General features: G+C 44.3%; 2 protein-coding genes across 2 annotated transcripts; one reads left to right on the top strand and one right to left on the bottom strand.

The window, feature by feature from the left end:
• Positions 1 to 66090: 66090 nt before the first annotated feature.
• EIF3H (eukaryotic translation initiation factor 3 subunit H) lies at positions 66091 to 133221 on the bottom strand. The gene is made up of 8 exons (XM_056854192.1): positions 133105 to 133221; positions 118659 to 118815; positions 81758 to 81925; positions 79252 to 79351; positions 76411 to 76560; positions 72238 to 72358; positions 69083 to 69215; positions 66091 to 66251 (listed from the first exon to the last, which is right to left on the bottom strand). The coding sequence occupies exons 1-8, from the start codon at positions 133219 to 133221 to the stop codon at positions 66154 to 66156; spliced, it is 1044 nt and encodes a 347-aa protein (XP_056710170.1). The 3' UTR covers positions 66091 to 66153.
• A 3920-nt stretch (positions 133222 to 137141) lies between these two features.
• Positions 137142 to 141276, top strand: UTP23 (UTP23 small subunit processome component). Its single transcript, XM_056854689.1, has 3 exons — positions 137142 to 137329; positions 139878 to 140052; positions 140905 to 141276. The coding sequence occupies exons 1-3, from the start codon at positions 137142 to 137144 to the stop codon at positions 141274 to 141276; spliced, it is 735 nt and encodes a 244-aa protein (XP_056710667.1).
• The last annotated feature ends 2903 nt before the right edge of the window (positions 141277 to 144179 follow it).

Below are 144179 nucleotides of genomic sequence, written 5' to 3'. Positions count from 1 at the left end.
TATTTCATTTTGATTATTTTGACCGGCTGCCCATATTTTTAAAAGAAAGCACGTGTTCACATTTGGTCGAGTGAACCTATGAAGAAGTTGCCATAAGCCAAATAATACATTAGCCTATCCAATTCAATACCATCTACCCTGAATGGCAGCTGTGGAGAAATGTACTCCATATTGGGCCACTTCAAGCTACTGAGAGTTTTTGGGGCTATCAAACACCCACGTTCACATGAACACACAAAGCTGCCTTATCCTGAATCAGACCCTTAGTCCATCAAAGTCAATACTGTCTGCTCACACTGGCAGCAGCTCTCCTGGATCTCAGGCAGAGGTATTTCACATCACCTATGACCTGATCCTTAACTGGGGATGCCAGGAATTGAACCTGAGACCTTCTGCATGCCAAGCAGATGCTCTACCACTGAGCCATACCCCCTACATTCATTCTAAGGAGTTTCTCTGTCAGTACAAGGTCAGGAAACAGAAGACTGGTAAATTGCTCTCTAGCATGTCCCTTCCCAGCGATGACTCTCAAAGCATCCAGTACGTGAGTCTTGGTTGTGCAAATATTTCTAGCCAGCAGAAAACAGCCAAAGAGCCATCTCATTCCCTGGCAGCTATGTGACACCAAGGAGATGAAAGAGACATGGGCAGGCCAAATACTAGATTGTATCTTTTCCTGGGAAGGACAAGAAGAGAAGGAATGACCCACAGATGACTTAAATTCCCTGGAAATGAGGGGAACAAGACCCTTAAGTTGAGGGGAACAAGTTAAAAGATTTCAAGTAGCAATAGCTAGAAAGGCTTTTCTCTACTGGAGAGCCACTGCCATTGAAGGAGGCGATAGAGAGCTAAATGGCCTAATAAGTATTTTTATATATTCAAATATAGATGCTTGACAATTGAATTTTTTTTTTAATTGCAATAGTGGACAGATATACGACACTTCTCTTTAATAGTGGTTAAGAGCAGTGGTTTGGAGCAGTGGACTCTTATCTGGAGAACCACGTTTGATTCCCCACTCCTCCACATGAGCGGCGGAGGTTAATCTGGCTAACTGGATTGGTTTCCCCACTCCTACACACAAAGCCAGCTGGGTGACCTTGGGCAAGTTACAGTTCTGTTAGAGCTCTCTCAGCCCCACCTACCTCACAAGGAGTCTGTTGTGGGGAGGGGAAGGGAAGGCGATTGTAAGCCGGTTTGAGTCTCCCTTAAGTGGTAGAGAAAGTCAGCATATAAAAACCAACTCTTCTTCTTCTCCTTCTCCTTCTCCTTCTTCCAGGACTTCACGCTGCCTTTGGCTCCATGTGTCTCCAAGCTGTCCAGGTTTGCAATGAGCAAATGTGTAGAATGAACACCACGTCAAGTCCTCCTTAAATTCATGGGGCTTGCACAGCCTCAGAGCTGGGGCATTATCTGGTTTGTTTATTATATTGCTCCAGCAAAAGGCACCGCATTGCAAAGCTACTTCCAGACAGTGGTCATTTTCTATCCAAAACAAGCCCCATCTATCGTGCCAGCTCAGAATAAAACACGATTCCGCAGCATTCATAAATCATACTTAGGTTTGATAAAATTTGGTTCGGCTACAATGCTTTCGCAGCATGGGGGGATATGGAACTTATTAAGACAGAGTTTGACATTATCCAGCAAATGAATGGGAACACTTGTTCATTAAGGCTGAAAATTCCCATTTTGGTATGCGAAGCCCAAGTAAAAGGGATCAGTGTGGGAGCCTGGAAGGGATGGAAATTCTTCTAGCAGCCCTCAACGTGGAGACAAGACACAAGGCATCTCTTTAAAATGTTCTGCACCCACTACTGAAGTTAGTAATTTTGCAGGGGGAACAAAAGGCCTCATTGCAATGAGAATGGCTCTCTTAGCAACAAAATGTACCACTCCTCTCCCTTAGAGTTTATATAATCCGTATGTGTGTTTTTACCTTTTAGAATTCAAGCTGAAAAAACCTAAGACACTCTAGATACCTCCTTGGTATATAGACTTTTTCACTGACAAGACTGGTTTTTCCTCACTTCTTTCCAGTTGTCTACTGAGGTTCTTTTCATATAATGGAAGGAATAGGAAAGAAGCCCATTTCTACCTGCCCTTTAAGTGCCTTTCAGGGTAAAATAATTAGCTGTGTTAATCTTTAAGACCTTTGCAGCACTAGGCATGCTGCCAAATTTAACTTTCATTTTCACCACAGGCTTTTCTGTGCCTCAAAAACGGCTTCTCTAAACAGCACAGCTATCTTGAGCTGCCTTTCCTGCTTCTCTTTCCCTCCTGCTACCTCCTCAGTCAGAGAGACAGAGTGGGCAGAGGGAAACAGCTGTCCTTTGAACACACTGGCCCCTAGGGTTGTGAGGTCCTTCTTCGCCACCAACAGGAGGTTTTTGGGCGGAGTCTGAGGAGGGCGGGCTTTGGGGAGGGGAGGGACTTCAATGCCATAGAGTCCAATTGCCAAAGCAGCCATTTTCTCCAGGTGAACTGATCTCTATTGGCTGGAGATCAGTTGTAATAGCAGGAGATCTCCAGCTAGTACCTAGAGGTTCAGCACATGGCCTGAAAGGCTTTATATTTTGTTAAGCTGACTGGCTGCATTGAACTTGCCCGTATTGGCGTTGTCTTAAGCCCTGCGAGGCTATATTTCAGTTTGGTGGTTTTTCTTGTGTGTGATGTAACATGTTTTATTTCAGTTTTGAATTTTGTTGTGAATATATTGATTTTTGAAATATTCTTGTGTGTGATGTAACATGCTCTTACTTCAGTTGTGAATACATTGAGCCACGTGCTGTTTCTCTATATAGTTGCCACTATTTCAGCATAGGTTCTTTCCCTTCTTAGTTAGTACCTAGAGGTTGGCAACCCTACTGCCCCCCTTGACCACAATGGTCCTGACCCTGGGTGGGAGGAGCCTGGGCTGGACTGCACCCTGGAGAGGACCACCCCTTGCCATATTTGTGCCTTCTAAGGAGTGATCACCCTTATATAGCATCCAGCCAATGTCACAATGAGCCAGATTTTGCTGCCTGTCTGGGAATACAGCAATAGGAAGAATGTCAAGTACCTGGCAGGCTACAACACTTGGCTTATAGAAAGAATTCAACTTGGTAGACCACAAATTATGCAGGCATCATTTAGTTCTTTGCATGTTGTGTGGTCCCTCTCTCCAGTACTTTCCTGTACATCAAGCACATTCTTTTTTTAAAAAAAATTACTGGACCATAAGGGTTCTCTTTACTCCTTTTTCCCCATTACCTAGCAGAGGGCAGGCTAGTTGCCTTACAAAGAGGCTTTCCTCCTCCCCCAAAACTTCCTGCCTCTCTTTCCAGTATGAGTCCTGGATTCCAGCTTACTCTGCCATTGTTCATTTTTCGCTTCATTTCTTTCTACCTTCACCATTTCTCTGGGGCTCTCTTTAAAGTACCATTCACTGCTGCTTTGGTATCTCTAGGTTGCCTCCTGCTGTTTCCCTCAAAGTCTTAGTTTCCTGTCTGTGTTTGCCCTTTTCCATTTGCTCCTCATCTTAGGGAAGGATCTGGGAGCATGGGGCCCCCAAACTTGTTGAACCTGTGCGATTTTGAGGACAGGTAATTGATGCCACCATAAAATGGCTGCCACATAGAGCTATCACAGAAGGGTTGCCATGGGGTGCTGGGGCCAATCTAGGGTTGCCAGGTCCCTCTTGGCCACTGGCGGGGAATGGGGGGATAGAGTTGCCAGATCCCGGTTGGGAAACTCCTGGAGATTTTGGGATGGAGCCTGGGGAGGACAGGGACCTCGGTGAGGTACAATGCCATACAGTCCACCTTACAAAGCAGCCATTTTCTCCAGGGGAACTGATATCAATAGTCTGGAGATGACCTGTAATTCTGGGGGATCCCCAGGTCCCACATGGAGGCTGGCATCCCTAGTACAATCACAAAATGACAGGAGGTTGCAAGCCTGGTGTTCTCCGATGATGGAGGCAGCTGTTTCTGAACAGATGTTCCTTGCAGACACAGAGGGGACGTTTCATGGGTTCTTCTGAGCACCTTCTGCTCGAACAGAAAAACAAAGATTGGCTCTTTGCTTTGAGACTGAAATGCTCTGGCAATGGATACCAGGAAACCTATTGGTGGGTGGCATGACAAACATCACCACCACGTCACGAATCACTGCTTAAGTTGGAGGAATGCTTCTGAGATATGAAGGAAAGCATCAAACTTGAGCAGAAAAGAAAGGCGAGATAAAAGTATTTAAATAAATACATACATAAATACATACATAAATAGGGTTGCCAACCTCCAGGTACTAGCTGGAGAACTGCTATTACAGCTGATCTCCAGCCAATAGAGATTAGTTCCCCTGGAGAAAATGGCCACTTTGGCCCTTGGGTTCTGTAGCATTGAAGTCCCTCCCCTTGCCAAACCCCACCCTCCTCAGGCTCTGCCCCCAAAATCTCCAGGTATTTCCCAGCCCAGAGCTGGCAACCCTATACATACATAAATAAACTTTGCTCAGTAGAGTGGTTGATTAGGGGTAGGATCCATCCCACTATTAACCCTCGAATGTCTGGCCTTTTACTGCTCTAGAAAAATTAAAGTTCTAGTCAACTGTTCATTTGGTGCCAGAATTATAACATTATTTATTATAAAGGAAAATCCATTTCACAGGACAAATTAGTGCTTTCCAAAATCGTTTGTGATATCACTGGGAATAGAATCCAAGGCTCACTAACCATCTTCACCACATAAAAGTAAAATCTAACTAACCAGGGACAGTAATTAAGTGTGTTTGTTTTGTGTGGGGGGGGGAGAGAATGCCTTACTTCAAAGTATTTTTCAATAACTCAGATTTGCTGCATCAGCGAGCAATTTCTTGAGACTCTCCAGCTGGCGGTGTCAGATCTATGTCACAAAATGAGGACTCATACCAGGGTGGGTGCAACATTTTATTTTCTTATATATGGTTGCCAGGTGCCCGGTGGTGGCGGACAAACCCCCGGCAATTTGCCCCTTTGCCTGCCGACCAGCTGACGGTCGGCGGGCAAATGTGCATGCGCGTACACCCCGCTGCAGGTCAGTTCCAGTTTACAACCGGAAGTCCCACCTCACGAGGGGCCTTATGCCACTCAAACTAAGAGTTTGAGTGGCATAAGGCCTCTTGCAAAGCGGGACTTCCGGTTGTAAACCGGAAGTGACACGCATGCGCATTAGGGCATTCACGTGTTGCCACATGATCCCAAGATGTGCCTTAAAAGTCTCCTGCCAGAGGAGAGGTAGGACCGGGCAACAGTAGTACAGACAGTACCTTTATACTGCTTTTGTTTGTCATGGCTAATTCAAAGGCGTTTACATTTTTTAAAAAAATCACATCAAAATTAAAACCAGAAGCAGAATGCAGCCTGTGGCTCACAACCATTTAAACCAGCAAGTATAGGGTTGCCAGGTCCCTCTTCGCCATCAGCAGGAGATTTTAAATTGTCTTTTAATTGTTATTGTAAGCTGCTTTCAACCACAAGGAAAGGTGGGGTATAAATCTTTTAATGCATGCATGAATGAATGAATCCCCACACACACCATAGAAGCTTGCTGGGTGTGACCCTGGTGCAGTCACACACTCTCAGCCTTGACCCTGGCTTGAATTTGGATAGGAGACCTCCAAGGAATACCAGGGTCATGACCTGGAGGTAGGCAGCGGCAAACCACCTCCAAACATCTTTTTCCTTGAAAACCCTATGGGATCACCATAACTCAGCTGTTAAAAAAAAACAGCTTGGTCTTCTAATGGACTGGAGGCAGTGTTTGAATTACAGAGGAACTAGAAGGCAGCCCATCACCTTTTGTGGTGACCTCTGCAGTTACTAGTTTGAGAAGAGCATTGGGAGAACAAGAGATGGTCAACCTAGCTCTGTTCAAGAATGGGGGTCAGGAAGAGGTGGGTGCTTGTAGTTTTCACTAAGGGCCCCCATATCTTTCTCCCCATAGTTTGAACACTGACTGGTGGGTCTTCATTCCAGAACTCTTTCATCATATCCACATGAATAAGTTCCTTTTACAGAAATGTATGCTTTTTTTTGCATGCCTAGCCAAAGAACAGAGAGACAGACAGATGGACAGACAGACAGACAGACAGACAGACAGACAAACAGACAGAGGAAGGCGAATGCAAGAGACATTTGTGCCAACATCATGTTTATATTAGATGTCCCAATCCAGGTCTATTGTAAACTTTTCCAGCCCTTCCAGAGGCCGAGCACATCTGGGATCTCTTCCCAGAATTTGGAAAGTTGAAGAGAAGAGGGAGATAGCTTTTGCCCTCTCTTCCTTCCACATGTTGAGACCAAACTCGTTGCAAAGCTCTTGTCTGAAAGCCAGATCCTCAACAGCTTTTACAAATCCGTCCTGGGCTTGTGGAATGCTTATCGCTCCTTCTGGCATCAACAGGAGTCAAAACAAGCAGACTCTCTTAGCCATCTTAGCAGGAAGTGCAAGGCTGCTGAAACCCCTGGAGAAATGATGCCTGGAATATGTCTGTGTGTGTGTGCTTATTGCCATGGAAATGCCATTCAGATATTGCTTAATATTCTTCAGTGGTTGGCTCTGGCCTGTTTGGGTACCCCACCAAGACCATGCTGGCAGGTGACAAAGTCTTCAACAAGTTCTCTCTGTATTACGTGATGCCCCATAGAGACGGTTCTCATTTCTTTCAGCGCATCTTGGATTACCTTCTCCCCCGCCAACATCATCTCACCACTTCCACTGTGGGCAATCTCATACCACCTCAAGAGAGTGTGGATGAACTCCTGCTATGTAACCTCATTTACTGGGGGATCCTGGCAGGGTCTGGCTGAAACAACAGTCTTTTAAGTCCAGAAGTGGGCACACAGACCAAAGAAGATGGAGCAAGGCAGGAAGCTAATGGGGTCATGGTTCAGTGGTAGAGCATCTGCTTGGCATGCAGAAGGTCCCAGGTTCAATCCCCGGCATCTCCAGTTAAAAGGACTAGGCAAGTAGGTGATGTGAAAGACCCCTACCCAAGACCCTGGAGAGCTGTTGCCGATCTGAGTAGACAATATTGACTTTGATGGACCAAGGGTCTGATTCAGTAGAAGGCAGCTTCATGTGTTCATGTGATATCAGCCACAAGAGACTCCTACCCAACAGGAGACAGGAAAGGGAGGGAAATGAACAGTTTAAGCACATGGAGATATAGGATTGCCAACATCCAGGTGGGACCTGGTCATCTCCAGAATTACAACTGATCTTCGACTACAGAAGATCATGTTCCCTAGAGAACATGGCTGCTTTGGTGGGTGGACTCAATGGCATTATACCCCGCTAAGGTCCCCCCCGTCCCTAAAACCCACCCTCCCCAGGCTCCGCCCCCAAATTTCCAGGAACTTCCCAACCTTAGCTAACAGTTCAGTCCTAAATGGGTTACACCATTCTAAGCCCACTGACTTCAATGGAGATTAGAAGGGTAAAACTCTGCTTAGAATTGTACTGCCAAATTCAAAACTGGGACCATGGAAGTAGGTTGCTGGTGCAAATCTCATCTCATTGCAGGAATAAACTGGCACAACCCGCATTCTTTCCCGGATGCAATCTACAGAGGATACTAATACTGGCCTACACTACAGGGATATTCTAAGGGTAACCAGGATAATATTTGTCAGGCAATTTGACGACTGGGAGTGCTGTAAAAAAATGACAGTTTGTTAATTAATATAAGATTTGCTTCAGGAGATAAAATCAGGGTTTTTCTAATTCAGCATTTTGTCTTCAGCAGTGGGCAGAGAAGTTCACAATGCTTGCCTGATTTATTCACCGCTAGCTTCTCGTTGGCAGAGCACAGTCAGATCATTTCCCCTTCTTTGTTTGTATCTATTAATTTTATTTAAAGCTGCTAAATAGATATAGTTGCCCACATCGCTGTATTGCCCACATCAGAAGAAGAAGAGGAAGAAGAAGAAGAAGAAGAAGAAGAAGAAGAAGAGTTGATTTTTATATGCCGACTTTTTCTCTTAAGGAAGAATCAAACCGGCTTACAATCACCTTCCCTTCCCCTCCCCACAACAGACACCCTGTGAGGTAGGTGGGGCTGAGAGAGCTGTGACCAGCCCAAGGTCACCCAGCTGGCTTCATGTGTAGCAGTGAGGAAACCAACCCACTTCACCAAATTAGCATCTGCCGCTCATGTGGAGGAGTGGGGAAACAAACCCGGTTCTCCAGATTAGAATCCACTGCTCCAAACCACTGCTCTTAACCACTACACCACACTGTATTGCCAGCTGCCTAGAGGAAAAAAATGCCTGGAGTAAAAAATGCCATGTCTCTTTAACAGAGGTGTAATGGGATGTTATTTACCAGCTGATGTTGTTTACTTCCATGCCATGAAAAGTTTCAGCTGCCCATTTCCACACATTAAGCCTCTATTAAAAGAACAGGACATTTTTCTCTCTGGGCCTTTTGACAACCCTATTTACGATATTAGCCATTTCATTGCCAATCTCTTTCCTAATAATCTCTGTCATGGAGTTTGTCTTATTTCCTTCTTTCACACAGTGAGCCAACGTTTTCCTCTAGCTATCCACTACAGCCCCAAGATCTCCTTTCTCAGGAAGTGCCTGACCAGACACCAGGATGGTGGTGCTGCGGTCATCTTGTTTGGGGGCTTCCTAGAGGCACCCGGTTGGCCACTGTGTGAGCAGACTGCTGGACTTGATGGGCCTTGGTCTGATCCAGCAGGGCCTTTCTTATGTTCTTATGAAGGACAGGCTCCAACTCACAATTTAAGAGTTTACAGCAGTTTTTCAGCCAGGGTTCCACGAGCATCTCCCAGGGCTTCTTCAAAACATTGCCGACTCCCACTTCAGGCACTACTAGGTTTTGCCAGGTCCCTCTTCGCCTTCAGCAGTAGGTTTTTGGGGCGGAGCCTGAGGAGGGCGGGGTTTGGGGAGGAGAGGGACTTCAATGCCATAGAGTCCAATTGCCGAAGCGGCCGTTTTTTTCCCAGAGGAACTGATCTCTATCGGCTGGAGATCAGTTGTAATAGCAGGAGATCTCCAGCTAGTACCTGGAGGTTGGCAACCCTAGGCACTTCTTACTATCAATTTTCATTTTTTTTTTAAAAATGGGCAGGGGAGGAGAGGAGGTCGGGGTTCCTTGGGATATCAAGTCATGTTTCAGGGGTTCCTCTACCGAAAGGGGGGGGGGTTGGAAACCACTGCGCTACATAAATCAAAGTCCTGCCTTCACAATCTCATCTTAAGTCTTGGAGTGACACTGCCAGCCATTCCAACAGGCCCAGGAGAAGGAGTTATAGTTTGCAGACAGAGCATCAATCAAAAGAGGCCCAGGAAAGTTCATAATTGGCATAAATGAAAGAGTTAATGAGCGTATTAGATTTAAACGGTTGACCAAGGTGAGCTACGGATGACGGCTCAGCTGATGATAATGGCTCTGCCGATGTTAATATACAAGCCTCCAACAAAAGGCCTATTGCCTTCTTGATTTACCCAATTTTATTGACTCAGGTTAAGAAAGCATTACCTCAAATGAGAATTAAATAAAAGCACAGTCGCAGGCAACCTTGACCCCAGATTATTTAAAATAATTGCCTTGTCCATAGAAAAATCAGGGGCTGATTAATGTTACCTGTCTTTCTGGGCTGGCGCAATATAATCATCACTTTGCCAGAAGATCAACTCATTTGAACAGGGTGGCTGTTCGGAACAAAAGGAAAAGAAACAAAAAATTCCCCAACGTGCCTTCTCTAGTTTTTCTATTGTCAGAGAAGAGATTTTTCTACAGCCCTCGTCTCAATTATTGTAATCAGGTTTAGCAACACAAAGAGAGAGAGAGTGCAAACATGGTATAGTAGTTAGAGGGTTGGACGGACTAGGATTTGAGAGACCCAGGTTCAAATCCCCACTCTGCCATGGAAGATTGCTGGTTGGCCTTGGGTCTGGCACTCATCTTGACATTTTCCATAATATTATGCTGAATTCATTGATTAGTTGATTACTATTAACTGCACTGATTTATATCTTCAAATATAAAGGTAAGTCGACTGAGAGCAGACTGGGGTAGTGGTTGCCAACTGCAGGTTGGGAAATTCCTTGAGATTTGAGGGTGGAGCTTGGAGAGGATGGGGCTTGGAGAGACAAGGGGCTTTAGTGGGGTATAATGTTATAGCGCCCACCCTCAAAGGCAGCGATTTTCTCCAGAGGAACGTATCTCTGTAGTCTGGAGATCAGATGGAATTGGGAAATCTCCTGACCCCACCTAGAGGCTGGCAACCCTAGCTGGGGGTGTGTTTCTCTCTGGAGTAAGAGGTTGGAAAGGGGATACTATGCCAGCATGATGTAGTGGTTAGGAGCAATGGACTCTAATTTGGAGTACCGGGTTTGATTCCCCACTCCTCCACATGAGCGGAGGACTCTAATCTGGTGAACTGGGTTGGTTTCCCCACTCCTACGCATGAAGCCAGCTGGGTGACCTTGGGCTAGTCACAGTTCTCTCCGAACTCTCTCAGCCACACCTACCTCACAAGGTGTCTGTTGTAGGGAGGGGAAGGAGATTGTAAACTGGTTTCTCCTTAAAAGGTAGAGAAAGTCGGCATATAAAAACCAACTCTTCATCTTCTACTACTATTCTTGCGGTAGGAGACAGAGACTAAAAACTATAAAAGGTCATCCTTAAAATCGACTCCTTTCCTTAAAAATGTGTGAAGTTCCCAGCAGCCTTTACTTTCTACTTTCTAATTTTAACCAAATAAGCGTACGCCATAGATGCTAATTATGGTGCACCCGCGAACCAAGTTCCCTTTCGTACAATATTTCCCATTAAGAATAAGAAGTGAGGGGAGAATGAATATTGGTGGAGACAGAATTATGCCATGTCGCATGGAAGACCCTTCTTAAAGCCACAAATGCCTTTGAGAGCCTTCTTTTAAGAACATGGGGATTACTCTCCCGAGACATCTTTGCCAGCAGGCAGCGACTAGTGGGAGCCATCTTATTCCTTCAGAGCATAACCAAGGAACCAGGTTTGTTTTAAAACCCATTAAGAGCTAAGCATGAATAAAAACTAATGACCTGAACCTGGGAAAGCAGATATTTTTCCTCTGTCATCAGGAAGACAGGACGGGACACGGAGAAAGGGAGCTCGACGTATTTTTATTCAGATCAGTTCTTGTGTCGTAGACAGCACTAAAAGTTCTCTAGGGCTCATGAGAAACCAACTTTTATAGTGGAAGAGTCCATTCGTGGTCTTTTTTCTTTTTTTGTATTATATTGCACAGCTCAGATTATATGTTTCAAGTCACAGTTTAAGGGCCGTTCCTTGGCCTTTTAGGAATCCTCTGCAAGAGTTTATTCTTCTTCTGAAGCTCCCCCAGTTGCAGATAAAAAAGGCCCCACATCATTCTATGTGATAACATGCAAAGCAGTGCTTATGTATATATATTTTTCTTTGTGGCTGCTCAACTTCCCTTGGGGAAAAAACTCTGAAAGAATCCCATTCCGTTTAATAGGACTCTGAACACTAAGAACCAATTTCCATTAATATTGCAAGGTTTGGTATGAAGGGGGAAAGTTGCCTTTTTCTCCAAGGGTTACTTTAAAATTACACACCCCCAAAAGAAAATCCACTCCAGCTATATAAAAAAGGCTTTGCTTACCTGCCTTCAAATGAAACAGAATCAGGGAACAAAAAAGCATATGGGTAATATGGGATTGAAGGTGCCTTAAACGGAATCATACTAGAAGAAGAGTTGGTTTTTAAACGCCGACTTTCTCTACCGCTCAAGGAAGAATCAAACTGCCTTGCAATCACCTTCCATCTCCCTCCCCACAACAGACACCCTGTGAGGTAGGTGCAGCTGAGAGAGCTCTAAGTAGGGTTGCCAACCTCCAGGTACTAATACAAAAACGAGTAGCACTGTATATATGACTAGTCAGTTTCAAAAGAACAGCAAAGGTCAATAATTAGCAAAAGACAAATGCTATATTCAAAGGCACACTATATTCAAAGGCACACAAATGCTATATTCAAAGTGTAACACAACACACTACCATAAAGACATAATTAAAACTACACCGAAGGCATACAGGCAAAAACAATGCGTAAGGACAGCTAGATAAAAGGAATTCAACAAGGTAAGTAAGCTGTAATGTTTGTTCCCAAAGTTGGTAAGCGCGATGGTTGATCCTGCTGGAAAAAATCAAAAATGGAAGCTGATAGACATGCGCAGAACAGTGGTTGCCAAGGTGAAGTTGGTCATGCGCAGTAGCATGATTGAAGGCAAAGGAAAGCTGGAACAAATAGACATGCGTAATGGACAAGCTAGTCAAAAATTGGAGTAGGGCAGCTTTTAAATTGATGATAATTTAGTATTCTAGACTATTGTCTTTATTACTTTGGTTGGATTTAGACCTGGGTGCAGTTAACCCAGTCTATTATTATGCTGTGAAATGAACTTGGTGATGTAACCATTTATTGTTTGATTGATTATTTCATGTTTACATATATTAGGGAGTCTCATACCTGGCATTATAACCTGGATAGTGGTGTGAATTTGTGTTTCTTGACTTATCAAAATTTAGAACTGGTGCTGCTTATTAGTTTGAACTGAGGTTATTCAGCACACATATCAATTATTTAGTAACCTCCAGGTACTAGCTGGAGATCTGCTATTACAACTGATCTCTGGCCGATAGAGATCAGGTCCCCTGGAGAAAATGGCCACTTTGGCAATTGGACTCTATGGCATTGAAGTCCCTCCCCTCCCCAAAGCCTGCCCTCCTCACGCTCTGCCCCAAAAACCTCCCACCAGTGGTGAAGAGGGACCTGGCAACCCTAGCTCTAAGAGAGCTGTGACTAGCCCAAGGTTACTCAGCAGGCTTCATGTGTAGGAGTGGGGAAACCCGGTTCACCAGATTAGCATCCGCCACTCAAGTGGAGGAGTGGGAATCAAACCCGATTCTCTACTGCTCCAAACCACTGCTCTTAACTGTACCACACTGGCTCTCTATGGATCCATCTAGCAAAGAAACGTCAGGGACTGAACCAAATAGTTTTTTACATGCAGATCCGGGTTCTTCTACTGAACAACGGCCTCATCCTGTAGTGATTCATTAAGGTTTTTTAGTGATCCATTAGACTTAATCATCAGTTCCCCAAATTGTTGCAAACAGAAATCGGGCACTGAGTCTATGGGTAAAATCCAGGGCAAGCAGTTCCACATGCTACAAAGGACTTAAAATGGCAAACACCCTTTGAAACGGAATGGGTTTGCAAAAGCATTTCTGATATGGCAAGGAGGAAGTCTAGCTGTTCAAAGGCAACCCAGCCCCAGTTAAAAGAAAGTCGCTCTTGGGCTCTAGCCATAGTTGATTTGGGGACACAGAAGAAAATAGACGTTACGAGAGAACACACGAACGTTTCAGCAAGACTGAATGCGGCCGTGGTGTTTCTTGTGAAGGCATGGTTCAGCTGCAAAGCATATGGCTTGCATACACAAGGCCGCAAGTGTGTTGCTAGTTAAAGGTTGCCACTTAGCAGAGAGAGAGAGAGAGAGAGAGAGAGAGAGAGAGAGAGAGAGAGAGAGAGAGAGAGAGAGAGAGAGAGAGAGAGAGAGAGAGAGAGAGAGAGAGAGAGAGAGAGAGAGAGAGAGAGAGAGAGATCTGCCGGAGATGGTCTTGGGGGCGGGGTGGTCCTGTACAGGCTTTCAAAACTATGTGTACTATATGAACACATGAACACATGAAGCTGCCTTCTACTGACTCAGACCCTTGGTCCATCAAAGTCAGTATTGTCTACTCAGACTGGCAGTGGCTCTCCAGGGTCTCAGGCTCAGGTCTTTCACATCATCTACCACCTGGTCCTTTTAACTGGAGATGCTGGGGATCAAAAGTGGGACCTTCTGCTTGCAAAGCAGAGGCTCTTCCACTGAGCCAAAGCCCCTCCCCTTCTTACTGTAGCCCCAGTGCCACACGTCCAAAGAGGTCCATGAAGCCCTCCTCAGGCTCTGCCCCAAAAACCTCCGGCCAGTGGTGAAGAGGGGCCTGGCAACCATATGGGCAGAGCTCCCATACAGACTGAAGCAGTTGTGTGGGTCTGATCATGTGGCTGTTGTCTCCATGTCACGTGATCCATAGGTATGGAGAAGACCCACAGGGGAGATGGAAGCTTTTTCCTCCAGCATTATGTTGTGGCAGGTTAGACTGTGTGGAGGCAACTGTCATAGGAATCCACTAAAAACAGTCTTTGTACAGTGTCCATTTTATAGGCAACATTCTGACTTCTTTGTTACTGCCATTTAATTAATTACTTTAAAACATTTCTGTCCTGCCTTATCTCCATGGACCCAGGCAGTGACTCCCAGATGGAGTCACCTCATAGAAGACCAGCTGTAAATGGATCGCCCAGGGATGTTGAACATATGAAAACACATGAAGCTGCCTTCTACTGAATCAGACCCTTGGTCCATCAAAGTCAGTATTGTCTACTCAGACCGGCAGTGGCTCTCCAGGGTCTCAGACAGAGGTCTTTCACATCACCTACTTTCACATCACCTACTGGGCATCGAACCTGGGACCTTCTGCATACAAAGCAGAGGCTCTTCCACTGAGCCACAGCCCCTCCCAAAATTCGGCCGCACGCCTAGTATATATGCGATGAATATACGTGGCCTGTTGTGAGATAGTTTCACTACCCCCCAATTCATTTCTGGGTCACACATGAAGCTGCCTTATACTGAATCAGACCCTGGGTCCATCAAAGTCAGTATTGTCTACTCAGACCAACAGTGGCTCTCCAGGGTCTCAGGCTCAGGTCTTTCACATCACCTCCTTGCCTAGTCCCTTTAACTGGAGATGCTGGGGATTGAACCTGGGACCTTCTGCATGCCAAGCAGAGCCACTGAGCCACAGCCCCTTCCTCCCTCCCTATATGCCCATAGACAAAAGTGGGATCACACCCACAAGCATTACCCCAAACTTCAACCTTGACTCCAAACATACACATGATCCACAGAACCTCTTTAAGTTTATTTCTGCCTCCCACATGCTAACAGTCTGGGTTCCTGATTGCTAGGAAGAGTTTGGGAGTGGAACGTGCCATCAAGTTGCAGCAAGTCAAGAGGCAACAGAGGTGGTTTGCCATTGCTTTGCTCTGAGAAACAACGTTGGACATCCTAGGTCAGTGATGGCGAACCTTTTAGAGACCGAGTGCCCAAACTGCAACCCAAAACCCACTTATTCATTGTAAAGTGCCAACACGGCAATTTAACCTGAATACTGAGGTTTTAGTTTAGAAAAAACAACTCATACGTTAACATCTTATGCTCACAAGCATAAGGTGATCCAAACAAAGTAAGGAAAGCAATCCCAAGTGCTTTCATTGACTTAAAATTATTTGGCAGAGAATTCCACACATTAAGGATTTCATTTTCAGAATTAACTGTGCTATCCTTTGTCATTCATAAAATTAAATCATGGCAATGACTGACAAACACAATTTTCCCCATCTGCATTCTCAAAACACTGCAGGGGGGCTTATTGTTGAGATGTGCATTTGAGTGGCAAGTCCAAGGCTAAACCTCCCATTCACAAATAGACAACAACCCCCCTCCCATGCAGTTTTGAGAATCTGGATGGGGGAAATGTGCATCTGAGTGGCAAGTCCAAGGCTAAACCTCCCATTCACAAATAGACAACAACCCCCCCCCCCAATGCAGTTTTGAGAATCTGGATGGGGGAAATGTGCATCTCAGTGGCAAGTCCAAGGCTAAACCTCCCATTCACAAATAGACAACAACCCCCCCCCCCAATGCAGTTTTGAGAATCTGGATGGGGGAAATGTGCATCTCAGTGGCAAGTCCAAGCGAAAGAGCCGCCCGCCGCCAGCCTCCCGCAAGCCTCCTGCCGCCCCGCTCAGCCTCAGCAGCAGCGCCGTCGCCCCACCCAGGCTCCGCTCTGGACCCGGCGCCGCCACCGGCCACTCAGGAAGACTCAGCCACAAAGCTGCATAACAATATTTAAAATGATATTCATGTTTCAGAACAGAAAACATGCGAGCCTACGTGTTTACTAAGTCTCCTACCACATTTTATATAAATGATTGGAAAGAATTTGAAGAAGGAACTGCTTCAGACTGATTTCTCAGGCACTCCAAGTTCAAAGCGTTCGTTATCTCTTGTATTAAAAAATGTTCTGCTGTTCCCTTAGGATGATCCCCCCCCCCGCACCCCACTGCTGATAGGCTTCTTGTCAAATAGGGATTGCCTGCAAAGAGAAGACTTCACACACAAAAATTAGATATGTTTTATTCATTCCTTATTTTTTTTCCATGTAGCATTTCCAAAGCAAATCAAAAGAAGAAAGAGCAAAGGTATTGGGGAAGCAGAACTTGGGGCGCTGTACATTTGAAGGTTCAAAATGAAAAAGAGCAATACATTAACATTTTTGTTGGTCCTAACCAACCAATTTTTATCTCCAAGGAAAGGCTTAAAATAGAATACTGTAATAGCTCTGTCCGGGTCTCCCTCTGATGAATGGAAGCAATATTGAGCAACGTCGTGAGGCTCTGGACCTTGGGTGCTATTGCAGAGAGAAGCGAGGAGACTCCCCCTACCTAGGGTTGCCAACCTCCAGGTACTAGCTGGAGATGTCCTGCTATTACAACTGATCTCCAGCCGATAGAGATCAGTTCACCTGGAGAAAATGGCCACTTTGGCAATTGGACTCTATGGCATTGAAGTCCCTCCCCTCTCCAAACCCCGCCTTCCTCAGGCTCCACCCCAAAAACCTCCCGCCAGTGGTGAAGAGGGACCTGGCAATCCTACCCCTACCTCAGTATTTTGGGACACAAACCATTATTCCTCTGTCACACCTAACTCTCCGGCCATCTCACATGTTCTACATAATGTGGGTTACCACACATTGTATTCCCAGCGATGTATTAAGAGTTTGAAAATGTTATAAAAAACATCACTTTAAAAGGGTTTTTGGATACCACAACTGATAAATGGTTGGAAGATGTCTTCACAACTAAAGGGGCCAAAGTGCGAACAGTATTTTTTATAATGTTTTCAAACTCTTAATACATCGCTGGGAATACATAGAAAGTGCGAACAGTATTTTTTATAACATTTTCAAACTCTTAATACATCGCTGGGAATACAAGTGCGGTAACCCCCAATGAGTGACTGTTTGAAACCATTACATCAATCTAGGAATGGGTCATTTTACATACTAAACACCAAGTCAGCCAGATCTGAGTATACTGAAGGGCTGAGACCAATCTTTCGATCAATCTGAAAAGTCTGTGATCTTGAAAAACAAACATGGGGGGGTTATAAAAGGTAGGGCAACATACTGAAGATGGGGAGAGGATAAAGGTAGGTTGGCTAGCGGATGAAAAAGAGAGGAGGTAGGACATGGGTGAGAGGTAGTGGAGGCTTCCAAGGAAGGGAAAGAAGGAAATAGTAGGGGAGAGAGAATTTCACCCCACAAGTCCTTGTGGGTTCCCAATTATGTGTACCAAACGCATAAGCCTCTTTTGCTTATGAGAGGGTGAAGAAAGGAAAATGTGACCTGTATCAATAACAGCTATAGTAAGCACATAAGAAGAACCCTGCCGGAGCAGACTAAGAATTCATCTAATCCAGCATCCTGTTTTCTGAAGCAGCCAGTCGCATGCCTCTCACAAGAAGAGAGATGGAACCTGTAAATTCATTATGCTAATGCTGGTGCTTTCTGCCAAATGCAAGGAGCTTTTCTATGTCTCCAGAGGTGACCTTTTCACTGATCCATCATAGCTTAATGGTAGTTGGTAAGTCTCATGAATTGGTCTTTTTTTTCCCTGTCAAGTCATAGCTGAAGTATGGCAACCCTGTGGGATTTTCATAACAAGTGACCTTCAGAGGTGGTTTGCCATTGCCTGCCTCCGCGTCATGACCCTGGTGTTCCTTGGTGGTCTCCCTTCCAAATACTGACCAGAGCCAACTAGGATTGCCACCTCTGGGTCGGGAAATACCTGGAGATTTGGGGGTGGAACCTGAGGAGGGTGGGGTTTGGGGAGGGGAGGGACTTCAATGTCATAGTGTCTAATGGCCAAAGTGGCCATTTTCTCCAGGGAAACTGATCTCTGTCTCCTGGAGATCAGCTGTAATAGCAGGAGATCTCCAGCCACCACCTAGAACCCTAGGGCCAACCCTCCTTAGATTCCAAGATCTGACAAGATCAGGCTAGCCTGGGCTATCCAGGAATTGACCTAGACCCTTTTTAAAGCCATATAATCAAATCCATCATCACTCTTGTAGCTAGAGTTGCTAAGTGCTTGCTGACGGTGGGAGAACTCCGGTTCCCCAACCTCCATTGCCTGCCCTCCCTTGAGAGAGCAGCGGGAGGAAAATAAGGGGACGGACAATGCTGCTGACATTTTGATGTCACGTCCAGGTGATCCAGGTGATCTGAAAGTGACATTACCCCTGCAGCTCTAGAAACAGACCAAATCTCTGGAGCAAGATTCCTTACATCAGAAGAAGCCATTAAGCAGAACAGATTCATAGGATCCCACCCCAGGCTTCCAAACTTTGTTCTGAAGTCTGCCCTGAAAACGTTTGAGCCCACTCCACCCTGAAATGTGAAATGGCTCTCTTGTTTTGGCCACTCCAGTGATTAAATTTGTGTGCATCATCTTTTATTTCAGAATGATTTCCACATGCAGGTATACGCCACACAGTGTGGCCAGACACATGCCTAGAAAATCTGGGAGGCTTGGGGGGGGGGGGGCATGTGAAAAAAGGACGTTGTTTATGCAATGACATCACTTCCAGCTAAAACCTGGAAGTGAAAGCACTGATACTCTACAATTTTGCCACTTTCTATGGTAAAACAGGTTGATGTTCTCCAGGGCACTATCATACCTTGAGATGGGGCAGCTGCCAGGGCCCAGGGGTCCTGGTGGGACCAACAGCCACCACATCCACCACTAGAGTTGCCAGATCCGGGTTGGGAAATACCTGGAGATTTTGGGGGCGGAGCCTGAGGAGAGTGGGGTTTGGGGAGGGGAGGGACTTCAATGCCACAGAGTCCAATGGCCAAAGCGGCCATTTTCTCCAGGTGAACTGATCTCTATCGGCTGGAGATCAGTTGTAATAGCGGGAGATCTGCAGCTAGTACCTGGAGGTTGGCAACCCTATGCACCACCCAGCATCATTGGGGGAGGTCATGCAGGTGGTACAGAGCCATGGCATTGTTGGAAGCAACAGCACTGGCACTCCTCAGCCATATACTGCGCAGTGCTATATTGGAGAAAGGCCAAACGTGGGAGGGTTCACAGGCAGAGGAAGGACACTTAGGTTGGCAGGTGGGCCGGAAGGCCAGTGAAGGTGTAGTGATGGGCAGAGAGGGGGATGGAGCACCCCTGGGCACTCTCTGCCCAGCACCCTTAAACACTTGGAACTGGCCCTGATGTCCTCCCCTAGGGTTGCCAGCTCCAGGTTGGGAAATACTTGGAGGTTTTGGGGGCGGAGCCTGAGGAGGGCAGGGTTTGGGGAAGGGAGGGACTTCAATGCCATAGAGCCCAATGGCCAAAGCTACCATTTTCTTCGGGTGAACCGATCTCTATCGGCTGGAAATCAGTTGTAATAGCGGGAGATCTCCAGCTACTACCTGGATGTTGGCGACCCTATCCTCCCCTCACAATTTTCTCCTCCCTCTCATTTGAGCACCAGCAGGGAATGGAGGGGGGTGTTTCAGATGGGGTTTGCTGTAGTGGTTAAGAGCGGCGGAATCTAATCTGGTGACCTGGGTTGGTTTCCCCACTCCTACACATGAAGCCAGCTGGGTGACCTTGGGCTAGTCACAGTTCTCACAGGACTCTCTCAGCCCCAACTAGCTCACAAAGTGTATGTTGTGGGGAGAGGAAGGGAAGAAGATTGTAAGCCGGTTTGATTCTCCTTAAAAGGTAGCGAACGTCAACATATAAAAACCAACTCTTCTTCTTCCTCCATATGCAGCCTGCTGGGTGAATCTGGGCTATTCACACACAGTTTGAGCTCTCTCAGCCTCACCTACCTCACAAGGTGCCTGTTGTGGGGAGAGAAAGGGAAGATGATTGATTGAAAGCCTCTTTGAGACTCCTTAAAGGTAGAGAAAAGCAGGGTATAAAAACCAACTGTTCTTCATCTTCTAGTTCAGGGGTGGGGAACCTTTTTCCTGGCGAGGGCCATTTGCACATTTATAACATCACTCAGGGGCCATACCAGGTGTAGATCTCCCGGCGGGGGGGGGGGGAAGAGGCTAGGGCTACCAGGTCTCCAGCCACCACCTGGAGGTTGGCAAACCTAGGAGAGGCTATGCAGAGGAGGGAGGGAGGGAAAGAGAGGGAGGGAGGCTTCCCCCCCCATACACACACACCTTCTCGGCTTTTCCCCCTCCTCCACACACCCGCACACGCACTCACAGGGTTCTGCGCAAGCAGCCAGGCGATCGGAGGAAGCCTTCCCGGCTTTCCCCCCTCCTACACACACACACACACACACACACACACACACACACACTCACTGGGTTCCACACAAGCAGTCCGGCTATTGGGGGAAGCCTTCCCAGCTTCCCCTCCCCTCCACACACACAGAGTCACTGGGCCGCTCAAGCGTCCCAGCGCGATCAGGGGAAGCCGTCCCAACTTTCCACACACATGCTCGAGCGTGCGGCCCTGTGGTGGCAATGGCGGCTTCTGCAGGAGTCCACGGGCCGCACCAAATGATGTCATCGGCCTTACATGGCCCGCTGGCCTGACATTCCCCACCCCTGTTCTAGCTTGACCCTGGGATTGCAATTTATGTGACAAGCCTGACACAGAGGGCATGTTTACATGGACTTGTTTCCCACTAAGCCCCTTGAGCTGTTTCCCCCAAAGAATGCCCTCCCCGAGCTGCTTTTGACGCCACTTGGGGAAAACGGCTACATATACGTTTTCGCAAAAATGATAAAAGGAGCTTGGGGGTGGCACTTTTCAAAAAGAAAAAGTGAGGCAGAGGAGGAAGGGTTCCATCGCCCATCTTCTCCTGAACCAATCTCTCTTTGAAAATCATCGTCTGCGTGGCACAGCATTTTTAACAAGTCCTTTAAGAGGATCACAGAACTACGCAGAACATGTTCCACCCGGAGGCTACCTCGCAAAACCATGAGATGGGATTTCAGCTGGGTTCTTTCCGGCTCGCGCTCTCCGCCACTGTGTTGTACCAGTTCACATTTTCCTAATCCATTCTCCTCTGTCCTAAGCTTATCTGTGTAGCAACGTGTCACGTACCTTTCTGGGCAGGAAAACGTGTCCCCCTAAATCCCCCCTCCACGCCAAATGAAACATTATGTGTCATTTTACATATGTTTTCACTTGATTGAGAATTTTTAAAGTCCCCGCATTTCATTTCACTTCATTTCATTTCATTCCAGCAACAAACAATAAACAGAGTCACATATATCTCCCGGGTTTGGCTGGGAAATGCTTCTGCCACAGATCTCTGGGCCTCCAGAAAGCGATATGTTTTCAATGCTGAAGGGTTAAAAGAGGACACTCAGGAATCATCTGGAAATCATTAAATGTTACAAAGCCCCAAAGAAGATAAAAGTTTCCATTTTCTAAAATGTAAATCAAAAACATATTCATTAGTATTGCAAAACAAACATGCAAATCTTTGCCACTTCAAGAGCCTGGCTAAATATGTACAAGGGCAAAACCCAAAAATACATCTGGTCCTCGGTTAGGAAACTTGCCTTTTCGGTTTTATCTAAAGAGCTCGTCTGTCTTCCATGGTTGGCTTCTTGGAATATAGCAGTGTGTAATAAGCATTTGAACGAAAGGAGGGGATAAACAAAAGATAAAGCCTGTGTCCCAGGATTTTTTATTTTATTTTTTACAAACAATCCAGATGAGATTGTGCCTCCACCGGCCTTTGTACACACCAAATGCTTATGAATCCTTTTGCAGGGGGGTTTCAGCAAATACCAGAGCTCTAAGAGGGTGCCCAAGGGATAAGATTTATGGTTTGTATATAGTCACTGCACACCTTTTTAATCTTCCACTTCTTCTGAGTGTTTTCCTTGTGGCTCGTTCAGTGATGTGAGTGTGCTTGCAAAGCAGAGGAGCTCCATCCGAGTAATCGAAGCAAGGATTTGTGCCCAAATTTGGATACAATATCGGGCAACAAGGAATGCCTTACATCATTCGAAGGACAATGAAGAAGGGTAGGGCTGGCAGCCCTCAGAGGCTCACTCCCCTTTGCGATGATTTACTCGCTGTTTGGCAATCTGTTGCTCGCATGATGTTTGTTTCCCATAAGCAGTTTCAACATGGGAGAGAGCATGGTGTCAAGATAACAGCGGTATCATCTGTCATGGCAGGATGCTAACCAGGGAGGCCAAGAAAATGGGATTTGTTCTATCTTTGGCTTCTTAGAGAGAATCGGGAAGGCTGGCTGATTCTTAATATCATGCATTTAATTCACTTAATGGCCAACTGGCCTTTGGGCTGTCACCATAACGTAAAGAAACTTGCTGAAATCATATGAACGTTGGATTTTTACACGAAAATGCAATCAGGAAATTTCTGAGAGTACAACAAGCATGATAGCATTCACCGAAGATTGCCCACGTTGATACAACCATTTGGACGAGTGAAAAACATTCACTTTTACTGCATGGTTTGTATAAATACCATCAAGCTGGTTGGCTTCTTTATCAAGGTCAAGGCTTTGACATCAGAATGTTTGTTTGCAAATGGTTGTGGGCTTTGACCTTTGATCCCATGGACTTGGCCCCAGAGTCCCACTTTGATACAGAATGTGGTCTTTCAAGATTTGGACTGTTTTGAGCCATTTGTGTCATCAGCAACAACCAAATTCCGATCAGAAGTGTGTGTCTTATTTATTGTTTCAATTTACTACCCCGCTCTCCCCGGCCAAAACCGGGCTCAGAGCGGCTTACAAAGAATCTAATATCTCATTAAATCAATACAACCATTTAAACAGCATTTAAAAAGCCCTATAAAAGTCATATAAAACAATATCCCAATTTCCTAAGGCGTCACTAGAGTGTAAAACATTACAAGTAGGCAAGCAGATGAAACAGAGCCCGTTTGATATCGGGACAGAATAAACAGCAATGGGGGGGGGAGTTAAGGAGGCCAGCATTTACATATAGGGAACTGTAGCTGGCTTCAACTAAAGGCCTAGGGTTGCCAACCTCCAGGTACTACCTGGAGATCTCCTGGTATTGAAATGCCTGTATTATTGTATCAATACCAAATGACAATAAAACAACAGGAGGTTGAAGAGGTTCAAAGCAGGTTGTTTATTGGCCCAGTACACAAACACCTGGTGAAAATTGCCCAAAGCGCCCGACAATTCACACACACATCAAAGGATTGCAAGGATGAATATAGTCTTTGGTAATGGGTGGTACAAAGATGCAATACATAACGTAGAGACCCAAATACCCAATACTAGGGACCCCCGGATTAGCATACCCTATTAGAGAATTGGAGGCGTTGCATAGAAAGTGGTGATCTAATGCTCACTAATGAGCAAAGAAGACCCACCATTGTCAGGTGCTTCTTCGTTTGATCCTAAGTTACTGCCATCCTTATCTTGGACCTTGGTTCCTGCCAAGGCTAACTAAGGAGGTTCCTAGCTGGTCCTTTATCTCTGGAAAACCAGCTTATGAAAGCCTACTAAGACCATCTATGGATTCTTTAATTAGCTTCTAACTAAGGAGCAAAACGTGGCCTCTTATACTTGAGGTATGTAACATACACAAGTGCTTGGTGTGACTATAGTAATGGATGCCAACTCTTATATACTGAGTGAGGCATGTTTATAAGTGCAGATATACTTTATTAAGTACAAAGAATATAATTCAAATCAAAGAATACATTTCCCATAGCATATAATGATTTCAGGCATTACACTATTATCACTGATCTCCAGCTGTTCGAAATCAGTTTCCCTGGAGAAAATGGCCGCTTTGGCAATTGGACTCTATGGCATTGAAGTCCCTCCCCTCCCCAAACCCCGCCTTCCTCTGGCTTTACACCAAAAACCTCCCGCCGATGGCGAAGAGGGACCTGGCAATCCTACATGGGCCTGGCGGAACAGCCCCGTTTTACAGGCCCTGCAAAACTCTTTAAGGTCCTGCAGGGCCCTGGTCTCACTTGAGAGGCTACTCCACCAGGCAGGGACCAGGGCAGAAAAAGTTTTCCTCCTAAACTTGGCGACTGGGGCTCTGAAAAGTAGTAAGCTGTTGAGCAGACATCCTAGGTTCCCATGCTTGAAAGAGGAAGAGAAAACAGTAGCAAGGAGGATTCATTGGAGACCTGGAACTGCTGGGAACCTAGGAAGGACTGATGAAGAATTCAAATCGCTAAGAATTTGAAACGGCCGTATCCTCCATGAAGTTATTCCTCCTGAATTAATATTTATTACATCTGCTTACTTACCTGCATGAGATGAATACAGAAGATTGATGTGCATATTTTGAGAGAGACTGCACCTTTGAATTGAACTGTTTCTATTTTCTACCATCCTAAAGATGGGTCTGTATATTTGATATAACTGTATGAATGGTTCATTTTGTGTATTTATGAGTGCGTATTGTATTAGACACGGTAGCATATAAATAGTTTTTGCACTTATAAGTATTCTTCGCTCCTGTACTGATTTCCCAATTACCTGGAGGTTGGCAACCCTATCAATGGACCTGTTGTTCGCTGATGCACACACACCCCTTTTGGGGCCTCTCAGATCCAAGGGCAAGCATCCCTGGTTTGAAAACAGGGAACTCTTCCCTTTTGAAAGAGATGCTTTCTCTTTCCCCGCGTGGGCTTTCTAGATACGCTTGCGTGCTTTGCTAGATGATTTAACCTGTTATATATCTAGTAGTGTATTGGCTATCTTGTCCTTTGTTTTATATGATCCGTCTCCTTGTAAGGCAACATACCTGCCTTCTGATCTTAAGTATAAAAATGCTTCCCTTTCTTTGTTTTGTGTGGCAGCTCTCCGCTTTCTGTATTTTACGGTCTGTCCACTCAGCTCTTCTTTGGCCAAATAAAGAACTGTTTTAGTTTAACCTAACCCCCTCCCCATTGTCTTTATTGGATTCTACAGACAATTGGGTCACTTCACTATCTCCACGAATCTATCTAACCCTCTTTTAAAGCCATCTATGCTTAGTGATCACTAGCCTGAATAGCCCTGACTAGCCAAATCTCATCAGAGCTTGGAAGCTAAGCAGGGTTGGCTAAGATTAGTACTTGCATGGGAGACCACTATGGAAGACAGGGGCTGCTATGCTGAGGAAGGTACTGGCAAACCACCTGTGCTCATGTCTTGCCTGGAAAACCCCCATGGTCACGGGGTTGCCATGAGTCAGTTGCAATGTTGACAGCGTGCAATTAATATTATGCTAGTGGCCGTCACTATGTCCGTCAGCAGCAAATTCCACAATTTAATTACTCATCGAGAAGTATTTTGTCTATCCTTAACCTATTGCCCATCAACTTCATTGGGTGCTCCATGTCCTAGTACTATGGGAAAGGGAGAAAAGCTCTCCACGTTCTCAACACCATGCATCTCTATCATGTCCGCTAAAGTCATTTTTTCCTCTAAACTGAGTAATAGGGTTGTAATAGGGTTGCCAACCTCCAGGTACTAGCGGGAGATCTCCTGCTATTACAACTGATCTACGGCCGATAGCAATCACTTCCCTGGAGGAAATGCCTCCCTTTGGCAGTCGGACTCTATGGCATTGGAGTCCCTCCTCTCCCCAAACCCCACCCTCCTCAGGCTCCACCCCAAAAACCTCCCGCCGGTAGTAAAGAGGGACCTGGCAGCCCTACCAAGTAACTACACACAATCCTTGGTTGCTCTGTAGAATGAGGCCAGGCCTCCTCGAGAGATGATTTGAGGAGATCACAACAGGACTTATGGAAGGGGCAAGAATCAAAACACTCAGACACTCAAACACTACCACTTTTAAGTCAACCCACAAGAACCCATGGCTGCATTTATCCGCGTGAGTCTTGGGTGGTCACCCTGCTCAGCTCTGAAAAGAACCGTAGAGGTTCCCCGCTGGTTGAAGCTTGGGAAGAACAGAAGATGTGGGATGGATTCGTTCATGTATATCTCTCGTGAATAGAATCGGCCACCACTCGCAACAAAGAGCCCGCAGAAGGCCATATGTGCACACAGTTTTAATTTAATTTAATTTAATCAAACAAATCTTTAAAAGTTTTTAAAAGAACAGAATGCCCAATCGTTTGGGGACTTTTTGACATTTCTCCTTCAGATTCCTTGGCAACAGCATGGCATCGCAATTATTCGTTAAGTCCTCATAATCTTTCCCAGAGACTGAATATCCAGGCTTCCTACAGTGCATGGGATGGCTGAAAGCAAAGCAGCACAGGCAAGATTTTGCTTTTTTTTTTACAAATCTACTGACGATGAGTCAAAAAGAGTTGGAGTACTATAGTTCAGACATTATTTATTTTCATAGAATCATAGGGGGAAAATGCACGGTCGCTTTAGCCTCCTTTCTTCCCTGTTCCAGCCAGGATTCAGCCAGGATCGAACACACGTTCGTGCGTTCGATCCTGGCTGAATCCTGGCTGGAACAGGGAAGAAAGGAGGCTAAAGCGACTGTGTGTTTTCGCCCATAGAGTTGGAAAGGGCCATACAGGCCCTCTAATACAAGCCCCTGCTCAATGCAGGATCGGCCCAGAGCATCCCTGACAAGTGATTGTCCAGCCTCTGCTTAAAGACTGCCAGTGAGGGGTAGCTCACCACCTCCCTAGGTAGCTGATTCTCCCTGGGTAGCTGATTTTCTTCATTTATCACCAGCCTTTATCCACATTGGGGACCCAAAGTGGTTTACATTGTTCTCCTCTCCTCCCTTTTGTCCTCACAACAATCCTGTGAGGTAGGTCGGGCTGAGAGTGTGCAACTGGCCGAAGGTCACCCAGAAAGCTTCTATGGCAGCGTGGGAGTTTGAACCTGGGTTTCCCAGATCCTAGTCAGACATTCAGACACTCTAAGCACTACATCAGAAGATGAAGAAGTCATGATAGTCTAGGAATATCAAAAATCTCTATGATTTTACCATGGTGGTGGTAGCAGAAAGTGTCATCAAGTCGCAGCCAACTTATGGTGACCCCATATGGTTTGTTTGTTTTTGAAAATTTTATTGGTTTTTATAATATAAATTTTCCATGTTAACAAACAACAATATACGTAGTATTAAAAACTAGAACATAGGTAATGTTGTTATAATTGTTTAAGTGCTAAATAAAAATAAAAAATAAAGGAAAATTTATTGACTTCCCCATCACCTCCGTCCGCCTCTTAATAAAGTATTCTATCCCATCGTGATATGGTCTGATCTTAATTATTCTTATATCTCAATTAGGTTTCAATCACATTATACTATCAATATAATTGATTACGTTTCTTTATATTAACAATGTCATCTAGATCAGATTAAAAGGTACTCTTCCATTTTCCCCAGTCCTAATTCATATTCACAATATTTCATCCAAGCCTTGCATTCCTCCATAAATTGAACATTGTCTTTTTGATTTAAAATAGCTGTAAGTTTTGCCATTTCCACCAGTTCAAACATTTTCATAGTCCAGTCTTTTTTCCCAGGAGTGTCTGCCCCTTTCCATTTTGCTGCATAAAGCAGTCTTGCAGCTGTAGTCGCGTAAATCAAAAAAGTCCTTTGTTTTAACAAATCATCAGGTATCATACTTAATAGCATCATTTCTGGTGTTTTGGGTATTTTTTTTGTACTATTAGTCTTAATTCGTTATAAATCATATCCCAAAAGTCCTTAGCTTTGTCACAAGTCCACCACATATGATAAAAAGAACCAACTTCTTTATTACATTTCCAACATTTAGGGGATGTCACTTTGTAGATCTTTGCAATCTTCTTAGGCGTTAAATGCCATCTATACATCATTTTATAGATATTTTCTCGAATTGACTGCGCATTTATTCCTTTCAAATCTTTCGCCCAAAGTCTTTCCCATTTGTTTAGGGCAATATCATGTCCCACAGTTTGAGCCCAATTAATCATTGTTGGTTTGATTATTTCCTGCTCACAATAAATTGTTAAAAGAAGATTATACATTTTAGAAATCAGTTGAGTATTATTATCTAATAGCATCCTGTGAAAAGGCGATTTTTCTTTAGAAAATCCATTCTTCATATCTTGTGTAAATACTGATTTAATTTGATGATATTGAAGCCATTGTAAATCGTCTTTAAGTAACTGAAAGTCTTTTAGTGAGCTTTTCTTTCCTTCCCAGTTAATTAACTCTTGATAGGTGATAAATTTGTCCAATCTAAGTGGGCGTAATGTCAACATTTCTTGAGGTGATATCCACATCGGTGTTACTGGTTCAAGAATATGTTTATATCTCATCTGTATATGAAATAAGGAGGACCTGATTATATGGTTACGAAATGATGCTTGTATCTTAATTTTACCATACCATACCATAAATAGCCATGCCATCCACTTATATTGTTAAAACCTTCAAGATCTAACAAACGCAAATTGGATAAGTTCATCCAGTCCTTTAGCCATACTAAAGCGGCCACTTCAGCATAAAGTTGAAAGTTAGGTAGTGCTAAACCTCCTCTAACTTTAGAGTCCACCAGATGTTTATAAGCAATCCTCGGTTTTTCCCTTGCCAGATGAAATTTAATACGTCTTTCCTCCAGGTATCAAAGTATTTAACATGTGATATTATGGGCAAATTTTGGAGTAAGAAAAGCATCCTTGGTAAAATGTTCATATGGACTGTTGATATACGTCCCAAAAATGACTTCCGGTGGTGCCGTTGGGGTGAGTGCTACGTTTCCCCAGGCTATCCTGGGGGAAATCCAAATTTGCGTTAATCTTGGGATGCTATATGCACCCCAACCCGATCCTTGCAAGTGGGTTGGATAGCAGGAACTCCCTGCAGCCCGCAAAAGCAGTTTGACCTCCCAAATACTCTGAGGGAGCTTCTTTAAGTCCCTCGGAGTTTTGGACGCCGGTCCTGCGAGGGCACCAAGGGAAGAAATCGCCAAAACGCAATTTCGGCATAAGGCTCTACCCTCCACCACCTTATAACCACCATAAGGACTACTTTAAGATAAGAACCTCACCTCTAGACGCTCAAGTGAGTATGCAAGAACCCTTCGTCTTTTACTGAAGTTACTGAATAACCGGGGGGTAAATGAAGACATTCCCAGCATCCTTGTCCCTCCCTTAATCGAACTGGATAAGTTTGACCTATAAAATCCATCAGGATTAGAGGCAGGAGCCTTATCAAGTTGATCAGCTTAAACTAAAATAAAGAGCTAGAAAGACGCCTATAAGATGGACTAAAATCTCCACCAATGAGAAGTACTTTTGAGGGAAGGGGAGGGTGAACTTCTTTCTTCCGGTGGAAGAAGAAAAGGAAAAAAGGGGTCCTCCAGCCACGTTTGCAGCAAGGAACTTCTTAATCCGGAAGACCCTCTATACCACCCTCTCTATCATCTGGCTTACAACAACAGGAAGCAACTTGTAGGACCGGATACACGTCGCACTCGAGCAACATAGAAATAGTTCCTGAAGGGAACAACCATCGAGAAGAGGCGGTAGAAGGTCCATGGTGAAATCAACTTCCAGAATACTTCCTGATTGATCCGACCTAGAGCGGCCGGCAAAACTCGCTGGTATTTCAAAACTTTAAAAAGCTGTTTTAAAGTGAAATAGGGGTCTTTTCAAAGCGAAAAAATTATTAAGCTGATCATTGAAACATTCTCTATCAACAACTAATCAGAGGGTCCTGATTGAGGACATGTATTTTACCAGCCTTACTTCAATGTAAATGTCTGCATCCCGACCCCGTTCTGGCTCATTACATAGCCCTGCCTATACAAAACTGAAAGAAGCGACACAAACCTTAACCATGGAAAAGAAATTGCAAGACATGTTAGCCAAGCAAACAGAAGCAACAACTAAACAGTTTGAACAGATGTCTACACAAATGACACAGCTGACTGCTATGATGACAAATCTTGGCCAAGCATCTCAAGCTATTAACCAAAAGCTAGATGTGGTTACAGAAGACCTTAAAGTTGTAAAGACCCAAATGAATACTATGAAGACGGACATGCAAGCAATGGATTCATCAGTTAAGAAAGTGATGGAAGAACACAAGGATACAAAGAAAAAATTAGCAAGCCAAGAGAAGCAGATTGAAACAATACAAACTAATCAGACAGCTGTTAAAGATCAGATAGCAATGATGGAGATGAGAGTTAGAGAAACCAACCTTTGTCTGCGCAATTTTCCAGATATGATGGGAGACAACAAAGAAACTGTAGTCCCAAATCTGGCTTATTTATTTCAAATAGAACAAGAATTGAACCAAGCCATCAACAGAGTTTACAGAATACCATTACCTGCTAGAATGAAAAGATCTAAACCAAGAGATCTCATGATTGTTTTTTATGACACTAGGATCAAGGATAGGATCATGAAGATCCACTATGACAGTCCGGTTTCAGCAGGAGATATTCCTCTAATACTATTAAAGGACATACCAAGACATTTACTCTCACAGAGGAATAATTACAAAGAATTTGTGTCTGTTTTGAAAGCTAATGGTATCAAATATTGTTGGATTATGCCACAAGGCTTGGCTTTCACCTACAAAGAAATGAAAATGACAATCTTATCTCCATCGGATGTGGGAAAATTTCTGAGGAAATACAAGACAGAGCTTAAAGGACTAACCCTGGAACAAAAGGAAGAGGAAGAAGAAGAAGAAGAAGAACCACAGGGAGCAGAAGGAGGCACTGTGTTATAGACTGAATATTTTGCTTCAATAATTACTACATCATGGCAAAAGTAATTTCTTGGAATGTGAATGGTTTGAATGAAAAAACCAAACGGGCTAGAATTTTTAAATATTTACAGAAATACAAATACTCCCTAATTTGTCTGCAAGAGACTCATATAGCAACAAAACACAAAAAATACCTGGATAGGCAAATGCTTGGACAAGCATTTGTTGCATCGGCTAAAACAAAAACAAAGGGAGTTGTGATATATGCTCATTCTAGCCTTAGTCCTGAACTACTGTACAAAGACAATGAAGGGAGAATTGTGATTATTAAGACCAAAATATTGGGGCAAAAGACGATTGTAGTAGGAATATATGCACCTAACGAAGGAAAAGCTAAATTTTATGGACAACTACATGAATTGATTTCTCAGTATGCAAATGATCAGATTCTTTTGATGGGCGATTTCAATGGTGTTACTCTCCCAATCTTGGATAAAAAATCAAAAGCAAAAGACGTCAATGACGGATGCTTACCTAAAACCTTCTTCACCATGGCTTCAGAATTGGAAATACAAGACATCTGGAGAACAATGAATACAACGGCTAAAGAATATACTTTTTATTCAGCGAGACATGACTCACACTCCAGAATAGACATGATATGGGCTAGTAAATCTATTTTCATGCAACTACGTAAAATCCAAATTGTACCAAGAACTTTTTCTGATCATAATCCAGTTACATTTGAATGGAACAATAAACAAGCATTTAGATGGCGATTAAATGATAAACTCTTAAAGGATAACAAGATTCAAAAAGAACTACAGGATTTAATTAAAGATTTTTTTGAAATTAACCTTAATGGGGAAACTTCGCTGAATACAGTTTGGGATGCATTTAAAGCTGTTCTAAGAGGATTTATGATACAGAAACACACGGCCTGGAAGAAAACTCAACTACAATTTACCAATAATATACTTTGGGATCTACAAAATTTGGAGCAAAAACTGGTTATGGCTTTACATGAAGAAGAGAAAAATGACATTCAAATGAAGATTTCTGTATCTAAACACCAACTAAATTTGATTATAATGGAGGAAATGAACAAAAATTTAAAATCTGCTAAACAAAAATACTTTGAACATGCTAATAAACCTGGAAAATTTTTGGCGACCCAACTGAAAGATTCATTTCAAAAGAAGATTATAACAAAAATTCAATCCGCTAAAGGGCCAGTCTATACAACTACGGATATACAAAAAGAATTTGTTTCATTCTATACTAAGTTATATCAGAAAGAAAATATCTCAAAAAAGAAAATAGACAAGTTTTTAAATTCAATACAGATGAATATCCTTTCAAAGCCCCAACAAGAATGGATAGATGCACCAATTACAAAGGAGGAAATACAAGAAGCAATAATGAAACAAAAAACGGACAAGACACCAGGACCAGATGGAATTACTGCATTATTTTATAAAATATTTAGTGACAATTTAGTGAGCTTTTTTGTATTACTTTGTAATACAATTTTGGATAAGGGAGCATCCCCAGAGACTTGGTCACATGCATTTATATCGTTGATACCTAAGGAAGGAAGAGATCCAGAAAAAACTTCAAATTACAGACCTATTTCGCTGTTAAATGTGGATTATAAGATTTATGCTTCGGTCTTATCGAATAGGATAAAGCATTTTATTAAGGACCTTATACATGAAGACCAAGCGGGTTTTGTTCCAGGAAGGCAAATTAAAGATAATATAAGAGTTTTATTAGATTCATTGGAATATTATGACCAGAATATTCAACAAACGGCGGCCTTTGTATTTTTGGATGCAGAGAAAGCCTTTGATATGGTCTCCTGGGAGTTTATGAAAAATATATTGGAAAAATTAAATTTTGGAGACCGTTTCTTGAGAGGTATATCGGCCATATATACATCCCAACAGGCAAAAATTCTGGTGAATGAATCGATGTCTGACAACTGCGCAATTAAGAAAGGAACCAGACAAGGATGTCATCTGTCTCCATTATTATTTTTGTTGGTGTTGGAATCACTATGCTGTAAGCTAAGGAGTATGGAGGACATTCGCGGATTAAAAATTAAAAAACATGAATTCAAATTGAGAGCATTCGCGGATGATCTTCTGTTAATCTTGGAGAGCCCAACACAATCAATGAAGATATTGTTGTAAACTTTGGACGATTTTGGAAATGTATCGGGATTTAAAGTTAACCAAGAAAAAACAAAGACAATATTTAAGAATTTATCAGAAATAGAACAACAGGAATTTATATCATACACAGGTTGGGAGAAGGCTAATAAGATCAAATATTTTGGAATCTGGATCTCTGCAAAGAATAAAGACTTGATTACCAATAACTATCTTAAACTATGGGACAAAATAAAAACTGATATGATCATTTGGTCAAATAAAAAAGGTAATAAAGAGACATCAAGGAGCAACTGCGTACTGAAGAATTTCCATACTACAGGATGAACACAAAGAAGGCAGAACAAAAATCCTTTATTTCATGAAGTATTTTGGTTATTTTATCTTCTTGCAAATACTCTTCAAACTACAAGGTTTTCAGAGTTATGTAAAAGAATGTTGACTCACCTGCTGGGCAATAAACCCTCATTCTGTAGGATTCTGGGGTATTTACAGCCAATTCTATGCAGAATTACTTCAGTCTAAACCAACTGAAATACACGACCTTAGACTGAATTAAGTTCGTATAGGATTACATTGCTAGTCTCCCACTGAGGTCCTTGGGCAACCTGTGTTTAATCCTTCACAAAAAGGAGTGAAGCATGTTGGTGATAGTATTTGATTTTCTTTGGGTATTGTCATTTTTGGGACCCCATATGGTTTTCAAGGCAAGAGACGAATAGAAGTGGTTTGCCATTGCCTGCCTCTGCCATAGATACTTTGAAATTTCTAGAACATCATGACATCACTTACTGTTCCAAAATAAGAAGTTATGTCTCAGAACTCTAGTGCTCCTGGGAATTGTGGGGCATATCTGACCTATGTGTGGCATATCCAACACAGGATATATCTGCCCTACAACGTTATATTAAATTTAAACCACTTTAACCAGTGAACATAAGAACATAGGAAAAGCACTGCTGGATCAGACCAGTGCTCCATCTAGTCCAGACCAGCATAGTATTTCACAGTGGCCAACCAGTTGTTCTGGAGGACCAACGTATATAGGGTTGCCAGGTCCCTCTTCGCCACCGGCGGGAGGTTTCTGGGGTTGAGCCTGAGGAGAGTAGGGTTTGGGGAGGGGAGGGATTTCAAAGCCATAGAGTCCAATTGCCAAAGTGGCCATTTTCTCCAGGGGAACTGATCTCTATCGGCTGGAGATCAGTTGTAATAGCAGGAGATCTTCTGCTATTACCTGGAGGTTGGCAACCCTAGTGTATAAAGTGTGTATACACATAAAGTGTTTGTGTATATAGTTGACTCATGGCCCCTCCCAGCAGGGGGCTTTCAAGGCAAATGATTAAGCGGAGGTGGCTTGCCTTAAGCCTTCCTTGCACGTCTCCCTTCCAAGTACCGACCCTGATTAGCTTCCGAGATCGAATGAGATCGGGCTATTCCACCTTCCCTCCCCTCTTGTGTGTAGCTGGGTGTAAAACCTTGTGAGTCACTTCCTTCCATGTAAGCATGCACAGGATTGCTGCCTAGTTCTGTAGCATGGTGATTCTCACAGGGAGTCTGCATCTGGGAAGGCCTCAGTGATAGTAGGCCCATGGCATTCAAAAGCGGTGGCCGTTTGTGTGTGTCTTATCAGATGACTTGCTTTTCTATCTAAGAAAAGGTTGGCCTCTCCAGCTAATTGCTGATCTTGGGATGCCCAGTGGAGTTCTGCTGTTTGTCAGCAACTACGGCGAGGGTCCAGAGAAAACTGGCAAGAACTCCCAATAGCATTTTAACGCGAAGATTATTGTGTTGTCAGGAGGAGATGAATGAAGATCCATATTTTATTTTATTTTTAAAGAAAGATAAAGGCACTCTTGCCTACAGGAAGTCCTTTCTCTAAACATTACTGGGTTAGTGCTAGATTTAAAATGAACAGGATACGGGTTAGAAAGAATGCTTGGCTGGAGCAATGGAACCAGGGACTTATATTGTCTAGCGAGGAACATGGGTGTCTCAAATGGAATCCCAGGGGATAGTACTAGCAACTTTTCTTTTAAAATGTCAGTTTTTAAAAAGTTTCAGTTTTCACAGTTGCAGAGAAAAGTATGAAAAAGCGCTGTCCAATTCTGCTAAACATTTGCCCAAAGGAAGTGTTAATTCCTCATCTCGTTCCTGGCTTCTGTTATTTTCTCTTCCAGGGGTCTCCAGCCAGTTGCTTGTCAAATACTGGCAGCTTGCTGGCTGCTCCAGAGTAGCTTGTGCATCCTCTAGAACAGGGCTTCTTAAACCTTTTCCACTTGCGAGCCCTTTTCGCCCGAGAAATTTTTACGTGACCCCGAGTATATAGGAATATAAAATAGGTATACAAATCAAACATTTACTGATAATAAATCAAATTTTTCCATTAGCTGACTTCCACAGAATTGCATCTATGTAGCGAAAGTCGGCAAATGGAAAATGCAGGAAACAAAGGGGATATTTTGCTAAGTTCCTGAGGGGGCATTTTTGGGGGTAGAGGTCCCACATTTTCAGGGTAGCTTTCAGGGGCGCTCCTTGCACGAACCCCAAAGTTTGGTGAAGATTGGGGCAGGGGGTCTGGTGTCATGGGCTCTGGAGAGGTCACCCCCTCCCTCCTCTATAGACAAGCATTAGCCGACTAGCGAACAAACAGAGAATCTCTTATCTTCCAATGCTTGTCTATGGAGGCAGGAGGGAGCAACCTCTTCCAGACCCCATAACTTCGGACCCCCAATCTTCACCAAACTTGGGGTTCTTGCAAGGAGAGTCCCTGCAAGCTACCCTGCAAGCTTGGGGGCTCTACCTCAAAAAATGCCCCCCAGGGGCGAATTTTTTTGGGGGAACCCGAAAATAAACCCAATTTCCATATTTACTGCTTTGGGAATTTGGCTTATTTCGGGTTTCCCCCCAAAAATCAAGCTCAATAAACACAACCCCGAATTTTACTGTTGTTGTTTTTTTGTACACCCCTACCCGGCAACCCAATTCATCAGTGGACAGCCACCACAGGATCCGACTCATGAAAGGGATTTTGACAGTACCAGGGAGGTAATAAAGAGACATCAAGGAGCAACTGCGTACTGAAGAATTTCCATACTACAGGATGAACACAAAGAAGGCAGAACAAAAATCCTTTATTTCATGAAGTATTTTGGTTATTTTATCTTCTTGCAAATACTCTTCAAACTACAAGTTATGTAAAAGAATGTTGACTCACCTGCTGGGCAATGAACTCTCCTTCTGTAGGATTCTGGGGTATTTACAGCCAATTCTATGCAGAATTACTTCAGTCTAAACCAACTGAAATACACGACCTTAGACTGAATTAAGTTCGTATAGGATTACATTGCTAGTCTCCCACTGAGGTCCTTGGGCAACCTGTGTTTAATCCTTCACAAAAAGGAGTGAAGCATGTTGGTGATAGTATTTGATTTTCTTTGGGTATTGCAAGTGTGTTATTTTTATTTTTTTTAAAGAATAGATGGATTACCTCATATAAACAACTATTAATGCGATCATCGATTGAGACCTTCAAGGTTTGTGTGCAAGCTGTGAAATCGCCTTTGGCAAGCCGGCAGCTATTTGAAATTTCCTGACTGCATGTATATATTTTATGGAATATATGACCCGCAAGCATTAAAATATATACAGGTAAAAATGTAAAACGTGAGTCTAGACTCATTAAGGGCATTACGGAACTTCACACTTATTATAGGTTTCAGCACAGGACTTGAATTCCTGGCCAAAACCCACACCATGATTCCATGCAATGCACCCGAATTCCTTCCCCTCCTTTTTTTTTTTTTGCAAATGTTTATTGTTATAATATGCCTTTTGCACACAAACATGAACCTTATTGAGTTCTTACAAGAAATGCTTGCCAAATTCTGTGCCGTTGCGACACACCATAGTCTCTCTTTATAAATTGGCCCATTTGATTAGGAGAAAGGTTTCCTTACATTTCAGAATCCACTCGTCAACTGTGGGTTGTGAGTCTGATTCCCAATAACGCTCAAATACTAATCTAGCAGCTGTTAACATGCGTGCTATTAGCTTCCGCTTGTCTTTCGGAAACACGGCTGGGTAGCTGAATAACATCACCTCCACTGAAAAAGGGAGATCTACAGCAAAGCCTTTTTAAAAATAGTCTACAACAGAGGGCCGATATGTGATCTGCAACATGTCCCCTCCCTCCTTGGGCTCTCTTAGAGCTCTCTCAGCCCCACCTACCTCACAGGGTGTCTGTTGTGGGGAGGGGAAGGGAAGGTGATTGTAAGCCGGTTTGATTCTTCCTTAGGTGGTAGAGAAAGTCAGCATATAAAAACCAACTCTTCTTCTTCTTCTTCTTCCATCCTTTTCCAGTTTTGGGGGTTTTGGAGCACATTTTGTTTCTGGATTGAATACTTCACTCTGTGAAGCATACTTCACTCTGTGCTCAAATATGCGTTTGTGTGTTTTATCAGTCAGCTTCCACAGTAGGGTTGCCAACCTCCAGGTGGTGGCTGGAGATCCACAATTACAACTAATCTCCAGACAACAGAGATCAATTTCCCTGGAGGAAATGGCCACTTTGGCAATTGGACTCTATGGCATTCTTCCTCTTCCTCCTCCTTCTCAGGTGGTAGAAAAGTTGCACGGTTTGTCTGTATGGTATGGTACACCGGAACTGTCTGTTTTGCTCCCGATTCCCAAAGTTTGAGAGTTCTAAATTCCTTGTGTTGCTGTCTGGAAACTGTAGTTTGAGCCAGTGAAGACTAATCCAGCTGCACAGGCATGCTTGCAACGAAGCTGAGTTTCGACCAGCAATCCATGACCCTACACTGGCTACCTAGCTTTTTGCCCTGCCACCGACTAAGCAGTCGCAGAACCGCTCAAATATTGCTTGTTTTACTTTGTGAACATTTTGAGCATCAATATGAACATTTGAGGCTATCAGTTCAAGAGAAGACAGGCACTGAAGCAAGGTGAGTTCTGTCTTCAAGTCGTGTGCAATGATCACTAGGGGAGGGGGGGAATTCCAAAAGTTCTCCTTCCTGGAAACTACAGCACATCTCTTAAAGAGCTGTATGATTCCTTTTAGGTTTTGGTTGCCCAGAGGTGAGTCTTACTTTCCAGAAGCATCTGTTCAGTGGCTATTTACAAGCCTGTATAATTATATCATTTAAAGCAATTATAACCTACTAAACTTTGGCCACCCTGACTTGGATGGCCCAGACGAGCCCGATCTCGTCAGATCTTAGAAACTAAGCAGGGTTGGACCTGTTAGTACTTGGATGGGAGACCTGTAAGGAAGTCCAGGGCTGTTATGCAGAGTAGGGTTGCCAACCTCTAGGTGGTAGCTGGAGATCTCTGGCTACTACATCTAATCTCCAGGCGATATAAATCAGTTCCCTGGGAGGAAATGGCCGCTTTGACCATTGCACTCCATGCTATTGAAGTCCCTCCCCTCTCCAAACCCCGTCTTCCTCAGGCTCCAACCTCAAAGTCTCCAGGTATTTCCCAACCCAAAGCTGGCAACCCTAGCAGGCAATGGGAAACTATCTCTGGATGTCTCTTGCCTTAAAGACCCTACAGGGTCTCTGTAAATTTCCTCTGACTTAATGGCACTCTCCATCACTACCAAACTTTGTTCAAGGATTATGTTAACACAGGCTTAAACAAAATGGGTTGGATCCAGCCAGCATTTTCACTCATCCTCACCTAATTATCCCTTTACTACAGCCTCCAATAGCTTTTGTCCATGCATGTCCCACTGTCCCCAACGTAGCATTTTGGTGGTCAAAGGGGATGACCTCCTCACTCTTTCACTAATGGAAAAACTGGTTGGAAACAACGTAATGACCCAGTGGGGAACAGGAAGAGAGGAACATGGCTCTGAACTGAGCAGAGTTCATATTGCAGAAATAAAGACAAGGCATAGTTAAATTGTGGAACTCCCTGCCTCAGGATGTGGTGATGGCCGCCAACTTGGAAGCCTTGAAGAGGGGAGTGGACATGTTCATGGAGGAGAGGGCTATCTATGGCTACTAGTCAAAATGGATGCTCGTCATGATGCATAGTTTGATAACCTATTCTCTCCAGAATCAGAGGAGCATGGCCATTATATTAGGAGCTGTGGAACACAGGACAATGCTGCTGCAGCCATTTGTGGGCTTCCTAGAGGCACCTGGTTGGCCACTGTGTGAACAGACTGCTGGACTTGATGGGCCTTGGTCTGATCCACCATGGCTTTTCCTAGGTTCTTATGGAGAAGTCATTTTCCAGAAGTTTCATATAAACAAGATTTAAAGGGCAACAAGAACAAACAAACATAGGTGTACACTGGAGAAAACCTTGTTTGCATCCATGCATAACAACATGAAAACAAAGAGAAACTGGAATTGAAACCACTTTGGTCCCACAGTTATTATGAGAAAATGGGGAGCCATATGAAAGAGCCGTAAGAAGAAACATGTTGATGTGTGGATTCAATCCAGCTGCATAAAGGAATAACGAAACCCACGCTCAGGTGCTCACCCTAGTGTTTCTACATATCATTGGATTGGGGCCATCACCTGCAGTTCTCCTTTGGCGTGCACTGGTGTAAATCCTATAGAAGTGAATGGGGGCCAACCGTGAACAGTGCTGCAGTCTGAAAGGATTTTAAATTTCCTAGTGAACGTTGAGGGGGGGGTATGGCAGAGAATGACAGACAACCATGATGTAGAACATATGATCAGCCTGTGGAAAAGGGTTTCCTTCAAGGAGGTACAATAATGCAAAACATGTTCCTCCCTAGCCTGACGTTTCATGAACTAACCACAAAAAATACAGAGGTTTTTTTCCCCCTCTCCCTCATTAATATTCTATTAGTTAAATATGCACCAGAGATGGCTGTTCTGAAATATTCTTTTGTTCCCTCCCTAAAACATTCAGCCAAATAGATACCATAGCTCTGTGGCAGAGCAAATGCCTAAGTGGATGGTTCTGTCCCCAATAGTTCCAGAGGGGCGGTGGCTCAGTGGGAAGATGTCTGTTTTGCATGCATAAGGTCTCGGGTTCAGTCCCCAGCATCTCCAGTCAAAAGGATCTGGCAGTAGGTGCAGTGAAGGACCTCTACCTGAGGCCCGGGAGAGCCATTACCAGCCAAAGTAGACAATACTGAACTTGATGGGCCAAGTTTAAAGCAGCTTCATGTGTGTTCATCTCTACTTAGCAATACGACTGGGAAAGATCTCTAGGTAAGACCTTAGAGAACTGCTGCCGGTCACAGAAGAAAATGCAGGCTTAGATGGGTCAGCCGTCTGAGTCATATAAAGCAGCTTCATGTGTTCAAATGATAGCAATATGGTTTTTATTTAATTCCACACCTGGTTTACACCAGGGGACTTTTATAAACCTATATTTTATGTCATGAGCATTTAGGAGTCATACAGTAAATATCTGACAACAAGATAGGATAAAAACTAGCTTTACGGTAATTCCCCCCCCCCCCCCGTCCAGGAACCAGGGGGGCTTCTGGTAATTCCCCCATCCTCTAGTCATGATGTCACTTTTGGTGTTTGGCAGAAATGATGTCGTGCACCAATGTGCAATTTTCACCATTTCCCCCGTTCCAGCCTTTGTGAAAGTTAAAAGAATTAAAAGAAACACACACACACACACGAACTTGCAACAAATATTAAGTCCTCAACCAATAGCACTATTAATTGTTCTTTTTCCTTTTTTTGTGTTTTGTTTCTCTTTTTGTTGTAATTATTATTTTAATGATGAAGTTTTTTCTCTCTGTCTTTTTTGTGTGTTCTTGTGTCAGTGATTGTGATTGTATTTATATCTTTTAATAAAATAATTAAAAAAAACCACTGAAAGTTCAATTGGCATAAAACCAATGTTTTTAGAGTATTTGTGCCCGTGAAAATCAAGTGCTAGAACAAGTGATTTGCACTATAAGAGACTGAAACAATAATTAATGGGTTAAATAAAAGCCCAAACTGAACTATCTTGGGGACCAGCATACTTAAAAGGACTGCCTGATCTTGCATGAACCTCCTTGAGAACATCTACAGGGGTCATGCTTTGTCTGCCTCCACAATCATAAGACAGGTAGGTGACTACCAGACAGAGACCATTTACTATGGCTTCAATCCAAGACTTTTCTATCTACCTATTTGGATAATTTTCTTTGGACCTAGCTTTTATTGTTGCAGATATATATTTAGAATGGCTTTACTTGTGTTTTAGTATTTTACAAACTGGGGGTCCTTACGGAATTGCAGGACAGAGGGGACTGGAAAATCGCCTCCAGAATTTTGCCCTCCATTCATTTGCAGGCTTGATCAGTAGGGTCGCCAACCTCCAGTATTAGCTGGAGATCTCTTGCTATTATAACTGATCTCCAGCTGATAGAGATCAGTTCACCTGGAGAAAATTGCCACTTTGGCAATTGGCAACCCTATTCATCTCTATTCATCAGCCACCACAGGATCCGATTAATGAAAGGGATATTGATAGTACCAGGGAGGTACCAGTGGGAGGTTTTTGGGGTGGAGCCTGAGGAGGGCAGGGTTTGGGAGGGGAGGGACTTTGATGCCATAGAGTCCAGTTGCCAAAGTGGCCAGGTGAACTGATCTCTATCGGCTAGAGATCAGTTGTAATAGCAGGAGATCTCCAGCTAGTACCTGGAGGTTGTAGAAGACCAGCAGTTATAGCCCAATGACACTTTATAATTCATACACTATTATGGATTTATGTTATTTTATAACAGTAATTTGTGTATCCTTCCTTTAAAAAGACCATGAGAAGGATTAATGAATAGAATGCTTATCCTTTAATGTATGCCAATTTGCCTGTAAGACTTGGAATGACTATGTTACCACACATAGCAATATTGTAAGATTTTAATATTGCAATAAATATTGTAGCTGAGGAAAACCCAAAGGGTCGAAACAGGGCGATAACCGGACCCTTGTAAGCTACACCCCCAATCTACAAGGGGCATCATCGGAACCACAAAGCTACAGACGCCGAAGAGCATCGCGATCACGTGATACGTTCCAAAAAAACAGGAATTTTACTCAAGCGTCTATGTTACAGTTGTAACTGAATTTGTAGCCTTTGTTGGAAAATGTTATTTCATTATTATATGATATGACTTTGAATATCATGACAACCTTCAACTTGATTTGAATTATAAGCATTTATTTTGCATAGAATAATTGTTGTAATTTGCTTGTGCTATAACCGCTGGTCTTGTTCTACAATATCATACAGTAGGCTAACTTTGGTTTACCAAGTACCTGGAGGTTGGCAACCCTAACTGTGTCTATTGGTAGCCTGTTTTTGCTGCTTTTATAATTAGCATGGGGCCCAGGCACTTTATACTTTGGTACGGTGACAGTTTTATTGAATTATCATTTTATGCTAGGATTGTCAACCTCCAGGTGAGGCCTGGAGATTTCCTGGAATTATAACTAATCTCCAGATGACAGAGATCAGTTCCCCTGAAGAAAATGTCAGAGTTGTAGGGTAGACTCTGTGGCATTATATGTTACTGGGGTCTCTACCCTTCCCAAACCCTGCCATCCCTGAGCTCTACCCCCAAATCTCCAGGAATTTCCCAACTCAGACCTGGCAACCGTATTTTATGCATTTCATCTGGAAGCTGCCTCAGAAGCTCATGGCTAAGAATTGTGTTATAAATCTTCTAAATAAATCTTTTCTACCTCAAGTCCCCCTTTCGCCAAGGACTTAATATTAAAGAACCTTTGGTGTGTACGCTTTTTTTTGACCCACTATCTCTGGTCAAAATCAGATGGTTGAGCTATTTTGTTTTTTGACTTAGTTCAAAACAGATCTGTGTGAATGCAAGAGTTATTGAGCATCTCAGTTGAGTTTTTCTCTCTTTTCTGAAAAAACAACAACAGTTAATCCTAGCTTTCTGGAGGAAGAGAATAAAACACGCTTCAAGCAATTGTACCTAGCACGCGGGTAGAAAGACACTCTCTCTAATCTCCTCGGAGAAACAGAATGGTAGAGATTTCCATTTAAAATGGATCCATTTTTATGAAATTTAAAAAGAATACACTCGAACGCGCTCTTCTGCGATCCCATACTGGCACCAAAGCACAAAGCACTGGTCACGTTTTAGCAAAGCTTTTTGAATATTTTTGTATGTTAACTTGCACACTGTCCCTGCCTCTGAGGAAGCTCAGTCTACCAGACTAATATATCAAGGGGAGAGGGAAATGAAATGTGGGAATATGAGCTTGGATAAGACATTGGTGGGGAATGTCAGCTTCCCTACAGGAAAGGAATATTTTGGAATGTAATTCCCGACCTGATGCTAAACTCTAGCCCTCCAAGTATATTTGCTCAGGATCAAATAGCGCACATTAATGACAGCTTAGCACCATTTTAACCAGCACCAAACCACTCTGGCCCCCAAAAGACATCGCCTTGCTGGGCAAGAGTATCTCCCCTAACATAAATGGTAGAATGAGAGGGAGGGGTAGCGGCGTCAGGTTGTCTGTGCAAATCCCTTCTTGGCCCAGGAAGGGAGGAAGCATACAGAGTAAGCTTTATTTGTCTGTCTGGTGTAGGGTTATCCCACCCTTCCTCTAAGGACCAGCGTACGTGGTTCTCCCTTCCTCATTTTATCATCCCAGAAACCCTGTGTGGTAGGTTAGACGTAGGGGTGCCAACCTCCAGGTACTAGCTGGAGATCTCCCACTATTACAGCTGATCTCTAGCTGTTAGAGATCAGTTCACCTGGAGAAAATGGCCGCTTTGGCAATTGGACTCTATGACATTGAAGTCCCTCCCCTCCCCAAACCCCACCTTCCTCAGGCTCCGCCCCAAAAACCTCCCGCCACTGGTGGAGAGGGACCTGGCAACCCTAGTTAGACTGAGAAAGAAATTGGCCCAAGGTCATCCAGCAAGCTTCCATAGCAGAATGGGGATTCGAACCCAGGTTTCCCAGATCCTACTCGAACACCCTAACCACTATACCACATTGGACCTGAAAAACACAAAGTGCTGAACATTGTTCACGTATGCACGTATAGTGCAGGAGTGTCCTGTGCACATCCTCTGAGTGCTAGATGTGTGGAAGGGGATTCCCTCTGCATAGCAGAATTTTACACACAGAAGAATCCAATCTGAGTTGAGATGACTGGCTGAAGAAAAAGGTAATGGATTTTTTTCTCCCAACCTGGGGTGGGGGAGCTGGCTTCAAGGGCCAGAATAATTAGGGTTGCCAGGTCTGGGTTGGGAAATTCCTGCAGATTTTAGGAATGGAGCCTGGGGAAAGCGGAGTTTGGGGAAGGGGGGGACCTCAGCAGGGTATAATGCCCTTGAGTCCACCTTCCAAAGCAGCCATTTTTTCCCAGGGGAATTGATAGGATTGCTAGGTCCCTCTTCACAACCGGCGGGAGGTTTTTTGATGGGGAGACTGAGGAGGGCGGGGTTTGGGGAGGGGAGGGACTTCAATGCCATAGAGTCCAATTGCCAAAGGGAGCCATTTTCTCCAGGTGAACTGATCTCTATCGGCTGGAGATTAGTTGTAATAGCAGGAGATCTCCTGCTACTACCTGGAAGATGGCAACCCTCGGAATTGATCTCCAGTCTGGAGATCAATTGAAATTCCTGGAGATCTTCAGCCACCACCTGGAGGCTGGCAATCCTGTAGGAATCAGCCAAGGCCCATGACATTGCAGAGGGCTCACCATTGACTAGAGGTGCTTGGCCCATCTTTTCCCTCTAGGAATGAGAAATCAACACAGAATCCTTACACTGCCAGTGCTGAGACAGCCCAGGCTTAAAGGAGCATGAAATAGTTGTACACTTCTCCTTGCACCATAAGGTTGCCAACCTTCAGGTGGAGCCTGGAGACTCATCCCACTTAAGAAAGAAGACAGGGAGTAATGCTGGAACTAGATCCCCTGATGACATTCTTCACGGTCTGCCAGCGGTTCCCACAATTTGTTGCCACGAAACTAAACCAAAAGAGCCAAGAGTCATGAACTTGCCTAAAATGTATGCTCTGGTGGACAACAGCCAGAGCAAAATTACAGGATAAGATAAGAAGATGGAAATAGTGGTAGATACTATGCCTTTCTTGGCAGAAGACTTAGAAGGCCCACCAAGGTCCACCACGCCCGCTTTCCTGGTCTTGCAGTTTCCTGGTCTTGCAGTTGAATTTCTGTGTCTTGCTAGATGTAGTTGGTAGAGTTGCCAGCTCCAGGTTCGAAACTACATGGAGATTTAAGGGGTAGAGCCTGAGGAGGGTGGGGTTTGGGAGGGGAGGGACTTCAATAGGGTATCAGAGCCCACCTTTCAAGGCAGCCATTTCAAGGCAGATCTCTGTCGCCTGGAGATCAGTTGTAATAGCAGGAGATCTCCAGCCACCACCTGGAGGTTGGCAACCCTAGTAGTAGGAGAAGTCCAACCTAGAAGGATAGCTATTTCTGGAAAACAAATTTATGATAAATGCGGTCAGGTATTATAGAGGACCTTCAGGCAATTTACACTCCAAAGCAAGAGTTTTTTGCTCAAGAGGGGCCATTAGATGACTTTTATGCCACGCTAACTGGAGTGCAACAGATGGTAATTATTCTGGCTTGTACTACAACGGCTTTAGTTAGCCTTTTCTCTCCCACATTCCCCTTCCCTCCCGCCCTGTGGCCTCTTCCTAGAAGAAAAGTTATAAGCAGCAATTTTCCATCCCCTGGCTAACACATCTCTTTATGGCAAGAATGCTATGAATATCAAGCCTGGTGTAGGCTTTGACAGATGGAAATAAAAGATCATTCTGTACACGCTGCAGCTGAAACATTAGCTTCTGAGAGCAAAGGTTATTTTATCAGGAAATAAATCAGAGCTCTCTTTCATTACTAAGAGTTTTTTTTTTCCAGCTCATCTCAGTGATGAGTAGGGTGTGTGTTTAAACCACAGGAATGTGAGAAACCACCACCCAACCTCTTCCCCAGGCTTACTGGACTCAAGGACTCACGGTTACAACAGTACCATTCTGAAAGGCCGTTCTTTATCCTTCCTTCTTATTTGGTCTCGTGGTGGTGTGCTTGTTTAGATGTTCTCTCATTTTTATAACTTGGTGGTTACAGCTAACTTCGGAAGCTCTGCATCAAGATTTTTCTTCCCAGCAAGAGCTTTGTCAAGTGTTTTCTGTCTACACTGTTGGGGCCCAATAAGACAAGGAAGGCCTTGACTTGGATGGCCCAGGCTAGCCTGATCTCATCAGGTCCCAGAAGGTCGGCAAGAGTCGGCCCTGGTAAGTTCTTGGATGGGAGACCACCAAGGAAATCCAGGGTTGATACACAGAGACAGGCAATATCAACTCACCTCTGTATGCCTTTTGCATTGAAAACGCTGTGGGGTCACCATAACTCAGCTGTGACTTGATGGCACTTTCCACCAGGAAAAGGAAGAAGTATTTTGTTTGCAGATGTTTGAGTTCTTGAACAGACATGGTGCTGGCTTAGATGGCCCAAGGAATACTTGTAATATTTTCTTCATTTTAATTGTTCCCTGGATTGTAGCGTTCCAAATTACCTGGTCCTGTTTCCAAAGACAAATTGTGTATGTTAAGTGCCGTCAAGTCACTTCCAACTCATGGCAACCCTATAAATCAATGTCCTCCAAAGTGTCCTATCCTTAACAGCCTTGTTAAGATCTTGCAAACTGAGGGCCGTGACTTCCTTTATTGAGTCAATCCATCTCTTGTTGGGGCTTCCTCTTTTCCTGCTGCCTTCAACTTTTCCAAACATGATTGTCTTTTCCAGTGACTCTTGTCTTCTCGTAATGTGTCCAAAGTACGACAGCCTTAATTTAGTCATTTTAGCTTCTAGGGTTAGTTCAGGCTTGATCTATAACCCACTGATTTGTTTTTTTTGGCGATCCAGGGAATCCATAACACTCTCCACCAACACCACATTTCAAAGGAATCTACTTTCTTCTTATCAGCTTTCTTCACTGTCCAGCTCTCACACCCATACATAGTAATAGGGAATACGATGGCATGAATTAACTTAATCTTGGTGGCCAGTGACACATCCTTACACTTAAGAATCTTTTCTAGCTCCTTCATGGCTGCCCATCCTAGACTCAATCTTCTTCTGATTTCTTGGCTGCAGTCTCCCTTTTGGTTGATGATGGAACCAAGAAAAGACAAATTAATGGTTTACAAATATTTTTCCAAATATTGTACAGATTACTTGTGTTTGTGTAGTTTGCTGAGTATTCGGGGAGGGGGTGTTGTTACTTTTTCCTTCGTATTCATTAACAATATGCACCGATGAAACATTGCAAAAAAGCAATCTTTATCTGACAAGTGCATCCTCAGGATGTCTTTGGTGTGGTAATTTAGTGATACACATATTCCTTGGTGCCCTGACCTGGATCTTGTCAGAAATAGAAAAGAGATTCACTCGTGGATGCGACCAGCGTGGTGTAGTGGTTAAGAGCAGGGGGCTCTAATCTGGAGAACCGGGTTTGATTCCCCACTCCACCACATGAGTGGCAGGCTCTAATTTAGTGAATCGGGTTGGTGTTCTCACTCCTACACATGAAGCCTGCTGGGTGACCTTGAGCTAGTCACAATTCTCTCCTAACTCTCTCAGCCCCACCTAACCTCACAAAGTGTCTGTTGTGGGGAGAGGAAGGGAAGGGGATTGTAAGCTGGTTAGAGACTCCTTTTGGTAGAGAAAAGCGAAGTATAAAAACCAACTCTTCTTCTTCCTATCTAAAATGACAATGGTCACAGTTGGTAACAGAACTCCTCAGTTGGCGTGACCTGGATGGCCCAGGCTAGCACAGTAGGGTTGCCAGGTCCCTCTTTGGCAGGAGGTTTTTGGGGCAGAGCCCGAGGAGGGCAGGGTTTGGGGCGGGGAGGGACTTCAATGCCATAGAGTCCAATTGCCAAAGCGGCCATTTTCTCCAGATGAACTCATCTCTATTGGCTGGAGATCAGTTGTAATAGCAGGAGATCTCCAGCTACTACCTGGAAGTTGGCAACCCTATAGCACAGTGATGTGGTGACGCCACCTCCAGGTGCACGGGGGTGACATCACTGTGTCAGGATACTGCTGATGCTCTCCCCATTTCACGGCCATGTTTCCCCTGAGTGGCAGTAGGGAGTGCTCGCTGTGGGCAGGAGATCACCCACCCCCAGAGGGCCTTGCAACCCTATTTCTTGGAGATCAATTTTAATTCCAGGAGATCTCCAGGTCCTGCCTGGATGTTGGCAACCCAACTCCAGAACCATCCCAGTTAAACTTTAAACCCTGGAACCTCTTATAGAAGTGGGGCGTCTATAGTACTATTTTTTGTCAGATATAAAAAAAGTAAAATTGGAGAAATGTACTCAACCTACCTAGCACTATAAAGATGTATTGTGAGAAGTATGGATCCACTGCTCAACTACAAGTATCTGTCTTCACGCAGGCCTGCTTGAGAGAGTTGTTGGGATAATCAGGCCCAACTGCTCCCTGCTGAGCTGGATCCCAGCAGCCTATCTATAGCGAGGGTTGCCAAGTGCCAGGTGGTGCCACCTGGCTGCCCGCTGACCATCTGAGGGTCGGCAGACAATGTGTGCATGTGCGCCTGCCCACCGCGCCACTTCCGGTTTACACCAGGAAGTGCCACATCGCAACGGTCCTTTTACCACTCAGACTCCCAGTTTCAGTGATAAAAGGCGATGTGGCACTTCTGGGTGTAAATGCATCGCGAGGGGCCTGAAACTGGGAGTTTGAGTGGTCAAAGGACCGTTGCAATGCGTTTACCAGTTTGAGTGGTAAAGGCTCCTTGCGATGCAGCACTTCTGAGTGATGTGATCCTGTCGGTGCAGCCACGCGCACACACAATCTCTCCCTCACCTCTGCCCCAAAAAACCTCCCACCGGAGGAGAGGGGGGACCTGGCAACCCTATCAATAGCCCTATAGAAGCAAGCAGGAAGAGACTGCAGGCAGGCAGGTTGATAGCTTTAGCTCCAGGTTGGGAATATACCTGCAGAAAATTGGGGGATGGATAGGGTTGCTAGCTCTGGGTTGGGAAATACTTGAGAGATTTGGGGGATTGAGCCTGAGGTGGGGAGGGACTTCAATGGGGTATAATGCCATAGAATCCAGCTTCCAAAGCAGCCATTTTCTCCAGATGAACTGATTACTGCCGCCTGGAGATCAGTTGTAAAAGCAGTTCTTCAGCTACTACCTGGAGGTTGGCAAACCTAGGGGTGGAGCCTGAGGAAGGTGGGGTTTGGGTAGAGGGGGAACCTTTGGGGGGCATAATGCCATAGAGACCACCTTCCAAAGTGACCAGTTTCTCCAGGGGAACTGAAGTCTGGAGACCTGTTGTAATTCCAGGAGGTTTCCAGCCACAACCTGGAGGTTGGCAACCCTAATCCCATACCAATCCCAGGGGTACCCTGACCTTCGAGAGCAGTTTTTCATAGTGGTGGGTATAGTGGTCTGTAGAAAAAAAAGGAATAGATAGCAAATATCCCTTTCACTGACTTATCGTACGTTGTATCCAACACCTATATCTAACATTTTTCAATAGTGCTTTTTTGAAAAGTGATGGAATAGTAAAAGAGACATCAGAATTGGGGGATGCATTTGAGACTGCAAAGGAAAGTCAGCAAGATCATGAAAGGATTTGACCAGGTCTTTGGAGTGTCTTCAGCGCTGTGGCCTGAAGCACCATCCTACCTCAGAACCTGAAATAAACTTGGACACCACACCTTCAAGGAAAGATACAGTTATTTATGGACATTCCAGCATTCACTTTGATGCTATTTCTAACCCCTAAGATATAATTTAGTATTTAAAAAAATAAAAGTGAATGAGAGAGAGAGAGATGAGAAAACATGAGTTTAAAAACACGACCAAAGTTGTGTGATTGAAACTGGTAGCTAAATCAAAATCCTGCAAGTCTTTCTCGGCCATTCTGAGAATAACTTTTCAAGAAGCTGTTCCTTATTTATTTATTTGAGAATATATTCATGGAAGAGATGAACCATAGCAGCAAAAAGCAACTTTAATCCATCAGGAAGGAAGTCTATTTTCTGTTTTCTCCAGGGGAACTGATCTCTATCAGCTGGAAATCAGTTGTACTAGCCGGAGATCTCCAGCTAGTACCTGGAAGTTGGCAACCCTAGTAGCCATGTTGGTCTGTGATAGAACAGCAGGATTCAAGTCCAGTAGCCCCTTAAAGACCAATAAAATTTCCAAGGTATAAGCTTCAGAGAATCAAAGCTCTCTTCATTGCCTGATAAAGAAAGCTTTGACTCTCAAAAGCTTATATCCTGAAAACGTGTTGGTGTTTAAGGGGCTACTGGACTTGAAACGATATTCAGCAGCTCCAAATGACCCTAAATATTGTATTTTACCATGAGTGAAGGAGTTGGTAAACACGTACATGTCATTTCTGAAGTCATTGATCTGTAGGCTAAATGATCTCTATTGCTTAGTACATATTGGCTGGTGAGCAGGAGGATTAAAATGCTACACACTGGGAGGAATTAGGAAGTGCTAGTTTTCGTAACTCCTATAATTTGTAAAGACCGAATGGGGGAAATCCTAGAGGAATTAATCTATTTCTTATGCTTATTCCAGCTGTGTTTAATTTACCCTTGGCTAATTCTCTCCTCTGATCAAGGAATGCTGTGTCTTACATTGATTTCCCCCCTCCCTTCACAATTCCCACACTGAGCGGAGCCTTTAATAATTGCTTTAATATGCTTTGTTCCAAAGCAAAAGTAAGGGCTGCAGAACAGCAGCTATTTCTCTGTTGTGTTGAGGGCCCAGTAGATTCTTTTTTTAAAATGCCATCCTGGTAAGTCACATGGAGAGAAGACCCATTCTTCTCTTACCTTGATTGCTTGCTAATGAACATGGATGGCCTACTGATATTTGTTGAGCTCACTGGAGAAACTTTAGAGATCTAGAAAATGTTCCTTCATGAACATAGATTCATAAATATCCAGCATCTTCAACACACGAAAAAGTATCCACGCAAGACCTGGAGAAGCATCTAAAGCACCTGGAATGTAGCCAGTGTTAGAGTTTTGTCCCATCCTTAGATGAATGCAGGAAGCTACCTTACACTGAGTCGCATGATTGATCTCTCAAGGTCAGTATTGTCTACTCTGACTGGCAGCAGCTCTCCGGGATTTCAAATAGAGATGCTTTACATCACATACTACCAGGCTTGTTCTGATATCCTTCCTGACCTGGATGGTCCAGGCTAGCCTGATCTCATTGGATCTCGGACGTTTAGTAGTTTGATTCTGGTTAGTACTTGGATGGGAGACCAAGGAAGTCCAGAGTTGCTACGCAGAGGTAGGCAATGGCAAACTACCTCTGTTCATCTTTTGCCTTAAAATTCTATGGGATCGCCATATGCTGGCTGCATCGTAACGGCACTTTCCATCACTACTACCTGGTCCTTTTAACTGAAAATGCCAGGGACTGAACCTGAGACCTTCTGCATGCAAAGCAGGTGCTCTACCCATGAACCAGTTGCAAGCTTCCACATGTTGCAAGCTTTTTGCTGCTATGGTTCATCTCCTCCATGAAGCAGATGAGAGCCAGCGTGGTGTAGTGGTTAACAGCAGTCGTTTTGGAGCGGTGGACTCTGATATGGAGAAGCAGGTTTGATTCCCCACTCCTCCACATGAGTGGCGGACACTAATCTGGAGAACCGGGTTTGATTCCCCACTCCTCCTCATGAGCAGTGGACACTAATCTGGTGAACCATGTTGGTTTCCCTGCTCCTCCACATGAAGCCAGCTGGGTGACCGTGGACAAGTCACAGCTCTTTGAGCTCTCTCAGCCTCACCTACCTCACAGGGTGTCTGTTGTGGGGAGGGGAAGGTGATTGGAAGCTGGTTTGATTCTTCCTTATGTGGGAGAGAAAGTCGGCATATAAAAACCTTCTTCCTCCTCTGCTGATTAAAAGTTGTCACATTCGTTTGGAGTTGACAGATGAGGAAGGAACCCTGTTTGTGTGGGACAATTCTCCTCCCGTGTGCCGTCAACACCACTATGCCAACGGTAAAGCAAACACAGGTTTCCCGTCTCCCTCAGCCGCAGGTATGCCTCACCACCGTCTGGCTGGCTGGCTGCTATTTATTCCGAGATGTTCTAAAAATTGTGCCTCCAAGCTTGGTAGCCAAAACCACTGCCAGCGTCCTTTCTTTATTAAAAGTAACAACCCAATGGCATGGAGCGGGGGTGTGGGTTGGGGGAATCACAAGCCTTTTGGAAACGTCCTTTATGCATCCTTTATGGCGGAGAAATAATCGAATAGACAAGCTGTTGTTAATTTAAAGCCTTAATTTTCAGACACACTTCTTGAGTCAAAAGTACTTCCTGCTCAAGAATTCCTGCCAGGACACAGGTGGTCCCCTCCTCACCATCTCTGTCTACATTTTTTTAAAAAAGGCATTTCGGCTTGTGCTTAAACATTTCTGAAATCTCAAGTTTATGTCTAGACTATTTTAATCAGCTAAATGTCATAATAAGCCGTATGCGGCTCTTGATGGCTTACATACACCCGCCCAGGCTCGTAAAGCAGAAGAGGTGTTTTCAAAAAGGAGCCGGGGTTGGTTTTGCCACGGGAAAGGGGCCTTTAGTCTTTCATATCAAGCATGCTGGGAAAACTTGAAAAGGTCCTTAGGTACCTTCTGGATGGCAAGCCTAGATTGGGAGACCGAGGAGCGATCGACCCACCCCGTTTTTCGTCCCTGGGGTACAAGCTGTGAGATGCAGCTGGTGCGTACCAGCTCTAGGTTAGATGGTAGCCCGCCAGCGGCATCCCTCACATTCAAGGGGAAGCAGATAAGTATTGTCCTACCTCCTCTCTCAAGCCCCTTTGGTCCAGGCTCAGCTTGGATACCTGCCTAATTTTTAGGGTTGCCAACCCATGGCGCAGAGTGGTAAGCTGCTGAACTGCAGTCGAAGCTCTGCTCAAGACCTGAGTTCGATCCAGATGGACGTTGGTTTCAGGTAGCCGGCTCAAGGTCGACTCAGCCTTCCATCCTTCCGAGGTCGGTTAAATGAGTACCCAGCTCACTGGGGGTAAAGTGTAGATGACTGGGGAAGGCACTGGCAAACCACCCTGTAAACATAGTCTGCCTAGTAAACGTTGGGATGTGATGTCACCCCATGGGTCAGTAATGACCCAGTGCTTGCACAGGGGACTACCTTTACCTTAAACTTCCAGGTACTAGCTGGAGATCTCCTGCTATTACAACTGACCTCCAGCCAATAGAGACCAGTTCACCTGGAAAAAATGGCCACTTTGTCAATTGGACTCTAGGGCATTGAAGTCCCTCCCCTCCTCAAACCCTGCCCTAATGCAGGCTCCACCCCAAAAATCTCCAGGTATTTCTCAACCTGGAGCTGGCAACCCTAAGACAGGGCATGGAGATCTCCTGGAATTAAAACTGATCTCCATGAAATAGGGTTGGGAGGCCCTGCTGGGGGCGGGTGATCTGGGAGACCTAGGTTCAAATCCCCACTCTGCTGGGAACGCTTGCTGGGTAACCTTGGGCTAGTTGCACATTCTTAGGATAAAATGCAAAAGGGGAGAATGGGTCCTCATTGGAAGGAAAAGTAAATAAAATTAAATGAAAAATCATACTGAAACTTCCTGGTGGAGCCATAGGGATGCCTGCTCCGGGTTGGAAAATACCTGGAGATTTTGGGGGTGGAGCCTGAGGGTTTGCCATCAGGCTCACAGACTTCAATGCCATAGAGTCTCTCCCTTCTCCAAACCCTGCCCTCCTTAGGCTCCACCCCCCAAAATCTCCAGGTATTTCCCAAGCTGGATCTGGCAACTCTAGCTGTTCAGGAGATGACCCTCTATCACGTCAGATACCTCAAGGTGTTTGCCAATTCTCCCTACCTATCATGAGCAGCCTGCCCCAATCCTCCCAAGGTAGTTAGGGCTTAACCAGTCAGAAATTAGGCCTATTTACAGCCCACTCTCTAGGAATATTGTGAAGCAGGCAAAAAAAGGACCCCCAAAAGCCACTTAGGGAAACCCCAAAAATTCCTGCTTGGCCTGAAGTGAACAGCTAATCCCAAGGTATCCTATAGGTAGGGTTCCCAAATCTGATTTGGCGAATTCCTCGAAATATGGGGGTAGTGCCAGGGTAAGGTGGAATTTGGGAAGAGGAGGGAGCTCAGCAGAGACGTAATTCCATAGAGACAACCCTCCAAAGCTGCCCTTTTCTCCAAGGGAATTGCTCACTGTAGTCTGGAAATCAGTTGCAACTCTGGAGAACTCCAGTGTCCACCTGGAGGTTGGCCACACTTTCCATGGGACAATGGGAAAGGATAGCAGCACACAGCTAATGTCTGTGTGGGAGGAGTGGAGCTCTGCTAAGTAGAACCCTACTAAACCTGGGCATGGAGTAGGGGGTCACTGGGGGTTTGGGGGGGAGGTAGATGTGAATTTCCTGCATTATGCAGGGGGTTGGACTAGATGACCCTTGTGGTCCCTTCCAACTCTATGATTCTATTATTCTAAACCCTCCAATTGGCTGGAACATTTCCAGTTCTGCCAATCACGTCTTCTGCCTCAGTTGAATGCCAGAAGGGGACGGGACAGCAAGATCCATGGCCGATCTGCGGGGAATATGTTTGTGGAGGAAGTCTTCTTCCATGCTCTGCTTTCCTACAGCGTCGGATGTTTTTTCTGCTCAATGAAAACCTCTAAACCTGGGTGAATTAGAGAGCCTAACACCAGATGAACATGCCGTGCAGTGGCAAACCACCACTGTAATGTAAAAAGATGCCATGCAAGCGGAAGGAAGCCTTCGAATACAGGCTAACATTCCCAAAGCATCTGATGAAAAACAATTTCCAGAGCTTTCACTATGCTTCCCAATGGCCTATTCACTATTACCGAGCTAAATGTCTGCCTGCAGGTGCCTTGTTAGAGTTTATACGCAAAAATGTTCCTTCACAAACAACTGTAAAACCAAAGATTAACGTGAAAAAAAGTAAAGGCTGGGATTCTTATGTTGACTTTGAAATTACAAGGGCCTGTTAATTTAAAAACACCTTTAATATAAAAAAAATTAAGTCATTAAATATATACTTAAGAATTTGTTGGTCCCTCTGGTTTCCCATTTCATAAGAATTACATTTCTAATATAAATAGACAGGAATAAATTTTGCGCAGTGGAGGCCTCGTCTTTTCCAGAACCATCCATATATTTGAAGAATTACTATTCTTCAGAGATCGTAATGCAATATCTAAAGTTGCATTAACATTTAATGTGTTATCATTGTATGTCCCCTTACGGTTGCGACATAATCTTTTCTAGGATAGTTGCTACGAGGGCAGAGTACTGATTTCTGCTATTAAAAAAAATGGAAGAAAACTTTCACCCAGGAAGAGCAAATGTGAACACGTTATTTGAAGTATGCAGAACATCACTCTTCCAGCTCAGGTCATTCTCACAGCACTTTTGAGATGGATGGCCATCATTTGCGCTTATAACAGACTGGGGTAGGATTGACATCCTTTTCTTGATTAAGAAGAATCCTTTGGATGACATACATGGCTTGCCTTTCCCCTTTATTCTAACAAGAATCCTGTGAGGTGGATTATGCTGAGAGAGAGTGATTCACCGAAAGTCTCCTATACAGCATTTCACATGAACACATGAAGCTGCCTTATACTGAATCAGACCCTCGGTCCATCAAAGTCAGTATTGTCCACTCAGACCGGCAGCGGCTCTCCAGGGTCTCAGGCAGAGGTCTTTCACATCCCCTACTTGCCTAGTTCCTTTAACTGGAGATGCCGGGGATTGAACCTGGGACCTTCTGCATGCTAAGCAGATGCTCTACCACTGAGCCATGGCCCCTCCCCTAAATTTTTAAATAGACTTGTACTCTTCTAAGGCCCTGACTTGTATGGCCCTGCCTAGCCCAATCATGTCAGATCTTGGAAGCTAGGCTGGGTTGGCCCTGGTTGTTACTTGGATGGGAGACCACCAAGAAAGTCCAGAGTTGCTACGCCAGAGGCAGGCATTGGCAAACCACCTCTGTCTGTCTCTTGCCTTGAATTTCTATGGGGTCACCATAAATTGGTTGCGACTTGACAGCACTTTCCACCACCACCCTTCTGAGACCATTGACATTAGTGGGTTTAGAAGGGTGTAGCTAGAATTACTCTGCCAGCAGGTGGGACACACAGATTACCCTAGAAACAACATTAAAAAATCATGGTGCTAACACCACCCAAAAGAGAGAGAGAGAGAGAGAGAGAGAGAGAGAGAGAGAGAGAGAGAGAGAGAGAGAGAGAGAGAGAGAGAGAGAGAGAGAGAGAGAATCATAGAGTTGGAAGGGACCAGCAGGGTCATCTAGTTCAACCCCCTGCACAATGCAGGAAATTCACAACTACCTCCCCCCCACACACACACCCCAGTGACCCCTACTCCATGCCCAGAAGATGACCACGGTGCCCTCCCTCTCATGATCTGCCTAAGGTCATAGAATCAGCATTGCTGACAGATGGCCATCTAGCTTCTGCTTAAAAACCTCCAGGGAAGGAGAGCTCGCCACCTCCCGAGGAAGAGAGACTCTTATATGTACCACTTTGTCCAAAGGCAAAAGTAAGCATAGAAGGACCCTTAGATGTTGATCTGAGAGATCAGGAAATGATGCCATTGCAAAAGTTCCTTTCCATCATTCCAAAGTCACCTGTTCAGGCAACATGATTATGTTTAAAGTTGCCATATTCCTGAAGTTGGAGGTTGTTATTAGATGTTTTAAAGGGCTTTAGGGGGGGAAAGCAAATTCTTCTAGTTGATTTACTAAAAGGGAAATGGCTGCAGAATAAATAGCAGGACAATTAGACCCTTCAGTCAGGAGAAACAGAGGGGAAGTGGAATTGCAGGCTGTGATCTACGTGGCGGCGACCCAACAAATGTCCTGTTTCTGTATGTGAAATGGAGGAGATTAAACACTCTGGGAGCTGACATTGTGAGGAAAGGAAGGTGGGGGAAGAGATCCCTACAAATTGATATTCCCCAGCTAGTCTTCAGGGAGCTCTGCTGCCTTTTGAGGTTCAGCTCCCACCAGTCCCGTGGGATAAATTCTCATCCCTCTCCCTGCGTGTGGGGCTTTAATTGTGCACGTCCTATTAGTGCTAATGGGACTTGCGCACCTAAAAGTCCTCTGTGTGAAATGAGTCTAATAAATCCAGGGTTACAACCTCATTAAATAGAGAGTTGCTTATTTCATGTGTAATGGGCCTTTAGCCTCCATGATCTGGTAATTCATGTCTTTATTTGTCCCTTTGAGAGGATTCATCAAGGCTCCTTGCTAATAATTTCCCCCCTTCACAATTCTCCCTAAGGTGACTGACCACTCATGACACACTCTCCCGGCTTCGTAATGCTTGTGCCAGCTAAGGAAAACGGTTACCATCAGGTCAGCAAAAAAATTTCAGGGGCATTCCTGAGGGATAGCCGAGCTCCGCCAGCTTCTAATTTCCTATTTGCAATGGCTGGGCAAGTCACCCCTTCCTGCGATTAGCTATCACTTCTGAAAATCCAGCTGTATTCAGCATTTTGCAGCTGATTACAAACGTCTCGGGGTAAAACTTCTTTTCTACACCCTGAGATCTACAGATGTTTAAATCGGGAAGGAAAGGTCTCTCTCTGCAGCCAGAGAAGCAGGAATAACCTAAAAAAAATTGGCCAAAGGAGAGAGAAAAAAAAGTGAAAGGGCGAAAACGCATGGTTGCTTTATCCTCCTTTAATCCCTGTTTCAGCCAGGATCCAGCCAGGATCGAATGCATGCGTTTCACCTAATGTGCGTTCGATCCTGGCTAAAACAGGGATTAAAGGAGGACAAAGCGACCACGCGTTTTCGCCCAAAGAGCCCTTCTCTCATGTTAGCCTTGTAACGTGGGAGTTGTGGTGTAGCCTGTTAACCAGGCCTCGCTTGTACTATCAGAAGCTCCTAAGTATATTGGAGGCGTTCATAGGGTTGCCAGTAACTTCTTCGCCACCGGCGTGAGGTTTTTGGGGTGGAGCCTGAGGAGGGCGGCATTTGGGGACTTTAATGCCATAGGGTCCAGTTGCCAAAGCGGCCATTTTCTCCAGGGGAACTGATCTCTATCGGCTGGAGATCGGTTGTAATAGCAGGAGATCTCCAGCTAGTACCTGGAGGTTAGTCAACTGTGGTCCATCTAGTCCGGCATAGTATTTCATAGTGGCCAACCAGTTGCTCTGGAGGACCAACGTATATAGGGTTGCCAGGTCCCTCCGCCACCGGCGGGAGGTTTCTGGGGTTGAGCCTGAGGAGAGTAGGGTTTGGGGAGGGGACTTCAATGCCCTAGAGTCCAATTGCCACAGCAGCCATTTTCTCCAGGGGAACTGATCTCTATCAGCTGGAGATCAGTTGTAATAGCAGGAGATCTCCAGCTAGTACCTGGAGGTTGGCAACCCTAGGTGTTCATCCAACATTCTCTGCCACTGATCCCCCAGTTTAGGCAATGACGGTGTGGGTCTCATCTAGGGTTGCCAGGTCCCTCTTAACCATCGTCAGGAGGTTTTAGGGCGGAGCCTGAGGAGGGCGGGGTTTGGGGAGGGGAGGGGCTTCAATGCCAGAGAGTCCAATGGCCAAAGTGTACTGATCTCTATCAGCTGGAGGTCAGTTGTAATAGCAGGGCATCTCCAGCTGTTACCCAGAGGTTGGCAACCCTAGTCTCATCCCAGATGGCCAGGAGCATTTGATGTTATCTTGGAATTATGGGAAGGAGCTGTGTACCGTCATCTTCCCCACAGTAAATGTCACCTCAGAAGGGGCACATAGAAAGCTCTTCTCAGAATGAGGTGATATAATTTTGGGCAACACTGCATCAAACTACAGGCGATGCTTAATATTTTCAAATGCTAAAAATATATATTTTTAAAAGTTTCTCACCCTGTAGTAGCCAAGCTCTTGGGGGAGGAACTCTTCTTGTAGCCTTTTCCCTAATGACCTTGTTTTATTATTTGCTGGGAAAGATGGCGTTCACATAGGACCCCATTTCCCAACACATATACCCTAGCAGGCCAGAACCCTACCACCTCATCCGATCACCCTATATGTGGCCTTCGCCCATCTAGCCCACTAATGTGTACCAACAACTTGATAAGAACTCAAAGGCTTTGGAGAGGCAGCTAAGGTAATTCTAACGGAAGCTGTCAGGATTGAACCTGGGACTTTCTGCACGTAAAAAACATGCACCTTACTCCCAAGCCATACAGCCCTCTTCACCCACTCATACATGGGGAAAGAAATCTGAATTGAAGCTTTCGCATCTCCATTCCCTTTCCTGATTCTGCTAGAAATCCTGGGGTTCAGCAGAGGCAGTTCTGGAAATGCCATAGGCACCTGCCGTTATTATTATTCCAGCCCATATTGTCACATAGCTATTAAGGTTCCCTGCATTTGCTGCACGGAGAATAAGGACTGTCCAGAAAGCAGCCGGGTAGAATCGCAGTTTGAAGCAAGAGCCGCCATTTAATTGCTTCCCAACCCGGTATTTTCCACTTGGAGTTCTTACTTTATAGGAAAGGGTGGGGGGGTTTCTATAACTGGCTGTCTGGCTACTCGAGGTAGGGAAGAGCTTGCGTTAACAGCTTTGGTATCGGATCCTGAGTGATAAAGTGAATTCTTTGGTGCTAGCCAAAGCAATTACAGGAGGGATTTAAATGTGGAAAAAATGATCAAATTGCTTCTTTACGATGGTATTAAAGACACATCAGCGTGTCAAGTAAAACAAACAAGGGATTCGAAATGCACTCCTCTATTCAAAACAAAGTGAAAGGCCCCTTGCTTGCAATTCCCAGCCTAAAAGCAAAAAGCCTACAATTAGATTTTATGTTTTGATTTGTTTTCTTTTCATAGGCTCCTTCCCCAGAGTTAGCCCTTAGTTGACTAATCCATCCAGACTTCGCATGATACATTAGGCCTTCAAACGTACGTTTCCCCCCATTCATATAAGCAATATTCTCTGGATGTTATACCAGAACACCCAATATTTCCTGCCGTCGATGGATAGGATTTCGTCGGCGGTGCATCAATAAAACTGACAAGAATTAATTCAAGCTTCCTGCAGGCTGCAAAACTGAGGGAGCACTTTGGGGAAGCCTTTGGAAGACATTCAGTTAGCGTGTACAGCTTAATCCTAAAAGCCAATCTAGCCCTGTTTACAAGTTACAGTGAACCCATGCATAATCCATGTACAGTGTACCCTTGATTTTTATTTGTACACGTGTTTGGTAATACTCATGTTAAGATTTAACACATGTACAGCTGCACGTGAGACTGAAACTGCACATTTATCCAGGTACTGATCCCCAGTTTCATTTGTAGAAAAACGAATGCATGCTAACTCTCTTTCATATAAACATGTCCATGCATTCACTGTAACCTGTGAACAGGGCTTCAGTAAATTGGTTAGACCATAGGTGTCAAACATAAGGCCCGCGGGCCGGATCCGGCCTCTTGAGAGCTTTTATCCACCTTGCTAGCCAGCTGAGGCAGGCACCCCCCCACTCTCGATCTGGTAGGGTTGCCAGGTCTCTCTTCGCCACCGGCAGGAGGTTTTTGGGGCAGAGCCTGAGGAGGGCGGGGTTTGGGGAGGGGAGAGACTTCAATGCCATAGAGGCCAATTGGCAAAGTGGCCATTTTCTCCAGGTGAACTGATCTGTAACGGCTGGAGATCAGTTGAAATAGCAGATCGCCAGCTAGAACCTGGAGGTTGGCAAGCCTACGATCTGGGCTGGCGAGGCATGGCCCGGCCCGACCTGCGGATGTGCCACAGGTTTGAATGTGCTATTGATTTTAACATTTATGGTATTATCTAGGTATCTTTGAGTGTATGGCATTCAAAGGTACATGGTGTATGACTGAAAAACATTATAAATAAAATCTTGAGACATGTCAATGCAGCATCCTGTGGATGTCATGCCAGTACAGGGGTCAGAAATGGTGGCACTGAGGAGCAGGTCTTAGTATACTAAGCCCTCTCAGACCATGTTCTGTCCTAGCAGCAGTATAACATTATTCCAGCATAAATCGAACATTTATATTGAATTCAGTAGGGGTACAAAATAAAGTCTCACCAAGCTCCTGCCATGCCAATTTATCCACAGCGTAAGAGACTAAGTTTTCAGCCAATCAAAGCTCACTTAAGCACTACAGAACACAGCCAGAACACCCCATATCTAGGGTTGGATCCAGGCAGCTTTTTCATTGAACTTCACCTAATTCCCCTAACGCCCTGGCCTGGATGGCCCAGGCTAGCCTGATCTCAGAAGGAGCAGGGTCAGCCCTGGCTAGTAATTGGATGGGAAACCACCGAGGAATACCAGGTTCACTATGCAGAGGAAGGCAGCGGCAAGAACATAAGAACGTAAGAAAAGCCATGCTGGATTGGACCAAGGTCTATCAAGTCTGTTCACACAGTGGCCAACCAGGTGCTCTAGGAAGCCCACAAACAAGACAACTGCAGCAGCATTGTCCTGCCTGTGTTCCATCGCACCTAATATAATAGGCATGCTCCTCTGATCCTGGAGAAAATAGGTATGCATAACAACTTGTAGCCATGGATCGCCTTCTCCTCCATGAACATGTCCTCTCCCCTCTTCAAGCCTTCCAAGTTGCCAGCCATCACCACATCCTTGTGCAGGGAGTTCCACAATTTAACTCTGCGTTATATGAAGAAATACTTCCTTTTATCTGTTTTGAATCTTTCACCCTCCAGCTTCAGCAGATGACCCCGCGTTCTAGTATTGAGAGGTTGAAAAGCTTCTCCCTGGCCACTCTCTCCATACCATGCATACTTTTATATTTACAAATCTATGGCGAGACCACACTTGGCTACTTCCACGTATGGCTGGCACGGGGGGGGGAGGGGCTCATTTTCAGCATGCCTCTCTGTGATTGGTTGGTTCAGATGGTGCTGCTTTGATCTCCAGTGCAGATGCTATGGCGTCAGCTCTTTGGAGGTGTACCTTTCCTGGCATCTTTCTTCGCTGAGCACAGGACACTGACGCGCTAGGTTGGTGCCATGCTGATGTGGAAGATGTGCTGGCATCCAGGCCTTATGGTCGAGCTGTCAGTCACCCACAGTCAGACGGCAGCCACATTCCTACAAATGCAAACGCGTTTCCTTCTCTGGCATTTGAGAACTGTACATTTCTGACATTGGGCTGTTTTGTACTAGGAGCAAAGCTTTCTGAACAGGGGCTCTGTCTGAAGCAATTGGCTTGTCTCCTTCCTTTCAGCTTTTTGAAGGCTTTTATTCAACCAAGACTTGGTAAATTCAGTATTTTAAGGGTGTAGCTGGGTCAGCGTCCCCACTTAAGTTACTTCTATACATGCCCAGTGCTTTGTCTTTATGGGAAGAAATGAATTGCTGGCAGGGTTTTTTTTTTTTTTTTTAAGTTGCTTTGGAAGCTTTTCAAGCTAAAAAAGCAGCATATAAATCTGGCCAATACAATTTAAAAAGCGTTGGAATAGTTGCGGCTATCGCGTGTGTCCAATTTTCTTTGTTTCCACCCTGCCTAAAGCTGTAATGATGGGACGAAAAGAAATCTAAAGGATTTTAAAGTATTGTAATTAAGGAGCTGCAGGCAAGATGATTTTGCAATAAATATACTCACCCTGGCTGTCCAGTCCACTATTCTCTCAAGCTCTTTTACTTTTTCAAAATATTACAAGAACAGATGGACCATTACTGTACAAAGCAACCCCCACCCCCAAGTGGCTTTAGACAAAGGTCTTCCTCAGCTCTGTTACTAGAGATACATCAAGTGGAGATGGTAGGAAATGAAACCAAAATGTTAGATTACTCCATCTCCGTGTTCCAAATATTGCCGTCTTTGGTCTTTTATGCATGGCTGTTTCCCTCGCCATCACCCCTCCAATGACTTCAGGTCTTTGTGTTGATTATGCAGTCTGTTTCCAACCGTCAGAGGTCGCCTCGCTCTCCCCCTGCCTTTCCTCGCGTTTTGTCAGCACCTAATATATTCGGCATACTCCTCTGATCCTGGAGAGAATAGGTATGCATCATGACTAGTATCAGTGGTAGAGCATCTGCTTGGCATGCAGAAGGCCCCAGGTTCAATCCTTGGCATCTCCAGTTAAAGGGACTAGGCAAGTAGGTGATGTGAAAGACCTCTGCCTGAGACCCTGGAGAGCCGCTGCCTGTCTGAGTAGACAATACTGACTTTGATAGACCAAGGGTCTGATTCAGTATAAGGCAGCTTTATGTGTTAACTCCTCTCCTCCATGAACATGTCCACTTCCCTCTTAAAGCCTTCCAAGTTGGCAGCCATCACTGCATCCTGGGGCAGGGAGTTCCACAATTCAACTATGTGTTTTGTGAAGAACACAACATTAAGGACATTAGGGATAGCATTGTACTGGATTCGTTTCTTCAGAGTAACCAGCCAACATTGGCTTGTGTGGATGCTACTGTGAAGAACAACATCCTCTGTCAATAATCACACGATGAAGTTATCGGCAAAAATATATTAGAAGACACAAGATTTTGGAATGCGTCCCATTTCTTCTGGAGAACATTCACAGGGATCTTTATTTTGCTGCATTACTGCTACATAACCTGTGCACCAGCTTTGAATCAATCCGTTTGCCCATGGATTAGATCTGCTTGTTTACCCTTCTGTCCCTCATGACTTCTTACTGCTTCGGATGTTACTTTGCGCTGAGATGGATTGCAAGGTCAAGTTATCAAGCATCCAACCATTCACAATTTTACCTTGATTTCCCAAGGCATGCCACATGCTGGAGGCAGGTTTTGTGAAGGAGAGTCTCAGGGGTGAAATCGATACACAGTTAAACCACAAAACAGCTCTGATGTAGATCTTAAGACACAAATCTTTACACTGGGGTTGATTTTAAGAAGTGATATAAAGAGGAAATCTCTGGCTGTATAGATATGATAGCTCCCTGTGCTGCTGTTAGCAACCCAAAAGACCATTTTCAACACTCTGCCTTAGTTAGTTTTTTAAAAAGCGCTTTATACCTCTTTTCTATGCCTTTGGTTTTCTACCACAAAAGCTTTAATTCTTTGCCAAATACGTAATAGTTGAGCTCAAGGTTTCTGGACATAATTCCTGCAGAACGTGGCTCTCAGAATACTGGTGCATTGTGCTGTGTAACAGGATATTTCGGCAGATTCGAGACTTTAGATAAGCATACCATAGAAACAATTCATGCACGAGTACCTTGGCCTTGCAAATACCAGGGCCTGTTTAGACACTTTGCCAAGTGCCTGAGGTTTGCAAACAATTTGTATACACATTTACATAATGTGAACAATCCCTAAAGGTTTGGGGATGGGGGGTACTCCCGCAAGTTTCCATTCTAATGGATTTTACACTCTGGTAACTTTTCTGTGCCTCAAACCCTCCGCCCTCCCCACAGCCAGGAATATTCCATCCAGGAATATTTTAAATGAACCCCCTTCAAACTTTGAGGTTGAGAGTAAAGGCCTTGTTGAGCTTTCTCATGTAAAAATGCATGCACCCTCCTCCAAAATAACCTTAAAAATAAATCAAAACTGAAACGGCCTGAATATATCCCCTCTCCAACTATTTTTTTTCCAGGGGAGCTCCCTTTTGGGATTATTCTCTTTAGGCTCTTCACTTTGTCTAGCTGTTACCTTAACAAGTACAAAGGATGATAATTAAGTGCCATCAAGTCACAACTGACCTATGGTGGTGGTGGAAGAGGAGGAGGAGGAGAAGAAACCGGCTTACTATCACCTTCCCTTCCCCTCCCCACAACAGACACTCTGTGAGGTAGGTGGAACTGAGAGTGTGACTAGCCCAAGGTCACCCAGCTGGCTTCATGTGTAGGAGTGGGGAAACAAATCCAGTTCACCAGATTAGCCTCCGCCACCCATGTGGAGGAGTGGGGAATCAAACCCGGTTCTCCAGATCAGACTTCACCACTCCAAGGGGTTTTCAACACAAGGGATGAGCAGAAGTGGTTTTGTGGTTGTCTTCCTCTGCATAGCAGCCCTGGTCTTCCTGGGTAGACTCCCATCCAAGTACTAACCAGGGCCAAACCTGCTGTGCTTCCTCCTCTGACAAACTCGGGTTGCTCTGGGCTATTGAGGCTACTGTGCAAAGGATGGTGTCTGCTTAAACCTCTGTCATTATTAGCCTATTGACATTTTAAACCCATGTGTGAAAACAGCTGGCAAATGGCCAAAGGTGTGAGCCTCTGACCACACGAAGGATCTGGCACTAGCTGGAATCCAACAAACTGATATTTGGTTCTGACAAAGTATGTATGCTCATTCATTATTCTAACAGGTTTCTTACAGATTTTTTTTTAATGCAAGGAGGGGAATTAATTCTGGAAGCAACCTTGGTTGCGTAGTTCTCCCCCACCCACAAATGCTATTTCCCCTCCACTGCATGAGGAAGAGTTGGTTTTTATATGCTGAATTTCTCTACCACTTAAGAATCAAACCGGCTTACAATCACCTTCCCTTCCCCACAACAGACACCCTGTGAGGTAGGTGGAGCAGAGAGAGCTCTAAGAGAACTGTGACTAGCCCAAGGTCACCCAGTTGGCCTTATGTGGAGGAGTGGGGAAACAAATCCAGTTTACCAGATTAGCATCCGCTGCTCATGTGGAGGAGTGACGAATCAAACCCGGTTCTCCAGATTAGAGTCCACCGCTCCAAACCACCACTCTTAACCACTACACCATGCTGCATGGAGGAAGTTTTTCTTTTAATTAAAGCCCCCCCCCCCACTGAAATGACCAGTTCTTCAAATAGAGTGGGGCTGTAAATTCAAGCAGAGTATGGCATGAGCTGAAGTCCATGGCATATAAAACCCCCTTGCAGATAGCAGTCCAATAAAAGCACATGCTAAAAAGTTTAAAATTGGTCTTTTATTGTTATTTTTTCCCCTTTAGAATCCTCTTCAGACACCTAAGAGTCTCGTTCATGGTTCCTTTTGCAACGAGCAGAGGGAAAACCTCTTCAGCCCCAACGAGCTGAGATCCTGAGCCCCTCCATCTTGGGCAGGAGATGGCGAGCGCTTCATTTCCCATCTAGTTATTGTGCTCCTGAAGTGCCTGAGCCATGAAGAGCTTGCCCAGGTTCTGCGCAGTAAACTCCTTGATGTTCTGGGCATAAGTGTTAATTTGACCTGCAGTGGGAATGGAGGGGGGTAGAGAGAGGAGAGGATGGAAACAAAAGTCCTGAATTAATTGCTCTGCAGAACACGGCAATGCTTTCTGCTCAAAACCTATTATTCAGAGATTCGTACGCCAGTTTCTAACTCCGTAACATTATGCTGGAGGATGACCAAAGACTTAAGGCAGAATTATGTAGGGATGGTGGATACGCCTCAGTAAGCTCTATGGAACAAAAGTAAACTGATTACGTAAGAGCGGAACAGCGCTGCCAGATCAAATTAATGGTCCATCTAGTCCAGAATCCTATTCCACACAGTGGCCAACAAGCAGGGCCCAGCGGCCAAGGTCCCCGCCAATGTTGCCTCTTAGTTCAGAGGTTCGCTGCCCCTGGATGGGGAGATTCTCTTTAGTTCTCATCGCCATGATGGACTTCTCCTCCTCAAATCTGTTCAACCCCCTTTTAAAGCCAGTTGCCATCACTACAGCCCCTGGCAGCGAATTCGACAATTTAATTACTCATTGAGTGCGCCCTTTTGTCTGTCCTCCGTCTATTTCCAATCAACCATTGATTGCCTTGGAATTCTAGTATTATGGGAAAGGGAGGGGGGAAAGGGTCTGTCTAGTACTTCCTCCATCGTGTGCATAATTTTATAAACCTCTTGTCATGATCCCCCATGGTAGTATTTTTCTCTCTAAACTTTAAAAACCTCAGACTCCTTAGCTTTTCTCAACAGGGAAGATGCTCCAACCCCTTTATCATCTGGTCACTGTCTTGCTCTCCGGGGATAAAACAATGGGGACACAATCTGCTCCTCTCTACACCGCAATCACTAGAGGCAGGTTTCCCCCTCCTTTAGAGGCACTCTACCTCTGAACATTAAGGTTCTCTTTAGTCTCTCTTGCTGGCAGCTACTGATGGACCTATCCTCCATGAACTGTCCAATCCCCTTTTAAAGCCATTTGGCGGATTTGGTTTATTTGGTGGATTTGTAACCAAACTATGCCAGATAAAATCCAGGGAAGGAAAAACTGACCACCATACAGTGAGAAACACTTAGGACTTTGTGGGACACTCAACTATATCATATACCTCAGGAATATCTGGAAAGCTCTGAGAGAAACCCTCATGCTGCTACTTTGGGCCTGGCAATTTTGCGCCTCACCTTGCTGACGTTTTGTAGACCAAGTTTTCTTTTGCGATTTCTCATTATTACCAATTTCTCAAATCAGCAGTCTGGGAAAAGCTTTTTCCTGATGTATTACCCAAATCAAAAAAGTGTCTCCGTCATCCCAGTTTTTTTTTCCCTTCACATTCTGCTACTACAAATTTATTCCCCTTTCTAGCCAAGAAGAGCAAAGGAAGACAAAGCCAGATTATCAGAATTAAAATTGCACAGCAGACCAATACACTTCCAATTTAATGCTCTACTTAGGGGGAAAAATTAATGCCTCAGAGACAAAACCAGCCAAGTTTAAGCTTTGATCGCCAACTCAATTCTGCACGAATTAAAATCCTGAAGGCCTTTCAGTACTTTTTCCTGACTTTGCTAAAAAGGGGGGGGGGGAAGAACATTTTGGCTGAAGGCTGTTGGAGGGTAACCAGTTCTTGCTTTGCCTAACTCTAGAAGATGGCTGAACTGTAACGACCAGAACACAAGACATCAAAGTGCATCACCAGGAGTATCCCTCCCACAAACATTAACAAGAGTCACACAGTTGTGACAAAAATTCACGCTCAGAATTCAGACCATACCTAGAATCACAGAATCAGAAGGGACCTCAAGGGTCATCTAGTCCAACCCCCTGCACAATGCAGGAAATTTCCAACTGCCTCCCTCCCCACACACACCCCCAATGACCCCTACTCCATGCCCAGAAGATGTCAAAAAACCTCAAGGATATCTGGCCAATCTGGCCTGGAGGGAAATTGCTTCCTGACCCCAAAGTGGCAATCGGCATTACAATGGGCAATGCAATGACACAATGGGTCAAATCCCACTGATCAGTTCCGCTAGTGGAGGTTCTCTGCTCGCAGGATGAATCCATGGGATTTGTCGATCACGACATGGTTAAGGTTCATCGTGTCTGTGCAGACCAACTGAGTTATCAACGTTTTCCGTGCAAATTAAATTTCATTTCAAAGGAAAGGGGAAAAAATGTTAGCTTCGGCCTCTTCTCTCGGACAAAGCCACAGAATGCACCCTAGGGGCATCTTTTTTAGCAACCGACGCCATTACTGGTGACAGATCATTTCCAAGGCAAGGAATGGTGAACCAGACTCATGAAAGGTTCCCTAACTTTGCCTGTCCCTCTGTTTACATTCTGTAGCACATCTGCTGTTTCCCTTGCTCTTGATTTTTTTGTGGTTCTTCCGAGGACAAAATATTAAGAAAACACCGTGCACTAAATCTGCCTCCCCAGATCACTGGCTGGAGTGGAGAAATAGAGGGTAACCCACAAATGCACAAATGCAATGGGACTGCATTGAACCTGATAAGCAGCTTGGCTGTGGAAAGAACCAGTTTTGAAAGGGGGGGGCGGACCACAGTTTGCAATCAGCCCACAACTGCATATTCCGTCGGTGTCTTCTGCGGACCTAACTGAACAAAAGCAAGAACATTTTCTCTCGTTTCATCAGTGGGGGAAATCCTTCCTTGAAATTCATGGAAGGGGAAAAAATAAATAAATTTTGCAGGCCCTGGAGTAGTACACAAAGCTTCTGATGACAAAACCAGAGTGGTTATATAAAGGCACCGCCCAAGACTGTCTTCGCTTCCAAAATCGCAGGCAAACTAAAGGAGCAGAGCCTCAAGAAAAGGGAAGGCTTTTTTGGACAAGTTACCTGCAATCAACAGCGATTCCATCCTGGGAGGAGGCTGGGGCGGTTTGAACAATTTAGTCAAGTCCTCTTCAGGGAGAGGGGCCTCTCCTCTGCTTTGACGCTGCAAGTTCTCTTGTTGACGCCTCTGCTGATACTAGAAAGGAGAGAAACAAACACCATCGGATGCTGATCCAAGGGGACTCATCAGAAATCATTTAAAGGTAGTTTTTTTTAAATAAAGTGTTTATGTAACTTAGATCACGCGCAGCCTTCAAAGCCAATTCTGCAGTCTTGTTCATCAAGCTTTATACATAAAATTACTGTTTGGCTTCCACCTGGGCCTTTTATTGTAGCCAGACGGTTTTAATGACCCCCCAGCCCCATCAGATGATCAATCTACACCACCACATTAACAAAGCCGTCCATTGATCTTCAGTAGTCTAAAGGACAATAAATGGCTTGCAACCTAAAAACAACCGACTGCCGAGATTTACACACAATTAAAAGTTAAGATATGTTGCTGGATTTGGAACTTGCAATGATTTGGCACAGTTCTCTTGGTCTCCAGAACCCCTTGCAGTTAGGGACTTTGGGTGGTTTAGCTTACATTTGGAATAAAAGCCCAACTTTCGGGAACAGAATTAAGGGAGGGGCTGTGGCTCAGTTTGTAGAGCATCTGCTTGGCATGCAGAAGGTCCCAGGTTCAATCCCTGGCATTTCCAGTTAAAGGGACTAGGCAAGTAGGTGATATGAAAGTCCCCCACCTGAGACCCTGGAGAGCTGCTGCTGGTCTGAGAAGACAATACTGATTCTTGTAGGTTATCCGGGCTGTGTAACCGTGGTCTTGGAATTTTCTTTCCTGACGTTTCGCCAGCAACTATGGCCGGCATCTTCAGAGGAGTAACACTGAAGGACAGTGTCTCTCAGTGTCAAGGGTGTAGGAAGAGTAATATATAGTCAGAAAGGGGTTGGGTTTGAGCTGAGTATTGTCCTGCAAAAGTATTGTCCTGTAAGTATCAAGATAATGTGCTAATGAGGGTATGGTATGTTAATATGGAACCATTGTATCCTGAAGTGATCTGTTAATGTGTGTAATCCAAAACTAATCTGTATGGCTATTGTTGAATGTTGTCTTTGTCTGGAGGTTTTTCAGGGCAGGAAGCCAAGCCTTATTCATTCTTAAACTCTCCTCTTTTCTGTTAAAGTTGTGCTGATGTTTATGAATTTCAATGGCTTCTCTGTGCAATCTGACAAAATAGTTGGTAGAATTGTCCAGTCTTTCAGTGTCTTGGAATAAGACCCTGTGTCCTGTTTGTGTCAGTCCATGTTCAGCCACTGCTGATTTCTCAGGTTGGCCAAGTCTGCAGTATCTTTCATGTTCTTTTATCCTTGTTTGTATGCTGCGTTTTGTGGTCCCGATGTAAACTTCTCCACAGCTGCAAGGTATACGATATACTCCTGCAGAGGTGAGGGGGTCTCTTTTGTCTTTTGCTGATCGTAGCATTTGTTGTATTTTCTTGGTGGGTTTAAACACTGTTTGTAGGTTATGTTTTTTCAAAAGTTTCTCCATCCTATCAGTGACTCCTTTAATAAATGGCAAGAATACCTTTCCTATGGGAGACTGAACATGAAAGATACTGCAGACTTGGCCAACCTGAGAAATCAGCAGTGGCTGAACATGGACTGACACAAACAGGACACAGGGTCTTATTCCAAGACACTGAAAGACTGGACAATTCTACCAACTATTTTGTCAGATTGCACAGAGAAGCCATTGAAATTCATAAACATCAGCACAACTTTAACAGAAAAGAGGAGAGTTTAAGAATGAATAAGGCTTGGCTTCCTGCCCTGAAAAACCTCCAGACAAAGACAACATTCAACAATAGCCATACAGATTAGTTTTGGATTACACACATTAACAGATCACTTCAGGATACAATGGTTCCATATTAACATACCATACCCTCATTAGCACATTATCTTGATACTTACAGGACAATACTTTTGCAGGACAATACTCAGCTCAAACCCAACCCCTTTCTGACTATATATTACTCTTCCTACACCCTTGACACTGAGAGACACTGTCCTTCAGTGTTACTCCTCTGAAGATGCCGGCCACAGTTGCTGGCGAAACGTCAGGAAAGAAAATTCCAAGACCACGGTTACACAGCCCGGATAACCTACAAGAACCAATGAACTCTGACCGTGAAAGCCTTCGACAAGACAATACTGACTTTGATGGACCAAGGGATAAGGCAGCTTCATGTGTTCATGTGTACTCTAAGGCTTTCAGGTATTTTTTAAAGAAGTTAAATCAGGGCTGTTGACTGGGTGGGAAGTATAAGGAGACAAAGTTCTGGGGGGCCCCGGCCACCCTATGGGCCCCAGATAGAATCTCTGACTGGGGGTTTCACGGTCACTTCGTGATCAATGAGTCCACAGGATTCAACCCGGTGAATAAGAGACATTAGTGGGTTGAATCTTGTTCCATTAGCGGAGGCCATTTCTGCCAATGGAAGGAGACATTTGCTGATGCAAGACACTCTTCTGAGTGCCTCATGTCAGGGGAAGGGTCCTTCTGCCAGAGAAAACCACCTCCACTAGCACGACGAGTCCACAGGATTCAACCTGGTGAATGTGAAAGTAATGTGAAAGTGAACAGAGAAGGGTTTCTTATTTTGGTGGTGACAGGGGGAGGTGGAAGATCAAGTTGTTGGGGGGGGGGTTGTCTTGTGTACTCAGTGCAAGCTGGGTTTTTACAGTTCAAATTGGCTTGCTCTGGCACACAACTGTTCAATATCTAAATAATAAACACGCTCTGACTCTGGAGCAACGAGCCACATCAACAGCAATGATAAGTTGAGCAAGAGACGAAGGTGACGAGTCCTGGATTTTCCTTCAGATCAGTTTTTCCATCACTGAAATATCTTCTCTTCGAATGTGCCCCTGCAGATTCATCCTGGCATGTAACACAGCTGTCACTTGGTAGCAAAGCCCGAGCTTGGCATGGAATGAGTGTTTCCAATGTAGGTATTCACTTTCCGAGTAGGCTTTTATGTTTAGCAGATGCAATGTAAAGGACCCTGCAATTTGCATCCCATTATGGAAGCCACATAATGGGACGTTTCCACCCCCAAGTTGACGCGATCCGGCCCGCCTCTCCAACTAACCTGATGTTTCTGCTGCTGCTGTTTGCTGGAGTTCCGCAGATAGGTGTTGTATTTGACGATATCCTGGCTCATCTCATCCACTCGGTCCATCAAGAGCTGCAGGCTTTTCCCAAGATGATTACTGAAATGCACAAAGAGGAGGTCCGTTGGACATTTGCCACAGTGATGGCTGGACATTATCATTACACAAAGACAGCGAGTTTGTTTCTAGTAGACTTATTTAATCACTCTCTGCCAGCTGACACCAAGTTTAAATAGACTTTAACAGAATTCAAGAACTTCCTTCTCTAAACAGGATTCTGTACAGATTCTACAGATAGAAATCTACTGCCCTTCAACTTCATCGGGTGCCTCCCAGTTCTTGTATTATGAGATAAGGCAAAACATTCTCTATTTCTCCATCCCAAACATAACTTTATAAACCTCTCTAATGTCTCTCGAAAAGTGCTCCAACACCTTTATCATCTTGGTTGCCCTCTTCTGAACTTTTGTCCGCTCTGTAATATCTGTTGGGGGATACGATGATCAGAACTCTACGCAGTATTCCAAATGAGGCTTCATCATCAATCTGTATCTTGATGCGTTATATTTTTCCAAATGACCCCTTTCAAGTTAACACTGTGCATCATACCCCTGGATCTGGCAGAGAAGGCACTGGAAATGATAACAGTGTCATCGTAAGCAGAGTTACATCCTTCTAAGTGTGGTTAATTTGTTGGACTAGGATCTGGGAAACCCAGGTACGAATCCCCACTCTGCAGTGAAATCTTGCTGAGTGACCTTGGGCCAGTCACACACTCTCAAGCCTCGACCCTGGCAAATATTTGGATGGGAGACCTCCAAGGAATGCCAGGGACGTGATGCAGAGGCAGGCAATGGCACACCACCTCTGAACGTCTCTTGCCTTGAAAACCCTACGGGGTCGTCATAAGTCATCTATGACTTGACAGCACAACAACAACAGCAACAAAAGCCTACAGACTTCAAATGGAACCATTCTGTTTAGTATGACACTGTAAATCACATCCCTTAATTACGCATACCTCCAACATCATAGATTCAGATACCTTCTGGGATAGCTATCAAGCAAACACCACTCTGCATATAACTAATAATAACTATAGGATTCAGATACCTTCTGGGACAGCTATCTAAGGAACACCACTCTTCATATAGTGGTAGAAAGTGCTGTCAAGTCGCAGTCGATTTAGAAGAAGAAGAAGAGTTGGTTTTTATACACTGACTTTTTCTACCACTTAAGAGAGATTCAAACCGGCTTACAATCACCTTCCCTTCCCCTCCCCACAACAGACACCCTGTGAGGTGGATGAGGCTGAGATAGAGTGACTTGCCCAAGGTCACCCAGCTGGCTTCGTGTGTAGGAGTGTGTGTGTGTGGGGGGGGGGAATCCAGTTCACCAGATTAACCTCCGCCGCTCATGTGGACGAGTGGGGAATCAAACCCGGTTCTCCAGATCAAACTCCACCGCTCCAAACCACCGCTCTTAACCACTACACCACTTATGGCGACCCCGTAGGGTTTTCTAGGCAAGAGAATATCAGAGGTTATTTGCCACTGCCTGCTCCCGCATAGCGACCCTGGATTTCCTTGGTGGTCTCCCATCCAAATACTAACCGGAGATGACCCTACTTAACTTCTGAGATCAGGCTAGCCTGGGCCATCCAGGCCAGGGCGCTCTGCATGTACCCTGCATATATATTCCAAGGCAGCACTGGGATCAGGCTGGGTCCTGGAGAGCCTGGGGCAATTTCAGTCCAAGAATGGACCCTTTCAAACACAAAGTACTCTATGCTCGTCCGGTACTAGTCCTGGCACATTGAATCCTAACTGATTGCAGTGGGGTACAATGCCCCAGCCCCCCAACCTAATACCAAAAAAAATCCCTGCTAGATCTGAACAAAGGACCATGTATAGTCCACCATCCTGTTTCTCACAGGTGCTTCTAGAAGGAAGACGTGCAAAGCTCAAAGGAAATATCTGTCCCCCCTTCTTTGGGCTGGGTCCAGCTAGAGTATTTTTCCCCCTGCTCGTGAAAAAAAGGTGGATTGTGCCCCCGTGCCTTTTGCACACAGCACTGAGTGGAAAGCCGTGAGCATTCTGAAACGCAGCCAGGTACACATGGAGAAAGCAGTCGAGAATGTCCGTCACTGTCTCTTACCGCTGGATATTTCCATTTAAAAATAATTTCCTGTTCAGTCCCCTGGGAACTGCGACATTACTTAAGCCAACCACGCAATTTCTAGCAAAGAGTTCCACTCGCTAGGAGCAAGCCTTTAACGAACAGCAAAATCCCTGAAAAACAGATTTTCCCAGGACTTGGAGCTTGCGGCTCTATTCGAAATGTAGCATCCTGTTCCTTTCTCACTTAAAATATTTGACAACAGCAGCAAGAATTGTATGGGCGAAAAAATGGAGAACAAAAGAAGTACCCACATGGCATCAGAAAGTTATGGAGTTGGCCAAGATAGCCAAGTTAAGTAAATATATTGAAGATAGTTGGGTTTCCGACGACTGGAAGGTATGGTCAGTATATATAAATCAATATTTTAGGGATAAAAAAATGACCCTAGGTTTTACTTATTAAACTGTAGAATAAGATGAAAATAGCTAAATAATAATTAAAGTAAAAACAGATGAAATCAACGTTATTCACAAAAGAAATAAGATATATAATAATCTGTTTTCTATGGGGAGAGTTGGAAGTCAGTTTCTGTATTGTTTTATATCTCACTTTTTCTTTTCTTTTCTTCCTTCACATTTTTCTTTTTGTCTATTATGTCTTTTTGTATATTTTGGCATTTTCTGTAATATTCTGCATATTCTGTCTGCTCTTTTGTGATCTAACTTACTGCACGGCCCCTTGTACCAAGGTGTTTCATTAATAATAATTATTAGTAACGACTGTCTCACATCACAGGTGCACCTAAGAATTGACCTCACACTGCCAACCTCATATATGGATGCCATGGGAGGCTGCTCATGTCCTTGCAAGATACGTGGCACCCCGTTATTTTTGCAGATAGCATCAATAAGAGAGAGGTTTGGCAGGGGAACATGGTTTACTCATGTTTCTTGGGACATTCTGCCGGAATGGGATTTTTTTGTGTGCTGGGATGCCATTGTAAGAAGTTGCAGAGCTCCCATGTCGCCCTGGAAAAGAGAGCCCATAATAAACGTGAGAAGGCAGCAGACGTCAACAGTGACTGTGAGAAGCACATGATTAACTACAGGAACTGTTTTTCCGCAGTTCTCGGTCCACTGTTTAGACCTGCACCATCCTGCTAACAAAAATGCACCACCAAGAACTAAACACTGTATGCCCGCGTGAGCGAACATGCACTCCTCTGCCACTTTCTAGTCAAGTTTTTTTGTATGCTATTGAGCTTGAATAAAGACCTTTTGGTGCAAGACATTCCTTAAACCCATTTCTTATAAAAACACTTTTTAAAAAACACAACCATCCCAGAGATTTATATTGGGAAGACCTATGATGTAGCAGATAGATTCTCCTGGACTGAAAGCTGTGAGCAGGAAAGGAGACTACATGAGATTCCCCACCCCCTTGCTCTGCAGAAAACATGGTTGCATTCCCTCAGTGGCAGGTGTGTGTTAATAACATTGCTAACTCAATTAACAAGGCTTAGAAAACCAAGAAACAAAGAGCAGCAAGGCTAAAAACTCAATTTTAGCATCCCTGAGCAATGTACAGTATAGAATCATAGAATTGGAAGGGACCGCCAGGGTCATCTAGTTTAACCCCTTGCACAATGCAGGAAATTCCAAACTACCTCCCCACCAACACCCCCAGTGACCCCCACTACATGCCCAGAAGATGACCAAGGTGCCCTCCCTCTCATGATCTGCCTAAGGTCACAGAATCAGCATTGCTGACAGATGGCCATCTAGCCTCTGCTTAAAAATCTCCAGGGAAGGAGCGCTTACCACCTCCCGAGGAAACCTGTTCTGCTGAGGAACCGCTCTAACTGTTAGAAAATTCTTCCTAGTAGTGGGAAGGGATACAAATATACAGCATTGATTACAGTCTAAAGGGGGGAAAGTACAGCAAGAATGATAAAAATACATAAGCAAAAACTTTGAGAAACGCAGCTTTGGCACAGAAGCCTCTATCTTGCTTGCCACATTTTTACTTACTTGCTTGCAAGGCTAAGCAACTCATGCCTGTCTGCTACCGCTGACTTCTTTTGGAGCTCCCAAAGAAGAACGTTGATCAGGTAGGAATTCTTGATGATGACAGGGACTTCCTCAAACATGCTTTCAAAGGCAATGTTCGCTTTTTTTAACCTGGCAAAGAGAGAGGCCCATATAACCAACCAGCGCACTGAATTTCTTTTTACTCTCCCACTATCTTCAACTGAGTCTAGCAAAATTACTCAGTGGGTGATTCTGGGAAGCATAGGCCGACACGCTCTTTCGTTACATAGCACCTACATCCTGTAACACTGCACTTTGGCCCTTTCCAGCTTAGGAACTGAGAGGCAAAACCATACTAAGGCCATATATCAATATATATATATATATATATATATATATATATATATATATATATATATATATATATCAATATATATTGATATACTGCAGCGGCCACTAAAGTAACACTCACTCCTGACTTGCAACTTGACCTGTGACACGCTGGTCAAGAAGGCTGGCCCTTGCCGGTTAGAGAACAGACATAATGGGCTCAAGCCACATGCCACAAGGAGAACCACCAAGTTATAAGCCAGTGGTCCTCAACATGGCACCCATGGGCACCATGATGTCCACTGGTGAATTTCCTGGTATCACCTTCCTTCTACCCCAAAGCAAAGAGATAATCCTGGGTTTCCCCCACCTCACTGGAGGAGAAGGTGCTTCAGAAGAAGACACCAGAAAGCATCATCTCCGGGTCTGCAGTTGGTGACCATTTGGAAACACCTTCCCCCATTAAAGGAGGACGATTGGCTTGGGACCTCCCAACATTGTGTAATTGCCCTCCATGGCAGCCATTTTGCAACTGGCTCTGCTTCCCATGGCAGCCATTTACAATCCTTTCCCAAAATTCCCAAAGTGCCCGCAGGCCCTACGAGGTTGGGGACTCCTGGTTCAGTCACCAAACCATCTGGGTAGGAGCAGAAACCCTACTGAGACTACAGCACACACTGTGGTGCAGTACATGAGTGAGAATGCTGAAATGCCACTGAATTATTTCTTTCTTTTTCAAGCTCCCATGACCCAAAGGTCTTGAGCAGTATATGGGGAGCCTTTATTTCTTTAAGGAAAATACGGTGGAGATATACTTGGGCGCCGCCAACATTGTTCTTGGATCTCTATCCACCAGCAAAAAGGGGACTATTTTATCTCTTGTTATGTTGGCAGGTTATTTAATTAAAATAGGGGTAATCCATTGATCACGATAAGAATTATATTGGGGACATTTCAACATCATGTGGAGTAGTGTGTCAACTCTCTTCAGATCACAGGGACAAAGTCTATCTGAATAAGGTAAATTATCATATCTTCCACTTACCGCCGCCAAAAGAGCGGTGTTGAAACGAGTGAGTGTAAAAGTTCTGCGGTAACAAGGGACTGTTAGGCAGCTAAAATAAGCTGGGGTTCGCAGAGATAGAAGAATACCTCAAAATTGGGTAGAGCATACTCTCCCGTGCATACATTATAGAACTAGAATAATCTAATTTTTTAATATAATTCTTATAGTTAATATAGATTCTCTTTCCCTATTAATTCTATGGGCCTTTAAGCACCACTGGTTAGAACTCTGGATTGCAGTTGCAGCCACCAGTTAAAATACGAGGAAACAAATACCGATCTCGGTTGTTTTAACCCAGCCTTTCCCCAATAATCTCCAGTCTTAAGATGCAGCTTGGGCCTGATTTAAAATATAACGGGGGGAAATTGTTCCCTGCGGGACTTTTCATCCACACGGCGTCTTGCTTAAACCAGACCGCTATCTGCGCAAAGTGTCTACAGTTTAAAAGAGATGTGGTGTGACCGAAAAGTCTGACGGAGGAAGTGTTCTTGCATCAGCCAGCATTACGTGTAAAATTAGGTTTAATATCTAACCCTAAGAGAAGAGAAACAAGGTTTGGGGTGGGGAAGATTTCAAAGCAAACCGGCTTCTTCAATTGAAGTGATCGGTTTTTGCTCTTATTATCTTTTTCACTTTTCAGTTCTGTGTTTGTGTTTTCTTTTTTAAAGAAAAAAAAAACTCAGCGAACCCTCAGACTAAGAAAGGAACAGGGAGTCTGTTGGGTTTGGAGGGGGGCAGGGTGTTGTGTAAATATTTGTTTCGCAGACTGGAGAACAAAGTGCCGGTTCCATCTTCAAGGCTGAAAGAAGCGTCTCTTTTGCATCTGCACGTGGGAAAAAGACGTATTTGGATGTCGAGCAGCAGAGAGATAATCTAGTTTCCTTACAAAAATTCTTTTAAACGTTGGAACACAAGCTAGAGTGCTGAATGTGTGCATGCGTGGGGAAAGTTTTTTAAAAACCCTCTTCGTTAGTTTAGCCTATCTCTCTCTCTTTATATAGCTGAACGGCGCCTACGTTTATCACAATCCAGAGAGCTCTTCTAAATGCACCCAAGGTCTCTCACGCCCCCAGCTGGCATTGAACAGTATCCTTCGGTGAATTTTATGTTTCAAAAAAGGTGTGCCCAGAGCATGGGGGACAGGGTATTTGGACGGGAAGACAATCTGAAGACAACTGGGCTGGATCCAGTCACCTGTTTGACCTGATCTCACCTAATTCCCTTTTCTTACTCCAGCCACCGGGGCCATATGCACTCGCTCTATGCCTGGAGCGCTAGAGTCCAGTGCATTCTTTTGGTGGAAAGGAAATGGAAGTCCCTCAGCCCCGTCACCTGTGGGGGAGTCTAATATTGGCAGCTATTGGGGGGGGAATGCATCATTGTAACCCCAAATCAGAACTCCCTCTTCCTGCCGCCCACATTCAAAAATGCTTCCTTCCACTTACGCTTCGGGAGAGAAGTCTTTCTCTTTGCAAACGTCCATCAGTTTAGGTGTCAATCTGTACGCTTTGAGTGAAAGATATCCTTGGGCAGTTTTTATCGGATCTGAGGGAGCATAGGAGGAGAGCACAAAAATTAGATCAGCGTTTATAAACATACTTCAACCCAAGCGCTTTGGACTCAGCATTTTTTTTAAAGTTTTGTGGAAGGCTGCCATTTCATATAACAAAACAGAAGTCCGGTGGCACCTTAAAGACAAACGGCATTTATTCCAGCATGAGCTCATGCCAGAATAATGGAATAACTGTTTGCTGCTAGGACGGCTGTTTTGCTTTTGCTACAGCAGGCTGACATGGCTACCCCTCTGTAATCGGCACTGAACGTAAAAAAGCCACTTAGAGAAGTAAAATAATTCAAGTCGCACACAAATGTACCGCTTAAAAATGGCATAACCTGCTTTTCCGAGGCTCAAAGCAGCATAACACATTTTTTAAAAAGGTAAACACCCAAACAACATAAAGTCGCAAAAGCAGGAACACAAAGCCTGCCTGCCCCAATAACAAGAGTTTTTGTTTGTTTGTTTTTAAAGCAAAAACTTGTTGGCCACTGAATGAAACAGGATGCTGGACTAGATGGACCACTGGTTTGATCCAGCAGGGCTTGTCTTACGTCCTTAAAGCTGAAGATTTTGGCAAAATAAAAAAAGCGACTTGGCGTTTGAAAATCAACAAAGATGTTGCCTCGCAAGGGACAGAAATCCCACAGGAATAGGACTAACATCCCCTTGTGGAAGGACCAGGGTCATGGCTTTGCTGGAAGGCACTGGGAAAACTGTATGGAAAGGATGGATCGTACATGCTGGGGCCAGGCTGTTCAGTGCTTTAAAAGCATCTTGAATTAGGCTTAGGAGCAAACTAGTATCCAATGCAAACTATCCAGATTTGGTGTCATGTGATATTCATGCCAAACACTGTCAGCAGCAGGGCTTATTGTGTGAAGTCAGGGCTGGAATGGGTTAAAAAAAACTTTTTATTTTCTAGCCGATATTTTGTAATAAAGACAGACCTATCAAAATAATGTTGGTCCACATGGTCTGCATATATTAGCTTCTGGGCTCCTCCACGTGACCAGAAGCAGACATTCAAACTGCGACAGGATCCCTGGCTGTTTTTAACCTAATAGACAAGCACCATTTCAACCCAACTTCGTGGGGTTTTTTTATCAGGATTTGTGGTGTTCCTCCACACGCAGCCACAAAAGAGGCACGGCCCACAGACCCAGATTTATCTCCTCCATGAGGACTAGGGCCTTCTTCATACAAATAGACCATTTGGGCGCTGCTTTCTGACTTCACAAGCTCCTGCTTTTGTATTAGAAAAATCTTGATGTAAAGGTTTCCAGTTGCATTATCATCATCATTATAATCACCATACTCGTTGATTGGGGGGGGGGGTCAGGTTTCAAACTGATGCGCTATCCTTAGCACGGAAAATTTCTGACTCGAAAAACCTAACTAATCTCAAAGACAAGGAAGCATAACATGTGCAACAAAGATAACCGTTGAATTATGCTTGCCAACAGCAAAGCTGGGTGATTTTTTTTTTTATGTTACCGTTTTGTGCTGTCTGAAACTCAACACAGTAAAACCTTTAGCAATCAGTGATAAAATGAAAACCAAAATAGACTGAAACAAGTGGAAAATTCATCAGGATCAGATGATGCAATGTTTCCAGCCAGTATAAGTATACTTTAACAACTTGTTCTTTACTGTAATCCAATTGTTAACATACTGAAACAATTTTGGGGCAGCTCATAAGATTGATCGTATTCATTAGTATTTTTTCTGACAGATACTCAGGACGTTACATTTACTTCTCAGCTGGAAACTATACGCGAGCCTGCCAGATATGGCTAAACTGTGAGTGTTCGGGGAGGGGGGGGGAGGCTATAAAGCTGTTAAATTGCCTACGGTTCTGATACAGCGCAGAACATCTGGTCTGGAGAGCTTGAGGAAACGCCATTAAAATATATATATCGGCAGAAAAGAAAAAAATCTTTGTGCTACGAAACAGGCCAGGTTTTGTGCGCTTCTGTCAGATGCATAAGAAGGGAGGGAGGGGGGACTTGGCAAGCCGCACGACGATTGGTCAGTCACGTACCGAGCCAGACGCTCTAGCAAGCGGGGTTTGTTAAGACATCTGGTCGGGTTCCACCAGCCCCTTTCCACGAGGGAGGGCAGCCGGAGGAATAAAAATGAAGCAGCTACTCTGGCATTCCAAAACGTACACATCAGGGCTCTGATAGCAAGAAAAATAAACAGAGAGAAGGAAACCCTGTCTAGACTTCGCTGCTGCTGAAGCTGCTTGCAGACACAGGATTGGTATTTACTTGGAGAAGGCCTGCCAGGGTCGCTCTCGCAGGCGAGAGAGATGGGAGACAAAAATAGCCGCAATAATAATCGGGGCGGGAGAGGGAGGGGAGAAAGGGAAATACGGGAAGCGGCGTGCTGACCGTAAATGAGAACGACAGACTCCTCGATGGCGTGCTGGTAGCTGAACTGGGAGTCCAGGAGGGCGCGGGTGACAAACGAGCCGTAGTAGGTGGACTGGTACCAGCCGACGTGGAGGTGGTCGATGTTGACGTGGCGAAGGCTCCTCATCATCTCCATCTGATACTGGACTGGGAAGGAGAAGAAGGGAAAACGTACTTTAAGAGGATGGGCTTACGGAAGAGGATGGATCCTGGGGATCTGGTTCCTCTAACGGTGACGCTTCCTTCTGGCTCAAGGGGCTTTCCATGGAGACTTCCTGCAGTGGTGGAAAACTCCTTGGGCTGCAAGGAACCGCTGCCATTAGAAAGACAGATACGTGTGGTCTGACCCTGTGCTGTACCTGTCGGGATCCGCAGGGACCTTTCAAACTGGGAACCCAGTAGGTCAGCTGCTGTTGGAAGCCAGTGTGGTGTAGTGGTTAAGAGCAGTGGTTTGGAGTGATGCACTCTGATCTGGAGAACCGGGTTTGATTCCCCACTCCTCCACATGAGCGGCAGACCCTAATCTGGTGAACTGGATTTGTTTCCCCACTCCTACACACGAAGCCAGCTGGGTAACCTTGGGCTAGTCACAGCTCTCCTACAGCTCTCTCAGCCCCACCTACCTCACAGGGTGTCTGTTGTGGGGAGGGGAAGGGAAGGTGATTGTAAGCCAGTTTGATTCTTCCTTAAGTGGTAGAGAAGGTCGGCATATAAAAACCAACTCTTCTTCGTGAGGTTGCTGGGCTGAGGGAGAAGGAGCGGCAGCATTGCCTTTATCCCTGACATATTTTGGTGTGTTGTTATTTATTTTTTTATTTTTTTTGGCCTTCTATATTGAGAGAGGATGAGCAAACCCAACCGGCCTTGCTCGATTTAAAAGGCAGCTTCCTTTGAGAAAGAGTCTCACTCTAAGTGAATAAAGGATAGCTACTTTTTCCTACAGAGGTGCTGGATTTTTTCCCTTCTGCCTGTTTGCCACTGCAGCTATTGATCCTTCTTGTTGTTATGCAGCGATGTACCCTCAGGCCCCACTGTCAGGGATTTGCCTTGGACTTAACTGGTGGTTGGTTGGGGAGGTTTGAGAGACAGTGATGGGTATTAGCCACACCTTTTGCCTTCTCCCACACCCTTGGCCCCAGTAGTGTGGCCATGCTTCGGTTGCATGGCTGGAGATCTGGCCCTGGGGGCCAAGCAAAATGGTCTGGTGCACCGGTGTCAGGTTCAGGGGTTCATACAGAACACCTGCAACAAGAGGGGAAAAAAGCAAGAGCCCAGTAGCACCTTAAAGACTAACAACATTTCTGGTACTCATTAGCTTTCACGAGCCACAGCTCTTTTCTTCCAATACAGCTAGAATGCAAGTCCATTTATCCTTAAGTAGAGAAGAGTGAATTAGACACATAATGGCAATGTAAATGTCAAAAACAAGTAAAATGACATTAGCAAGCGTGATGGGATTAGGTGTGATATGCAGAGGGGTAGTAGGCATGGAGAAATTAGCATTGGTAATGAGACAGGAATCCCAGATCTCCATTCAATCCAGGAGAAGGCAGTCTTGAGTTACATTATTAGTTGTAATTCAGCAGTCTCTCTTTCTAATCTCCCTTTGAAATCCCTTTGTAAGGGATTAAATCAGCTTAAATCAGCAAATGATTCATTCTTCTCTACTTAAGGATGGATGGATTCACATTCTAGCTGTATCAGATGAAGTGAGCTGTGGCTCACGAAAGCTCATACCCTGCCAGAAATTCTGTTAGTCTCTAAGGTGCTACTAGACTCTTGCTTTTTTTCTACTGCTACAGACAGACTAACACGGATGGCTACCCATTGTGATCTACCTGTAACATGACTGAGGAACAGAACCTTGAATGCTTATCGAGAAGGTTCCTTCTGCTCTGAGGTAGATGGGCATCTTGAAAGCTTGGGTCATTCCTCAGAGCCAGAATGGTTATTAATTTGGGGGAAGTTCGCTGCCACAAGGCAGGATTATAAACTAATTTTAGCAGACTGCACCAATGCATCGCCTGAATGAAGTTAAGCAAGCACAAAGAACGAGGCTGTTCAAAACTAGCAAGTCAGAGCAGTAACCTGCTGATCACTGGAGGAGAGTGAGAATTCTCTCCAGGCGATCAGGAATGGAAGCTCAATACAAAGTTTTTAAGTCACAAAATGACAGAGAGGCCAACGCCATTCACGTACTGATATTGAACGCCTTCCTAATTCTACAATACTTCTAGGGTATACTGTTTTACAACCCTTTCCTCATTTATTCATCCTTATGAGCCCGAAGGCGGACTGAATCGAATGGCAGTGAATTGCCACAGGCTATCATGGGTAAGCAGAGATGGAACCCCCTCTCTCAGGTCTACACCACTCAGTAGCTTTAAAAAAAAAAAAAGATTTGGGTTCAAGGTTGTCCTCCTTTCTCCCACAAGCATGTTTATTAATATTCCTGCTGCTTTGATACCATGCAATGTGCATGTAAATAAAAGGTGCTAATTTAATTGTATCGGAACCTTGACAATTCGAGTCTTTTTCCAATGGCCGAGTCTCCCCTCAAACTGGAACGTATTATTCGGCTTAAACAATGATGTTTACAACAGAAACGGCAATGTGTGGTTAAAGGCCTTCAAGTTTCTGGCCTGCGTAAACAGCATCCAGACGGAGAATGGGGACAATTAATACGTTTTCATATAACCTTTGCACACACATTTCCAAAACGCTAATTGAATTACTGTTAACTATTTCCAGAGGACAAATGAAGGCAGCACTTGTGTGCTAGACCAGTATGATCCTTCCCATTGTTTAATAAGTAAAAACCGAGCCATGTTAAATATAGATCTATAATTAAGAAAATGTTATAAGCAGTGAAACAGTCTGCTGTGTTCCGAACGTAGAGCCCATTCATCTTTAATTTTGCTTTCATTACAATTTTACATTTTAAATAAGACTCTCAGAAAAGAATGTTGGGGTTTATGATTGTTGTTATTACTATTATTGGGCCTTTGATTAATTTTGAAACTGGCCCACCGAGGCGAGCTAGCCCAGACCACCCTGGATGAGAAAAATCGTTCCTTCGATTTTCACAGTTTAGATATCCGACGAGCGTACAGCAACACCCATTATGTATATAATGAGGGAGCCAGAGTCACGATCTATTTCTAGGATCATAACCCCTTTTTATCTCCTATGTGTGAATTCTCTCCAGCCCACCCCATGCAGGACTCATGTTCTAGATTTGAGATCAGAACCTATTCAGGTCAATGATTTACTGAGGAATTAGGGGAAACAAAACAAAGAAGAAGAGTTGGTTTTTATACCTCCATTTTATCTACCGGAAGGAATCTCAAACTGGCTTACAATCACCTTCCCTTCCTCTCCCCACAACAGACACCTTGTGAGGTAGGTGGGACTGAGAGAGTTTGGAGCGAACTGTGACTAGCCCAAGGTCACCCAGCTGGGTTAATGTGTAGGAGTGGAGAAACCAACCTGGTTCACCAGGCTAGAGTCCACCACTCTTAACCACTACACCACGGTGGGATCCTAGAGCAAGACTCAGGCAGAATCAAAATGATTACAGGTCAGAGCCCATTTTAGGTCCTCTTTCTCCTCTGTGATAGAGACAGCAAGAGAAGTTCTCTGCTACCGCTGGATCCAATCCTTGTTGTCTAGAGGAATTCTTCTGAGTAGCTCATTTTGCCACATGTTACGAAGATGCCACTGCGATAATTAACGCCATGCAACTTGCTTCTACTGAAGCCTACTCACTGTGGCTAGAGTTCTTTTTACATTCAAATAAATATTAAAACAAAACAATTGAATTGGTTAAAAACAGATTGACAGTCGGACAACACAATGGTTCAAACACTACAAAGAATCCACAATGCTACCCTTTCCCCCACTCAAACATCTAGAGAAAAACAAAAGATAATTGTAGTTTTGTGTTGTTTCTGAACCTCCAGGCGTTGCTGTCAGGACACAAGATGGATCCAACCATCTGCGAGCAGAGCAGGAGCAAACCTTCCCAAATGACCCCGAACCCCAAGCTATATCTGAGCACTGAGTGATGGTGTCAGCTATTGAATGGGAGGCCGCAGCTGAAGAACAAAATCCACAGCAATCACCCACACCCACAGACTTTGTGTAAGCGGAAGGGCCTATTGTTCATGCAAGGTCTTCTTTGGATACAAGCCAAAGAGACCAAAGGATATGCCGAGCCAGATATGATCAAACGTTAGGTACAGATAGGCTAGAACTTTGTACCACTCTAAATGTTAGAATTTTAGCAGAAGCCAACAAATCTGAAAATCTGGCCATCGCTGTGTATTGTCCCACATTACCACATACTCTTCCCCCCAACACAAAACCAGTGGAACATAAGGGATGGAGTGCTACACTGCAGCTTATGAGATCTAGGCTAGAAACCCAGCTAATCCGTGGAGTCTTCAGTCTAGCCAAATTAAAGGGGTTATTGTGAGACTAGAACATAACAACCAAATACAGGCAAACCTGACCTTGAAAGAATTACCATGTCTCTGAACAGAATTTGCTATGAGTTTAAGAAACACCAACAGTTTAATTTAATTAAAACATTACAAGTATGGCAAAACTTCGAGATCACCTTTGATGCTGCAAAAGCGGCTTAAGTTTTTTTAAAAAAATTATATGCAAACATTAAAATTTAATATTTGTTGAATTCAGATCCCCCCCTCAACACAGCACTTTATATGAGAAACAAAACAGGATACTACCTAAATAAAATATCTGGTGGAAGATGGGGCGCAGCAGCTATTCAGTTTAATTTCTCTGTGCTATAGCTGCAAGATTCGTGCAGAAACACACAAAAATAAGAAAAAAAAATCCCCACAAATCTTTTAATCTGAAGTTCCTCCCATCAAATCAGGCAACTGTAGATTCGAATATGGAATATAAAAAAGTTCTTCCATTTTATGTTTAGTTTTTCTGTTTACACATTCTGACTTAAAAGAGAATGGTATCATGTAAAATACTGCATGTTCCACACATACAAATGCATAAATGACCTCTTACTTGAACCTTTTCCATAGATTAGCTTTACATTTAGAATATTAGGTCCAACACACAACATTTCAAAAATTGGATACAAAAAAATTGCACGTTTGAAAGAATCTTGTAAACCAAACGGTGTTGCCAAGTTAACACAAACTCATCCAAGTTATTTCTTAAGGAAGTGTTATATGCTCTTTTGAGAGAACTCTTTAGCTTTTAACAACTCATTGCTGCATTTTTAATTTTCGCCATAAGCTTGTAACAAGGCGTGTAACTCAAAAGTTACCAATGACAGGCTGCTGAGAATTTTGCAACATTAATAAGGCCCTGTAGAGTTATAAGGAGAATTTTTAAAAATGCGCAAATAACCCGAGAGGAAGGAAACACACTTGCATTTTCAAACGGTTGTGAAACACCACTCCTCTGATGGAACAAAAAAGTATAATAATTAAAACATACACACACGACATAAAAGATTCCATTTTCTCCTATTTTCAAGCACTTAAGACAGTATTGACGACGGGGTGATCACTTCTTTAAAAGGCATTTTTAGTTGAGGGTCAGCAAAGTTTAGTTGACCAGCTTACAAAAGTAGGGAAAAAACCTTCAAGTAATAAACTCCAGTAGCAATGTGGTAGGTATACAATTTTCATTTTATAAAGATTAAAATCTGTACTTTTATACAGTCAACGTTTTGAAAATGTTAATTCTATGGCATGCTACCAAAATGGTCAAGTGTTCATTTAAGAGCTTAGGCCGTGTTATAGCTTTGCGACTAGGCCTTTCTCGGGAGAACATCTGTAATGGCTACATGCTGCTGCAGAACTTGAGTGCCGCAGTCTCCCTTGAACAGTATAGATCCATGTATCACTGCCCAAAATTTAACAGCCTGCTTTAGCTATGAGGTATTGATCTGGCGCTGCGGCACCTCTGCCATCTTCCTTACCTCTTAACATCTGCATTTGCATCTCTGCGGCAGACACAGCGGTTCACAAGGAATACGCGGCATGCAAATAATTATCAAATAACACACTGCAACAGATGGAAGAAGAGGTGCAGTGGTTAGCGCAGCATTTTTCAACCTTTTTACCCTTGCGGAACCCTTGAAATAACATCCATGTCTCAGGATATACATATGTTTACATATGATTAGCCTTTTCATCACTGTTTCTCGCGGAACCCCTAGCAATTTCTCACGGAACCCTGATCGAGAAACGCTGGGTTAGCATGTCAGATGGATCTGGGAGACCCAGGTCGAATCCTGATGCTGCCATGGAAGCTCGCAGGGTGACCTTGGGCCAGTCATTCGTTCTTAGCCTAACCTACCTCACAGGGTAGTTGTCGCTATCATCAAATGGTGGCGGGGAGAACAATTTTGTAAGGAGATTTTAAAAAGCCACAGAACAAGGATCTTCATTATGTAACTGAAGGTAAACGACATCAGCCAATCTGCGGCTGTCTCCACCCCCTGGGGCAGCCATTTTGTGGCTGTGCCCCCCAACCTGTGTCAGAATTCCAAAGGTGCCTGCAGGCTCAAAAAGGTAGGGGAGCTACCTGAGCTAACGCATTCATACACAATGGGTATCTGGCCATGGGTATGAACAGCCATATGTCTTATTCACATAACATTCACCTCTTTAAACGAAGAGTGTGTGTGTGCGCGCGGCTTGAACACATACGCGTGAAACCGTCTTATACCATGTCAGACCGCTGGTCTATTTAGAGCAGTATTGTCAGCATGGTGTACTGGCAAAGAGCAGGGGTTTGGAGCGGTGGACTCTGATCTGGAGAACCAGGTTTGACTCTCCACTCCTCCACATGAGTGGTGGAGGCTAATTGTGAACTGGATTTGTTCCCCCAATCCTCCACATGAAGCCAGCTGGGTGACCTTGGGCTAATCACACTCTCTCAGTCCCACCTACCTCACAGGGTGTCTGTTTGGGGAGGGGAAGGTGATTGTAAGCCGGTTTGATTCTTCCTTATGTGGTAGAGAAAGTCAGTGTATAAAAGCCAACTCTTCTTCTTCTTTTCCTTCTTCTATTCTGGCCGGAGCTCTCCAGGGTTCCAAGGCAGAGGTCTTTCACATCAAAACATAAATGTTCAGGAGACTGTTCTTATAGATGAGTTAGAGCTGTGTTACAATGGAACAGCTCAGGAAGTTGTTTTCGTAAGAGAACAGGATTGCAGTCTTACTGTATGTCTCACCTTACTTTTACTGTCTTCTACCACTTGTCACCCACCATCTGCTTTATGGCATGGAATGCCTTAAACTGGATGGCTTGATTGCACTGCTTTCCTGTTTCCTAGTCCTACTGCATTGTTTATTGGATGTCTTATGCTACTTGACTGAATTTTTAATATTTTGTAATCTGCCGTGCGTCTCAGTGAGAAAGGCGGGCGATCAATGAAGTAAATAAATAAATCAGGGGTGTCGAACTCCATTGTTACGAGGGCTGGCTATGACATAAACGTCACTTGGTTGGGCCGGGCCATGCCTCGCCAACCCAGATCAAGAGTGGGAGGTGGTTGGCTGCCTCAGCTGGCTTGTGGGCCAGGTAAGAGCTCTCTAGGGGCCAGATCTGGATGTTTGTCACCCCTGAAATAAATCACCTGACTTTTTTTAAAGTGAGAAGCCAGGGATTGAACCTAGCACCTTCTGCATGCTAACCAGATGCTCCACCTCTGAATGACAGCCCCGCCCATATTGAAGGATTCAGGCTCTGGGGAAATGGCTCCACTCTCACCCAACTATGCATGCACGTGTCAGAGATCATGACCTCACCGGGTTGTTCCAAACAGAGGATTGTTGGTTTGGAAAGCATACAAACTATCCTTCTGTGTTCTTCAGTCCATTCGCTGCTACAGAATTAATGCACATTCTATGGACCCAACATCCCTATCAGAGTTTACAAGCTAAACCGTTTCAGACCATTTAAAGAGAAATGGCTCTCTCCCAAAGAATCTTGGGAATTATAAGGTATTTGGCAAGGTGCTCAGACTTCTCTGTTAGAGATCATTAGCCCTTCACAAAAGACCACAGTTCCCAGGGAAAGAGAATGACTGTTAAACGGGATTGACTGGAGTGTAGATATGCCCTGGGAAACAGAACAAAAAGAGGTATTACACAGTATATCTAACAAGCAGTGGAAGCTAAATTCCTCAGAGTTGGATAAGATGGACCATTGTTTTTGATACTGGGACAATGTGCAAATAGGCTTTACAAGACACCCAATTTAAAACACACACACACACACACACACACACACAATAATGTTATTTTTCCCCACTTACTTTGTTTTCAAACACTTTGCAAAGAGGAACGCACATTCTTAGCTCCTGATGGAAAGTGGAACCTCAAGGGCTCCCCAATCCATTTGCTAAGTAATGTGGCCAAATACAGATCTGCAAACCTGTTGTTTTTAATCCCACTTTATTCGGGAATGCCCTCTAGTTTCCAGATCCCTCTGAAAAACCTCTAACGGGATCTGCAAAAACTGTTCTACCAGTTTACTCTGGTATGCTTTTTTTACATTAGACTTTAACATATTTTGGTTTTGTAAAATTATCTGTTTTCCCTCAAGTCAAATTAAGGGTTACTGGTCTATTTTTCTTAGCACATTTCTTCTCGGGAGACTACAATACAAGCTACCATTTTTCAGTGCTTTGGCACAGTGGCTCGCGCCATAATAAATGACACATTGTTCGCAATTCAGCTACTTTTACTTCTTTTGTTCCTTATTAACTTGGATCAATGCCACCTGGTTCTACTGATTTATTGCAAGTTACCTTAATTTCCACCTGTAGGCCTCCTATATCAACCGGTCTGGCAGCTGGGCTTCTGCTTACTTTCCTACAAAAGCACATGCACTAACCACCCAACGTGGGGCCCATTACCTCAAATCGTTACTTTGAACGAGCTTGGGATTTGCCAGCAGGAAACGTTGCACCAAGATCACTACAGACCTTCAAACAACGGAGCCTAGGGTTCCTCTCTCAAAAAATATTGCTTATGACACAAACGCTGGTCTTTTATGCAGAGCTGTTTCCCTTGCCGTTACCCCTTCGACAACTTCGGGTCTTTGTATGGATTATGCATGCCGTTTCCAACCACCAGAGTTCGCCTCATTCTCCCCGCCTTTCCCAACGTTTTCAGAGACCTGTTTTATTTCGAATTTGAAAACGTGGACAAAACGCAGGGAAAGGCAGGGGGAGAGCGAGGCGGCCTCTGATGGATGGAAATGGCATACATAAACCATACAAAGACCTGAAGTCATTGGAGGGGTGACGGCGAGTGAAACAGCCATGCATAAAAGACCACTGACAAGCCTCCCTAGAAAGTTGGTGCAAACTGTTTTACAGTACTTAAAACTTTACAAATGAATCGTTCTCCATCTACAAAGAGACGATTTCAATGTATGCTAATGGAAGCACAGCACTTAGAAATGAGGAATCTTGAATGCAAACCAGGACTCTATTATAGAAACGATTTCTAGTAAGGCCACCAAAATCCAGACATTAAGATGTCTCCCAGCCCAGAATAATCCAATCTGCAAAGTTCATTTCATGCAAAGGGCAAACACACAAGCACATACACACACACACACACACACAAAATCCTTTTCTGTTCCTTCACCTCCGTGTTAAAGCCTTACATGAGAACAGAAGAACTCTGTTTTGAGCTTCCTTCTGGGCTCGTCCACCTTCTCAAAATAGGTCCCGAGTAAATAAATTTGACCTTCAAAACCAGTTTTCTAAGCCTATTCGCTGAGCTACCCTTGAGAGCAACAAATACTTTGACTGTCATGCATCTGTTTTTTAAAGAGCACAAAAGTATGTTTGCAGCTACCACAAGGCAGACATCAATCTACAAACAAGACAGTAAATCACTGCACTCAAAAGCAAAAATACGGTATCTGGCACAAATGTTTTCATATGGAGAATCTTCCCGTTTTTAAAAACAATTTCTAGTCCTCATGATGGCTAGGAATATAACAGGCAACACCTGGTTAAGACTTAAACAAGAGTTTGCGTGGAAGAACTTCAGGTCTGTTGCTTAACTTCCTGTACACTTTCTGGGGGTGGGGAAGGAAGAGGAAGAAGAGTTGGTTTTTATATGCCGATTTTCTCTACCTTTTAAGGAGAATCAAACCAGCTTACAATCTCCTTCTTTTCCTCTCCCCACAACAGTCACCTTGTGAGATAGGTGGGGCTGAGAGATCACGAAGAAAACTTTGACTAGCTTAAGGTCACCCAGCTGGCTTCATGCGTAGGAGTGGGGAAACCAACCCGGTTCACTAGTTTAGAGTCCACCGCTCCTAACCACTATACCACGTTGGTTCTCACTACTATACATCTCCGTTACAACCAATCACTGATCCCAACTGAACTCCCTTTCATTCTAGTCAAAAAGTGTTCAGTTACTTTTAAAACTTTAATACTAGAGGCATGATACATTACAGGTAAATATCATTATATTTAATTTACCTAGAATAGGTAGTTGGAGAATGAAGGAAGCTGATTAATTTGAAATGTGGTGTTGGAGAAGAGTTTTACGGATACCGTGGACTGCCAAAAAGACAAATAAGTGGGTTCTACATCAAAACCAAGCCTGACCTGTCCCTAGAAACTAAAGTAGGGCTATTGTACTTTAGTCACATTACGAGAAGAGTCACTGGAAAAGACGATAATGCTAGGCAGAGTTGAAGGCAGCAGGTAAAGAAGGCTCAACATGAGATGAATTGACTCCATCAAGGAAATCACGGCCCTCAGTTTGCAAGACCAGAGCGAGGCTGTTAATGATAGGACATTTTGGAGGTCAATAATTCATAGGGTCACCATAGGTCAGAAGCAACTAGATGGCACTTAACACACACAGAATAGGTGGCCAGCATTCACAGAGTTTACAGCGCTGACCCATCTTCCCTTCTAGATGGAATGGGATGTGCACTGCTAGTCCACTGAGCAAAGTATGATGCTTTCCTCAAGAAGAAGAGTTGGTTTTTATATGCCGACTTTTTCTACCACTTAAGGAACAATCAAACTAGCTTACAATCACCTTCCCTTCCCCTTCCCACAACAGACACCCTATGAGGTAGGTGGGGCTGAGTGTGACTGGCCCAAGGCCCAAGCTGGCTTCGTGTGTAGGAGTGGGGAAACCAACCCAGTTCACCATATTAGCCTCCGTCGCTCATATGGAGGAGTAGGGAATCAAGCCCATTCTCCAGATAAGAGTCCACCGCTCCAAAGGACAAGAGCAAAAATGTAAATGAAGGATAGCTAATCAATAAAATCAATAAGAAAATGACTAACAATAAACAACAAAACAATCACTTGGCAAAAAAGTTCTGGCAAACGCTCTTTCACCTGTCATTGGAAGCTCATCAGATGCAGCCCCAGATGGTAACCTAAGGGGAAGGGCACAACCGAGATGCCACAGCTGAGAAGGGTCTTATCACAATCTGGCTCAGGTGCTACAGGTGGCAGCGCCTTTGGTGAAGGCATTACCTGATCGGCAAGAATGTAAGGAAACTGGCAGTCGTTGTCCCAGGTCATTCAGGGCTTTAAAGAGTCAGCATCTTGAGTGGGGCCCAAAAACAAACTGGTGGCCAGCACAATGTCTTAGTGAGCCAGTGTGGTGTAGTGGTGAAGAGCGGTGGACTGTAATCTGGAGAACCGGGTTCGATACCTCGCTCCTCCACATGAACGGCTGACTCTAATCTGGTGAACTGGATTGGCTTCCCTGCTCCTGTACATGAAGCCAGCTGGGTGACCCTGGGCTAGTCACAGTTCTCTTAAAGCTCTTTCAGCCCCACCTACCTCACAAGGTATCTACTCTGGGGAGAGGAAGGGAAGGAGATTGTAAGATGATTTGAGTCTCCTTAAAAGGTAGAGAAAATTGGCATATAAAAACCAACTCTTCTTCTTCTTAGGACACCCAGCTGGGCTTCTGCATTCCACACCAATTTCAGCTTCCCAGCCTTCTTCAAAAGACAGCCCAATACTGGTGGAAACTGACAGTACTATCTCCTCTTATTTTTATAAATTTTACGTGCATTTCCCACATGGTTGCAAAAAGGCTTCCTTAGCCCAGCACCCCAAGTTGTATCTTCAGCAGAGCAGTTACTAGTAACCTTGCATGCATAGTAACCTTCCTTGTATACACCCAATTCACTATACAAACACGCATTGTGAGTGACCAGGAAACTCATTTTCATGTCTAGATTCTTTCCCCCCAGCCCCACTTGGTGTCTACAGATATAGGTCTATCCTCTACGGAATTGCTAGGGTTGCCCTCCTAGATAAGCATTTAATTTGCCTGTGGAAATCAGAAACAGCTCACCTTTATTCAGCATAGCATTTGCAGGCATGAAATTCAATAAAATGACCTCAATAAAAGTTAATCAGAAGTCTTTAAATGTATTGGCAATAAAGCAAATTTTATGGCCAGCAGAGTCAGTTATCTTCTGTGACAAATTAACCGAGCACTCAAAATGAGAAGCATCAGTACTATTTTAATAATGAAAAATGAACGTGAGTCAAAACCGGCGGCGAAGACCCAAGTGCCATTTCCTAAATGGAAAGCCTCCCATGAGAAGGAGCTTTCTGATCACAGTACTTGTAGATTCCGCGGTAAACCAGTTCTCTTTGCATTCGGTTCAGATAGTGCCACTCTCTGAACCTCAACTGAAAACTCTGCAGCGCTCAGGGGAACATTTTTCTAGATTTACTAGGTGCTGCCACATAATAGGCAATACGAATAGTGAAAATGGAGAACGGCTTTTACACCTGGAGGGGAAGACAAGACTGAGTTTGAACACATGAAGCTGCCTCATACCGAATCAGACCCTTGATCCATCACGGGTACTGTCTACTCAGACAGGCAGTGGCTCTCCAGTGTCTCAGGCTGAGGTCTTTCACGTCACTTACCACCTCGTCCTTTTAGCATGAGATGCCACGGATACCGAGCCACAGCCCCTCCTCTACTTTGTAAGAACCACTGTCCTCAGAGGAGCCCATTTCAGTCTGGATATGTTTTCCAACTGGAATCTGTGGCAAGCTCAGAGTAGTGTTTCACGCTGAGGTGAAAACAGGCAGCCGCCACAGCTCTGCTACCTTCCCGTATTGGAAATGAGTGAATGATCCAATCACAGCTGATGCAGAGACATTACATTTCTTGTCAAGGAAGGCACCGTGCTAACAAAACAGAAACCTCAAAAAGGGCTAACTCCAGCACAGAATCGCTGTGGGTGACGATACCAGGCCCCAAAAGTAATTTAGTACTGTGGATGATTTATCGGCCCCCTGACCAAAACGCTCGTGGTGATCTTCAGATGGAAAATGAAATCAGGGAGGCATCCAAAGGAGAGGGAGTTGTAATAATGGGCGACTTTAACTACCCTCATATTGGCTGGATAAATGCATGCCAAAGAAGTAAAATTTCCAGATACCCTAAATTACTGTGCCCTAGAACAGCTGGTCATGAAACTGAGTGGTGCCCCAACAATCTGATTTCATCATATTCAGCGGCTCAATTTGTCTCAAACGGGTGCTTTTTTCACTGACCCCTTGTGTTATTTGTGTGTACCACTACCCAGATTGCAAGCGTTCTCTTCAGGAAGGTATACAACTTACACAAGCAGTTTTGCTAGCTTAGTAGTGAGAGGCAGTGAAAAGGTTTCTTTTATTTAAGAGAGAAGAGGAAGAGGGTAGTCACACAAGAAGAACAGTGAAACAGCAGGTCCCATATGAAAAAGTATATGCAATTACTACTCGGGTATTCAGCTCGATAAGACACACATCGCAGTCTGAACTGCAGCACGACCTAGTATGAAACGGGGTGAGTGGGGAACCCCTCTGACCCCTGAGGAGGCAGCACCAGCAGCCAAACCAAAAAACTGAATGATCAGTCTAGTCAAGTCAGCAGGATCTGAAGGGAAAGTTCCATTCATCCCCCGCCCCTGCCTCCCTTTCAACTTATCAAAGCTAACATTCAAAACCAGGTTTGGGCTATTTTTGCATATACTCCAAGAATCTTTTGGGGAATCCTCTTTGCTTGACTGTTATTGGGGGTGGGGAACAAAGGCAAGAGCTGGCATGCCTAACAGATTTCAAAGACTTCAGAAATTGGAGACAGTTGATTTACATTCAGACCATATAGTTCCAATGAAAAAAGCATGTTTAACTCTCTCTTTTTAGTTATCAATGCCTACAATTCTCATACCCAGTAACTTTCCATCAAAGTACCACTGCCAGTATCAAGCACAAACATTGTCCAACACAGTGGCTTGGCTTACCAACCAGCCTCAACCGATGACTACCCTCAGCTCCCCTCTCTTGAAGCCTTTGGCATGTGTCGAGTGCTGGAGGAGTAGGGATTTCTCTCTTTAGTCTCAGGGTATAAAGAAGGCAAAAAACAATGGGAAAATTCCTGCTGTTTCTTACCGTCTCTATATGACAGTATGGCCATTTATGCATGGCTGTTTCCTCGCGGTCACCCCACCGACTACTTCGGGGCTTTGCTTTGATTGTGCACGCATTTTCCAACCGTTCGAAATCTCCTCGCTCTCCCTGACTGTTCCCGTGTTTTCCGAATGCTGGCTAAACACAAATCCAGAAAACATGGGCAAAAAGTGCAGAAACACGTGGGGAGAGCAAGGCGACCTCTGATGGTCGGAAAATGCAAGCATAATCAAAGCAAAGCCCCGAAGTAGTGGGTGGGGTGACCATGAGGAAACAGCCATGCATAAATGCCTCTAAGTCACAGTGGGAGGGGAGACGTGTAGGTATATGTGTGCTTTGCAACAGAGGACACACTGTAGAAATGGGGGGAAAGGGGAAAGATCCAAGCTTTACACCACAAAGGTCACCCACCTTCTATTCTTACCAAGTCCTCCTCCGGGAATCAAGGGGTATCAAAATTAATGCTAGCAGGAAAGGTGAAAATTTGGCTCTTGTTTAAGGGTTTTGAAGAAGGCATGTAAATTGGTTAAGCAGAGATGAGGTCTCATCTCCTTCAGGCTTTAGGTTAGGCAAAACGGCATCTCTTGTCTGCCTTCCAGTGTGGTGTAGTGGTTAAAAGCAGTGGTTTGGAGCGGTGGACTCTGATCTGGAGAACTGGGTTTGATTCCCCACTCCTCCACATGAGTGGCGGAGACTAATCTGGCGAACCGGGTTGGTTTCTCCACTCCTACACATGAAGCTAGTTGGGTGACCTCAGGCAAGTCACAGCTCTCTTAGAGCTCTCTCGGCCCCACCTACCCTCACAGGGTGCCAGTTGTGGGGAGGGGAAGGGAAGAAGATTGTAAGCCGGTTTGATTTTTCCTATAGTGGTAGAGAAAGCCGGCATATAAAAACCAACTCTTCTTCTTCCCTGATGCTTGCAGAGATCTCTGGCTGCAGGTGTTAAGGAAGACATTTCTTTGCCCAAGACCCCAGAGAGCCACAGGCGAGCTGGACAAGCCAACTTGGTATAAGGTAGCTCCATGTGTCTCCTTGGTCTGTCATAGGAACATGGCACAAGTCCTCAGCCAAAGTCATTCAAGAATGGGCACGTTCAATAGGGAGATGGTCCTTAGGCTATCCTGAACCCTGGCCAACGATGGCTCTGAAACGCAGCTCCAGCGCTGTCCCAGTTGGGCCTGGAAACACATTTCAAAGGCACTTGAGAGGGGACAGAATGTTCAGAATGCACAGCAGGTCCCTGTTAGGTCTCTCACCACCACATTTTACTCAATTATTGCTAACCACTGCCCAGATGTAGGCTTGTAGCTTGATACAGATCCCATCTGTGATGGCAAAGAATAAAAGCCTAATGTATAAATGTATTCTTGGAGCTGGAGTTCCGCTGCAGATACGAACCATCCGAGCAAGGTGTGGGCAATCAGCATTTTTTAAAAGGAAGAAGCTGGTTGTTCACATCAAATCTTTGGACTGACGGGTTCGGTAAACTTTCCTCAATTATAGAAAAAAATTAAGGGATCCGTGGATCGGAGAAGGGGGGAGAGTCCCAACAAAGACAGTTGGAAAATTTAGAGACAATTAAGTATCAAACCGTAAGTACAAATTTTCAGCCCACAGTTCAAAAAGATAAAGGGCTGGATCCTGAAGCACCATTCCACGCTATGAGAGACAGCATGGTGTACTGTTTAAGAGCGGTGGACTCTAATCTGGAGAACTGGGTTTGATTCCCCACTCCTCCACACTATGGGAGCCAGTGTGGTGTAGTGGTTAAGAGGGGTGGACTATTATCTAGAGAACCAGGTTTGATTTCCCACTCTAACCTGGTGAACCAGGTTGGTTTTCCCACTCCGGCACATGAAACCTGCTGGGTGACCTTGGGCTAATCACAGTTCTCTCCAAATTCTCTCAGCCCCACCTACCTCACAAGGTGTCTATTGTGGGGAGAGGGAAGGTGATTGTAAGCCGGTTTGAGACTCCTTTCAGTAGAGAAAATCAAGATATAAAAACTACTCTTCTTCTTCGTTTTGTTTCCCCTAACTCATTCCTCAGTAAATCATTGACTTGAATAAAATCTGATCTCAAATCTAGAACGAGTCCTGCATGAGGTGGGCTGGAGAGAATTCACACATAGGACATAAAAAGGGGTTATGATCCTAGAAATAGATTATGACTCTGGCTCCCTCATTATATAAATAAAAAATATATATTTGTGGCTAGTATGCCAGATAAAACAGGTAAAATAGAAACTGACCATACAGAGTAGATGTTTACAACCAAGGCCAACAAAATTAGGAATCACCCAATTTTACAATTGCACAGATTAAGGATGTACATTAAGGCCCTCATTATATACATAATGAATGTAGCTGTATGCTCAACGGATATGTAAATTGTGAAAATTGAAGGAATGATTTTTCTCATCCAGGGTGGTCCAGGCTAGCTCGCCTCGGTGGAGGAGTTTCAATATTAATCAAAGGCCCAATAATAGTAATAGCAACATTCATAAACCCCCAACATTTGAGACTCCTTAAAGGTAGAGAAATTCGGGGTATAAAAACCAACTCTTCTACTTCTATCCATCCCAATATGCTTCAGAAAAATATCTATAACTCCCACCCACCCCCGGCTACCTCCCTGTGTAATGCAACTGAAATGTTGACTTTGCAGCCATACATTCCTTGGAGTTTGCCTCCACTTTGAAGGGGAACCTTACTTAGAAACTGGAATCTCTGTAGGATTTCAAGCATTCCTTATCAGAGGATGTGCTAAAAATTTAATTGCCACTTAAAAATTCTTTAGTGCCTCAAGTGGCAACAGCCATCCTAACGTATAAAAATATTTAACAGCAAAACTTCGGCAGTTTGGCCACCGATGTTCCACTTCAGGAAGTGTGGGGGATGTCTACTTCTTTAGGCGGATGCAAATAATAAGGTGCTAAAACACAACCGATAGTTAAAAGCCGGTCTGCCTTTAAGTAGTGGAAACATGGATAAAGGATTTAGATAGATTACTGATTAAATAAACGTCCAGTGCTACACAAATGATCAATTCAAAACAAACTCCCTACAAGATTGCTTACAATGTATGTATGTGAATGACTGAGAATGTTGTTTGTTTTGAAAATTTCAAATTAAGAAAATATTTTTTTGAAGCCGGTCTGCCTTTATAGTAACGCATCAAGCAGGCATAAAAACCAACAACTGCACAGTGTGGGGCTGGGCCCAGAATTGGGCTTAATGAGAACGTTAGTTCGCTTTTTTTACATTGTTTTTAGTCTTTATAACTACAAAGCCAAAAACAGGGACAAAACATGGAGGGGAAGGCGGAGCAAGAATGCCAGTCGTCAGTGCCAAGGATGCTGTCGTGGCGCTCCCTTTGATGGGCAAAGATCGCATTAAACACACTAGTAAAAAAATCACAATTAATTTGCGTGTACAAATGTGTTTGAATCCATATAATTCACAGTGCTGTCCTAAACAGAACTGCACCTTTCTAACCCCACTGACTTCCATGGGCTTGGAAGGGCGTAGCTTTGGCAAGGACTGCTGTTACAAGGAGTATAGTAGGAGGAATGTTAATACAGCCTACAAGACCAGAACATGAGAGAAGGGTTATGGGCATCTATGCCCAGAGTAGTGTGTAGACTATCGTCTTAAAAATAAGAACAGGGTTCCCCCAAGAGAAATCACATTCTGGAACCCAGAGCAGTCATTCAAAATTTGGGAAATTGCATGTGCTTCATCCCATCACATAATTTCTTCTTCTGTTTATCATAACTCCTTGCTACTTCATATGACCAATACCAAGCACTTATCTCTCAAGAAATCCTGTTGGCAGTAGAGGATAGGACTCGCAATAATGAGTATAAATATGGGTGGGAAGGTATCAGCTGGACATTAGAGATTTTTTTTTAACAGTAAGAGTAGTTGAAGAGCCAACGGGGTGTAGTGGTTAACATGTCGGACCAGGACCTGGGAATCCCAGGTTCAAATCCCCACTCTGGAGCGGTGAGCTCTGATCTGGAGAACCGGGTTTGATTCCCCACTCCTCCACATGAGCAGCGGAGGCTAATCTGGTGAACTGGATTTGTTTCCCCGCTCCTCCACCTGAAGCCAGCTGGGTGACCTTGGGCTAGTCACAGCTCTATTAGAGCTCTCTCAGCCTCACCTTCCTCACAGGGTGTCTGTTGTGGGGAAGGGAAGGGGATTGTAAGCTGGTTTGAGTCTCCCTTAAGTGGTAGAGAAAGTCGGCAGATAAAAACCAACTCTTCTCCTCCTCTGCCATGGAAACTTGCTGGGTGACCTTGGACCAGTCACACCCTCTCTGGCTTGACCCTGGCTAGAATTTGGATGGAATTCCCCAAGAAGTACCAGGGTCATGAGATGGAGGCAGGCAACGGCAAACCACCTCGAATGTCTCTTGCCTTGAAAACCCGACTGGGTCACCGTTAGGCTGCTGTGACTTGACAGCTAAAAAAAAAAGAAGACTAGTACAGTGGTGAAATTGGCGACCTAGGGAGGTGGTGAGCTCCCCCTCTCTGGCAGTTGTCAAGCAGTGGCTGGACAAACACTTGTCAGGGATGCTCTAGGCTGACCCTGCCTTGAGCAGGGGGTAGGACTAGCTGGCCTGTGTGGCCCCTTCCAACGATATGATTCTATGGTTTTCTCGATGGGGCAAAAAAGGCAGGATATACATTTTGCAAATAAATAAATAAATGTGAGAATGTAAAAGCCCTGCTAGATCAGTTTAATTCAGCACCCCACTTCTCAACAGCGGCTAAAACGGTGCCTTCAGAAAAGCCACAAACAAGGAAAGAAGAAAATAGCCCTTGACAGGGTAGGCAAAACAGAACTTGGCAGACCAATGGGTGGATTCACCATGAAGCAGGTTCATCTGAGCTCGACTCCAAGTGTAACAAGCAGGAGGGGGCGGGGGGAAATCTGTCTAATCCATCCACCCCATGAACACTTTTTAAACCTCTATCACATTCCCTTAACATATTTCTTTTCCTAAACTAAAAAGCCTTATAGGAAAAATGCTCAAACACCTAGATCATTTGGATTGCCCTTTTTTGCACTTTTACAAGTATCAAATGATGGCTTCCCTTTTTTTTCCTTCTTGAGGATCATAAACCTCTCAGAGGCCAGGAACAGCAAAACCAGAAACAAATGTGCAACTTTGCTAGGCGACACCACCATCAGCAGGGGGTGCTAAGTTTTCTGTGTTAGTAAGTTTTTGACCACTGGTTGGGCCCGCTGTTGAATTTGTACCTCTCCAGAATGGACCTTTGCAAAAAAAAAAAAAATTAAAACCCCATCTTCCCTTTTTACAAGCCTCTGTTGCATTTTATCAAACTGAGGTCTAAATCACAAAGATGACAAGAAATCGTAGCGGTTTAACGCAGACAAGTCTTGAAATAATATTGTGATCAAAAGTAGAAGGCAGCCTAATAAAACCCAGGTGGCTCTAGCTTATCATACATGGTACTCATTATTTCAATTGCTCTGTTTAATAGATTGCCTGGTGTCAGCAGAAGGAGATTTCTGCTATTAATTCCTCTAGTTATAGCCCTACATGTGTTTTCTGGAGCTCTCTGATAGATCGGCTTTGTCCAGGAAAAACCTAAGGGGGAGAAAAATCTATTTTAGAAGTCAGACCTTTTGCCACTGCTGGCAAAACCACAGAAACCACTCTGAATTTGCTTTATTCACTATTAACAAACGGCTAAAACTAGTTTCTCGGGAGGATCCAGATGATTCAAGCTTGCCAAGAATTTTGTGTGGGGTGACGTGCTCCCCCCCCCCACTTCCAAAGCCACACACACACAAAAAACGCTAACATTGTTGCAAGACCTGTTCTATAAATTCCAGAGAAAGGTGGTCTGTTATTTTCCCTTTTTTCACCCATCTTTCGTTGGGCTTGCAGTTTTAGATAGCCATTGGATGACTTTGCAGCTATAAAAGAAAAATATAGGAGAGCAAGCCTTGAATTCAGTTTTCGGATGCATTTTAAATGAGCTCGTTTGCGCCTGCCCTTCAGCCAAACAAATGGAAAAATTAAATTAACAAATGAGCTGTTTACAGATATCACCAATCTCAACTTCGGAGTAAAACGCAGACACTTCTGTGACCGCCACAAATTATTCAGTATCAGAGGATGCCTAGACAGGAGCATGTCACACTGCCAATTTTTAACTACACTTCAACACTAGGAGATGCATATCGGTCCACGGATGTTTTTTGAAAAATGCATTCTTTCCTCCACTCTAAGATGCAGCATCGATGCCAGCAGATGTAGTGATTGACACAGGCAAAGAGAGCATCAAAAGGGGACTAGACAGACTCGTTGAGGATAGGCCATGATGACCAAACAAAAACTCCACCCCTTTCTGACTATATATTACTCTTCCTACACACTTGACACTGAGAGACACTGTCCTTCAGTGTTACTCCTCTGAAGATGCCTGCCACAGCTGCTGGCGAAACGTCAGGAAAGAAAATACCAAGACCACGGTCACACAGCCCGGATAACCTACAAGAACCAAAAAACTCCACATTCAGAGGAAGCAAAGCTCCGAGTCCCAGTGCCAAGAGGCAGCATGTGGGGAAGGCCTCAGCTTCTAAGCTTTGTTGCTGGACGTCTAGAGGAACTGATTGGCCGCTGTGTGAAACAGGACACTGGACCAGAGAGCCAGCGTGGTGTAGTGGTTAGGAGTGGTGAACTGTAATCTAGAGAACCAGGTTTGATTCCCCAGTGGTTATAAACAATACACTTGGTATTCATTTGTGTTCATGCTACTGACATTATTTTGTCCATGACCATTTTGGCACATCCCTTATGGGAGAAAACCTTCCCGCTCACCATTTAATTACCTAGCCTAATCTGACCCTGGAAGAGATTCAGTTTCATTTAGCCAGCATGATGTAGTGGTTAAGAGTGGCAGACTCTATCTGGAGAACCGGGTTTGATTCCTCACTCGTCCACATGAGCGGCGGACTCTGATTTGGTGGACCGGGTTGGTTTCCCCACTCCTACACAGCCTGCTGGGGGACCTTGGGCTAGTCACAGCTCTCTTAGAGCTCTCTCAGCCCCACCTGCCTCACAAGGTGTCTGTTGTGGGGAGGGGAAGGGACTGTGATTGTAAGCCGCTTTGAGACTCCTTTTGGTAGAGAGAAAGTGAGGTATAAAAACCAATGCTTCTTCTAGTTAGAATCATAGAGTTGGAAGGGACCACCAGGGCCATCAAGTCCAACCCCCTGCATAATGCAGGAAATTCACAACTATCTCCCCCTTCCACACCCCTAGTGACCAGAAGATGGCCAAGATGCCCTCCCTCTCATCATCTGCCTAAGGTCACAGAATCAGCATTGCTGACAGATGGCCATCAGACCAGTTGGACCACTGGTCTGATGCAGGAGGGCTCTTCTTATACGATATGAAATGAAAGCACGCAGAAGCTGGACACAATAGCTATGCAGACAAGCAAATGTGACTATGGGCAGACCTGAATAGTCCAATAGCATGCAAATGCTCTGGCCAACTCTGGCTTCTGTACATTGCAGCACAGGAAATGAGGGTTCATGGAAGAAACCGGCATCATGATGCTATCCCTACACAAAGCTCCTTATGACCAGGGCAGAGTGAACTTTCACCAGCCCAGCACTTCTTCTGATGAGGAAAACTTCATTGGAGCAGGCAGCACTCAGGTCTTCCCAAAATTTACTCAGTCCTACCTACGTATATTTTCTGAGATATCAGATTTGAAAGGATGGGTGGACAGGAAATGTTCTAGTTTCACTTTGGGTTGGGATGGTTTTGCCAACAACCCCATAAGCCAACACCCTTAACTGTATCCTCTTTCTAGCACAGGAGTCTGCAAGCTACCACTTTCGAGCAAAACCTGACTTACTACAGAACCAAACAAGGCCCTTAAAAGACGCGCGCGCACACACACAAACTTTAAGTTGAGGTGCACTGGACGGTTAGAATTGCCAACAGGGGAAAGGAATGGCAGGCAAAAAAAATTGTGGGACTAAAGGACTTAGAGAAGTTTTGCTAAAAAGGGAAATAAGCAGTTGTCAGTAATCCAAGTGTGAACCATGTGCAGATTTATGCCAGTACAGGTTGAGTATCCCTGATCAGGAAATCTGATATCCAAAATACACCAAATCCAAAACTTTCTGAATGCCCACAAAGGGTAATAAAATGGCACATGTGTAGGCCAGTTGCACCAACGGCAGGTTCCCCAAGATGCCCCCCATGCACAAAATTATTAAAAATATTGTATAAAATTACCTCCAGGTTTTGTGTATATAAAACATAAATGAATTTCGTGTTTAGACTTGGGTCTCATCCCGATGATATCTCATCATGTATACGCAAATATTCCAAAATCTGAACAAATCTGAGATCCAAAACACTTCTGGTCCCAAGTATTTCGGATAAGAGATACGCAAACTGTACACTAAAAAAAAAAAAAAACACACAGGGCGCTCCTCTGCATATTTGTTATTTATTGTGAGACCAAATGGGAACCACTTTCTAGCAGAGGTCTTGCAATAGCCAGAACTTGAGCCCCGGAAACTTTATATATTATTGATCAACATGCCAATCATCAGTAGTGATAAGTCGTAGAGTTTCAGTTATGCAAATGGACTCTTAATACCAGCTGCTTCTTGATCTCTCTTGCTCTGATTGATTGATTTATTTCAAATTTATAGCCCGCCCTCATCACCAGCAAGCCAGGCTCAGGGCAGGTGACAATAATTAAAATACATAAAATTAACAAATATCATTAAAACATCAACACCTCAATAAAACATCAATAAAACCTCATAATACACTCATAACCAGGTGGCCTTAAATTTACCTAGGTCCCATCGTGTAACAAAATAGCAGCAGATCAACCCCCCCACAGATGTTAAGAGTGGGGAGAAGGGATGGGGAGGCCAGTAATGAGGGATCCTCTTGCGTCTATCCTTAATTAAAGGCCTGGTGGAATAGCTCCATTTTACAGGCCCTACAGAACTCCTTAAGATCCCGCAGGCCCCTGATGTCACCAGGAAGACTATTCCACCAGGCTGGGGCCAGGGCCGAAAAAGCCCTGGCTCTTGTTGAGGACAGCTGCACATTCGTTGGGCCAGGGACCACCAGCAGATTACTATTAGTAGACCATAAGGCTCTTTGGGGGCATACCAGGAATGTGGATATAGTGTGGCTCTTTCATTATAAAATGCTCCAGAGCCCTATTCTGATTACTGGTAATTAATTATTCAATCATCTCCATCATCGGTCGCTGTTACTTTAACAGAGCTTCCCAAATCTCAAAATAGTGTGACGTTTAAAAATTCTTTTGCTCGTCTGAACAGCTCCACATACACTGCTGGCAATATATAAGTAATCAGCAATAAAAAAAAAATTTTAAGTGTGGAGAACAAGTCAAAAGCTGGAGGGGGCGGGGAGAAGAGGAGAGATGCAGCCAAAAATTGCCAGGTTTACTGATTCAGCCTCTCCCTTCTGGGATTTCTGTGGTTTCTTTTCTTTTTTTTCTTCAACCAAGCATGGCGCTACTCCCAAGGATGAACCATCTTCAAAGCTCTACAAATAACAAGGCCTCCATTTTCAAGACTGTTTCTTGTTACGGCTGTTTTTAAAAGGGAGACATATGCTTGGGTGGTTCAAGAGTGCTTCAGGAGTGGCACCCAGTGTCCGAACGGAATCCTTACAAGTGATTTACTCGACTCCCAACACACGTTTCATTCAGTTCGAGCATCTCTCGCTAACAGCCGCTGCCGGAAAAGATTGTGCAGCAATTTTGTGCACTTTGGGGTGGGGGGGGAATGCAACATTGGTTAACGTACAGGGTATTCAAACACTTTTGTAGGGGCTATCGTTCAGGTTGCTTTAGAATAATCCAGACATTTCCCCCCTAAAAAAATACAAAATGTAAACCAATAAATTCAGAATACCCCCCGCTCCCCCAAAAAAGTCAAATTGGCCATTTTCTCCAGCTGCACTGATCTCTATCGGCTGGAGATCAGTTGTAATAGCAGGAGATCTCCAGCTCGTACCTGGAGGTTGGCAACCCTATGTATGTATCAGGGAGGCCATCTCAGAACTGACATACTACCCTCTCCCGTATCAACGTAATTTACTGTCGGGCTTATTTGCAGAAGTTTACCAAACAGGGACAACTACACCGAGAATTTTAAAGCATTAATAATTCTCCCGAAGTGCTCCAGAGTTGGACAGCCCCAACCCGTTTACACAACTGTGTTCCATACTTTCACACCTTCTGCTATAAAATCGCTGTCTCGGTAACAGCTAGGCACCCGAGTCGAGAGACCGAAATCTTGTGCGGTGAGTGCAGGTCCCATAACGTAATATTCGCAGCTTGAACCACCATAAACGCTAATAAATATTAAAGCCCCAAATAAATCTGTCCTGCAAGCAAGCCTCTTGAGTACTTCAACATGAAAGTCACAAGGCCGGAGCTGTGCTGATTCTCCCCCCTCCCCACATTAAACCGTGTAGAGACATAAGTGTCAAATGTGGTGGCCTTTACAACGGCGTATATTTTTAACATTACCCTTCCTAAAATCTTTAACTTCTGCCACATCTCCGGACTCTAAAACTTTACTAGCAATTCCTAAAAGGAGGGGGACTGAGGAGGAGGAGGAGATAGAAAATAGCAGCTACAAAGTGCAGGCTCCCAATAAAATAGGTGACTTCTGTCAAAACACTCTTTTCAAACCTGTACAAAACCGACTGGTTTATACTCTGAACACTACACTTACTGCAATTTAAGGAATTAAACCATTTCTTTAAAGGGAGAAAGTGTCTTGGTAAATTCTGAAATTGATCTCACCCCAGATTTTTAATATGAGCCAGGCGCTCTTTTTGCCTCCCCCCTACTACCACAACCTCTGCCAATAGGTATGGTAATGACACCTAGAAATAGCAGCTCCTTGCACAACAATAAAATGCCGCAAGCTAAAAGGAGGCTCACAAGCTGCAAAGCATTTTATTTTCTCTTGAATCAATGTCTTCTGAATTTCATTCCAGCAGCTCATCAGGATGAAGTTCACATTTTCAGGTCTTGCCAAGATTAAAGTTGTTGTTTGTGTGTGTTTGTGCGTGCGTGTGTGTGTGTAGTGGACAGGATCCAAAGGAATCCCCCATTTGCCCCTCATGAGCTTCCACTTCTGATTTTGAACCCTCACAGTATATTAAAGGCAGTTTATGATGTCCCACCCCAACTTTCCAAGCAGTTTCTCTGGTGGCGCACGAAGACAGAAGACATCAGAAACTTCCGCGCTTGTAAAAGAAAGATGCAGGAGGCTGTGAATACCCTTACGTATATTAAAGGTAAAAAAAAATGACGCTGTCATAAATGTACTTACCGCTCACATTTAATTCCTATATCTAACACTTGACCAAAATAGAATCCCCAGCACTCTTATGGGGATTTCTCCAAGGTAACAATGGCCCACAGTAGCGATTTACGACTGAATGGGTGTTTTAATCATTATTAAAGCAACATAATAAGGTTGCAAAAGTTTCCCCTCTATTTAAACCAACATGTATCTGCTTACTTTCCTTTAATTTTTTTTAAATTAAATATATACACATTCATAGCAAAAAAAATCTACTACACAACAAAGCAAACAAAGAACCGTATAATAACCTGATATCCAATATAACCGATGATAACATCAAATTATGGTAAAGAAAAAAGAAAACACACACAAAAAGAGGGGGAAAGTACATGTGTGTGCTTCCCTCTTAAATGGCTGAGACTTTACATATTCATTTCCATATGTGTGCATCCTCTGATATAACTATTTACTACCTTACTCAAAAATTTCATGTGAGGCTTTCCAACCATTACAGAAATTTTTTTAATGAGCTATGCTCTTGAAATTCCATTAAATAAATTATAAAACTATTCCAAATAATCTTAAAGACATCTCTTTTTTTCTCCCCTGAATTAATCTAATCTTATTTGTTAAACTTTGAAGTGCCACAATATTCCTTAATCTATCATGCCACCTAAGGAAATCCCTTTGGCATTTTTCCAGCATTAGGCAATAAGCATTCTAGCTGCAACTAATAAAAAGTTAATAAGTGCTTTTTTGTTTACAATGGGTGTTTTCATTGATGAATTGAGTAAGGCTAGTTCAACAGTAGGATTTATTGATTCCCGAGTTATTTTAGCAATCTCTGCAAATATTGATCTCTAAAAGTTTGCTATAATTGGACATGACCACCACATATGAATAAATGCCCCCACCTCACCACAACCTCTCCAGCAATCTTTACTATCTGTTTTCATTACATGGGCTATCCTAACTAGAGTAAACTACTACCTTTCAGACATCTTTAATGCATGTTCTTGTAAACCTCTCGAGATTGATTCGGAAGGGAAGCGTTGGAACATTTGCTTCAAATCCTTATCATTCAATTTAGTATCTGCTTCCTTTCCTTTATTAAAAAGCTCCTTTAACCAAAAGTCTAGAGCAAAGTCAATAAACCAACATGTGCCTGACTGTGCACCATCAACTGGGAATGTGATAACCATGATCAAGAACTGCCTTTTTTTAAAGGCCTGTTTCAAACCACATTTTAATACCAACGTTATGGTATATAATTATAACATGCATCATCGCAGTGTTGGGCCAAGAGGAAAGGAAATTACTATCTAATATAAACATGGTAGCATCAAAAATGAAGCAATGGAAACCATTAGCAGGCAACAGGGATTTCATAGCCAAGTTGACTAACCATTTTGCACCATCAAGGCAGACTGTATTAGCTGATGCTTGATTTACCTCTGGCAGACTGTTAACTATATTAAATGCTGGCATTTACCTGTCTCCATAATCGGATGTGTGTGAACTATCCAAATATATTCAATTACAATTTCCTTCACTCTGTTCATTCATACCATTTCATTTATTCATCCATTTGTTGGTCTGGCTTTAGTCATAATTATTGACCGTTATCAAGGTGGGTGTTAAGACATAGCAGGATAAAATTCCCCCCTTCTACACAACTGCTAAACGCAAAGGCAGTCTGTACCTATTGAATTAAGCAAACCTTAGACGGGAGCTCACAAATTCACAGTCACAATTTCTTGCAAAGGAACGGCATTCCTGATTTATGGCCATCATCAGGAACACTAAAATGAAGACAGCAGGCAACAAAATGCTCTAGGATAATTCTGTTTCTTAAAGAGAGAGGGAACTAGAGAGTTAAAAGATTCCTCCTTTGCCGTTCCCACAAACTGTGTTCAAAAAGAGCTAAAACCGTAGCCTTAAACTGGGTTGGAAATGGTTTTCCCTAATATGCTCTTTGTTCATTCATTTCTTCTCCCAATGCAACTGGGATTTCCTCCCCTTCTTCCCAAGAACCTAAAACCTTTACTGAGGAGTTTTATAACTCACATTTCGTTCTACCTATAACTCGTTAGCCACGCCATAACTATTTACCTCTTATATTTCCTCAAATTATTTTTTCTGGGGCCAAGTCCGTTTTGCTTCCTTTGGCACTCAAATCCATTTGCCGCCGTCATTTAAATTCTTTAACCTCATCTTTGTTACTCATAAACGAAGATCTCATCTTTACACAAAAGTCTATGGCGCCTTCAGAAGAAACATTGAGGATTTAACAGCGACTATCAAAATAAATAAAAAAGGGAATATCTTGCTTTCATAAAATTTAACTTATGAGTTTCTTCTGGGTGTAAGACAGGCAATATTGCATTCAAACTGAATAAGCTAAACAAAAGTCAACTGAGAGCAGCTCTGGCACAATCAAGTACGTGGAGAATGTTGAGCCCAATATGGAAGCTCTCCTCCCTGCCCTAATTCTGCCACCAGCACACCACCATCCCTAGCAAGTTAAATTGTGGAACTCCTTGCCCCAGGATATGGTGATGGCTGCCAACTTGAAAGACTTAAGGGAGTGGACGTGTTCATGGAGGATAGGGCTATCCATGACTACTAGTCAAAATGAATACTAGTCATGATGCATACCTATTCTCTACAGTATCCAAGGTGTTGTGGAACACAAGCAGAATAATGCTGTTGCAGTCCTGTTTGTGGGCTTCCTAGAGGCACCTGGTTGGCTACTGTGTGAACAGACTGCTGGATTTGATGGGCCTTGGTCTGATCCAGCAGGACTTTTCTTATGTTCTTATGTAAGTTGTGGATTACTTCATTCAATTAAATCTTGAGTTGAATTAAACAGGTGTAGAAAAATGCACAAAGGGGGTAGAACTGAGAGGGATGTGGAACAAAATGGGGAGGCAAACAACTTTTATAAACCAGCAGTAGAGATTATGGTATGGAAGAAATAAGGACAACTGCCCCCCCCCCCCCAATAGTTTTACACCTAATGAAACTGCCAGTCTTCCCAAATAAATAAAAACTACAAAATAATAAACTGGCAGAAATAAATGGCCACAGCAAGATAAATTTTCAAAAGAAGGGAAACCAAGCAGATCACCTAATTTAAGATTTCTTACTTGTTGACACTAAAGGAATTTACTGTTTCACCTTAGCATTTAGTAGACAGTTTTAACAAAAGGAAATCTGATCTATATCCTAGGAATCCAACCCTGAAATTCACTTAAACACACAGAAGATTTCTGATTTCGAAGTCATTCTAGAAAGGTATTTCTAGATCCTTTAAGTTTTTTCATCACCATGAGGTTTGGCGGTGGGGGGAGATCCTGATGGGATCAAAGGGTGACATTACATCCATACCATTTACTGGGGAGAAAACCAGCATTTTAGAATTTCATCTTTGGCATTTCAAACTGTGCATTAGTAATGTCAAATCTGAAAATATTTTAGATCAGCATATTAGCTGAACACTTCATAAATCCCAGCCCCCATAAAACAGCTTAAGTCTGAAAAAATCAAATACATTTTAGAATTTCCCTCATGTGGCAATGTATAATATATCAGAGTACACTTCTACTCTATTTTACTATGAAAGTGATATTTTAATGTTCCTAACTTTTAAATAAATACTGCCATATAAAATGTGCAATCCTTTCCTTTTTACACTTCTACTGTTTAAGCATGAAGGGATGTAAGAGCAAAGTTATTAATATTAGTCTGATACATCGTATTTTAATTTTAACCTTCATATTTCAATTTAAAAGTTATCTCAGCTGCCCCAAACTAAAAGAGTTTTGTTGGGGGGGAAAAATACACATTTTAAATTTTCGGTTAACCAGAGCCAAGGTCTTTCCCACAACTTATCAGAATAACTTATGAATGGAACATTCACCACATTTGTTACCATAAATGTTCATTAAATCAGTATGCCATAATAAGTTAACATTTTCAAAACGCTGATACACACAGGCAATTCCCATGCAAGGCCTAAAATGTTAAAATAAACACTTTCACATATAGATTATCTCCAGTTACAGGTCTGTATAACTTTCCTAAAAGGTGTTGAATTTCCTCTATGGCCATTATTTTTCCTCTCTCCAGAGCGTCATTCTACCAATTCAGGAAAGACTTTTAAAAAAACATGTTCAGAAGATTGATAGCACGTTATTTTTTACCCTATATCCACAGCTATCGAAAGGTGTTGATGTTGTGCGTTAATATTTTAGGCCACAGGAAATAAAAAAAGAATCTCAAACAGCTGTTTGTCTTGTAAGCTATAAAGCGGGGGGGATGTTCATGGGATAGAACTGCAGGCTCGTATGTCATATAATTATGACCAATGGGTAGGAATTTAACTTAGTTGGGGCAAGTATGCTACCAAAGGAGGACCTGTAGGCTGTTATTAGACAAAAACGTGCATATATTGCGATGGACTCAAACCACAGATGCAGAAGCTCTAGGTCAGGAATGAATGGGTGACTTCTTCAGGTGTTTTACAACTTACAGCGTCTCTCAAACAGGAAGGAAAAACACATTCCCATTTTTGCCTAAAAGAATGGCGGAATGTAACAGGGGAGGGGGGATACTTTTCAAAAAAAAGTCACAACCTGGGAATTATCTTCTTTTGTGCAACTGTTGTCAGGGAACAAATCCAAGAGTTGCTAAATATTGTCGAAGGCTTTCACGGTCAGAGTTCATTGGTTCTTGTAGGTTATCCAGGCTGTGTAACCGTGGTCTTGGTATTTTCTTTCCTGACGTTTCGCCAGCAGCTGTGGCAGGCATCTTCAGAGGAGTAACACTGAGAGACACTGTCCTTCAGTGTTACTCCTCTGAAGATGCCTGCCACAGCTGCTGGCGAAACGTCAGGAAAGAAAATACCAAGACCACTCTTACACAGCCCGGATAACCTACAAAAACCAAGAGTTGCTGCTTGAAGTAACCTACAATTGCTTAAAAATGTCCAGTTGGTCAACAGTGTAATCCTCAACAGTGATCCCACTCTATTGTTTACTGGCTCCAGTGGACTTACATGGATGCTAACTCTGTTTAGGATTGCACTGTAGCTCCCCTGCCATCTCACAACCATTTTTACAATTTTCAGTTTCCCCAGGAAACACAAGAGCAAAGCCCCACTGGACATGTGGAACTAAACCACACTGTGTTCGGGATTATGGTCCATATGTGCTGCCTCGGGGGGTGGGGGTGGAGTCCCCGTCTTTGGAGGTCTTCAAGCAGAGGTTGGATGGCCATCTGTCGGGAGCGCTTTGATTGTGGGATCCTGCATGGCAGGAGGTTGGACTGGATGGCCTTGTGGTCTCTTCCAACCTTGTGTGATTTCGTGATTTGTGGTCCATACTGTAGTCTTCTAAACTGTGAAAACACCATGGTTAACTCTAAACCAGCATCGGACTGTTTCACTGACTTCAAAACTACATAAGAATGGCTCCATACTATCTGCCTTCAATTATAGTATCTCATATCACTATTGGTACAATTATTCACCTTCAGCCTCTGCCATATATACCCACTTTGTAAAGCTTGTAGGGAAAAGGGAAACAGATGTGATCAGACAGGTTTCCCCATGCAATCTAAAAATAAGAATTAGGTAGCATGTTGCAGACTCTAGATGAGAACAATAGGAACAGATCATTTTAAGGATATTTCAGAGATAGCAAACATCTTAATGCATCGCTGATAGAACCACCAGGGCAAATGTCTCGATTTTTGTATAATTTAAGTTCTCTGGATAAAGACCTGTCCACTTTTGAATGCTACGTGGCCAACTTTATTTGGAATGTAAATATACGGGGGGATGGGGGAACCCAACATCCTATGAAATCATTTCAGTTTACCAATGAAAACCATAAATACAAATTGTAGCTGAATGCTTAACGTCACAAAGGGCATGTGCCTCCCCTTGTAAAAGAGTAGCTTTTGCTAGTGCTACAGTGCCATATTTTAAGACACTGCGTGTCATACTAATTATATGCTAAATACCAGCATTCTGCTCAGAGCCGTCACCATTACAAGTGGCAGCCAACGGAGTGGAGCAGAGACAGCAAAAACTCCAAACGAGTTGACACCGCGCACATCTTGAGAGGATGCCACCAAACAGCTGCGTGGCTCTCAGTGACAGTCAGGCAACCCTTGCGAGATCCAGTTTGGCCCTGGAAAACGTTTACACGCAGTTCATCAGAGATGACTCACGCTGCAAGTTACATTCCTCTCCCTGGTCACGAAAAAGGTTTAAGTTTTGCTGCAAAAGGTGTTTAGTGCAGCAGGGTGGCAGAAATTGTTTACTGGGTTCTGCACAGACGATCTCAGAGGTACAAGCCTAAAGGGCCTGCAGAGGATTCTTCGGCACCGGCAGCTTTAAAACCAATAAAGAATGTGCTGGGAAAAGACAGACAGAAAATGACTGGACGTTATTATATTTACAGAATGCGTTTGTATAAAACAGTATTTGAACCTTTGCAGATGAAAATACGATTCCCCCCCCCCCCCATCAAGCCTGGTTACTTGGCTAAAAAGAAAAATGATTGTTTTTAAGCTGGGTAACAGTGCCCCCTAATGGGGATTTTAATAAATAGTCCATTTTAAAAACCAGTCTCAAATTTTATTATGCTTTTCTAACAGCTTTGCTTAACTGCCTGAAATCGATTTGTTTTGTGGCTTGAGATACACGGATATGTAGCAGATAAGCCCTATGAAGGACACGAGAGGGCGGGAGCATTTGAGACAATCATTTAGAATGTATTTCTGAAACCAGCATTCGGTTGATACCCTACAGAAAATTCTTTCAGCCAGTAAGGACACAAAATTAAGATTAAACAAAAATGAATGGGTATGTTAAGGATTTGCAACCAATTCTGTCTGAAGACACTGAGATTTAAAAAAATAAATAAATGCCAAGACAAAGGGGTGAAGAGATTGGTATTATTTTGTGTAGGGGGTCTTCTACCACCCATTTCTGTTTCTCTCAACCAACACTAGTCACTTCAAACACCAACGGAGTTGGTGGCCATCCTCTCATTAGCTGGCCATCGATAGCTACCCTTCTCCTCTCCTCAAATGCTTACAGGAAATAAACTGAATATCTCCAATAGGTAGGCAGGTACAATTTATTGTGTAAGGCCAAAGGCCAAAACAATTACCAAAAACAACAGCCCAGGCAATAATAAATATAATAAAAAGAAAACAAAGCAAACAAAGCAACAGAAAGAAAACAAAGCAACAAAGTTTTAAAATTGTCAGGACCAGGGCATAACATAGATTGCATCAGGACAAAAATTTAGCACGAACCTTCTCGGCTGCCAATGCACTCGGTGACATCATATAAATTACATAGTGATCCTCATCAGATAAAAGATAAATTATTTTTGTCTGCCACTGAATGCTGGGCTAGCCTAGCTAAAACGGCTGCGGGAAACTTGGCCCTGGGAATCGAATAAAGGTCACAAGACAGGACATAATGAGGAAGATCCTCCGATTCCAAGGCTCCACGGATACATACTGGTTGAGCAACTGGGGTATAGAATATTTCCAATGTTGCCCCTGAAAAATTCTGTATGGGAGAAGAGACAGAGAACATGTCCTACCAACTGCTGCCAAAAAAGCAATACCCTGGGGTGCACTTGGTGACAGAGCAATTCTTGAAGAACATGCTAGCTATGTATTCCAATGAAACAAAGGATCATTGGTGGCACACAACACGAAATAAAGGCCTTTCAGCAGACCCAACTCAAGGCACAGCACTGCTTTCCTTTGATAACTACAGTCTTCTTGGTGTGAAGCTGGTGTGTAATATAGAATAGCTTGCATTCCCCCACCCCACAGAAGCACAGAGAAAAATGGAAGACGATTGAATAAACCAATCATAAGACCAATGTGGTTTCCAAAGAACCAGACAGAAGGCTTGGAAAGTTCACAGGCAGGCACTAAGAGCTGTCCCCTCTGCTGTTATTTCCAGCAAACGGATTCTAAGAGGAATGGCCCCTGGGGACATGAAGGACTGGATCCCACAGATCCACTCATCTATCCGTGGTTATTTCCTCTGGTTCACCCCCCCCCACACACACACACACACACTTTGATGAGTGGAGTCAGGGATACAACCCGGCATCATAAATATTATATCTTGATAATCTGAACGTACATAAGTGAAAACATCATAAACAGGGTGGATGTGTGATTTAAATCAAATCAATTTAAATCATGATTTAAATCACTATTCAGTAAGACTACATGTCACCACGAAGGCTAGCAATCTGAGTTTCTCAACTCAGTCTATCTTCACATTTCCCTAGCTCAATGCCCTCCCCCTTTGTCCCCCAGATTCCATGTTAGAGGGGAAAGAGAAATATACTTTGGCCACTAAAAATTACAGAAAAAGCCCTTCAGGGCCTACAAAACATCTCACAAAATCTAGCTACTTGGACCGCAACATTAGGAGGACCCTCTCATTCCATCTTGAAATTCCAACAGCTTCGCTAGGCTAGACGCCGCAGCACGTTCCACACAGGAATGCTTCAAGGCGGGGATAACATCTGACAGAGAAAGGACGACGCTCTATTCCAAGCCAGTGACCAACTTATTCAGAAAAGCAGACACCGCGCTCTGTTAATAACAGGCTGTTCAGAAATGGGCTCTTTTACGACAGCAATGACAGAAAGACTGGCAGAACTGTAACAGCTGAACAAGAAGACTACACTTAACTTTTCCGCCAGAGAAACACTATTTACAGGATGACAGTCCATTGTCGAGTTGGCCGTAGCACGTCTCGTGGAGGGTTTGAAGAGAAGAGCAACTATTTTCCCTTTGAGTTGTGGTCTCTCATGCGGGAGGAAGAAAGGGAAGGGGATGGTTTGGGGACGAGAGAAGCTTTAATTCTAGTTTCTACCAGCAATTCTCTAAAGCTTTGAAACCATTAAATATTCCCTTAATAACCGAAGATTGGCTTGGAGACTTGGACTGCGTTGCCCATGTCCTGATTAACCAAGAACCGGTAGCCGATTCATTTCTCACAGCTATTAGTTATGACAGCAAAGTTCCTAAAAAAATATTATCAAATTGAACAGAAGGATTTTGTTCCTATGAACATTAATCTCAATTTATGACCAAAACCTCATCGCTTGGTCTTGCAGAAGGGCAGTCCAAGTGACGTGCACACAGAATCTCATCACAAAAATTGGCATCTGCTTTACAGCTTGTATTCTTGAGAATCACAGCCGACGTCCTCTTCACACTGCCTCTTTCCCCCCGCCTCCGCAACTGGAAAATACTGTAAAAATTTGAACATCTGTAGGCAATGTCTACAAAAGTTACATTCTGTGGGGGACCCTGTTCCTCCCCTCATTTTAACTCTAGCTCAGGGGTGTCAAACTAATTTGTTACGAGGGCAGGATATGACATAAAATGTCACTTGGCCGGGCCATGCCTTGCCAGCCCACATTGGGACGGGGGGCTGCCTCGGCTGGTGAGTGGGGGGGGTTGCCTCAGCTGGAGAGCCCGCAGAGGACTCACCAGCCCAGATTGTGACTGGGGGGCATGGCTGCCTTGGCTGGCTCGCAAGCCGGATAAGAGCTCTCAAGCGGCCAGATCCGCCCCCCCAAGCCGTATGTTTGACACCCCTGCTCTGGCTCATGCTCACTGCCCAAGGCTTAACAGTTCCATTTTTTAAAAGACAATGAAATTTCCAGTTCTCATTATTCTACGTTTCTAGAACCCATTTCCATGACCCTTCTGAAGATTTTGCTATAAGTATGCAAAGATTACTTCAACAACTTATCAAGCAGTTTGAACGTTGCCCAGACCACTTGGAGAAAGGCCAGGATCCAAAGCAAGGATGTGCATGTATCAGCGACAGAGCCACGCATACAACCGGAGCTTTGCTGGCTGTTTTCTCTCACAGCGGTTCCCTCTTTCGCTCCCTTCATTCATCCCTTGCCAAGCACACTGGGCTTCTCGGAACGCAAGCGTGCATGCAAAAACACTCACAAATGCTAGATTTCATGTTTAACTGTTTACTAATGGGAAGAAAACTTAATCGAAAAATGCCTCAACTGCGAGACAGAAAAACATGGACTTCTCCTAAATCAGAATTTGGAACGCTCAAAGCTAAATCCATTACTTTCACACAAACTAACTTACCTCTTCGAATGGGAGCAGCAATATTTGAGCCCTCTGGCTCTGTTAAGAGCCCTGGAGGCCCAATTTAGAACCTTAAAGAATGCACGTTTCATTTTGAAGCAGTCAAAAACCCTTCTGATTGAAGAAGTATGTTTTAATAAGCAATGACGATCATGCGATGTTCTGCTCAATGTTACACACCCTTGGTTTACAATGTTAACCTTATTAACTTTCTAAATTTATGCTAGCAAGAAATAGTAGCTGAAGAAATCCAGTATGTAAGCTACCTGGTAACACTTATGGCAAAACTGAACCTCAGTTCCCAAGTACGAACACAGTGTCAAATGGGTAGCCGTGCTGGTCTTTAGTAGAAGAACAAGTTCGAGTCCTGTAGCACCTTAAAGACCAACAAGGTTTTCAGGGTACAAGTTTTTGAGCGTCAAAGCACCCTTTCTCAGATATCTGATGAAAGGAGCCCTGACTTTCAAAAGCTTATACCTGAGAAATCCTGTTGGTCTCTAAGGTGCTATTGGACTCAAATCAAACATGCAGAAGATTATTTCCCAACAAGGACGGCCTAATCCAGCATCCTTTGCCAGAATCCCTGCAATCACTAGAAAAGGTCCACCAGAAATGGGTCGGTGGTACACAGTGGTCCAGCTTTACGTGCATTACGCTTTTGTAGCTCTCAACAATAAGCTTTAGATAACATATTGGAGGCTCCTCCCGAGGAGAACCTTACCTCCTACCAAAAGTTTGTCACATTTCCACGCAGAATTTTGTGTTTAGGATTGTTTCTGCAGACGTGACCGGTTGAGATGCAAAACAGACTTAACGGAGCTATCGCAACGGATTACCTTCATCGAAGTCGGCATCGTCCTCCGTATGCTGAGGGAATGGAAAGCAGTTGGTGATCTCGAGCCTGTCGTCCACCACGAGCCCCAGCAGGACACCCTGGACCACTTCATTTCCTTGGCCTTCTTCTTGATAATGTTTGATGATCTTCAGAACCACCTAAAAGATCAGCACTTGATTAGGACAGCCTCACTGAGAATGTAATACTCAGTTCCATCAGTGGGCAATCTTCCCCAGGAGTTAACACTGCAAATCTGGGCAAATATAAATGATTGAAGCAGAGATGGTAAATAATAGGGGAGGAACCATGGCTCAGCGGAACAGCATCTGTTTTAGTAGAAAAGAGCAAAAGTCCAGTAGCACCTTAAAGAAGAAGAGTTGGATTTTATATGCCAACTTTCTCTACCACTCAAGGAAGAATCAAACCAGCTTACAAACACCTTCCCTTCCCCTCCCCATAACAGACACCCGGTGAGGTAGGTGGGGCTGAGAGAGCTCTAAAAGAACTGTGACTAGCCCAAGGTCACCCAGCTGGCTTCAGATGGGGAAAGAGTCCACTGCTCCAAACCACCGCACCACACTGGCTATTCCCCCAAAGCTCACAGAAATTTCACAGACAGCTTCCAATGCAGCTCAAGGGGCTTCTCCTGCTCACAAATATCAACATCTGCTGGCCTCCCTATCCCCCTCCCTGTGGGTACATTAATGTCAAATGAGGGGTAACCCGCTGCATATATTTGGCAACCAGAGCAATGTCTAGGCTCCATCCACATTTTTATACTTTGTAGTTTAAATTTTTTAATCTGGATTTTATTGTTTTAAATTTAGTTTTTTGGCTAATTATATTGTTGATCAAATCATTGCAATTGAATGACGTTACCCGCCCTGAACCGGCTTCGGCTGGGGAGGGAAAGCTATAAATCTTAAAATAAATAAAAATAGAAAATCCTTGCGCATACCTAATGGATCATTCTTTGGATCATGGCCTAAGACTGAAAAGAAATGTGACATGTCAAGCAACCAGCGTTCAGTCCCTGCCAGGGTTAAGAAATCTAGCAAAGGTAATCACAGGCAGAGCTTCCAAAATAATCAAGAGAGCTCAGAGTCAAATTTTCTGCTCAGGCTGAACTAATTGCCAAATGGAAGAGAAGGTTTCATTAAGGAAACTTTATGAAGATTAACCTTCTGCTCAAATACCTTGGTATCCCCTTTGTTAATTTGGATATGCAATTGATATGGCACCCTATTATTGGATGCACCCATGCGTTCCTGGGGAAGCAATGCAGTGATTCCAGACCCTGGCACTGAGTGCTGTAGAGCTACAGGTGCTCATATTCTAGTGAACTAAACGGGTAAACCAGAACACAAAACATTTTTCACCTTTATTTAAAATTTGCCTTCAAGATGCAGTCCCATTTTTAAAGGGAGAGAAGTTAACTATTATGACCCCTCATAACAAAGGAACGCTTTGGGCCAAATTACAGAATGGGCAGACAGAAATGGCAAGATTTAATCCTTATAAGATTAAGGATTAAAGAGACACATAAGATCATCAGAAAAGCCATGCTGGATCAGACCAAGGCCCGTCAAGGCCAGCAGTCTGTTCACACAGCGGCCAACCAGGTGCCTCTAGGAAGCCCACGAACAAGATGACTGCAGCAGCATTGTCCTGCCTGCGTTCCACAGCACCTAATATAATAGGCATGCTCCTCTGATCCTGGAGAGAATAGGATGCATCATGACTAGTATTTGTTTTGATTAGTTATTGCTTGCACAAGGAAACCCAGTACAGATGAGCCAATGTGGCCATTTGGCGTGAGGGAAGCTTCTTCCAGGTTGCGCCAGAGAGGCAGAAATTCACAGAGTTAGCTCAAGCAGACCCGCCTCAGCCCTTCTGCACATCTGGACATTCCTCATCTTGGGCAGAGAGGGAAATGAAGGGGTGACCATCCCCACACACAAAGCCCACGGGAACCTACCACAGCCAGTGTGGTGTAGTGGTTAAGAGCGGTGGTTTGGAGCGGTGGACTCTGATCTGGAGAACTGGGTTTGATTCCCCACTCCTCCACATGAGCAGCAGAGGCTAATCTGGTGAACCGGGTTGGTTTCCCTGCTCCTACACATAAAGCCAGCTGGGTGACCTTGGGCTAGTCACAGCTCTCTCAGCCCCACCTACCTCACAGGGTGTCTGTTGTGGGGAGGGGAAGGGAAGGTGATTGTAAGCCAGTTTGATTCTTTCTTGAGTGGTAGAGAAAGTCGGCATATAAAAACCAACTCTTCTTCTCTCAAGCCAGGCATTTGCCAGTATCCGCACCCAGCTGGCTGGGCCAGTTCTACAGAGCAGAGCCAGGGAAAATCACCCACGACCCCTCTGCTTTGAGCTGGGTGCTTCCCAACTCCATACATCAGTCTCATGAACAGGAAGCAGGAAAAATGGGGGGGGTAGAGAAGGGAATCGCACAGTCAGGGTTAAACCATCCTCTTCTTTACGTTGTTCCTCTTCTCCCTCCCTCCATGAAAGGTTTTATCAGGTCCCCCGCTTCTTAGATAGCAACATGACAGTGGCAAGACATTTCCCACATTGTCGAAGCCTCGCGGCCATCAATCACTTTCACACCTCCTTTTGCAAGTGACTGAGTCTGCAGGAAATAAAGCCATTCCGCTTGTACCTTTATGACACGTGCTATTAATCTTGTGTAAGCAGCAGTGAAACCAGGAACACAGGCAGAAGGACCGGAAGGGATTGTTTTGTAAAAAAAATTAAAAAATTAAAAGGGGCCATGCATCCATGCCATCATGCTCTCTGGCCCATTAGATCACACGGTGACATACACCAGATCTGTACAAACTGAAGGACGGTTAAACTGAAATCAAGTGTTATGGTTTAGATAAGCAAATGTGGAAAAGTGAATTATCTAAATATGAGAAAAATGGGAAGTGCCATAGCACCCATTCCACACCTTAAAAAGGATATTACAGAGCTTGAGAAGGTACACAAAAGAGCAACCAAAATGATTAGGGTCCTATGGGGAGCGGTTAAGACGCTTAGGGGCTGTTTAGCTTGGAAAGAAGGCGGCTGAGGGGAGACATGATAGAGGTCTATAAAATTATGCATGGTTTGGAGAGAGTGGACAGGGAGAAGTTTTTCTCCCTCTCCCATAATACTAGAACAGGGGTCATCTGCTAAAGCTGGAGGGTGAGAGATTCAAAACAGATAAAAGGAAGTATTTTTTCACACAACACATAGTTAAATTGTGGAACTCCCTGCCCCAGGATGTGGTGATGGCTGCCAGCTTGGAGGGCTTTAAGAGGGGAGTGGACATATTCATGGAGGAGAGGGGTATTCATGGCTGTTAGTTAGAATGGATACTGGTCATGCTGCATATCTATTCTCTCTAGTATCAGAGGAGCATGCCTATTATTTTGGATGGGGTGGAACACAGGCAGGATGGTGGTGCTGCTGCACTCGTCTTGTTGTGGCTTCCTAAAGGCACCTGGTTGGCCACTGTGTGAACAGACTGCTGGACTTGATGGGCCTTGGTCTGATCCAGCAGGGTCTTTCATGTTCTTAAGTTTATCTCCATGAAACTGCAGAACGGCTCTTTTATGGAAGCAGGGTTTTTTGGAACAGAGCCCTGGGACTCCAATTGTTTGGTCTGCAGAGAAGGTGGGCACTAAGGTGTGAGGGTCTGTATGCCTTTGCCCCCTGGACTCATAAAAGCAGTCCAGGCCTTTTGCCTTTCCTTGGTTCAGGCGCTGCGTCTGACAGGCCCCAGGTTGGAATGTCTCTTCCCACGTCCACCTCCCTTGCTCTCTCTGACTCCCTCCCGCCAGCTGTGGCCTTGGTGGGTAGATAGCAATAACGAGCTCCCTGAGGTCTTTGATGTTCTTGTACCATGCACAATTATCTCGTAGATTCCCATAACATACGTTTGACATCTGCTTCCCTGTAGGGGTTATAATTCTGTCTTTGTGAAACCGTGAGCACTTGCAACTTTACCAGTGTAAGGCCTATACTAACCTGAAGCTTCCAATAAAGTTCCTTGTTTCTGCATGACCGTCTGAGCAAGTGATTTTATGGAGTTTGCACAGGGAGATTGGGAACCCTCACATAAGGATCATCAACGTTATTGCTTCTTGGCAACAATCAGGAAGATCATAATAAGGAAGAGCTTCCTAATTAATTTAGGTGATTTAGGAAGACACACACATTTTGGGGGGATTCCCTCCCCCCCCCCCGATCTCACAAGGTACAGCAATAGAAAGAGACATTTTTGGGTGGTGGAGAGCAGAATTGTCTTACAAGAGAGAAAAAGATGACAATCTTGGAATTAGTATGTGTCTCTCCTAAGGGCTACTCAAAAACACCTTTGACAGCCTCCATGAAACTAATGCCTTTGTTTTTATTAGTACTCAAAAAGGGCAAGAGTCCAGTAGCACCTTAAAGACTAACAAAAATATTTTCTGGTAGGGTATGAGCTTTCGTGAGCCACAGCTCACTTCTTCAGATACAGCTAGAATGTGAATCCATCGGTCTTTAAATAGAGGAACAGTATGTAAATGTCAATAGCAGGCTTGATTGGATTAGGTGTGATATGCAGAAGAGTCTGATGTCCAGGGGAGAGATGGGTGTGGAGAAATCAGCATTGGTAATGGGCCATGAGTGCTGCTATTAACATTTACATACTGTTCCTCTACTTAAAGACCGATGGATTCACATTCTAGCTGTATCTGAAGAAGTGAGCTGTGGCTCACGAAAGCTCATACCCTACCAGAAAATATTTTTGTTAGTCTTTAAGGTGCTACTGGACTCTTGCCCTTTTTGACTACTGCAAACAGATTAACACGGCTACCCACTGTGAATTATTTTTATTAGTACTGTTACTTTTCTGGCACAGTAGTTAAGGGTAAAGGTAGTCCCCTGTACAAGCACCAGGTCATTACTGACCCATGGGGTGACGTTGCATCCCGACGTTTACTAGGCAGACTTTGTTTACGGGGTGGTTTGCCAGCGCCTTCCCCGTCATCTACACTTTACCCCCAGCAAGCTAGGTACTCATTTTACCGACCTCGCAAGGATGGAAGGCTGAGTCAACCTTGAGCCGGTTATCTGAAGCCGACTTCTGTCGGGATCGAACTCAGGTCATGAGCAGAGCTTTTGACTGCAGTACTGCAGCCTACCACTCTGCGCCATGGGGCTCTATACAGTAGTTAAGCCTGTTCTAATTATCTGTTTTTGCCCTGACCTGGATGGCCCAGGCTAGCCTGATCTTGTCAGATCTCAGAAGCTAAGCAAGGTCAGCCCTGGTTAGTATTTGGATGGGAGACCACCAAGGAATACCAGGATTGCTGTGCAGAGGAAGGCACTGGCAAACACCTCTGTTAGTCTCTTGCCATGAAAACCCCAAAAGGGGTCTCCATAAGTCGGCTGCGACTTGAAGGCACTTTACACACACAATTATCTGTTACTACATAAGCCACCTTGAGCTTTCAGAAAAACGGGACATACATTCTCGAGTTTAGAAAAAAACTAATAAATGCTGGGGGAGGTGGAGAGAAACTGTTTTACAGCGCAACTCTATGCAGAGTTACTCCAATCTAAACCAAATTAAATCATCCTGCTCGGGCTGGAATAACTCTGCCTAGGATTGCATTGTTAACCACCACCACCCCAGGTTAGCGGACAATGCAAATACAGACAACACAGTAAAGCTGGTTTGCACCCCATAGCCGAGGAAGGCAGAAGCCATAATAAAAAGGAACCTACAAATTGCTTTCATGAGAACAGAGGTTTGTCATCCTTTACGCTGCCTTGGGATATCCCACTCTGGAAAGCTGAACCATCCCAAACAATGAACCTTTACACAGTACCTTATACTGGGCAACCAGCTGCATGTGTCAGACCTCAGGACACATCTGGAAACTGGTTGGGGGAAAGACACGAAAGACTAGGAAAAGAGGAACAGTAGGAGCAGATGCAGACACTTTTCTGTCATGGAATGTAAATAACACGTACTATGTATGTATTCTTATAGGACTTGCTTATGCATAGCCTAAATTAGCAATGGCTTGTTGAATTTGCTTAACAACTCTGATCAGGTGTTTTTTTTAAATCCCATTGTTCTAGTGCACTGTTAGCATCCTCCAAACGTTCCTTCGGCAAGTATGACCCAGCTCTGACTCCTTTTCATGATCAGAAGTTTGTCCGCCATTGTAAATGTCACGTAACAGAGCCCTGACAGTAGCAACCAGAACCTGCCCTTCACAGTTTCACTTCAGTGTATCCCTTGTATACTCAGAATACCAGGAAACAGACAATACAGCTGGAGGCCTGGTTTTTCACACACATGCAATGTCTTGCGACGTATGAGCTTCTTAGCGCTGCATTCAAAGAGGACAGGGCTTCTGTGTAAGCTTTCGGTAAGAGGTCTCAACTGGGAGTTCACACCTTTACTTGTTACTCCTACCCAACTGCTACAACTCAGTCGATATGCAACCAACAGGCTTTTCTGCCAAGAAGCTCGGAGTAGCATACATGATTCTCCACTCCTCTATTTTCTTCTCATAATAACCCCATGAGGCAGGTTAGTCTGAGAGAGAATGGCTTGGACGCCAACAAAAACATTAAGTGTCAGAAAGGTTCCCGTCATGGAACACAACTTTTTCGCCTCCCCCCACAACAGCCCCAAACAACATGAAAGAGGAATCAGAGGTTGGCTACAGGTGAGGGAAAATCTGAAAACTGTTTCTTTTGGCCCATGGAAATCCTCTGCCAAATCCAGCTCAATAATCCAGCCAAATTTATCCATTAGTGGACATCTGAACTCAGGTCCCTACAATCTTTGCCTGTTTTCTCCCATACGTTCCTGCTTGGAAATAAAGATCACAGGGAGAGGCCCTCTTGACTGTCCCACTGGCCAAAGAAGCTTGTGCGGGGGGGGGGGGGTACACGAGAGAAGGCCTTTTCAGTGGCAGCCCCATGATTATGGAATAACAGCCTTGCCCCCTCACTCTTGACCCTTAAGAGGCAGTTGAAGACAGTTTAGTTTGCTTAGCATTTGCTTAGTTTTAGTTCTGTCTACTGTTGCTTTTAAATTGTTGGTTTCAATTTGTGGTTTTTGTGTGTTGCCCATGAAGCTGCCTTATGCTGAATCAGACCTCTGGTCCGTCAATGCCAGTATTGTCAACTGCCAGTGGCATTGCTGGATCTATCTGATGCTTTTAGCTGGAGATGCCAGGGATTGAACTTGAGACCTTCTACATGCCAAGAAGGTGCTTTACCACTAAGCCATTTTATTGTGTTCACATTGTAAGCCACCTTGAGTTCATGTAAGGTAGAAAGGAAGCTAATAAAGGGAGCCAGTGTGGTACAGTGGTTAAGAGCAGTGGACTCTAATCTGGTGAACTGGGTTGGTTTCCTCACTCCTACACATGAAGCCAGGCTCAGGCTAGTCACAGTTCTCTTCGAGCTCTCTCAGCTCCACCAACCTCACAAGATGTCTGTTGTGGGGAGAGGAAGGGAAGGCAATTGTATGCCAGTTTAAACTCTTTGAAGGTAGAGAAAATTGGGGTATAAAAATCAACTCTTCTAAAAATTAATAAAATAAATAAATGTTCTAACCATTATACCACTCCAAAATAATGCAAAGCACTCATGCAAGAGGAAAGGTCTAGCCTGGGAAATTTTCCAGGCAGGGCATGTTGTCAAGCTGACCAGGCCTCCCATGTCTGATCATCTCATCAAAAAGCCCGCAAGAAATTAAGACAAGGACAGGGTCCCTCTCTAAACTGCATTGTACTACAAAATGCTGCCAGCAACTATGGAACGTTAAACCTGCCATGTCACTGGGATCTCAGAAAACTGAGCTGCCATTTCCCCATAACCTTCTTTGGTTTGGCAAGTAAGAATCAAGATGTTTATCTGTCAGCAGCATGCTGAAGTGTGTCTTCCGCTGTGCTACTTAGAATGCCAGCTTTCAAGTATTTGTGGGGCTTGTGAGCTTCTTGCTGCCGCCGTCTGTCCATCAAATGAGGGCTCTTTCGACTTCAGCTCCCAGTGACTGCACGTGTGACTATTCCACGACGACAGCCAAGAGCAGCAGCAGCTAACCACTTCATCGTTCAACAAGCCACGCCTTCCACATAGGCTTGACCAGAATTTTTAGAGCTCTTCTGAATTCAGAAGGGGGAAAGCTGCAAAATAGCTTCCCCCATCTACTTAGCTTTTCAGAAGCAAGCTGCAAAATAGCTTCCCCCATCTACTTGGCTTTTCAAAGCCACATCACTTTGTTTGCAGCAGGTTATTTTGCTGCTCAGAATTTTAGCGGCGCTTCGTCCTGAGGTCAGGGCCCCGTTCAAGGGTTTTTTGAAAACTGCAGACAGAAAACATGTTTAAATCATCGTCTGTGCAAGTCCTCACTTAGGCAACTGCTAGCCTTTCAAAAGGTAGACTCGGAACCAAATGATGCTCGGATGAAATATGCCTTGTCCCTTTTGGCTTTCCAGCAGTTGGACTAACAAACCCAGCTTTGCCCTTCACAGTGTTGAAAAGAGGGGTGGCAGTTTTGCTTCTGGAAAACAACGGAGACATGTCACTGGTCAGAGATCCAGACAGCAGCAGTCTCTGCCCAGCAGTGTTCAATAACAGCACAGGGCCCTACATTAATTTCACAGACCTTCCGTACCTCCCTGTACAAACACAACACACAACTAAAAGGTCACATTGAAACCAAACCTAAACAAGATGGCCAGCGAACCTAAATGTCGGGTTGTTTGTGAGAGAAGGAAGACTGACAGACGGCAGAAGAAAAAAAAACAAGAGGAGGAAAGTGGATCTAGACCATGCTGCCCTCCAGAAAACGTCCAGCTGCTTTTAAGTTCTCAACTGCTGTTCAAGAATTACCGAGTTTTGTTTTGTTTTACAAGCTTTACTCAAACAAAATTTCCCTAAGACGCTGCACATAAAAGGTACATTCCCAAAAGGCACAAAGAATGAATTCTAATTTTCTAACTGCTGTTTCTAATGACAGCAGAATAGATCTTAAAAAAAATAAAATCAGATTGAATTGAAAAGCCACCTGATCAAAATATACATTTGATTTTTTTAAGGGTCCATGCTGTTATTGTCATCAACAGTAGATTCGAGACTAAAATGTGTTATCTGTTGCTCTTGGGAACATGCCTTTTTATGTACAGTGCACTGCAAACATGGAAAGGCGAAGTGTGGTTTTTAAGATCATTTAAGAAAAACGCTCAAGATGAAGGCATGGTTCAGACCCCACCACTCGACAGACCCTTATGAGGAGGGGAAGGGAAGGTGATTGTAAGAAGAGTTGGTTTTTATATGCCGACTTACTGTACCTTTTAAGGAGAATCAAACTGGCTTACAATCTCCTTCCCTTCCCCTCCACACAACAGACACCCTGTGAGGTAGGTGGGACTGAGAGAATTCGGAGAGAACTGTGACTAGCCCAAGGTCACCCAGCTGGCTTCATATGTAGGAGTGGGGAATCAAGCCCGGTTCTCCAGATTAGAGGCCGCCGCTCTTAACCACTACACCACACTGGCTCTCAGCCGGTTTGATCCTCCTTTTGGTAGAGAAAATCGGGGTATAAAAATCAACTCTTCTTGTTCTTCGTTTTATATCGTACTAGATTAGAATTTATGGTTTTAATTATGTGTTTTAATCTTGTGTTTGTTTGTTTATTGTACGCTGTTAGCTGCCCTGAGCCCAGCTTTGCCAGGAAAGGGCGGGGTATACCGGTAAATCAACTCAAATTAAAATAAATCTTCAGAAGCGCACAAGCTCTACTTTCAACCCCTGAAAACACTATCTAGCCATCCCTTGCCACTTCACAGTGGTGACAAGATTAAGATGTCACTATACAGCTGCCCAAATATCAGAGGCACTTCAGGGTTCTGATCTTCTAACTTCAGATTTAATTGGCATCAGCTTCTAGCGAGCATAACACAAGCTGCTTGCGCCCCGTAATGCCTTTTCCCCTCCTACAGAAAGCAGAATGTATCTGGTGGCACTGAGAGGTTTAGCTACCCGGAAGAGCCCCTTTTGCCTCTTCCAAGAAACTACATCACTACCAAACACCACTGTGCTTTGTGAACCTAAGTGGAAACACACATTGTTCATTATGCTAGTGAGTAACAGTCGACAAACTGGCACCAAGAGACCGTAATCCATCAGCCTCCACGGCTGTGCATACATAATGACATTGCGAGAGTCCTGTCCGATGAAAAAAGTAATGAGAAGTCCAACCGTTAAACCACAGCGGCATACAGAAGAGGGCGCTTGCCAATTCGCTTTCCAAACAGGAAGAGCGATTGTCAAGCGGAATTTCATCTACAAGTCTTGAAGCACAACACGGAGGCCAGATGCTAACTGTTCAACGGGGCGCGGGTTTAATGGACACCAAATGGTACCAGATGTTGCTCTTTTAAGCTCCTTGCAGCTGTGTTTATCAGTGACATAACCTTTGAGGGGATGCAAGGGGCTCCTTGGCGTTCAGCGTTGCACTCACGTGTATGCAACTGGTGACGCAAAGGCTCACCCCATGGATTAAAGTGGGCAAGCCCAGCCAAGCTGGACAGATTTCTTAGCAATATGTTGCTTCTCCTTAAATGTAATGAGATCCCGCGTGTTATAAGAGCATGAAAATGTTATTTTGACATACATTTATTGTGGTCCTGTGAACCCTTTGACCTTGACCTGGATAACCCAAGCTAGCCTGATCTCGTCAGATCTCAGAAGCTAAGCAGGGTCAATCCTGGCAGGTATTTGGATAGGAGACCTCTAAGGAATACCAAGGTTGTGACATGGAGGCAGGCAATGGCAAACCACCTCTGGACATCTCTTGCCTTGAAAACCCCACTAGGGGTTGCCATAAGTAAGGTGTGACTTGACGGGTGGGGGGGGGGGAAGAGATCCCTTCAGAGTAGCTCAGAGAGCTAACCTAAGCAGATGTGTGTGTGTAAAGTGCCGTCAAGTTGTATCCAAGGGAAAAGATGAACAGAGCTGGTATGCCATTGCCTGCCTTGGACTTCCTTGGTGGTCCAAGTACTAACCAGGGCCAACCTTGCCTAGCTTCCGAGATCTGACAAGATCAGGCCAGCCTGGACTATCCAGGCCAGGGCCACTCAGAAGCAAATCCCATTTTATTCAGTGGAGCTTACTCAAAGGAAAGCGTTCCTAAGACTGCAGCCTTAAAGTGCAATTCTATGCAGAGTTACTCCAGATGAAGCTCGTACATTTCAACTCTGAATATGATTGCGTTCTTGGACCCTTATTTTTGGTACTTTTTTATAAGGATCTCTGTGGTTTGATTTCAAAGCAGGTGGGAGGTGTGCTGGTGGGTTTTATTTTGGGGGTTTTGCTAGGTTATTAGGTTGCTTATTTTCTCTTCTGTGATTCAGTCCCCCTTCGTAGTTTCCTTTTATATTTTATGACAGCATTGCGACACTTTGCTATTTTCTTTTATCATTCTTACTTGAACAATTCAGAAAAGGCTGTTAAAAAAAAGACAGGGCAACAACAGCCCAGAATTCAGAGGATGCTCTTATTCAAGAAGTTGGACTAAGCATTCTGAAGGGCAAAAGGTGACAATGTTTTACCAAAGTACTTTTGGGGCAGAATACAAAAACACAGTGAGCTTTGAAAAATTGGCAGCAATCCCTCTTCAAGCTAAAGCAATCAGAGCCAGTGGTGTGTGTTGAGGAAGGAAGGGGTATTAGTAAGAACAGCTAATTAGCACACCAGGATTAGAATCAAAGGAAATTCCTCAGTGCCCCTCCTCCAAGGTCTTTTGAAAAAAAATAAGTTGAGAGTAAGAGCTCTGAAATGAACAAGTACTGTAACTCAATGGAGGGGGGGGGGGAGAGTGTTGGATTCAGTGCAGCATTTCCAGTAGCAGAAGGACTTCCACCCGGGAAACGTGACTTCCGCAGCTCTCCCAGCCCACAGCATACTGAAATCCTGTTCCTGGGGGGTCTGCCCCAAAACCAGGACTTTGATGGCTGCCGCAGCAGCTACAAATGCCATACCCCACAAGCAGAAGTCCTCGTGGAATTATTTAGGACTCTCTAAATATTGCCAGCATAGTGTAGTGGTTAAGCGGTTGGACTAGGACCAGGGAAACCCAGATTTGAATCCCCACTCTGACATGAAAACTTGCCGGGTGACCTTGGGCCAGTCACACACCTCTCAGCCTCGACCCTGGCAAGTATTTGGATGGGAGACCTCCAAGGAATACCAGGGGCATGGCACGGAAGCAGGCAACGGCAAACCACCTCTGAACATCTCTTGCCTTGAAAACCCTACAAGGTTGCCATAGAATTCACTATGTGATTATTCATCGACACGCTCACCTTACCCTCATTCACCTGCAACTCACAGTGCTTAATACAGCACAAAAGATATCCCATCAGTTGGGTCTGCACAGCATTAAACAACTTGCAAGCAAAAATTACTGTGGAAAGGCATGACTAAGGACCGCTATGACTAAGGAAGGCAATGGCAAACCACCTCTGAACGTCTCTTGCCTTGAAAACCCTATGGGGTCGCCATAAGTCTAAACATTAGGAAGAATTTTCTAACAGTTAGAGCGGTTCCTCAGTGGAACAGGCTTCCTCGGGAGGTGGTGAGCACTCCTTCCCTGGAGGTTTTTAAGAAGAGGCTGGATGGCCACCTGTCAGCAGTGCTGATTCTATGACCTTAGGCAGATGATGAGAGGGAGGTAATCTGGGCCGTCCTCTGGGCATGGAGTAGGGGTCACTGGGGGTGTGCGGGAGAGGTAGTTTGGAAATTCCTGCATTGTGCAGGGGGTTGGACTAGATGACCCTGGTGGTCCCTTCCAACTTCATGATTCTAAGTCAGCTGTGGCTTAACTGCACTTTACACACACACCTCACAGGGCCATCATGATAATAGAATAGGGAAAGGATGCCATTCTCAGAGGGAGGGCTGGATAAAAGTATACTAGTAGAAAAGGGCAAGAGTCCAGTAGCACCTTAAAGACTAACAAAAATATTTTCTGGTAGGGTATGAGCTTTCATGAGCCACAGCTCACTTCTTCAGCTACAGCTAGAATGTGAATCCATCTGTTTTTAAGTAGAGGAGAGTGAATTCAGACAAGCATTAGTATGTAAATGTTAACAGTATGTAAATGTGAATAGCAGGCGTGATGGGATTAGGTGCGGTATGCAGAAGAGTCTGTGATGTCCAGGGGAGAGATGGGTGTGGAGAAATCAGCATTGGTAATGAGCCATGAATGCAAGGTCTTTATTCATGGCTTGCATTCATGGCTCATTGTGTGTGTGTTAAGTGCCGTCAAGTCGCTTCTGACTCATGGCGACCCTATGAATGAAAGTCCTCCAAAATGTCCTATCTTTGACAGCCTTGCTCAGAGCTTGCAAATTGAAGGCTGTGGCTTCCTTTATTGAGTCCATCCATCTCTTGTTGGGTCTTCCTCTTTTCCTGCTGCCCTCAACTTTTCCTATCATGACGGTCTTTTCCAGCGACTCTTGTCGTCTCATGACGTGACCAAAATACGACAGCCTCAGTTTAGTCATTTTAGCTTCTAGGGTCAGTTCAGGCTTGATTTGATCTATAACCCACTGTTTTGTTTTTTTGGCAGTCCACGGACTCCTTAACATGGCTCATGACCAATGCTGATTTCTCCACACCCATCTCTCCCCTGGACATCACAGACTCTTCTGCATACCACACCTAATCCCATCACGCCTGCTATTCACATTGACACACTGTTAACATTTACAGACTAATGCTTGCCTGAATGCACTCTACTAAAGACAGATGGAGTCATATTCTAGCTGTATCTGAAGACGTGAGCTGTGGCTCACGAAAGCTCATCCCCTGCCAGAAAATATCTCTCAGAAAATATCTCTCCCCTGAAGCTCATCCCCTGCCAGAAAATATCTCTCCCCTGGACATCACAGACTCTTCTGCATACCGCACCTAATCCCATCACACCTGCTATTCACATTTACATACTGTTAACATTTACATACTAATGCTTGTCTGAATTCACTACTGCAAACAGACTAACACGGCTACCCACTGAGAAAATATTTTTGTTAGTCTTTAAGGTGCTACTGGACTCTGGCCCTTTTCCACCACTGCAGACAGACTAACACGGCCACCCACTGTGAAAAGTATACTAGACAGTCACAGGCCTCCCATAGAGGCAGACCCTCTTAGCTACCTGTTGCATCACGTTTCTTCAAGCTGTGCCCCGTACACAAGAGAAAAGTATACAAAATACTAAGCGAGCCTCATTCCTCCCCACATACACCTGGGAACCACCACGGCCAGCCAGCCTCCCTCCATTTTTTTCTCTATGCGCCCCCGCCGCCGATGGAGCTCGGCCTCGCCCACTTGCCCCTTCCCCACAACCCCCCTTCCCCAGCCCCGAAGCTCACCAGCCCGTCAATCTGGACTTGCTTCACGGCGGAATCGCCAGGGGCTGCTTTGGCTTTCGCTTTACTAGCGGCTGCGGCAGAGGCGCCGGTGGCGGCTGCTTCCTTGCGAGACGCCATGTCTGAGGGAAAGAGCACACACCGCCCGGGCAGGAAAGAGGAAGGCGCCGGAGAAGTGGTCCGCGACGCCCACTTCCGGGCGGAAACGCAGTCCCCGCGAGAAGGTTCCGCCAAGCGACGCTCCTTGTTGCGCACGCGCAAAAGGACAGGCCGGTCGAAGGCTGCCGGCCGTGGAATTCAAAGCGCGTGCGCGAACGTGTTTATTCGTCCTTCCCATGCTCACCCCCTGGCATTCGAAAAGGTGGGGTCTTTGACCCTATTTTGCACATTTACTTGCCAGTCCTACCAATGAAGAGGATTGAGTATGACCCTATTACGCACATTTACTTGTCAGTCCTACCAAGGAAGAGGATTGAGTATGACCCTATTTTGCACATCTGCTTGCCAGTCCTACCAATGAAGAGGATTGAGTATGACCCTATTTTGCACATCTTCTTGCCAGTCCTACCAATGAAGAGGATTGAGTATGACCCTATTACGCACATCTACTTGCCAGTCCTACCAATGAAGAGGATTGAGTATGACCCTATTTTGCACATTTACTTGTCAGTCCTACCAATGAAGAGGATTGAGTATGACCCTATTACGCACATCTACTTGCCAGTCCTACCAATGAAGAGGATTGGGTATGACCCTATTTTGCACATTTACTTGTCAGTCCTACCAATGAAGAGGATTGAGTATGACCCTATTACGCACATCTGCTTGCCAGTCCTACCAATGAAGAGGATTGAGTATGACCCTATTACGCACATCTGCTTGCCAGTCCTACCAATGAAGAGGATTGAGTATGACCCTATTTTGCACATTTACTTGTCAGTCCTACCAATGAAGAGGATTGAGTATGACCCTATTACGCACATCTGCTTGCCAGTCCTACCAATGAAGAGGATTGAGTATGACCCTATTTTGCACATCTGCTTGCCAGTCCTACCAATGAAGAGGATTGAGTATGACCCTATTACGCACATCTACTTGCCAGTCCTACCAATGAAGAGGATTGGGTATGACCCTATTTTGCACATTTACTTGTCAGTCCTACCAATGAAGAGGATTGAGTATGACCCTATTACGCACATCTGCTTGCCAGTCCTACCAATGAAGAGGATTGAGTATGACCCTATTACGCACATCTGCTTGCCAGTCCTACCAATGAAGAGGATTGAGTATGACCCTATTTTGCACATTTACTTGTCAGTCCTACCAATGAAGAGGATTGAGTATGACCCTATTACGCACATCTACTTGCCAGTCCTACCAATGAAGAGGATTGAGTATGACCCTATTGAGTATGACCCTATTACACACATTTACTTGTCAGTCCTACCAATAAGAGGATTGAGTATGACCCTATTTTGCACATCTACTTGCCAGTCCTACCAATGAAGAGGATTGAGTATGACCCTATTACACACATTTACTTGTCAGTCCTACCAATGAAGAGGATTGAGGATTGAGTATGACCCTATTTTGCACATCTGCTTGCCAGTCCTACCAATGAAGAGGATTGAGTATGACCCTATTATGCACATCTGTTTGCCAGTCCTACCAATGAAGAGGATTGGGTATGACCCTATTTTGCACATCTTCTTGCCAGTCCTACCAATGAAGAGGATTGAGTATGACCCTATTTTGCACATCTGCTTGCCAGTCCTACCAATGAAGAGGATTGAGTATGACCCTATTATGCACATCTACTTGTCAGTCCTACCAATGAAGAGGATTTACTTCTCAGCAAACAGGAATTAGGAGATAGCCGCAGTAAATCAAAAGGAGAATACAGAATTTGTGGGAGAATGGGAGGCATGGACAATGCAGGAAATTCACAACTACAGCCCCAGTGACCCTTACACCATGCCCAGAAGATGGCCAAGGTGCCCTCATAACTATCAGTAACATTTTCTTTTAATTATTATTATTTATTTTTATGGGAGATACAGAAAAGAAAAGAGAAGAGACAAATGGGGGAAAAAATACCAAGACCACGGTTACACAGCCCGGATAACCTACAAGAACCAATGAACTCTGACCGTGAAAGCCTTTGACAATATTATAAATGGGGGAAATGTTTACATTTCACTTTGTGTCTCACGAAAGCTCAAACCCTGCCAGAAAATATTTTTGTTAGTCTTTTTTTATATAATTTTTTTATATTTTTAATTGAATCACATACAATTTCAATATTATCATCTTCAACATTTCATAAAGTAAAACAATTTCAATCTAATCAGCCTAACCTATATTAACTTTTCTTGACTTCCCCTCTCCCCTCCTCTATCAATTTAATATCTATATAATCCCTCTGTATTTTTCCCCTAATTCATTATAATACAGTGTATCATTTCCATAAATTACATATCATTCTATATACTTTAATTAGCGAGTACTTCATCCTTTCTACTTGAATCAATTGAATGAGATTAAATCATAACCTTTAACCTTTCCCATATTGAATTCATTTTCGCAATATGTTATCCATGCCTCCCATTCTCTCGCATATCCTTCATTGTCTCTTTGATTTACTAAAGCAGTCAGTTTAGCCATTTCTGCTAGTTCAAACATTTTATTTATCCAGACCTTTTTTGTCTGGTATCTCAGACGTTTTCCATTTAGCTGCATAGACCAATCTTGCAGCAGCGGTGTGTGTGTGTTAAGTGCCGTCAAGTCGCTTCCGACTCATGACGACCCTATGAATGAAAGTGCTCCAAAATGTCCTATCTTGGACAGCCTTGCTCAGATCCTGCAAATTGAGGGCTGTGGCTTCCTTTATTGAGTCAGTCAGTCCATCTCTTGTTGGGTCTTCCTCTTTTCTTGCTGCCCTCAACTTTTCCTAGCATGACGGTCTTTTCCAGTGACTCTTGTTGTCTCATGACGTGACCAAAATACGACAGCCTCAGTTTAGTCATTTTAGCTTCTAGGGTCAGTTCAGGCTTGGTTTGATCTAGAACCCACTGATTTGTTTTTTTGTCCGTCCACGGAACCCGTGACGCTCTCCTCCAACACATTTCAAAGGAATCTATTTTCTTCCTATCCGCTTTCTTCACTGTCCAGCTTTCACACCCATACATAGTAATAGGGAATACGATGGCATGAATTAATCTAGTCTTGGTGGCCTGAGTCACATCTTTACACTTCAGAATATTTTCTAGCTCCTTCATGGCTGCCCTTCCCAGTCTCAATCCCCTTCTAATTTCTTGGCTGCAGTCTCCCTTTGGGTTGATGGTGGAGCAGCGGTGGCATATATCAAGACAGTTCTTTGGCGTTTTCGTTAGTCTTTAAGGTGCTACCGGACTCAATATGTTATCCATGCCTCCCATTCTCTCCCATATCCTTCCTTGTCTCTTTGATTTACTAAAGCAGGCAGTTTAGCCATTTCTGCTAGTTCAAACATTTTATTTATCCAGTCCTTTTTGGTCTGGCATCTCAGACGTTTTCCATTTAGTTGCACAGACCAGTCTTGTGGCATATATCAAGAAAGTTCTTTGGCGTTTTTGTTAGTCTTTAAGGTGCTACTGGACTCAATATGTTATCCATGCCTCCCATTCTCTCGCATATCCTTCATTGTCTCTTTGATTGACTAAAGCAGTCAGTTTAGCCATTTCTGCTAGTTCAAACATTTTATTTATCCAGTCCTTTTTGGTCTGGCATCTCAGACGTTTTCCATTTAGCTGCACAGACCAGTCTTGTGGCATATATCAAGAAAGCTCTTTGGCGTTTTTGTTAGTCTTTAAGGTGCTACTGGACTCTTGCCCTTCCCTACTTATTGAGGCTGCGCGAAAGCGCCCTGCAGACCTAGCAATGCTTTCAGAGCGGGGAAGGAGGGAGGGGTCGATTGAGGCGGCTTCACTGCGCGTGCGCGGAGCCCCTTCCGGCGTCCCTGCGGCCCTCCCGGGTGCGTGGAGGTGGTGCAAGCGAGAAGCATGAAGATCAAGCGGCAGAAGCACGCCAAGAAGCACGTGGGCTTCTACAAGCACAGCTTCGGCTTCCGGGAGCCCTTCCAGGTGCTGCTGGACGGGACCTTCTGCCAAGCGGCGCTGCGCAACAAGATCCAGATCCGGGAGCAGCTGCCCGGGTACCTGGCCGGCGCCGCGCAGCTCTGCACCACCCGGTAAGGGGGTGGGAACTAGGGAGGGGGGGCTGGTGCGTGCATGCATGCATGCACCATGCATGCATGCCTCTTTGGCCGCTTACGCACGGGAGGTTTCGCCTTGGATTTGCTGCTTTCTCGAGGCACGTTTTCCCCATCCAAATCCTTAAAACTCAAAAACCATGCACCACGCATGCATGCACCATGAGTCACCATGCATGCATGCCTCTTTGGCCGCTTACGCACGGGAGGTTTCGCCTTGGATTTGCTGCTTTCTCGAGGCACGTTTTCCCCACCCAAATCCTTAAAACTCAAAAAAAAAAAAAGAAAAAAGAAAAAAAAGCCCCCGTGGAGAGTTTTGAGAATTCAGTTGGGGGAATATAATTCACAGTGGGTAACCGTGTTAGTCTGTCTGCAGTAGTAGAAAAGGGCACGAGTCCAGTTGCACCTTTAAAGACTCACAAAAATATTTTCTGGCAGGGTGTGAGCTTTCGTGAGCCACAGCTCACTTCTTCAGATAACAGGTATTATCACTTCTTCAGGTATCTGAAGAGGTGGGGGGAAATAATCTACTTGGTTGAACATGACAATGCGAAAGTCTCTTGCACTTTCACCCAGCCCAAATAATGCACTTTCAATCCACTTTCAGTGCACCTTAACAATCGTTTGCAAATGGATTTTGCCCGTTCACACAGTAAAATCCACCTTCAAAGTGGACTGAGAGTGCATTATTTAGGCAGTGCGAAAGTGCCCTGCATACCTGTATACAGGTATCTGAAGAAGTGAGCTGTGGCTCATGAAAGCTCATACCCTGCCAGAAAATATTTTTGTTAGTCTTTAAGGTGCTACTGGACTCTTGCTCTTTTCTACTAGTTGGGGGAAATGTGCATCTATAGAGCGGCAAATCCAAGGCAAAACCTTCCAATGCACAAATGGCCTTTAACTTTTCTCGTGATGGATAGTGCCATCAAGTCACAGCTGACTTATGCAACCCAGGGTGGGGCTGTGGCTCAGTGGTAGAGCATCTGCTTGGCATGCAGGAGGTGTGTGTGTGTTAAGTGCCGTTAAGTCGCTTCCGACTCATGGCGACCCTATTGGCATGCAGAAGGACCCAAGTTCAATCCCCAGCATCTCCCGTTAAAAGGACTAGGCAGGTAGGTGATGTGAAAGACCTCTGCCTGAGATCCTGGAGAGCCGCTGCCAGTCTGAGTAGACAACATTTGACTTTGATGGACTAAGGGTCTGATTCAATAGAAGGCGGCTTCTGTAAGGTTTTCAAGGCAAGAGTTTAGTCTGGAGAAGAGGAGGTTGTGGGGTGGGAGGAGAGACATGATTGCTCTCTTTAAGTATTTGAAGGGATGTCAGAGGAGGGCAGGGAGCGTTTCCTGTTGGCAGCAGAGGACAGGACTCGCAATAATGGGTTGAAATTGCAGGCAGAAAAATACCAACTACCAGCTCTTAAATGGGAGTTGCTCCCTAATTCTATGTACTGGTGGTGGGGGAGGGGTGTTAAATGAAGAGTGTTGGGAAAGAGGATTGGAACCTGCAGGTGTGCTCCACGAATGGAGGTGCTTTCCACTGATGCAAGATGGCCTTCCAGCAGCTGAAGAACCTCTTGGTTTAGCGGAAGTTTATCTGCCCCCTGAGGAAAGTGTTGCTGTTAGTAGAACGAACCTATGAAATCCCACTCTTAACAGAATAATTGAGGATTGGAGCCCATATGGACAGATGCCACCAAACTCTTGATTTAATGGGAATCAAGAAAACAAACATAGGTATGAATAGCATAGGGGAAATGGGTATTTAAGATTAATTCCGTGGCTACAAAGCCAGTAGGGTTTGGGAATCTGGATCTTAAGCATGGTGTGGCATCTAGAGAGAGGTTGCCTGTCCTCTCATAACTGGCGAAAAATGGAATGCTTGTCTCTTGTCTTGGGTGGCTTGATTGGGGCCTGGCTGTGTTGGCAGAAAGGCAGGGTGTATACGTACTATAAGTAAACTGGGGGCAAAAAGGTGGCAAATATAGAGTTTTAATTCAGATACGGTCAGGCTTATTTCTTTAGTGCCCTGACCTGGATGGCCCAGGCTACCCTGATCAGATCTCAGAAGCTAAGCCAGGTTGGTCCTGGTTAGTCCTCGGATGGGAGACCACCAAAGAAGTCCAGGGTCACTGCACAGAGGCAGGCAACAGCAGTCCAACTCTGGTTGTCTCTCACCTTGAACCCATGAAGCTGCCTTATACTGAATCAGACCCTTGGTCCACTGAAGTCAGTATTGTCTACTCAGACCAGCAGTGGCTCTCCAGGATCTCAGGTGAAAGGTCTTTCACATCACTTGCTTGCCTGGTCCCTTTAACTGGAGATGCCGGGGATTGAACCTGGGACCATCTGCATGCCAAGCAGATGCTCTACCGTTGAGCCACGGCCCCTCCCCAAAAACCCTGCAGGGTAACCACAAGTCAGTTGTGACTTGACAGCATTTTTCTCCAGCATTTCTTCAGAATGAAGGACCTCTGTATGTGTTTGACAGGTCTGACTGTGCATCGCTTCTTATTCCGTTTTTACTCCAGGTGCGTTCTCAAAGAATTGGAGTCCTTAGGAAAGGAATTGTATGGTGCCAAGCTAATTGCCCAGAGATGCCAGGTGCGCCACTGCTCTCACTTCAAAGAGCCAGTGAACGGTTCAGCGTGCCTGTTGTCCATGGTTGAGGGTGGCAACCCACACCATTACTTCGTTGCTACACAGGTAAGACCCTGTCCCTTGAGCTTCTGTGAACAAAGTCACTAACCTTTTGCTTAGCGGCTTGGAAGGACCAGTTGCTGATGGAATTGGGATAGGTGGTGTCAGCTTTTCCCATAACCCAATAAGTGGGATGTTGTACACAGGTAGAGCCAGCGTTGTGTAGTAGTTAAGAGCATGTAGTGTCATGGTGTAGTGGTTAAGAGCATGTAGTGAAGTTTACAGAGTGACCTTGGATTACACGCACTCCCTCTCCCAGTCTCACAAAGTTGTGGTGATAAAGTGATATGGGGTGCCCATTTTATATATAAAACAGGTTACATAAATAATAACTTCTGCTTCCTGGAGGAAGGGTGAGATTAAAAATAAACAAAGGCTGTATTCCTAAGGAGACCACTTTACTCAGCAAGACTCAAAAGCACAAATGTTTTTTAACCAGGCTGTTATGACATAGAAGAAGAAGAGTTGGTTTTTATATGCTGACTTTCTCTACCACTTGAGGAAGAATCAAATCCGCTTATAATCACCTTCCCCTCCCCACAACAGACACCCTGTGAGGTAGGTGGGGCTGAAAGAGTGTGACTAGCCCAAGGTCACCCAGCTGGCTTCGTGTGTAGGAGTGGGGAAACAACTCCATTTGACCAGATTAGCCTCCGCCGCTCATGTGTAGGAGTGGGGAATCAAATCCGGTTCTCCAGATCAGAGTCCACTGCTCCAAAACACCACTCTTAACCACTACACCACGCTGGCTCTAGGAACAAAAATAGTTTTTTCTGCCCCTTAATAGTATTTTTTAATAGTGTGATCAACAAAACCTGGGCAGTTTTGTGTATCTATTTGTTTACTTGCTGTTGATAGGACCAGGTTCTGGGAACCAAGGTGAAGAAAAGGGCCGGCATTCCTCTTCTCTTCATCATCCAAAACACCATGGTGCTGGACAAACCTTCTGCCAAATCTCTGGCATCGGCGCAAGCAATGCAGACCAATCAACTGATCCCAGAGCATCAGAAACAGAGCATTGTAGAACTCAAAGAAGAGCAAGGCCTGGGGAAGGCCTCAGAGCCCCGGAAAAGGAAACGGAAAAGAGCCGGTGGCCCCAACCCTCTCAGTTGTCTGAAGAAAAAGAAGAAAACACAAGAGACCCCGCAGCCTTCAGCACCGAAGAAGAGGAATCGGAAACGCAGCAAAAGGAAGTTGGGAACTCCAGCTGATGCTGTGCCGTCAGGATAACAGTTTTCATCCAAGCGTTCATAATTTTGCAAACGTGGTGTCGTGACAGTAGGTTGGACCCAGTAGGTTAGATCCAGAGTACCAGGAGAACTTTCCTGCATCCCTGCCCTACTGCATCCCACCCCCCAGATGTGATCCGAGGGTTTGTAGGTGGGAGGGAAGACTAGGTGAAAATCCTACATACTGGTGGAAAATTAGCATTGTATCCAATTCGTATTCTTCTTTTAAAGTGATATAAAATTAAAGTTATGGGTTTACTTTTCTAAAAAAGATCAGGTTTTATATTGTGTGTAATATTTGTAAATAAAAGCAGGACTTTTCCTTGCCTCCACATATTAGCAATATAATTAAACTGAGCCTTGAGCTGTGTAATTGGCAGCCCTTTTATAAACAACCATTTTCTCAGAAGAATTAATTTGTCGAAACTACGGAGGAAACACAAATAAGTATTCATACTAAAGCCCTACTTGGGGGAGCATGTAGTATAGGTTGAGTATCCCTTAACCAAACATCCAAAAACCGGAATGACCCGAAAACCGAATGTTTTGAGTCGACGTGTAGACATTGCTCACAGGCCCTCAGCAGTGCCATTGGTGGTTCAATGTACACAGAATTATTAAAAATATTGTTTTTAATTACATTCAGGCTATGTGTATAAATTGTATATAAAATATAAATGAATTTCGTGTTGAGACTTCAGTCCCATCCCCAAGATATCTCATCATGTATATGCAAATATTCCAAAATATGGAAAGATCTGAAATACGGAACACTTCTGGTCCGGAGCATTCCGGATAAGGGATACTCAACCTGTACTGAAAACAATTTCAAAGCAGGTGTGCTGTTTGTTTATAGGCAATCGTACAAGTTATCTCTGGTTGATGCCAGACAGGCCACCCTGAGTGGTGGGATCGCCTGCAGATGGCTGCTGACAACTGTAGTTGGCACACAGGGACATGTGGAAGGTAATAATCTATTTCCAGCTTTTCTCCCCAATGGGGCCCCAAAGCAGCTTAGGACATCTTTCTGTCCTCTGTTTTGATCCTCACAACAACAAACCAGTGAGGTAGGTTAGGTGGGGGCAGGGTGGGAGGGACTGGGCCAAGATCACCCAGCAAGCTTCTATAGAACAGTAAGGACACACCAACAACAAAAGGGGAAAAGACTTAACCCTAAAAACAACAGAATTAAGTAGTATAAGAAGAAGAGTTGGTTTTTATATGCCGACTTTCTCTACCGCTTAAGGAAGAATCAAACCTGCTTACAATCACCTTCCTTTCCCCTCCCAACAACAGACACCCTGTGAGATAGGGTGGCTGAGAGAGCTCTAAGAGAGCTGTGACTAGCCCAAGGTCACCTAGCTGGCTCCACGTGAAGGAGTAGGGAAACAAATCCAGTTCACCAGATTAGCATCTGCCACTCGTGGAGGAGTGGGGAATCAAACCCGGTTCTCCAGATCAGAGTCCACTGCTCCAAACCACCGCTCTTAACCACTACACCACATCTAAGGCCAAAAGTTGTACAATATAAAGGATATGTCAATACAAAATATGTACCATGGACCTAAATACTTGATAACTACTCCAGACTTTGAGACGACTTTATGACTATGAGATGTTATATTTCAGCCATACATAAATTTCAGCCATACATAAAATTGTCAACATCTCATTTTAGAGGGAAATACACACGGGGATTAGTTTCCCATTTGTATGGAACCTAAAACACATTTTTGTATATATTAATTGTCCTGCAAACACAACGTACTTACAGTCATAAAGTTTTAGAAAGTTGTGTACATTTTTAGTCTGGAATTGTGATTGTTTTGACCACTGAAGAAGGCCATTTGGCCAAAACACATTTGGTCGAAGTCTAATTTTGTGATTTTTTATCTGTGTTGTAGGTTTACATGAGAATGTTGTTTTGGTAGGCTATTGCAGGTCCTTATATATGTTATTGATTTTAGCCTGTAATAAATATATACATATTTTGTATTGACATTACCTTTATATTGTATAACTTTGGCCTTGGATGTTGATTTTTTTCTTGACCTTTGGGTACTTAACTACAGTAAGGATTTGAACCTGGGACTCCTAGATCTGTTCTGACACACTAACCACTACAGCATGCTGGCTTTGAGTTCATTCAGAGTGGGATTTTTTTTGTTTGTTTAAGTACGGACATGATCCAGCCATGCATGTGTTTAGTTCTCTCCAAGGTGCTTTCACACATCCCAAATAATGCACTTTCAATCAAATGGACATGTTGGGAATTAAATTTCGGACCTTCTGCATGCCGAGCAGATGCTCTACCACTCAGCCACAGCCCCTCCCCAGTTGTTTGGCTAATGTTCTGTCTACACCAGCGTGGTGTAGTGGTTAAGAGCGGTGGTTTGGAACTGGAGCCTGATCTGGAGAACCGGGTTTGATTCCCCACTCCTTCACATGAGCAGCAGAGGCTAATCTGGTGAACTGGATTTGTTTCCCCGCTCTTACACACAAAGCCAGCTGGGTGACCTTGGGCAAGTTACAGCTCTGTTAGAGCTCTCTCAGCCTCACCTACCTCACAGGGTGTCTGTTGTGGGGAGGGGAAGGGAAGGGGATTGTGAGCCGGTTTGATTCTTCCTTAAGTGGTAGAGAAAGTCGGCATATAAAAACCAACTCTTCTCCTACTAACCAAGACCAACCCTGCTTAGCTTCTGAGAGCTGGTGAGTTCAAGCTAGCCTGGCCCATCCAGGTCAGTGCCACCTGTTAAGTACCAGATGTGGAAGTGTGCCTGGTAGTCGTTATATCCTTTATTAAGAAAGCCAGCGTGGTGTCGCGGTTAAGAGCAGTGTTTTGGGGCGGTGGACTCTGATCTAGAAAACCGGGTTTGATTCTCCGCTCCTCCACATGAGCAGCGG

Source organism: Euleptes europaea, chromosome 8 (assembly GCF_029931775.1).
Source record: "Euleptes europaea isolate rEulEur1 chromosome 8, rEulEur1.hap1, whole genome shotgun sequence".
NCBI classification, from domain to species: Eukaryota; Metazoa; Chordata; class Lepidosauria; order Squamata; family Sphaerodactylidae; genus Euleptes; species Euleptes europaea.
Note: the sequence above shows the minus strand (reverse complement) of the source record. Positions and strands in the feature narration are given on the sequence as shown.

Bases quoted from the DNA above. Each gene is read 5' to 3' on its own strand.
- EIF3H (XM_056854192.1), bottom strand. From the start codon at position 133,221: ATGGCGTCTCGCAAGGAAGCAGCCGCCACCGGCGCCTCTGCCGCAGCC. The intron at 76,561-79,251 runs GTAAGTGGAAGG...TCTCTTTGCCAG, and splicing joins AAAGACTTCTCTCCCGAAGC to GTTAAAAAAAGCGAACATTG. The intron at 66,252-69,082 runs GTAACTTGTCCA...TTCCCACTGCAG, and splicing joins GGAATCGCTGTTGATTGCAG to GTCAAATTAACACTTATGCC.
- UTP23 (XM_056854689.1), top strand. From the start codon at position 137,142: ATGAAGATCAAGCGGCAGAAGCACGCCAAGAAGCACGTGGGCTTCTAC. The intron at 137,330-139,877 runs GTAAGGGGGTGG...TTTTTACTCCAG, and splicing joins GCGCAGCTCTGCACCACCCG to GTGCGTTCTCAAAGAATTGG. The intron at 140,053-140,904 runs GTAAGACCCTGT...TGCTGTTGATAG, and splicing joins ATTACTTCGTTGCTACACAG to GACCAGGTTCTGGGAACCAA.